Below are 144,179 nucleotides of genomic sequence, written 5' to 3'. Positions count from 1 at the left end.
TGGTTAACATTGTGTCAATTTATTTTATCATTATAAAAATGATAATGACTAATGATAGGTGACCCTGGCTGATTTTGACGTATGAGATACATAAATCTTTGATGCTGACAAGTTAGTGAACAAAACAGAGCAAACTCCACTAGCTGTTTAGCAAAAACAAGTGTCAGTAACTCTCAATACATGCTAAAGAATGCCCTTATCAATTTTATTAATTATTTCACAAATAGACAACAATAGTTTTAAAACTATAGCTAAAGAATGTTCCACCAAGTTACAATCACAATTGGGTAAGATCGTCTTTGAAAACAAAATGAAACCTTAAAGACCTACCACACCCAACCAAGAAAATATTCCTGGAATAAGATAAGAGCTGCTAGACTCCACCTATACAGTTTCCACACAAGCAGCTAGCTTGTCAACGGGATTGCAAAAATACAGACCTCTGAGGTAACAATTTAGTAGACAGATTCAGTCTGTCAAGTGTTGAAAATGTTCAGGAGACATACCTCAGGGCAAAGCCTCTTCTCAAGAATGGGCCATGCATACTCAAATTAGTCAAGCACCTGCACACAGTTGCCCATCTGCCATTTTAAACATCCTTTAACACTCATTTCTGCCCCCAACACACTACAATACAATGCCCATTGGTGTTTCCATTGCCGACAAGCCTGTGGAATGCTGGGATTGTTTGGGATACACATATTTAAACATGCAATATGCCAGTGGGGCCATAGTTAGTTGTTCTTCACGCATGTAATGCAGCTGTATAATTGAACTACTGCTTATTGCACATCCTAAAAGAACTTTAGAAAAAGAAAATACAACAATAGGTATTGAGAAAATCTAGCCAATCCGTCACGTGCATGCTCGGTCTCATCTGAATTTGCTGGTTCTTGTGTTGTCAGATTTTTTTGCTGACTCAAATATCTTAATACAGAGTAGTACAATAAACATTATTAATTGGCTCCGATATCGCGATTGCATATATAGTAGCAGGCTGGTATTTAGCGAATGGAATCTGAATATCAGTTTAGTCAATATCAACGATAAACCAAGTTTGCCTGCACTTTATGCACAGTATCTGTGTTTGTTTCCAATGATAACCTGTTTTTTTTGCACATTTAATTTCCTAGGGTAGTAGTGGCCCATTTATGAGTCTTTTGCGTAACATAACTGTCACTATTTGTTTTTTTTACATAACGCATAAATCAAAATGAACGCTCGCTAGTACTGCATTTTGTAACGATCGTTGCTGGCTACTATTACAGTTTAAAAACAATCGGCAGGTAACATTGAAGCAAGGTGTTTAACCGCCGCATTACAATTCGACCAATTTGCACGACATCAAACACAGTCCCCCTAAAATTAGCAAACACTGACTTAGTCACAACCCTAGCTCATGCCCTAGACCTGCTGCATCACGAACTAGAGATGCACAATTCCAAAAATCAAGGAGGAAGACCCGCCCTCTATATATTGTGATTGGCTACCCCAAGCCAAACTCATGCGGCTAATGGCTAGATTTGCCGTCGATCTGAATCCCCGCCCCATTTTTCCGCATCTGAAATTCCCAACTCCTGGCAACAGGCCTTCCCTCAACCAAGCAGTTCTGTAACAGAATTACACAGATGGAATAAAGGACAGTTCAACAGGCCCGTACCTATACAGATTATCTGTATTTACTAAGCATTCTTACCGTATAGTAGGACAGCAGACCGGCGTTATAATCTAAAACGAACCAACGATACTGCCAACCTTTCATGACGTTAGTCCATTTGCTGAGCGGCCCTTCCATGATGGACGCCATCTTTAAACTTCGGTCGAGGCAGTGGGGGCGGGGCGGGGTAGGAGACGTGCCTGGCCAACGTCACTGAGGGCATCTTGCAGAGGGCGTACCAAAGGGAGACATATAGGGAGATTGCGCAATGTGTGCGGTTAACGTAATAATTGGCATACTTTAACATGACATAATAAAACTCTTCATTATGCACATTTAAGAAAGCTGTAGTCAGTTCTAGAAAGCATTTTTTTGTATACATTTTTAACAAAATGACATGATTAGATGGAGAACAGGTTTTGTTGGTCATGTTGAAAAGTACTGAACTGTTAATGCTTGTTAACGCTGGCGCTGATTCAACAGCAAAAAAAAAAAAAAAAAAAGAAAAAAAACACACAGTACCAAAGCTGCAGTGTCCCAGTTACGCTTAAGTTTTTGTGTCTAACAGTATACAAGGCTTTGTTATTAAAAGAGTTCCCAGTGGCTATCCGGATAAAATAACTATCGCATTGAGCGCACATTTGGGCGGAAACTGGCTGGGGTGACACCTACTGGTCAGTCGCCCAAAGACTCCGAGCGGAGACCAGCTAGCATGGCCTCACATCTATGTAGGGCTCATAGTTCAAATATAACAGACATCAAATTATTTATTTATTTATTCATTCATTCATTCATTCATTTATTTCTTAGCAAACAGTTATCCAGGGCAACTTACAATTGTTACAAAATATCACAGTACAAAGTATCACATTATAAAATATCAGTCATTACAGATATGAGCAGTTGTAAAGTACAGTAAAATCAGTAGAAATTAAGATCAAATTCAAATAACAGCAAAATAAAGAATACAGTGAGTAATTACATTTAAGAGCGAGTTCGACTAAGAGCAGTTAAGCTATGGTACAAGTAACTTCCTTATACGAGTAAAGTCCATTAAGAACACATAGTAAGTATGATACATGCATGAGAACGATTTCAAATAACTAACACCCCCAAAGCTTCTCATCCATCACTGGATATTGCAGGTGTATTTAGTTTGAATACAGTCTTGTTTCAACTAATAATACCTACCCAGTAATGTCCGTTTAAAAGATAAATGGTCAAGCAAAGCCCTTGGTTTATTTAATCCAATTAAGGGGTACAACAAACGGCTACACAAGAGACCCAGGCATATAACGAAGTGATGGAAAAAGGACTGCCAACTACTACAAAATGATCTGTTGTATAAAGATGTGATTTCTACAACAACAACAACAAACAAGTTACACAAATTTGGTTAGTCCTATAGACGTTATATATCAGGTTAAGACACTATTAGGACTACCTACTCTCCATAGCTTACCATATAAAAAAAAAAGTTTGACTGTCTGTCTGTTCCTTTTTGCGGACCCCGCAGGAGCCAGTGCAACCAAACTTTGCCTCCTCTTTCATCCAGGGGAAGGTCGAGGGCTATGTCTGGATCCCAACTTTGTTTAATAAACCCATTGCTGCACAGTAGCCATGTATCTCAAATGAAAGAAACCCACAAAACCAAAAAATAAATAAAAAGAACAAACATTTAAAAAAAAAAAAAATGGCAAGAACCAATAAATAAATAAATAAAGTTTAAAAAAAAGGGAAAGGGGTCCGAGCGCATTGTGCGACACCCAAGATTGGTAACGTATAGGAAACCATTAGGCTACCGTTCCCCAGTTTGTCATGCTTGAAGTACTGAAGTACTGAAATACTGAATTTCCCCGGGCAACGCCTGGTACTTCAGCTAGTCAGTCATATAACACTACGTGGCCGCTCTTCAAGTTTTAAAATCAATATTTTTACCTCTTATAAAACACTAGCAATCGTGCAACTCAGCTGAAGTTTTTTTGGTTTGTTGCTTGTATACTATATTTCAACTTGTACGGGAAGACATTTTAAAGACAGCGCTATTGAAGAGATATCCATGCTGCTTCCTCCTGGTAGCCATTGATTTCGCGTGTTGTGGTTCAGCTGCTCTAGCTGCAACCAGACCACGTATCCTGCAGCAGAGGTAATGTGAAATATATGGCCTGTGGGCCCGTTTGTGGGTATGTGCTGTTTAACCTATTATTCAAATTAAATAACCTTTTTATTTTTGTTGTGATGATATTTTGCTGTCGATGACACTTCCATGCATAGCCTAGTTCCACACTTATCTTATTTATTCCACTAGTTAAACCACGTTACTCCGGATACATCTGAGGCACATCTACACAGCTCACAGTGTACAACCCAGTAGGAGAGCAAATTAACTACATACCTTCTTTAAAAGTACAGTAAACAATTAATAAAGGACCATTAGGCAACCCGGCAAATACACTGATTGTTCAGTCAGTATCACAACAAGGGACAATCCAAACAAACAATAATATGATAGGTTTCAGAAAATAACGTGATGGTAAACACTAAGGTAGTAAGTACACAACTTGGTTAAATGATTAGGTTTTCAGCCACTGTAGCCCAGTAGGTGGCGCAATTGAACGACATATGTTACTCAAAGGTACAGCAACTAATTAGTAAAGGATCATTGCAAATGTCACACCAAGCAGTACAATTTTTTTTAAAAAAGGACTTGCTTCTATATGGGCTGTAGCTTTTAAATTCAAAATGTATTTGAGCGCCACAAAAATCTCAAATGTACCACTTAATCTGTTTTGCATGCAGTCGTTAGTAATTAAACTTAAAAAAAAATATTGGCAGTAGATAAATACGTTCTTTGTTGTTTAAGAGTCACATTTAATGAGCAATCCGCAGGCAAATCGTAAAATATAAAGTGTTGGGAAACTACAAATAATTGATTTGAGTGCCTCATTATTAACAAGTTCATGGGCACTGTGTCAGACTGGATTTGACCATCAGCAAAAATATTACCTCCAAATTCTTATCTGGCCAACATCGGCGATGCAGACATGGCATTACCGAGTCAATTAAAAGCAGCTTTACTGTGAAAACATTTCAAAGTATACATGTACTTGGCTGCTGCTGCTCTTTTCAAGACCAGTTGGCTGCAGGTTTAAGTCCTGGCTGTGGGTAAACTACAGTAATGTTCAGCCTTCAAATAAATCTGACTCATATGGCGTTTTTAACCATTTGCGTGGGGTTAATGGGGTCCGTCAAATATAATACTGGGAAACGTTTTAAATGAATTTGGACATTACTGCGCAATAAAAAGCAACCCATTCACCCTCGTGAAATTTATGCAATACATAACACATTTCTGTGCAAGACCTAGAATAAATTTAAAGAACGGATTCATTTGTCAAGCGAATGGAATCCCTGCACGTTTTCAGCACTATACAAAAGCTGCACTTTGTGTAGAAATTCAGTTTTAGTCACCGGTCATGAATTATGTAGACATTAAAGGTTTGCTGACATAGGAGGATTTAACAGTAGAATACTAAAGAAAATCTGACATGGGAGATGTCCGGGAGAAAGGTCCAAAATACGGGATACTGCCGGTAAATACGGTAGACTCCCGGTAAATACGGGAGAGTTGACAGGTCTGCACAGGAGATACGCTTAATCATTGACGAACTATAACTATCCTCACAGAACAATTTAAGATCAGCACATTAAATCACAGTGGTAGGTAGAGCTCTACACCTTACTGACAGTGTAATTGGCAGGACTTTCTATTTTTCTAACCTTTTTATATGCAGTAGAGAAGAATACGGTGACATCAAATGACTACCGTATTATGCGGAGCCCAATGCTTTTTTTGCAGTACGCCTGGAGAGTAGATGACAGCTGGAGCACACGCGCACTGTAGACGAATGAAGTTCTGTGGTAAAACAAAATCTACAGCCTCAGACATCATTTTGGTTTGGTCTCCTAGTGAAAACAGTACTGCACAAAGTTAGTTTATGGATTCGTGGTTCTGCAAAATTGATTTTTGAAAGTTCTTATGGTTTTTTATTGAACGTTACTGTACGCTTTGACGAAAATGTCAATTGAAAAGGAGTCCCTCGTCTTAGTGTTGTTCATTTTTATGCTTAGAATGACTGAATAATACGAACAACATAACTACAACATAAAACCAAAAAAAGCAACCAGATTATTATTTTTTTTTTGTCGTAATCCCCTGTTACAAGCATGACGTCTGTGGTAACTCAAGCAATGATCGAATCGTACACTTTGATGATCATCGTGATGGCTGCCTTTTTTATTTATTTCTGTGCAATGTTTTGGATTTTCTGTAATCCCAAACTTAGCAGTGAAACCGAAGAGGACGGTATGGTGGCTACGTGTGGTAAACGGTGCAGAAACTTGAAATACAAAGACATACCGTTAGAACAAGTGTATGTTTTGCATGGTCAACAAATAACTGAAAATCATTTGAACCAGACACATGATTGGAGGGAAGCACATACCACAGACGCCTGTCTCTATAATAACTGGAGAAACTCTGACAAGATGCTTAATCATGTATATTATTAGCAGATACAGTGATAAATGATACAACTCTACTGTCACTTCAGCAGTTCTTAACAATCAACTTTATAGATTCAGAAGTGGATCATACAGTACCATTATATTGGAAGGACCTACAAAATGCATTGGAACATTTGCAGCTATTCAAATATTGGATTCTACACCACAGCCTCTATAGCAATTGAAGTCGTTCATTAGGTAATGTCTAATTACGTCTTATCAATCTACCTGCAGTCCAGCTGATAAAAATAAACATATCCATAAAACAAAATACTGCATTTCCAGTTGTAATCTATTTTATAAGGGTGTAGCTGCAGTGTAGGGTGCAAATGAAATGATTTCACTACTGTCTGCTATGTGAAATGTTTTGATGACAGGGTTAAAACTACATTACTCAATATTGTATACTTATCCAAGTGCAAATTAGTTGGAAAAACACTGGCTGTAGCTAACCCTTAATGAACAACATGCAATTCAGATGTCCTACTCATTTGATGTGATATATAGCCATACAGACACTGCAATGTATTCTGTTTTTATGATTTTAGAAAAACAGCCTATATTTATGTTGATTAATATGAAACATAAGATGTATTAGCGCATGTGATTTACGTGACTATGTTGATTGCTAAATTGGTGTGCACAGTCAAACACATGTATTACAAACATAATCATTGCTTTATCAGGACCACACCATAAAGTTTGTCAGGCAACCCAATTTTGTATAGCCCACATTCAATCTTACACAAGGTTCTTGTGCAAGCCAAAAGGTATTTTATTTGATTAGATAGTTTTATATCCCATTTTAAACACAGGGCTGTGTGTAACACATATTTTATAACAAGCTTTGTTTTATCTGAAAATGTATGTAATACATGCAGTATATCACAAAGAAAAGGCCCTCTTTTTAATAAAATACAGTACACTGGTAATAGGACAGTGAATGATAATGAAAGGGAATGGGATAGGTAATTGAAACACCAGTGCCAACCTCAGCCATAAATTCAGAGGACTGTTCAACAGCGTTCATCAATAAAGTAAATTTACACCTCCATTAATGATGTTTCAGAAAATGAATAATGAGAAAGCAATTTTCAATTCATTTTCTTTAGCAAACTTTTAAACTACACGGTCCGGTGCCTGCCTGCCCAGACTATCAGATTGATTTCAGCCTTATTTGTTGCCCTGGGGTCTTGTGACAGTTAGTGTCTTTTTTTCTATAGACTTGTTTTGTAAACTTTCAATTCACTTTGAATATGGGGAGCTTTGTTCAGTTCCACAGACCAGTGCTCAAACCATTGCTACTGGTTTATCCTTTGGTGCACCTTAGACTGGGCTCTGCTGCAGAATTGTTACCTCGTATATTCTTCTGCGATTCTAAAATGAAATCTCATAGCTTTCCTGCCCTTAAAAAAAACACTCAATTGATTTGCTGCCGTCTGCCTGCAGTATCCTACAGGCTTGTATTTCCCAGCTGATGTCTTCCACTGATTGCATAGTTATTTTATGATGTTGCCCTCAGATCTCAAGAGCACAGCATTGATCCTCATATTAGGCCTGTCACTGATCTGCTGCTCTCTCTATAAATGTTGGGTTTTATTAACCCCTAGAGTACACAAGGAATTGGCTCAGTGTCACAAGGAAACTGAAAATTTGGATGACCAGATCCAACCTGTTGATATATTTTAAACCCATATATGTCACGTATGTCTCTTGTACCTTAAAGCTTAAAGCTGCAGTGCAACAGTCATAAATGTTGTTTAATAATAGTTTGACAAATTTAATAAAAAAACATTTTAAAAAAAGTTATATGGTATTGCCTATAACATTTTTAGTGTTGCTTGATTGTATTTCTATTTTTTTTCCCCCTGAGCTACATCAAAACAGAGCACCTCCTGCTGATGCATTATTAGCAGAAGCCCTTTTAACTCACAGAGTTACAGAGGAACACGAGAGTCTTAGTGCACAGAAGGGTAAACTATGAAATGGTGGAATATTAAACAGACCCCAATGCACTACACCCTTAACAGATTCTTTGATCTGTGTGCCAAACTCCTGATTACACTATTGCTTTTCTACCCTTGTACTGCCTTAGTCTCTAATCAGCTGCTGCTATTACCAGATAATTTCAAATTAAATGACACCTTATGCATTAGCCTGTCAGGTTTTATTGTATTAAACAAAGGAATTTCAGCATTTTAGCATGACTCTTACTTTTTTTATAGTGATATAGTATATATAATATAGTATATAATAGTATATAATGAATAATAAAATATAATATACCTTTTTTGTCTTAGTTATTTTTGCTTTCTCTGGCTTTATTAACAATGTAGTGCTCTGCCTAGTGTAGCCAGACTATCTGCCTACTGAACCACTATGTAGTGAGAGGATCTCAACAAAGCAACAGCTGGCACCCAGACTAGTGAACCAACAAACTGTACCTTCTACGTAAATTAAATTGCTCAGAATCCTGTAGCGGACAACATGAAGCCAGTGGAATACCAGATACTTCTGAGTTGCTCCTTTTGTTGCCTTATAGCCTGGAATTAAAATGCATTAAAATATATATTTTTTCATTTATCTGCACATCCTACCCCTCAACTTCCAAGTGAAAAAATATGCTAGAAATTTGTAGAAAATTAATTAAAAATAAAAACTGAAATTGCTTGGTTGGATAAGTATCCACCCCCCCCCCCCCCCCCCTCCCCTTGTAATAGCAATCCTAAATTAGCTCAGGTGTAACCAATCACCTTCAAAATCACACACCAAGTTAAGTGGCCACCACCTGTGTTAAATTGTAGTGATTCACGTGATTTCAGGATAAATTCAGCAATTCATGTAGGTTCCCTCTGCTGGGTAGTGCATTTCAAAGCAAAGACTCAACCATGAGCACCAAGGTGCTTTCAAAAGAACTCCAGGACAAAGTTGTTGAAAGGCACAGATCAGGGGATGGGATGCCAAAACAAAACGTGAAAAAAAGTTCAAGGGGGTGTAGACTTTCTATAGGCACTGAATATATATACTTTCAGTAAGATGTCCTTGAATGTCATGTGTAACATTTAAAGCATCACAGATTAAACCAAAATGAACTACAGGTACAAACACCCATTTTTACATCTTCACAGCTACAGTAATAGACTACAGAAATACTATGTTGTTGTTCATTCACCTTGCAGTCACCTTGATCTCATTAAAACCAAATGAAGAGGTTTCATGAATCTTTAATTGAGCTTTTGGCAAGCGCAGTGTGACAGGGTTGGTTCACTCCTCCTTAACATTACAGCACAGCTTTCATTTGTTTATATTCATAAAAATGTCTCAGCACCCCTGCCTAAAGCTGAATCACTCTGCATCATGAAGGACACGCAAGGACAGAAGTCACGAAAGGCTGCAAACTTTTCTGGGAAAATAAAGTAAGTGAAAGCAACCAGACACCATGAAACCCTGGAACTCAAAGGTACACCCAGGAACTAATGACTTTAACGGCTACTGTGAATATGGAGGAGGGGCGAGTCGAGGTAATGGTAATACAAGAAGTTTAGAGCTGACAAACTTTGAGCTTACATCCTGTAAACATCCCCAGGACCAAAACGTGGCTTTCAGTTATGGTAACGCTGTTGGTGTTCCCTGTTCGTTGTGTGGCTGCAAAGTGAATTCAAGCCCAGCTGCAGGGTCTGGTGGTGCAGCGGCCAATTTTCAAGACTCAGAGCCCAAACTTGTCACTGATCCCATTGCCAGTCCTAAATTCCACTTGGATCCCAATCCTACTGAACACCCTGGCAATGGGGTCCTGGTTCGAGCACACTGGATTGGTTTGAATGCAGGGTCCAGGGAGTTGGCTGCATCATCTTTGCAACTCTGTGACAACCTGATACCAGATCCTGCCTTTGAGGCTTCAAGACTTACCTTCAGTGGACAGGTTTTGCCTTGTGAAGGTAGGAGGATAAATCAGTTTTTATTTTGTATTCATGTAGGAATTAAATAACTTTATATAATTTAATAATTAATATCATGTTACATGTTATACGCCTGTGTAATTTGTTTCCTTTCCTCACTTCACCACAATCAGCCTCTTTTTTCAGAAGCAGTTTGTGCTGGAATAATTAGTAAGCTTGGGAAATAATGGTCATAGCACAACCAACAATAGAGAATCATAACATATAATAGATTATTCAAAATTAAAAGTAAGAATTTAAATGCTAGGATAATAGAGATGGTATAAAAAATCCCCATAATACAGTATCCAAATATCTAATGGCTGTTTATTTACTGTCACTGTTGTACTGTATGCAATAGTAACACACAGCCAAGTATAGCGAAGAATAACAACAACAAGGCAATTCAATGGTAAAAATGGATTGATTGACTGTATGGGAACGATGGGAATACATAGTAAAGTACAACATATGCTAAATGATGTACCTTGATAAACTTTCCAAGGGAAGGGAACAGAATGTGTTTCTATTTGCCTTTTTTCAGTTGTGGAAACAGGTGACCTTTTGTTTGAATGATTATTATTGGTGTTGGTTTTATTTAGAAATGCCCCATTAGTTTTAATAATACATTGACACGTTATAACACTAATAGGGTTACATTATTGATTTTCTTTGTAGGTTTTCAACACAGTTACGAGAAAAATGAACTGCCAGGTGCTTTTGCAAAGGTAAGATGATGCCAGCTTTACTGGATTAAAGGAGTGGTTTAAAAAATAATAAAATATACAAGACAGTATGTCCTGCTTTGCTCAGTTAAACTTCTAAGTAAGTACATTTACTGTATATAAAACATGCATGAAAACTCTAGGCTAAAAAAACAAATGAAAATGATTCAGTGCATCCAATAGGAACTGCATCTTTTAATATTCAGGTTATAAGATGCTACTTCTACCCCACTGCAGGTCACAGTGGATTCAGAGCAATTGAAGCCGTCAACACCAGGATGTCCAGTGTGCCATCTGGTTACGACCAAACTTCCCCAGAACTCCTTGGCCTCCTTTGATAGTCCGACCCCTTGTTCTGAGATGCAGACGGTTTGTCAGCCTGCTCCTTCATTTAAACACACTTCACAGATAAAGCCTGCACTCTTTAAACCACAGATGAATCCCTTTGGGAAACTTGCAGCTTTAAGAGCAGAATATACACAGTCCCTGAATTCATTGTGCCTATCCTGGCAAGGCACAGCATGTTGCCGCCATTGCTATGCCATCGCAGTAATATTCTGGTTAACATTTATTGTGAGTACTGTTTTAGTTATTATTACAAGTATAGTTCTTAGATAGATCTATTTAGGTCAATACCTAAATAAATATGAATATTCAGTGTGCATTGTGTATGAGTGAAACATTTCTTTCTCGTGTTTATTCATGTACAATAGGCCCTTTTCATAAAACACAAGTGGCTGTTAACATTGGCTAAGGATTGATACAGGAGAATAGACGGCTATCCATTTTTAGACACTTTCAATGAAAGTTTTTTTTATTTCTAAATTTACACTATAGTGTGTTTAGTAGTGGTCATTGACAGCAAACCTTATTCATCAATACAAGCAAAGTATTTCAATAAAATGTGCCTGAATCTTTTATGAATGTTTTTTTTTTTTTTTTTTTTTTTTTTTTAAAATGCATGTTTGTCATAAATAAACATGCATTGCAAAAAAATTCTGGTATAAGAATCAAGACCATTGCCTTATGTAAATGTAAATATATGTTGCTTTTCATTTCTGTTACTGCTTTCTTGTGCAGCTTTTGGTAAAAATCAAATTAAAACAGTTCACTTAGGCTAAAAGAGGATCAGCAAAATTCCTGAACCATGAAATCAACCCATTACCAATGTGTTGCTGAAACACTTTTTAGAAGATTCCTTGGAAATTTACTGTGACCCACTCAAAGAGCCAGCCTTGCTTGAATGAGCTCACCTAACCATTTCAAAGAAGCAGTTTTCTCTAATGTAACAGATCATACACACAGTTGGTTAAATGTTAAATACCCATGTCCTTTTTTTTTCTGATCGCATTTCTGTTCACATCTCGTATGCAGCAGTGAAGCCGCTGCTTACAGTACATCACATTTTACATTAAGCAAAACAAACTAAACAGTTAGTAGAATTTTTATTTCTCTTGTATTTCAGATACTGTTTAATGATTGATAGAAACAGGAAGAACTTTAACCTATTCAAAGTACAATGTATTGTTATTTTTCAAATTATATTTATTCTGTAAATTGATTACAGAGGTCACCTGTGGAAAGTGGGATTGGGTTACAGTAATCATTTCATTGTTTTAAAACATTCTAAATTCTCATTTAAAACAAAAACACATCGGAGTCAAATATAGCACGAACAACTGTTGTTGATGGACTGTATTTATTTTATAAAATGCAGCCTCAGGATATTTTCACAGCTTTCTTATGCTGTGAAACTAAATTAACAATGACACTGAATAAAACTTTTTCCTCCCGATCACTGCCTCCACGATTCGTTTGCACAACACCTACGGTGTCTGTAAAACACTGACATATTCTAGCATTGTGTTTCTGCTTTGAAAAGAGTGTTGGTCTATGACTAAAGCAAAGCTGCCAGACGGTCAGACAGGTAGCAATGATACTAAACTCCCAACGAACCATATCTGCAGTTGAGGGTAGTTTAGTCAGGTTTTTGTTTACATGCACTAGTACCAGTTTTCCAGCATAAACTTCAGTGTAATTCATTATGAAAGCTCTCTAGGCATCCAGTGAAGAACAAACCTGTTACTAGAATTCACTGCTATTTTGGTAGTTTTTTTACACCAGCATCTCAAAGAACATTAAATAAATGATTAAAGGTCACACACTACCCCATTGACCCCCAAAACTTGGATTTGTAATATGTTACAGAATTTAAAAAGACATCTTTAAATTCCTTTGACAATGGTACAGAAATAAAGATCTTCCCATGTAGTAGAAACATGTCAACAGATGCAGACAGACTGCAGATGTTGTTTGTACTGGTAAGCAGCAGTATAAATGGTATGGTCCACAACAAGCCAGAGTGCATTTATCTTCCATCCTCTTGTGCTCTGTGTTTGTTTCGCACTCTGCCTTCCAGCTCTAGTAATTTTTCATAGAATGTTTCTGCCATGTCTTCATCCAGGTCCATCTAATAATAATAATAATAATAATAATAATAATTCCATCAGCAAACTATTTGAATGCAATTTACAATCGTAACATTTAATCAATTATTGAATCCTTCTAACAATATATTTTAAGCAGGTTTGACTACATGCTGAAGACTTGACCAGTTGAACATGCAGAACTTTGTTCATGAAACACATAGCCAGGGCAGTCTAGAGAAACCTGTCATAAGCTTTATAAACCTGCCCCAACAGTGTACTGGAAGCTTTGAAATGTGGTTAAACTTTTCCCTACCTTTTGTGGCTTAGTGTAACCGTTTCCCAGTCCTGAAGTATAGCTGTGGTATTTTGCTCGAGGATCTAGGGATTCTGGCTTCTGATTAAACAACCAAAACTGTGGCAAAACAAACCCAATCTATCAGACATTGCACAGACAACACAACGTACTCTTATTATTTAAATACATTGACATTTTTGGGGTAATTCATTAGAAAACTTGTCATTGCAGAAAATTCACACAGGTTAGCAGTGTTAACTGTTTCTGCAATACTAAATATTGCAACAACAGTCAGTTTGGAAAAATTACAATATTGTGAAAAGTGACTACATTTATTATTGCTATTTTGTCTTCCTTTCTTTGCTGAAAGTTAACACCTGTATCCAGTATTCTAAACTACAGCTCCCAACTGTGACAAGCATGCACATGATCTGATGCTACCACACAGATTTATTGGGCAGGGTTGAGCAATAGCACTTTTTTCCATTGGGTATGTGAGAAACAAAGAATGAACTTCTCCAGTAGTTAAATGGATACACTATCTAAATCTTTAATTTCTTACCTGTTTAATAACCTATTATGTGGGTTCTCTATCATTCTCTAATGGCGTTTCTGCTATTATTTACAGTGAAGTACCCCTTTACTGTCTACAGTTTGAGGATTCTATATTTTGGTAGGAGTTAAGTAAATAAGTGTGACGGTTTCTCCAGTTAAATGTCATACATACCAAAGCCTCCGCTCCATTGTAAGCAGTAAGAGTGAACGTGTTGGTGAATATTCTAATCTGAAGGAGACAGGAACAAAAAACACTTATTGACACTGATAGGCAAAGCTACAGATATTTCTTATAGATAAACTGTACAAAGGACTCTTGCTACACACATTTACTGATGGGAACAAAATACAAATCTTTAAGAACAGGTGTGAAAGTGGAACCGGTCAGTATAGATGTACATTTACTAAAAGATATGTTTATATATTTAAAAGTACTGGTGCAGTGTTAAACGTAACTGTGCTTACCAGCCACATAATTGGCATAATCAGTGTCCAGAAAAATGATGGAAGGATGCCATAAGTTAAATTTGTCATCACAAGTCCAGGACAAATTACAGATGAATACAGGCCCTGCAAGGAAAAAAAAAATTATTAACTATATTAGTTATTATTCAGTGATCGCAGAAAAAAATCAAGGAATTTGCTCTCTCCTGTGGAGTTTTCAATTTTGTGAAAATTTTAACATTTGCTCCCTACTATCACTGTACATGTCACTGGAGCGCATACATGATATTTGTATAGTGAGAAGTGTGGCAGGGTTTCAGTGTGAGATTTAGTTCAGCCATGGAGAGATTTCTAAGGCCATTGGTGAGCTCCGGAAACAAATCTAAATCAGCACCGGCAAAAGACAGGGCACAAATGCAACATGCAAGTCTAGTATTTCCAACACACCATCATAGCTTCTGTTAAAAACGGCAGAAGACTATGACAACGACCATGGATAGACAAACAGTGGCTACTGAAGCCTGTTGTTATTGTTAAAGTTTTTTTTTTTTTTCCTTCCCAAAACTTTAAACTGCTGCTGCTTTGAAGCTGTGTGACTGATCAGGTTCTGACTTGGCAGGTAACAAGCTGGATACACTGGCTGTCAGATGCTGAAAATTTTTTTGCTGCTGCATCCTTGCAATTGACGCCGTGACGCATTTTTCGATAAAACCCTTCGAAATCTTCTTCTTGGGAACCAGTGAAGCGATTGAGCTGACACTTCACATATATCATCAGCATCCAAACCTGCATCACGTTTGCGAAGCAGAAGTTTCTGCGATAAATTTTAATGTCAAAATGGCTGCCACAAATCTCATCGAAACGCGTCCTTAACAGCAAACTGCTGCTATTTGAACACCGTTTGACCAACAAACTCCAAACATGGTAGTTATTGTCCCAGTAACAATGGAATACAAATATGTCAAAATGGTTATGTTTTATAAAACAAGATGGCTGCCAGGTGTATGTTTTCGTCTGAAATTTAAAACTGCCTCAATTGACAAACAGTTTACTTGGCTAACTCGAAACATCACAAGCATCATCCTTGACATTGTAGCAATACAACTGACTTTTAAGAAACTTACGTTAAACAAGATGGCTGCCTGATGCATTTTTGAAAAAAAAAAAAACTTTCAAAATGTTCTTCTGTGGAACTGTTGAAGTTGCTGATTTTAAACTTGGCACATTGAGAACTAAACACGCTTAGACGGGTACTGATGCTGGAGCTTGGGAGCCATAAAACTACCCGGCAGTTCTAGTTATTATTATTATTATTATTATTATTATTATACAAAAGGATTTTATAGTTTAGTTGCGAGTTCAAACCGAATTGTTGTTCTGTTACTATGTGAAAGGTCAAAGAAAAACAATTAAGACCTTGCTTGTTCTCCCTATGTTGCAGGTCCTGAAAGATGCCATTCCAATTATATATGGAAATACACAAGTTTTTTGTACATGGTGTAGTAACATGAATGCACAAAAAGGGAAGGGGGCGGTGAACTATACTTTATTTTATATATTTTAACTATATTTTACAATTACTTGGGATGACTTAACATTTTTGTAAAAATCCTCTTATTTTTTTTTTTAATCGTTACTGTCCTGTTTGTTTTGTGGTATGTGATGGTAGCACTTTCGCACTGTGGCCTTGGTCAAAGAAACAAATACATGTGTGTGTGTGTGTGTGTTAGGGAATGTCCAACGCTAAAATAATAATATTTTTAAATTAGGAAAGTGGGATTAGACCTTGTTTTGAAAGGAACATTATACATACAGTATTGACAGTACAGATATCTGCATTGTTTTCCCAGATGTTCACTGCAAATGGAAGATTCATTAACCCACAAAACCACCAGCCTTCGGTCCATTTGAACCCATTCTCATTTCAAGGCTCTGGCTTTACCTGCTTGTTATAGTGCCTGTTCAATGCCACACTCAGCAGATCTGAAGCGTATTTAGAGGAGCTGTAGGGCTCCACTCCTTGAGTGTGCTGGTAGTCGTCCAGACTGAACGCAGAGCTTCTGGCATTGCTCGATGACGTCCATATCAGCTGGGATGTGTTCCCAGGCTGACACAGTAAAGGCTCCAACTCTCTGATCTAAAAGAAAAATAAATTACAATCTTGCTGCCCCTTTCAATTGTAATTTTGTGAAGGAAGCTTTTTTTTTTTTAATCAACTACCATCAGAACTGATATTCTTGTGTGTAAGCAAGTTCATCAGAAACATGTGTGTTGTTAAAAAAACAAAACATAATATAAGGCTTTTTAAATTATCTCTATCATTTCAGTAATTAGATTTTATGTACAGTTCCAGCCAGTGGGCAAATGTTTGAGCTGTAATTCCTCAGAATTAGATTTTTCAATAGAACACTACATTTGGCAAGATTAAACCTGTAAACATCCACACGAAAACAGTATTTTTTCTTTACCTCATCTTATCAGTACAATATTTATTAAAACGCACTGTATTTACAGTTCCCTGAGATAAAGGCACTTTGTTCAAAAGCATCCTGTCTGCATCAGAAGGCATTATAAAAAAAAAAAAAAACACACACAAGTTTTCATTTATGACATCTTAATACTGACTATGGCTAAATGAATAAGATTCTCAGAACATATAACTACTCTACAGAATCCATTAGTACAGGCATTATAGACAAGACGCTACTCTTTGTATGAAAAGTTGCATTTATTGCTCAGGGGCAATATTTACTTAGAAATGGAAGTGCTTACTCTTTCAGTTCAGTGAACCAGGCATACTTTTAAATACTGCAAGTACAGGGGTGGCTGGGTCCCATTTAACTGGTTAATACCACTGGAGCTCTGAGTTAGAAAGACTGGTGTTCTCAACGTAGCTCTAATGTAAAACAAAAGAAGTGCAGTCTCAAGTCCCATAGTCACATCATTCATAGAGCTGTACTCATCAAAATCTTGCATTGCATCAATACCCTATCTTCTAAGTCGTGCATTTGGTAACAGGGCAAAACGTTATCTTGTACTGTACAAGCTTTTAAATTAGCAACCTTCAATGGGCAACAACAAAAACAGATTATATTCCTTCATTCATGCATTTTTACTTTTTCTTGCTAGTCCTTGCACACAGCAGGCAATCAAAAAAATGCCATGAATGTGCATGCCCCATTTAAACTTCATTAGATTGAATGCCGTGCCTAATAAATACATAGTAAAACCACGGGAAAAGCATGCAAGTGGTCAATTTTTATAAGGGGAGTTATAGCACACAGAGCCAACACTAGCACAGGGCAACACAACAATAAAGATCAATTTCTATTGATGACCATCATAGATTGTAATTGTTGTATTTGTATCCTTATATCCATATACCCACATAAATCAACTGGCGAATGTAGTCAAACATATTCTCAATTTATTTTAACAGGCGCTCTGCTTAGACTTGCATCCAGTGTTGAATCAGGATACAAGCTCCCTGCTACATCAGCTTGGTGCCAAGCTGATCCAAGCTACCCAGAAAATCTATTGTTCAAAGTGTCTGGCTACAGCCCCCAGTTTATAACCTCAATAATCAAAACAATGTGGATTATGTTGAAAAATGATTTGCAGTAATGCACACAACACAGGAGACAGCAAGACAGCGCTGTTTTTCGTAAACAGGGTGTTGTTTAATCACATCCCTTAACAGCATTGCATGTTAAGGGATGTTAAACGAGGCAGTCTTCCCAGCGACAGCGAGTGGAAGCGACAGCGAGTGGGAGAAGTACAGGCGTGGAAAAGTACAGAGCAGTTTCGAAGCAGTTTGAAAGCAGGCTGTCGGCTGCAGAAGAAACTAAACTTCAAAAAAAAAAAACCTCAACATGGTCTTCAAGCCAGTAATCTGTGACACCTGCTTGATGTGGGAAATCCAAGAAAACCCAGCGGAGCTAAACCAAGTGTGCGTAAAGTGCCGCGCGATCCAGGATTTGCATAAACTAGTAAGTATGCTAGAAATGGAGCTGGAAGAAGTGAGACAGCAACAGGATCTTGAGGAACTGGCACACCCACAATTCATGGAAGTCTGCATCACCCCTAACAGACTGAAAGCCACCAGGGAGATAGAAGGTCAGAACAGCTGGGTTCAGGTAGGCAGAAGCAGGGAAAAAAAGAAACTTCGTCAAACACAACCACCAGAAATCAAAACAACCAACAGATTTGAGTCACTTCAGAATTTTGATGAGCAGAACCAACAACAAGAGAATGAAAGGAACAACATCCAGGACCCTATTGACAGTGGTGACCAGACAGCAAAAAGAAGGGAGGTCATGATTGTTGGGGACTCCATATTGAGAAACACAGCAAGTTCAATTCGCAGTTTGGACCCCCTTACTACAACAGTGTGCTGCCTTCCGGGAGCCTCGGTCAAGCACATCACTGAAAACGTGGACAGGCTCCTAGAACGAACAGGAGACGACCCGGTAGTAGTCGTCCACATCGGTACAAACAACATTGGAAGAGACAGACCAAAATCCCTGCAAAACAAATTCAGAGAGCTAGGAAGGAAATTAAAAGAGAAAACCAAAACTGTGGTATTTTCTGGTATACTACCGGCACCTTGCAAAGGACCATATGGACAGCTGGAAATAATTAATCAAAACGCATGGCTGAAGACGTGGTGCACACGGGAAGGCTTCACCTATCTTGATCATTGGACCACATTCTACAACGAGGACTATCTGTATAGACGGGATGGACTGCATTTAAATAACAAGGGAACTAGTCTACTCGGAGAAAAGATCCTCGAGCAGGTTCAGAAGCATTTAAACTAGAAAGGAAGGGGGGAGAAATCAACAAAAAAACAGAAGGGAGACCGCATCAAAACAAGGACAACAACTCAGGTAAGACAACCATTAAATGTATTTATCTAAATGCTAGAAGTATCAGAAACAAAATTCTAGAACTTGAAGCTACTGCACTAACAGGTAACTATGATGTGATAGGTGTTACAGAAACATGGTTATCTGAGAGTGATGGGGACGAATATAATATTTGTGGGTATACACTGTATAGGAAAGACAGGCAGGACAGAAGAGGAGGAGGGGTAGCGCTATACATAAGAAACAGTCTTGAAGCCCAGGTGTTAAACCTGGACAAAGAAAATAAAACCGAATCAATATGGGTCAGAATAACAGACAAAAATTCAAAAGGCATAATAATAGGAGCATGCTATAGACCGCCAGATTCAGACGGTGAGCACAATAATCTGTTATACAATGACATTAGAAATGCGTGTAGCAAAGGAGAAGCCATACTAATGGGGGATTTCAACTTCCCCCAAATAAAATGGGAAAACCCGGTGGGTAGCGCGAAGGATGAAATAGAAATGGTGGAAATGACAAATGACTGCTTCCTAACACAATTTGTGAAGGCACCCACTAGAGGGGAGGCATGCCTTGATTTAGTCTTTTCAAATAACGAAGATAGAATAACTAAAACAGAGGTCAGAGAACCACTGGCAAACTCAGACCACAACATGGTCTCATTTGAAGTGTTTTTTAAAACCCCAAAAGTAATGACTAAAGCTAAGGTTTACAATTTTAGAAAAGCAAACTATGAAGGTATGAAACAGAGACTAACAGAAGTAGATTGGAGTAAAATAGAGAAAACACCCACAGAAGAAGGATGGTTGTTCTTCAAAAATGTAGTACTAGAGGCGCAAAACAATTATATCCCTAAAGTAGACAAATCTAAATGTAAAACTAAATTGCCAAAATGGTTTAATAGATCAATTAAAAAAAATATTCAGCGAAAAAAGGCACTTTACAGAGCATTAAAAAAGGACCAAAAAGAAAGTACGCAGAAAGAGTACACAGAACTGCAAACGCAAGTCAAAAAGGAAGTTAGAAAGGCCAAGAGAGAAATAGAAATGAACATTGCTAAGGGAGCTAAAACCAATTCCAAAATGTTTTTCCAATATTACAACAGCAAGAGAACATTCAAAGAGGAGATTAAATGTTTAAGAGATACAAATGGCAAAATCGTAGAGGAAGAAAAAAAAATAGCAAATATGTTAAATGATTACTTTTCACAAGTTTTTACAAAGGAAGATACTGACAACATGCCCCACATGTCATCCAGTTCCTATCCAGTTTTAAATAACTTTAGCATAACTGAGGCAGAAGTGTTAAAGGGACTAGGAGCTCTTAAAATAAACAAATCCCCTGGGCCGGATGAGATCCTCCCAGTAGTACTCAAAGAAATGAAAGAAGTTATTTACAAACCGCTAACCAAGATCATGCAGCAGTCTCTTGACACAGGGGTGGTACCGACAGACTGGAAAATTGCAAACGTAATACCGATCCACAAAAAGGGAAACAAAACTGAACCAGGTAACTACAGACCAGTAAGCCTGACTTCTATTATATGCAAACTTATGGAAACTATAATAAGATCCAAAATGGAAAATTACCTATATGGTAACAGGGTCCTGGGAGACAGTCAACATGGTTTTAGGAAAGGGAGATCGTGCCTAACTAACTTGCTTGATTTTTTTGAGGATGCAACATCGATAATGGATAATTGCAAAGCATATGACATGGTTTATTTAGATTTCCAGAAAGCTTTTGACAAAGTCCCGCACAAAAGATTAATTCTCAAACTGAACGCAGTTGGGATTCAAGGAAACACATGTACATGGATTAGGGAGTGGTTAACATGTAGAAAACAGAAAGTACTGATTAGAGGAAAAACCTCAGAATGGAGTGTGGTAACCAGCGGTGTACCACAGGGATCAGTATTAGGTCCTCTGCTATTCCTAATCTACATTAATGATTTAGATTCTGGTATAGTAAGCAAACTTGTTAAATTTGCAGACGACACAAAAGTAGGAGGAGTGGCAAACACTGTTGCAGCAGCAAAGGTCATTCAAAATGATCTAGACAAGATTCAGAACTGGGCAGACACATGGCAAATGACATTTAATAGAGAAAAGTGTAAGGTACTGCACGCAGGAAATAAAAATGTACATTATAAATGGGAGATATTGAAATTGGAGAAGGAATCTATGAAAAAGACCTAGGAGTTTTTGTTGACTCAGAAATGTCTTCATCTAGACAATGTGGGGAAGCTATAAAAAAGGCTAACAAGATGCTCGGATACATTGTGAAAAGTGTTGAATTTAAATCAAGGGAAGTAATGTTAAAACTGTACAATGCACTAGTAAGACCTCATCTTGAATATTGTGTTCAGTTCTGGTCACCTCGCTATAAAAAAGATATTGCTGCTCTAGAAAGAGTGCAAAGAAGAGCGACCAGAATTATTCCGGGCTTAAAAGGCATGTCATATGCAGACAGGCTAAAAGAATTGAATCTGTTCAGTCTTGAACAAAGAAGACTACGTGGCGACCTAATTCAAGCATTCAAAATTCTAAAAGGTATTGACAGTGTCGACCCAAGGGACTTTTTCAGCCTGAAAAAAGAAACAAGGACCAGGGGTCACAAATGGAGTTTAGAAAAAGGGGCATTCAGAACAGAAAATAGGAGACACTTTTTTACACAGAGAATTGTGAGGGTCTGGAATCAACTCCCCAGTAATGTTGTTGAAGCTGACACCCTGGGATCCTTCAAGAAGCTGCTTGATGAGATTTTGGGATCAATAAGCTACTAACAACCAAACGAGCAAGATGGGCCGAATGGCCTCCTCTCGTTTGTAAACTTTCTTATGTTCTTATGTTCTTATGTTCTTGTGTGAGCAAGCTGTCAAGAGAACCAGAAGGACCAATCAAACTGTTATTGCAACAGGAAATGGAAGTAATTGGAATGGTGCAAGGAGAGTATCATTAAGGAATTGAGTGACAAACAGCGCCTTGCTGGAGTTGTTACTCAGCAACCCGAGTGCAACAATGAGCTTGGTGTTACTTTCAATGACAGGGAGTAGCTATAGGGGCTGTGCTGTAAGCTGATATGTATAAAGGAAGAAAAACGAAGCAATCACAATTAACCAAAGCTTACTGTGCTACCAGGTCCCTGCTGGAAATTCATTTAAAACTGCATCTGTATTAGAATTAGTAAGAATAACTGGAAGAAAATGAAATACACCTTTGTCAGATCGGCCTTAATTCGGCTTCCACAATTGTTTAACCTGGCTTACTTGCTACAATATCCACTAGATGCTGGTATTGGTCTCTTTTTAAATTTAAAATCTAGATTATTATTATTATTATTATTATATTATTATTATTATTATTATTTATTAATAACATTTTAAATTATGCATACCTGACTTCTATCTATCTCTTCAATTAACTTTTTATGCCTTTAAATGAATGCTCAGCCTCATACCATTATGAAATGTCCAAAGACATTGGTGACAAAAACCTCCTGCAATCCGTCTGCAGTGACCCGGTCTTGCTGCGTCAGAAGACCTTCCCCGGTGGCAAACATACTGATCACCTTCCTGCAACAAAAAACACCAACACGACTGTGCTAAAGATGCTTTAACCAGCACTTTTTTACTCTATTGAAGCAAATAATGTCATACAGTACCTTAAACAGAAAGACAGATTTAAAAACGACTCTACCTGGAGAACAGGCCATTCACAAAGGCTCTAAGGCTTATCTGAGGATTGGGCATGATCCCTGCGTTCAGGTATAGGTAGTCTACTTTCTTATACCTGCAAAACAAAGGATTATTATTCCTCTTATTATTCCCAAGTCATAATGTGAATATGTATCAATGATTGCATTTACAAATACTGCAGTAAGGGCTAATCCCGGTTTTACAATCTCTTTCTTACCTCTTATTAGCATTTGCTGCAGAACTCTACCACAGGTTTTCCCTTTTCTTGTGTGGAAGATCTTTAGTTCTGTATTAATATTGATTATTTTATGGTATGCAGATCAAAGTACAATAGTGGTTACAATTCCTTTAAATGCTAAAGACAGGCAGACAACGTGTATATCACCATCATCAAAAAGTGAATGACAACCCCTGGCAGAACTAACAGAAACTCCTGTTTGCCATATACCTCTGTTTGATCTCCTTACATGCCTCCCACACAGATTGCAGGCTGCCCACGTCGACTTTGAGCAGGGAGACATCAGCTCCAGGGTGGGCAGTGTGCAGGGCAGTGCGGGCTGCTTCCGCCCGCTGCATGTTTCTACATGCCAGACACAGGTGGATCTGGTCATTGTGTGTGAGGAGACGCTGACACAGAGCCAAGCCAATGCCACTGAAAGAGGGAATATAAGGTTCCTCAGAATAGTTTTATCCTGCATAATTATAAGAAATGTACAAATTCCATGTTACACCATGAGAATCTTTTTTCTTTTCCTAAAAGGATGGATGAAAACAATATTCCAGAAACACGTACACGGGTTTACAGTACCCTATCACTCCACGTACACTGGGCCAGTTTACACCCCAGTGCATTCTGGTCAGTGTAGTCCTGCTATGAAAAATCCTTTATATGGTTGGATTTAAATGAACCCATATCCTCAGCAGCAGAATTTTAATGGTACATTACATTAAAAGTGTCAAAAAATACTCATAAAAGCATTTTAGCATTTTTCACTTTTAATGATGTGAGTTGTTTTTCTTTCTCGGTTTGTAAAGCACACTTACGTTACTGAAATGCTATATCACAGCTCTGAATATAATTTTTATTTTTTTCTATGCCTGTAGTACAGTGGTACCTCCAACAACATGCTTCTTTGAAGAAACACTGATTTTGGATTAAATATGATTTACTATACAGAATCGAATTTTCTATATAGAAATGTTTTGATTATTTATTTATTTATTATTTATTTTAATTAAAATAAAAAGTTCTTAAACCGGAACACTCTCCAATGTATTTGACTGATTCGCCACGTAAATAGTAAAACAGAGTAAATTACCTATTCGCTCCAGTGACCAGGACGACCTTCTTACTCATACTGGACACTGCACGACTAAATGTCAAATGCTGCAAAATGCGATACAATATTAAATCCTCAAGTCTTTAAGAATGATTAACACTACCTCTGATCAGCAGTCGTCCTATCTGGATGGTGTGATGCTTGTCATAAAGACTTAAACCAATTAGGTACGATCTACAGTCAGGCCAGAGGGACAAAATACTCTACTAGCAGAGCGCGCCAAATTAAAAAATCTGGCTGGGGAGAGAATTGCACTGCAATTTGATCAAGCACGTAGATTCAAGCCTCTGGTTGTACTACTGACACGGTTTGACACTGACACAAGAAAATCTGGTGGTCCATTAGAGATTTTGGTGGCCCTACATGTTTCTACGTGAACCTAAAAATAACCACAATACATCTGGAAAATAACACAGCATATGAGCAAAATAATTGAAGCAAACTGATTTTATGTTGACAAAATAATACTGTATAACACATTTAAAATGAATTAGGTCTATATTGTTTGCATCAGCAGGAGGAAAGTCAAAAGAAATACTTTTACTGCTTGTTACTAAGATATGGCACTTACATGTAATGTTGTTCATAACAGCTTACATATTTTTTTTTTTTTAAATGACGGCTTTTATTCAAATACTAATGTTCATTGCAAAACCCCATGTTTTCTTTGTGTGTACTTTGTCAGGCAAAAAGACTGTTGATGATAATTATATTAATGCAATACAATACTACAACTACTAATAATAGCAATGTATTACAGTAAGGAGTTTGCAAGTGATGGAACAATGGCCTTACAATAGTGTACTCAAAGGTACGGATCTTCAATAAATAAGCATCTTCAAACTGTCTCTGAAATCAGGAGGTACTATTCTGTTCTAGTTGCATTGTCATAGACATATGTAACCCAGGCTAGAGGAACAAAAGTGTCTTTAAATAAATAGAGAAACCTACATTATCATTCATTGAGAATCTGTGTCATGCACATACCCAGAAAGATATCAATGTATGTGTAAACAAATACTACTTGAAGATCATCGTGACATATTATATTATAACAGTGTACAGCATCCACACATACCAAGTTTCAGTTTGGTCACATTTATTTATTTATTTATTTAATGCATTTTAACATTACAAAATGAATCACAGGAAAATGTATTCTTTTTAATGTACAGGTGTTCTTTAGTACCGAAGAAAAGCAATTCAACACATCAGAATACAGATACAGAACTGCTCAAAACCCTGGAAAACAACTTCACCTCACATTACATAAACACGAACTATACAACATTACATAGCTTACTTACTGTGACTGAACATGCTTTACATTTGTATTGAATTGATGCATAGATAATATAATAATATAATGTCTTGTACAAAAAAGAAAATGTATAATGCAAAAAATCTCAATGACAAATAAATTCTTCTAAATGTCATAAGATTTGGGGAAAAGGAATAAACCATATCTGTTATGTTAAGCCTTAAGCTATATTTAATTGTTTTAAAAGCTGTAAAATTAAACAAATGCAGCAAAGCAGCCAATAAAACATTTAGTCGGCATTGAAAATTATTAATGGGATGTAAAAGGCTTTCAGGTACAGTTGGTAGCGAAGCTAACTATTTATTTAATGTTGTTACCCAAAGCTAAATATTTAAATATTTTTAGAGCACACCAAAAATTACACAAACCTTGCATTTTCTCTCTCTTTTTGTGTAGTAATTCTTTTTCTTGCTAACTGCATGTCCCTACTCATTCAAAATGATAATTCCTAGAATTATGCATTACTAGTATCTGCAGCCATTATCTAACACAGATAACAACATCACAGTATCAGTATCTTTGTGAATAAAGACATGCATGACATGCTTATGTTTAACATATTCCCTTCAACATCAATAGGAATCATGTTTACACCTAACTGTGTAATTGTGAAGTATTGTTTCATAACTGGATCATCCGCTCTACTCCTACTTTGAAAAAGACAGATTAACAACAGTATGAGGAACTAGTTTAACCAACTCTCAAACTTTGTGAAACACCACAGCCTACAATGAAAGTACTATTACTTGAAGGTCCAGGTTTACCCATAATCCTTGTATCAGACCAAGTTTACTTGCATAAGCTCCATGATTGAGTGTGAATGAAGGACAGACAGCAGACGGTCAGAAAACATCATTTCAGTTTAAAGCGCCACCCTTCAAATGACTGCAGATAGTAATACCTATTCCAAACTTCATCACCTACATTCCCCATCAAACACACACATTCACTTTCACACTGCCCTGCTACTTACTGCATACATCATGTCTTTTATATGTATATAGATATGTAAAAAATCTTAAGAATACAAACATATTCCCTGCTTTCTCTGACCAGCATGTTTAACAAGTAATACTCTGCGGTGTTCTAGTGTAATAGCCAAGCAGATGACTATTTTAGGTGAGACATAAACAACTCTTTTATTCAAAATATTTAACCTTACAAAACAAACAAAAAAGACTTGATTAACAACAGGATATGTGTAATGTGCTCGGTACTGTTACATATTCCATTTATCCATAGCACTATTTTATACTAATCAAGTAGCCCAAACCTTTCTCTACTGTTCATTTAACTTATTAAAGTTTTACCAATATTCTCCAACTGTCTACTAATTTGAAGTGTTTAGTTTAAGACATTAATGATGGTCCATTGAAGTATTTTACACTCATAATCTTTGGTGTATTAACATAACATAAACATTGTTATTTAAAGACTGTATCGTTCAATTATTTGGACAGGAGCGTAAGAACACAATGCATCTATACATGTATAGCTCATTACATTGTTTCGCTTATTTATTATAAAGTGAGAACGCTTTAGTCAGAGAATGCAAGAGCTATTGAAACAGTATTATTGAAAAAATGGAAGCTGTGACCATAACACACTATAACAACCTTATATCATTGCACTTGCATTATGGAAAAACTTGTTCATTTCACAAAACTTCCTAAAGCATGCACAACTTGTATTTGAAACCCAGCATTTCTTTACATTGCATAAGTCTTTAAAATATATTTCCCATTGCAGTTAAGCACAATGTCTCGAGTCTGAGGTGAGAGGGTTGACCATGAACCACTTTATTACATCACCATGTTTGAGTACTACGTATATCTGTATGCTATGGGGGGTGGGGGGGTTGGGCTATTTAAAAATGAAGCTAAAACAATGTAAAGGACAACACAAGGAAGGAACATTAATTAGTGTCACTTAGAAACACTTTGTCGCAAGCTGGCAGATTTCTACTCTAGGTAACACTACTTACATTGGAATTGATCATGTTTTATATGAACCGGGTAACAGAGATACTAATGATTCGGTTAAGGAAAGAACCGCTCTAAGGGATAGGCTAATAAAGGGAAATATGACAATATTGCAGGTGCTATTTACAATACATGTTAAATTTGTACAATTGAAGGATTTAACTCAATGCTTCAGTCCTTTTTTTTTAATCAAACCCCCAAAAAGTGCATTTAGTTATAATGCCCCCAGATTGCCCTTTTTTTTTATTAGAGATGCTGCTTAGGTCAATATTTTAAAGTCAAGATTAAAAACTTGTTTTTATAGGTTAGCCTTTTTAACTTGATTACAAATATAATTGTTTTTAATCTATTTTATTGCTTATTTTTGCCATTTTGTGTTTTAGCTATCATTCCTATTCATTTCCTGTTTTCTTAATTGGTTTTATGTAGCTTTTTGTATTGTTATTAATTATTATAATTATTTTTTGTTATTTTATAATTCACTACTTGATGCTGCATACTTCTTTCTGTTTTAACTGACACGTAAAGCGCTTTGAGATACTGTGGTATGAAAAGCGCTATATAAATAAAATACATTGAAAATCAATATACCTTCAAAAGACATTTTACCACCTTTAAAATAAAAAGCTAATATGTAAAGCTACATGTTGAGTCTTCTTTCCTATCTGGAATTGGCAACATGAAAGAATGGAGATGAATTCTGTGTTACAGATAATGAGCGAATGTACAAATTATTTGTGGGTGTATGGAAGCTAATACAGAAGGCTTCAGTATAGGCAAAAATAAACTGCATTTTTGTCTAATCCATGAAATCGTAGGAGTTCAAAAACAGTAGAGGATCAAAAATGCACAACATTCGATTGAACAGGGAATTCCCCTAAGATTTCACATGCATTGTTTTCTTTGTACATAATAATTTAGAATAAACTTTTATTGGACTACTTTATGGCTCATGCAACTAGCCACAATTCAACATACTGTCCTACATGTTACTGGCATTAGGCAATACGAATAAAAATAGCACCAATCTAATAAATAGATTATACTGTGAATACAGAGCAGATGTGTTATAACCCCTGTTCCAAAAACACACACTACACTTTAGGTAATACAGCTGGCCCAACATTTCTAGGGTATTTCTAAAAAAGGAAACATATTAAGATAGCATAATAGTACTTTTGTATCTGTGGTGCATGTATTTAATAAAATCTGCATACATACATACATAAAATATATGGCCATAAACAGCTCTTCTATTCAGAAGTATCTAAATAATAAAATACAAAAATGAAGTTCTTTATACATCATTGTCACCAGCATTACTAGTGCTTGTTCCCTATTTTTTAAATGTAAGATTACCTATGTGAGCACTTATGTCTTTGTTTTTAATAAGAATGGCTAAATCAATAGTTTCTGTATCGTTTTAATTTTTTTTTCAAACTGAAACAACCTCCAATATAACGTGTATAAACACTGATAAAAAAGAAAGGCTTCCATAATTAAGGCAACAATTACTATTAAGACAGTTATATATTATAATTTGGAGATATTGTCCCCTTTGTAGCCCCTTAAATAGGTCTTCATAACAGTAAAAGATCCCCAGAATAGAAAGAAGTACCAATATTTCTGAATTTAGCACACTGAACTATAGTTCACACTGGCAATCGTTCTTACTGCTCCTTTGTCCTTCTCTTTTTCAGTTCATTTGCTGTGGAGGACCTCACAGACACTCCCTCTGAAACCGTTGCCTAGGTAGTGTGACAACACAATAAACAAATAAAGGCAGTGAGTTGATAATTCTCATGTATAAATAATGCTCATCAACCTTCATTGGCTTCCTTTGATTGCCTCTTTTCCCCACATTCCCATCTGCACATACTAAGTTTGTTTCTACACAAAGACACAAACAATAAGTCCAATTTGCAAGCATTGCCTTTGCAAGCACTGCGCGCCTAGGCGGTGCATTCTAGAAGACTGTGGTAGATGTCTTGAAATGATGGCCGATCTTTGGTGTCTCTCCTCCAGCAGCTTAGCATTAGTTTGTAGACAGGGTCCGGGCAAATGGCAGGCTGTGGCAAATAGATCTGGAAACAGACAATGAGTAACAATGATCTATGAGGGATTTGCTTTATTGACAGCTTCAAGATAACCTGCTGTTACAAACCCCCTACTGTTGTTGGAATCATTCAGTCTTTTAACTCAAGGACTGGATGCCTAAATTCACGATGATTGGAAGGTGTTATAACTAATGATATAATTCCATAAATACAGTATCAACCAATACTGTACTTCCAGCCATTATTTCAGTCACAAATGTGCAGTTTGAGGCACATGTTATTGCAAACATTAATTTTCATTTACAAAATACATACTGTACAGTATAGGGTACCGTGACTTACTTTCAGGTAGTCTGATATACTGCGTGTGTCTTTGTCTCTTACCTGCCGCCCCTGATCCCTGAAGAACTCGCCGGTGTTTTCAATGACCTGTTCGTCTGACAGCTGGGAGTAGGGCTGCTCCAGGCAGAACGTCAGAGTCTCCCAGAGAGTTACCCCAAATGCCCACACATCACTGGCGGTGGTAAACTTGCCCTTAGAAATAGAGAACAAGTTACTCTAAATTCATAGTTTAATTTCATATGACAGACAAGATGACTAGAGACAGAAGTGGAGAGGCCAGTCAAAATGGCAGAACACCCAATCATAACAGGCATTGTCCCTATATGAAAACCAGAAGTGTTTTTGTATCCATCCTCATATGAGGTCGCCATGCATGACAGGGTTAAAACAGGAATAACCTCTCCTTAATCATCGCAGTCAAGATGTTTCCAAACGATGCCATTCTCACCCAGAGGGCAGTCATGAAATGTATTCAATTTAAAGATGACTATTCACTGGTTTGGTTGAAGAGTGAGATACGATATGTTTTAGGCTCACCAACAGAATACTCTCCCAGGACATCCAGCGGATGGGCAGTACGGCTCTCCCTTGGATGCGGTAGTAGTCTCCGCTGTACAGGTTGCGGCTCATCCCAAAGTCAGCAATCTTGATGGTGAAGTTCTTGCCAACCAGGCAGTTACGAGTGGCCAGGTCACGGTGAACAAAGTTGAGGGAGGAAAGATACTTCATGCCCGATGCTATCTGTGTGACCATGTACTGAATATTAGCAAAACTGGAAGAAAAAAAAGCAAGCAAAGAAAATAGATTACCTTGGGATGAACTGCCGTTTTAATAATAGTTAACATGCTAGTAGAACAAGGCTTACCTGACAGTGGGGGTGTTGCTGGCCAGACAGACCTGTCCCTCTGGCTCGTGACGGGATAAGAACTGATTGAGATCCCCGTTCTCCATGTACTCCGTGATCATACAGAGAGGATCATCGCAGATACACACTGCCAGAAGGCGGATAATGTTGGGGTCTTTTAATCGAGACATGATCTTAATTTCTTTCAAGAAATCGTTTCTAGAAGAGAACCCATGTTAAAATATAGTTATAGTTATTAATTATTGTCATTATTGATTTATATTAATTAACCCTATATAAAAGCATTCCAAACCATGTATCCATATTAAACTCCACATATCCACGTATCTAAATGATTAAAATCACTTCAAGTATGCATGAATATTACAGACAGTATACTGACCTAGCATTCTTGTTGGCATCTGCTCGTAACATTTTTACAGCTACCAGAACAGGCTGATTTGCAGTGATGTCAAAAGAAAAATCCTTGTCAGTAAACTCTGACATTCCCTCAGCCTCACACAAGTGCACCTGTGTTAGAGAAACAGGACTTTCTTAGGCATGCTCTGTTTTCTTTTCAGGGTTTAGAAATGCAAAAGAAACTAAAATTCAAAAAGACAAAACTTTGGACTAGAAGTCTTTTTCTATGACTGCGCTCAGCAAAAGAACAATGGACATTTTTGTTTTTAGACACAGGAGGACTCTGTTTTGTAGCTTTGTAGAATAATGGGGTTCGCCAGACACACAGGTTCATAAACAGCAATACTGTATTTTTGAAGCTAACAAATCTTCCAATAGTTTTTCCATTTTGCAATGTATTGTTTTTAGGGTGTGGAATAATTACCAAGAGAATCTGCTAACCAGACTGCTTACACCACCAGTAATCCAATTACTGGACTTGATGCTGCCAGTGGCTAACAATATTCTTCCACTGGGAATACATTAGTGTTGTTTGACAGCTTTAAGAAGTGTATTTATTAACAGAGAGCAGTAGTTAACAGGGCACTAGCCTCTCCAAACTGCCCCTCCCCAAGCTTCTCTTTGAAGGTAAGCAGTTTCCTGGGGAACTCTTCGACTGCCACATCCTTCCCGGAGAGCAGATCCATAGTGACAGCTGGCACGGCGTAGGTGTTGCTACCAGTCACTCCCTGCAGGTTCACGATGTCGGCCTCAGCGTAGTGCGGCATACCCTCCTGTCCGCTGGCCGGGGCTTGCTTCACAACCCCGCTGCTGCCGGCCGCTGGGAGAAATAGAAATATATCTGTCAGCTTCACAATTCTCTGTGGACAAAGAACTGGCTGTAAAAAATGAATTTAACTTTCTGTTTTAGTGAAACATTTAAATTCCTTGTAAAAATAACAACACAAAAATGATATTTAGCAAAGTGTACAGCATCCCTATCCGTAACCCTGTATTCTAACCCTAACCAAAACCCTAATAGATAACACTGCTATCATCTGTATTCTAACCCTAATCCTAACCCAAACCTTAACCCTGATGCATGACACTGCTATCATCATTTGTTGTCTCTCTCTAACTGACCCAAACCCTAAACCCAACATTACCCAAATCACTGAACTTAATACTAACCTTAAAGCCGCTATCATATTGAAACATTTCCATTCAGACTTGCTCTTACAACATCCCCAGGAGTGCTGAAACAATTTGTATAGTGGGGGTGCTGAAAGAAACTGTAACCCCTGTATGTGACGGAAGCCACCCCCAGCACCCCTAGTTCCAGCAAACCTTGAACCCCCCTCCCCAGCACCCCTAGTTCCAGCAGCCTTGAACCCCCCTGCCTTTTCCCTCCTCTCACCAGCCTCCTCAGCCGCCTGATAAAACTCGGGCAGCTTTCTGATCAGCCTGGAAGGCTCCTGGTAGTCGGGCCCCAGTGGGAAGATCCTGTCGTAGGTGGAGTTGGACTCCTGTTCACTGGCCGACGACGAGCGATTGTTGTTGTTGTTATAGGTGAAGGTCTCACTCTGTAGCGACAGACTGGCTGTCAGTTCATCGTCCAGCATCCGCCGAGAAGCCTGAAAGGAGTATGCTGATTGTGGAAAGCATTCGGCAAAAAAAGTTCATCTGCCCATCACCGGACATTGCGGTCTACCGGTAAATAGTTTTTGTATTTAGGTTGTATACAGTGTCTTTCACCTCAAACATCAATACACAGTGATGTATAACTTCTTAATTTGTAATTCAATACACACAACAATCTTTGGCAGCTAGTGAGATACATAGTTACAATGATCTGAATATGACTATACTATGCTTATTAACGTAAAATATACTAAAGTAAACTTTCCTTAGAGAATGAATGCATCTTTATGTTTACATCCACTCAAGCTAAAGTGTTCCATATTCCTACTGTAAAATGTGATTAATTTACATCTAGCACTTGTATATTATGACTGCACACTTGGATACAATTTTCTAGAAAAGACACACTAATTCATTGCGAAGGGGGTCCAATCCCTCTTCCTTACCTTCTCCAGTATCTTCTGCCAGAACTGCCTCCACAGGATGATGACAATAATGGCAACCAGGATGAAGATGATGGCCACCAAACAGCCAATCAGAATGCGAGTGTTACTGTCATCCACTTTGTGGGTTGGATCATCACCTGGAGACATCATGATGGAAAAAAGTAAAAAGAAAATGTTTGGGAGCTTTTATTGCACGATTTCATAAATTAACAATATAATAATTGATATGTTTTTTAAAGCTATTTGCTCAAATACCTTTAAAAACAACAAAAAACAAAGTTTAAAGTCCTAAGATACCTTCTGTTTCTTCGAGTGCTTCTTTCTGTTTTGCTAGGAACAAATAATATTGAGCAGCCTGTTAGCCTATTCTGATGTAAACCACCATATCAGCTGACATGCCTGAGGTGCTGACTCTTTACCTGGCTGTGTGCTGGTTGGGGTTCCTGGGAGAATTTTTGGTGGGGCTCCAGTTGTGTTGTACATGGCTGTGTCTGAAAGATAAAATAAGATAATAAAATAAGGGATCTCTATGTAGGTTAGGGTGATTGCTCCATTAGCAATCTGTTTCAAGGCCCAGAGACCATATAGTTATATCACAACTAAGTGATCACTTACAGTATATCTATAGAACGCTTATATATTGTATATAGTATTGCTTATCTTTAGCACAATTCTATGAACATATGAAGTATACCAGGAACCTTTCTTGTCTGTCTGTCCGCCAGCCTGCATGACACAATTGCTTTTGTACTTAATGGTGGATGTAGGTTATTTACGATGATAATGATAGTTCTAATTTTATCATACAACATGATGGGATGTATGCTTCTGTCATTTTTGTTAAATTAGTTGAGTATTCGTGAAACCTTCGTTGAAGGTTTCTTAAGAGAGTTTGAAGTGTATTCTTGTGGTTCCAATCACTCACTAAACTCAGATAATGTACCAACAAAAAAACTCTCCCTTTAAAGCAGGGGTGTCCAATCACAATCCTGGAGGACCATTCCACTCCAGGTTTAACAGGTAAAATAATACAACTACTTCATGTTCTGGATAGAGGTTTAATTGGTTAAATTAAACAATTTAGAACAGGTTTAGAACAAAGACCAGGAATGGAAGGACTAACTTTGGCTAGTTATTCTTTAAAGCAGGAGTCTCCAATCCTGGTCCTAAAGTGCCAGTGTCCCTCCTGTTTTTTGTTTCAACTGCACCCTGAATTACTTAATTGGACCATTTAAGCTTCTAATAAGCACTTATTTGGTCCAATTAAGTAATTTAGGGTTTAGTTGTAACAAAAAAATGAGGGACACTGCCCCTCCAGGACCAGGATTTGAGACCCTTACTTTAAAGAAGTGGTACTCACTCGTGGCTCTTTCAGTCAACTCCAAGGTCCAACCAGGTCCTTGATTACTTAATTCTTCACCTTGGTTTAATGAAATATGGTGGCACTGCACTACTTAATTCAATAATCAAGGACAAGATGCACCAACCTGACTGGAAGGTGATTTCGCTGAACATCATCCAGGTGTCAGCAAAGTAGTACTGGCATTTGATGGCGCTGGCCATGCGGTTCAGAAGGGGCACGGTGACGAAGCGGGCACTGGGGTTAACATCGTCCAGCACCAGGACGGAGGAGATAGGGTTGGGTTCCCAGTCATTGGTCTCTGAGCGGAAATAACACTGCACCTCTCGAAAGATCTTCACCCCCTTCGAAAACATGTTGTTACAGTGAACCTGCACAAAAATAATTGAAAATAAGCACAGTGCATTTCACAGACTAAAAGCACTTCAAAGGAAAGTTGTGTTAATTAACATATGGAACACAACTTAGATTTTGCATAACAGATTATTTACATACAACTACAATATCCTGGAAGTCCAAAAGCTGACAGGTAAAACTTTCTAATAAACCAGCGTAACAGTATTGTGTATCAACTCCAACATCCTCCTGTACCTTCATTGTAGTGAAGTTCCGGATTCTGTCAAACTCAAACATAATCTCCACATAGTTGGTGGTGAAGCTCTCATTGGACCAGCCCACGTAGTCATAGCCAGGCCAGACATTGTACACATGGCTCTGTGTGAAGTCATCCAGACCCCAGACTCCATCGGTCAACTGCCCAAGACCCTCTGTCATACTGAAAGACAGGAAGCTCTTCTTAAACACATCTTTGGGTCTTGGCTCTCTGTTCTAATAAATCTTAACATAACCCGACCGAGACTAAAAACTAAACCTAATATTCGTATTACCATGTACAGATCACAATTCTACTTGATGTAGGTAACCCTGTGTAAAGTGTATGTTTATGTCAGAGAATATGCAACAAAGACAGAATCTGCATCAGCGCTGTAATATTTCACTACCACTAGGTAGCAGTAGTTTTCAGTTGGTTTTCTACAGTACATTTTACATTGCTGTAAGTGAAGCACAAATAAAAAATTGTTACAGTACAATTTCAGTTAAGTAGAAAAAGCAGCCATGTACCTGTAACCAACAGCGCCGTCATAAACAGAGTCGTTGAGGTAAACATTAGATCCTCTTGGCACAATGATCTGCTGGCCTGCTGGAGCATTATAGGAGACCAGACCATCTGTGGAAAAATCATGGTTTGTTAGATCTTCTTATTAACAGCACCATGATCAGCGTAACAATGTATGTAATATGTATGTAAATCTTAAAAGAGTGGTTGCGTGTGCTAAAAGACACTGCAGATGTGTGATTAAAGATGTGCTCATTTGGTAATTGTGGAGCATAAAAACAAAAGTTTGGGGAACCAATTTAGTTGCTTCTGTGTGTTCCCGAATAAAGTCAAGTTAAACAAGGGTCTATTTGGGGGTCTATTTAATATCTAAAGATAATGGGGTATATTTAATTGATCTAAACAGTGATGGATGTAAATACCACCACCAGTTAAATCATTAAAATAAGGGGACTTTGTGAAAACCTTCATCTTTATCCATGAGTGTGGGAAGTACAATGCCAGATTTGGTCATATTTTTACCATTTGAATAGACCTCAGCATTTCCATAGAACAATGGAAATCATACCACACCTCAGTTGGAAAAACACATCTGAATGTGAATAATTTAAGGCTAGACTGCTGAATAATGAGGAGATCTTTGTAATCATGAATCTATTCTGGATCTGGTAAATTATGTAAAATCCAACAGCACTTGTTGATATTTTGACCCTTTGATGAACTGATAAATAGAGTAACAGTGAATACATCCAAAAAATACAAACTGTTTCCTCTATAAAGTGAACCTACTGTATATAAAGTGCTAGATTCTAACAAGAACAATCTGATTCAAAGTCCCACAACCACTGCTGCTAGTACGTTTCTGCTTCTGTTTAAAATTCACTGTCTTCCCTTTTTATTGGTTTTGTAATAGATGAGCTCTGTTTTTTTTTTATATATATAGTTCATGTTCTGATAAAAGAATGTAAAGAAATCAACAATGGAAAACCTTGCTGGAGTTATACTACAGAGAGCCAACAACAATACAAGGAAACAACTACACATTAGACTTAGCACATTCTGAGATTCTGACTGTGTGCAATAAAGCTGGATTTATATAAGAAATGACAAAGCAGTACTGTCTTTTCTAATTAAACCTACCAGCCATCCAGACAGCTTTATTAATTAACACTTAAGTAGATTTTTTCCATGTCTTTAATATTATGGCACTTTATTTAATTGCCTGTGGTGAAATACATATTGTCCACAGATGGCTGTACAGTAAAGGAACAAAACAATGGTTTTGGAACTGGTGTGTGCCAAACGATCTTCAAAGATATTGCAGGGCTAGCTGCTGTTTAGGGATTGAAAATCCTTTTGCGTTCAATTGTGGATTGTCTAGTTTTTTTTTTTTCTGTTATCTATCTACAGTAGCAGACTTAGTGGAGTGGTGTACAGGTAAAGTCACATCCATCTGCTGTGGCTCAAGATTGGGATCTGATTCTCAGTCCCTAACTCTATGCTGTATTACAGACACCAACATACTGTAACGGTCCTTGCGTCTTTTAGTGACGCAAGACTCAGGGAGACCAAGTGGGGTCCAAAACGTGACCGGTTTAATTTTTATTGAACGACTGGTGGAACAACGAATCACTGTCTGGGCTGGGTTCAAGCCAAAATAATAAATCCTTTGTTCCATTTTTCTCCCAATCGTCCTTTCTCCTGCCCTCGCTCTCTGCTATCTTCTTTTGTCTCAGACAATCATGTTCTTTATCTCTTCCACTCCAGACACATTTCTGGGTTCTTCTTACTTCACAGCTAATGCGCTCACATTCAGCATCTCTCTCTGTCCCTCACAGCAACCACTCAAATCATGCAGAAACCAATTCCCCAGAAAGGCAAGGCTTTGTGTCCATTGAGGTTCCTGTGAGCTTAATGTTTTATTATCATCAATAAGGATTAGCAGACAATTAAGCAATTAAACATATAATATAAATGTGAAATGCTAAATGTGTTACATTAAATTGAGTGCTGAAATGATCAGGTCAGCTTTGACAGTGATTGGAACTCACCTAACCACTCACACCCATAGAGCTCCACCCTCATGCACACGTTCCTGGAGTGATCAGTCACAGGGACAAATCGGACGAACCTGGCGATAATGGGAGGCTCCAGGTCCTTCAGGACAATGTCATAGGCATTTTTGTTCCCTTCGATTAACTTTAAGACAATCAAAGAAACAGATTAACCTTCAATAATAGGCATGATATGAACATTAGAAATAAAAAAGTGGAATATACATAAGCAAAATATTGCAACCTCTAGATTAAACAATCTGGTTCACTTAGAACATCACAAAAATATGTATAAAAAATAAACAATATATAATAACAATAATATATTAAATAATAAAAAGCAGTGTTTCTCAGTACAGGACAATGTGAAATGAATTTGAACCAGGCTGACCAATGTGAGCTGTCCTTATAGCTGTCCTGATGCTCACGGCCACTTGGTCTAGTTTCTTGGGAGAGCTGCACAACACTTGCCTGCTTCCCAAGGCGGTTCTTCCGAGATATCCAGCGGCTCCCATCCCGACTGTATTTGATTTTGTACATCTGAGCAAACTCATTGCCGTGGCCCCCAGCATGGCGCCCCTGTGACCCCACCAGGGTTATAAAGTGCAGAGTGCGCAGGTCAATCTCAAGGAACTCTTTCAGGTTGTCTGGCTCCACGGGGATCTCGGGGCACCAAGCTCCATCCCCTTCTTCAAAATCAAGCCTGGATAAAAAAAATAAAAAGCACTCTTCTCTTTGAGTGGATTCAGTACAAAAAAAACAGTATAGCTTTATGACCTGGTGTTTTTTCCCTGTTCTATGGCACTTATCAATCAAACTTCAAGACACTCTGAAGTTAAACACATAATACATCATGTATGTAACCAGAAGATTTGTTTTTAAAAAAGCCTATAAAATGTGTGCTTTAAATAAAAAAATGTCCTGGCATTATTATTCACTCAATAAATTAGTATTTTTTTTTTTATCTCAGTACTATAGTCAATATGCAATTGTTCAAGGGCCAGTGTATAAACATCATTATCTTCAAAGAATGAAAATAATAATGTACCTTCCATATTTAGCTGCGGTAGATTCAGACCACTGACTGGATGCTGTGATATCTTCGTCTTGAATCTGCCCACCAGACATTCCAAGAGGATAGCGGCACACACCTACAATGTCATTTCATCATTAAAACCACTTTAAAAGCCTCTCTGAAAGGAAGTTTAGCAATCGAAATGGCTTCAGACAAGTTAAGAGCTTATTGTCGATTTTATAATGACAAGAGAACATTTCCTAATCCCAGACAATTTTACTTTCTGGTGTGAACAATATACCACAGCTCACAGTCACAACAATAACACATAGATGTCATGATAACCAATGTTTTAGTGCTGGTATACTGTGATTTATAATGTCATAGACAATTCTGACTGGTTGCTAGTGAGCACCTGACCATGCAAGAATTTTTACACTGCCACAAACTATGTATATTATTCTGTAATCAGAGTGGAATCAGGACTTGTGATAGCATGTGTATTTGTGTGTGTAAATGGACTGTGTTATTATTTGGGACTGCAACCCGTTAGTTAGAACAGTGCAGTACACATTGCTGTGTATTGCCTGTGGTTATTATTTGTGGTCACCAGACCAGGATTATAAATAAACATTTTTGCACTTTGGATTATCGTTGTCTGTCTTTCATTGATCAGTACATAACTCCTGCCAGCCCAAACAGTGTTTGTGTTGCTGGCTATGAAATACCAGGTAAAACAATAAATACAATGTGTGGTCCATGAGGCGTATATCCATTTAATACAATTAAAAGTAACTGCAGATATAGTGTTCACAAAAATGACTTAATGCATACCTATATATAGGTGTATACTGTATATGTATAGGTAGGTTTGCACAGTTATCATAAAGCCTGCCTGTGTTCTCCCAACACTGTATCAAGATATTCAACATACTGTATGTATTTCCCACTGATTGATGCTATATTTTACAACAGTAAACTAAACTAAGGTGAGCTTGTCTTTATAAGGAGCTGGCCACATGGAAGAAGCTTACATTTTTAGTCTATCCTTTAACCAATTAGAACCCACATTGAACACTAAAGCACTTTATTTTGCAATTGACCCATGCAGTTCACTCCCATTGATTTAATCAAAACATAAACATTTTAGGTCAAATTTCTTCTTCAATGTAAACCAAGACATAAAGCTTGGATATTAGCCACACAGAAGCTTAAACATCAATTAAACTGCTTTTCTACCGTGTATATATTTTCAATTCACTTTCAGGCTGTCTGCTCTTGAAAGCTGTTTAACAAATCAGTCATTTTATTAAAGAAGAGATCAACACATTATTCTGGCAAAACTTAAATCCTAGACAGTGCAAAACCATTTATGCCATGCAGTATGTGAATAAAAAAGACCTGTTTTTCATGGGCTTTTAGGACTATTTTCACCTCCTCTTGTTTTCAGTAGTAGATGGCTTGTGTGTTTTGTGAGCTTTTTTATATCTAATTAGGAGCAAATCTAGTTTTCATCTTGTTAAAGAAAATGTGTAGCTGACAGAAAAAATGGTTTACTTGACTTTCAGTTAACTCATTTAAATCCATGGTTTCTCTGCGCTCTCTGAACTAGTAATTATTGTCCCCGAGAAGCCAGACCAGGTCATTTGGATGGGTTCTGGCAGGGACTCATCAGGTCATAAATTGGAACAGATACATTATAGCATGCACAAGAGGGTCTCACTGTCCTTGTGACAATGATAATAACAAAAACTTATGTGTGAAAGAGCCAGCCTCCGTTTCCTGAGTTGACAGGGGGTTGCAAGCGGTGAACCGGGATACAAATAAAAAATGGGCATTACAAAATTGGGGAGAAAAACTGGCAGAAAAAAAATTGGCAAAGACTAAATTAAAAAAAAAATTAAATAGAGCTGAATAGCATATAAAAAAACATCTTTCCAGATGGACAACTGACGCTGATCACCCTTTGGTCAGCACAACCTTTTGTTATAGAGTGTGATCTGAGTGTGTTTCTGATCCAGGGTTACTATAGTCTGTCGTGGCATAAATAAGAAAGGGGGAGCCTCTATGTGGATTTTGGATAGGGTTACCATATGACTCCATGTACACTAAAACCATTTGGGACAGTTCAGGCTTTTCAACTCACATCATAACACATTCTGGTACATTTTACCTGCGACAGCAGGACTATACTTACCAGAATGCATTGGGGTGTTAGTTCCAAACTGTCCCTGTGTACATGGAATCATATGGTCATCCTAATTTTGGAAGACATGACCCTTAGAGATCATAGTTAATAATAATAAATAATAATAATAATAATAATAATAATAATAATAATAATAATAATAATATAATATAATAATAAAGAGGGAAAGCAAAGCCACTGTGACATCCTAGCATGGTACTGAATTGATTCCTTTTAAGGAGAACGAGTGCAGTGATAGCTACATTTAACATAATATACTGATAATATCAACTACTTCATCAAATGAAGTCTCTAAAAATATAAATTTTTCATAGTGGAAAAATACCAGGCTTGGTCCTGGTTTGTTACTGAATGAAGCCCTCAGCAGTCCCTCTGGACTGCTGGCCTTGGCAGTTGCACAGAAACCCACAACAGCTCGGAGCTGCAGAGTCGTTTTTCATGCTGATTTTTTCCATCCTGCAGGCTCAAAGGCTTGCTTGTTCCATGATGTTTGCTGTCTAACCGCGGACTCCAACCCACATACAGAAGACACCCATCATATATCATATAGAACTGTGCTCACATGTACCATGCAGTCGTGTTTCAAACCCCTTTTAAAATTGGAATCTCAAATTTCTCAAACTTAAGCCGTATTCCCACAAAAAATGCAGTATCTGTACTGCACTAATGCTGCATTTCATTTTTTTTTTTAATTCACCGTTTACACACAACGATATTGCCGGGAATTTGGCGGTTTACCACCATTTCCACAAAACTCGCGTTAACATCATTTGCTAGTGTTCAGTATCAATGATGCCTTTGGGACCTGTCGTGGTATGCGTGATATTTTTCACTATTCATTCTGAATATCACAATAGACTAATGAAAAGAATGGAAGGCATACAGATAGAATTTAGCCATCACTTGCTTTTTATTATGCAGAACACGCATGCCATTAACTGTTCTGCTATTGTGGATACACATAGCATCTCGCACAGCTTCATCAAGTTGTACATTTATCTCTTCTGTTGATAACCAGCGCGCATTTTAAATGTTTGTTGTCAAATTTCGTACATAGTCGTCCTTGTGATGCACTGAAGAGGACATTAGTACTTCTATTACAAACTACAGTACTATTTTAAGAAGGAAAACACTTTTTTTTTTGTAAAAATACTGACGACAACTGACAGCAAAAGTGCATCCTACCATCGTGGCCGTAAACACGGGTTTAAAGCTGTTTTGTATCGGTCACAGAGACCCGGAGATTGGAGTGAATGACTGCCCTTTCATTTAAGATTTAATACATATTACAAAACTATAAATAAGTGCTACACATTTATATATTTATTTATAATAATAATAATAACACTGGTAATGGTACTCACAACTTACTTAGGCCTACCAGATTAAATGTTTTTTTGTTTTTTTTAAAATAGCTAATATTCAGATTGTAGTGTACAATTAAACTGTTCAAAACTGTCGGCTGATAGTCTTTAAAAATACGTTTTTTTTTAAATTGCTGACGAACAAAAATACTGAACGTAGTGTGATTCGTAATTTTATTGAATGCACTACAGTTCCAGAATGAAAAAGACGGGAAGGACGTGATATACACTATACAGGGAATCGTGGTGATTGCAGTTCTGCGTTAGGTCTGACATTATAGAAAGAAAAAAAAAAACATGTATGATAAAAATAGCCATAAACAACAACAAAACCCGAAACCAAAGAAAACATCATCCCTCCTCTAGAGATGCTTTCAAAACAGACCAAATTTGACTGGAAATTGTAGATTTCTGCATAGCTTATAGCCGAAAGTCACTTCAAAAATAGTCCAATTATTTGTTTTAACTGAAAGCATGTCTATGCATAAAAATGAAAAGCTTTCGTAAGAAAAGATACCGCGTATAAATTTGATAAAAACTACAAGCCCCAGTACAGCTCATCCACACGTCACTATCAACAAATGCGTACGGAAGACCTGAAGGGACAAATCAACATTCATGCCAGACCAGCAACCGAATTAACCGCGTGATCCGTTTATTAAAATACTAACGCTAGCGCTGTATCCGAAACAGTATTGCAAACATTAGAACAGTTCCATCTTTTAGTTATACCACTAATCTAATTACATTATCAACCCGCGACTCCTTAAAATTTGGCAACACTGTTCAGTGGCAGAATGATGTGTGGCTACAATTTACCGACATTTCCCATTTACGCTTGAAGTGATACCGCATCATTGCCGCCACAGACATGGCAAATTGCTTCAGTGTAAACATGCCTTTACATTGCTAATTGTGCAATAGATACATAAAATAACTACCCTCCGGATTTTCTTAATATGTATTTCTATAGTATAAAAATGAACACTAGGAGTGTACTGGTAGTTTGTTACAGATTGCAAATGTATGCCAAACTCACTGTGTTAGGGAGGGAAAAATACCAATGCACACATGTAGGTCCCCCTTAGTGGCTCTATACTATATTCACTTCTTATGCAGAAAGGTGCCTCTTTATCCCCCCATATCTATGGCAATATAACAACACAATATAGTTACATCCTGTTTACAGTATGTGTATTCTTTTTTTTTCTGTTGTTTATCTAGTGTACTGTTTTGTAAATATGTAATCTTATGATTCATATGAGGCTATGTATTTTTGGGAAACACACAGACAGACTCACAGGCTAATTTGTACGTTCTTTCTTGCTTTGAAAATGTCTGGAATGTCTTAGCCACAGGCTCCAGCGATGTCTATTGAATGATAAACCATTGTGCAAGTTACAAACCCACAGCCTGGAAGACTGAATGAATGTACAATTACATCTGCGAGGGGGATCAATGTGATGAAGACTTTATATTTGAGTGTGTAAAATGTTGGATTCATTATTCGACTTAAAAGATAAAAGTTACAGCACGTTTCATAGAGCCCAATTAGTTTTAAACTTGGACTAGTTTACCTGAAGTAAACTAATCTTTCTGGTCCTTGTTCTTCATTCCTTCGCAGACTCTATTCTATTAGAAAACAAGGAATGCATTATAAATGGCGGAAGCACTTTCTTCCTCTAACTGACTGTAGCCAGGAGAGGAAAGTTTACGATCTGTTTACATTTTGTTTGTTTGCTTCAAAATACTCCAGACAAGATCAAGAGACTTTTGAGGGTTGTGTATAGTCTGCCAAAAAAAAAGACTGAAATTAAAATGTAATGTGAATCTGGATCCCCCACTGTACAATTATCCTCTTTTGAAATGCTATCAAGTACCACTGCATAGCTGTAGGAGAAATATCTGCATTTCTCAGCTTACTGCTGGCCATGGCATTCTGCATTTTTAACATGTTTTCAATCTTTTGGTACAGTATTAAACTTAGTCCATCTAGTATATTTTATGATTAAGACTGTATTTTTTTCATGGTTATCATGATGTTTGTGAAATCTGATGTATAGTAACTATAGAGAAAAATGATCAACTTTTAATGTGACAATGCAATTTTTATCTGCATTTTCTTCTAATTTGTGACGGGGATGTGCAGTGAAAAAAAAATACAGGCCAGTTTATGATGAATCATATAGTTATTTCTGTCACAGCTAGTCAATAAACATATTATATTGGAGCAAATGTAATGGTATGTTCTCCTTAGTAAATTAAATGTGATTTTCAGCTGCTTTCTACTTCAGTAACCAGTAACCTCGCGTTCTGCTTTGCTGCTTAAATACAATGGCGGTGTTGTCATGACACACAAATATTTTAAGCAGTCTTGTCTGTGGCTTTATGTAAGACCGCGAGACATCACATTATTGCTCGGAATTTCACAGATAAGCTTTCCGTATATTTTTAAAGAGTGAATAGCTTCAAATGTCACTTCATTCTTTTTTAACACATCTTTTTATATATTTTGTAGGAAGTTTACAATTACTCTTTGTGGTTCTCAGAGCTGTTGCTCAAATATTGAATTTGAATCATCTCTCCGTCTAAGAATCCACCTGGCATTGTCTGAATCCTTATAATCTTACCTCTTGACTCGGTATTGGTTCCAAATAAATCAGATGAAGATATTAATATGGAGCCAACAGTGTTGAAATGTAACTGCATTTTGAGTTGGCCACCATGATTTCACAAACACCCTTAATGTCAGGTGGAATATGATACTGAGAAAATGATTCAAAATCAACATTAAAGCAAAATAACTCAGATCTAATCAGTATTATTGTACAGTATATTTAAATTTTTATTGGAAAAAGGCCATATGAGTTATAATTAGTTGTTTATAACGGCTTCCAACTGCAAATTTCAATCTCAAGAAAGCACAGAATACACATTTTAAACACTACACGTCATACACATACACATGGCTTCTTCAGATAGTGGAAGAACACATTTGTTAATAGCCGAGGGGAAATCTCTGATCTAAGTCCCATCGGCAATGCATTCCAATCTGAAACTGCAGAAAAAGCAAAAGATTTCCTTCCAGGAGCACTTTTTACCATTTGTATTTGAAAATATTGTACTGTATGTTTGCTTGTAAAACCGCACAATCCACCTATTGGCATAGCTCAAAAATAGTTTTTGTCTTTAAATTAAAATGGTATTTGTTTGTTTAATGTGGACACCTCCTTCACAGTCAGACACCTACTGACAGCACTGGAAAATAAATCTCTCATAGATAAAAATGAAAAAAATCTCACCTGGATTGACTTGAGTTCTTGCAGCTCCTAATAGATACAGCAGCATCAACAGAATGAAGTGCATCTTGGGAAGGTATTTCATCTCAGAAAGAGAAAAAAGTTCCATTCCTAAAATATAAAAGTCAAATAAGTAAATAAATACATAAATATGTATTTACCTGACATGTTACATTCTTCTTATAGATGATTTATTATCCTAACATTCCAAAAGAAGCACATAACTTATATATACCAGTATTTTTGCAAATTAGGTTAGTATAATCCAAAGATATTCCAGTCTTACTGCTATTGCAGCAGTCACCAATCAGGTAAAGCCTGCTACATTTTTTGTTTTGTTTTTAAGTAACTGAACAACACAGTTTGAGGTGCTTTTAAATGATTAAAAAAGACTGAGCATCAACAGGAGTGGCTCAACATTTCGCTTTGCTGCCAGTCAGACATTACCTCAGCCTATGTGACCGTGAGCAACCGCTTAGCTACAAACAGTCACTGCAGTATGCCATAGTAAAAGTAAAGTGGATTGCAGTGATAGTAAAGCATGGTAAGAGGCGAGCATGGTAAGAGGTGAGCATGGTAAGTTCATAGATTCAATAAACAATACAGACTTATAGTACTAAGGTAGGGTGGCCTACAGCTTTTTCAAAAGTTATAACAAGGAGTAATTTATTCTCACTACCTTGTATTCTTGGTACCTTGGTATTCAACTTTTAGCATAACCCCATTAGCGTTTGAGCTCATGTAATAATAGAGCAAGGGATCAAGTCCCAGCGGGACAGCTGTGTTTGACATTATTTGCACAAGGTACAATACAATGAAAAAGGGTTTAATGTTCTGCTAGTTTCTGCCCAGATAGTGATTAGTCCAGCTTGTACTAGGCTGCCTCTTATGAGCTCAGCAGGCTGAAAAACAAAAGCAGACAGAAGATATTAAGTGAACCGGGTCAGCTCTGGTAACTGACGCGCAGAAAGTATACTGGAAATAGATAAAGTCATGCAGTTACCCACTTTTATAACATAATTGGACTAAACAACCCAAAAACTCATACAGCTTGCCTGAAGCAACACAGTGGTTCAATGGCTCAGCTGGAATTCAAATCCTCTGTCTTTTAATCCTCTGCTTGAACTGTAAGCACCAAACTACATTGTTGGAGATTTCCAACAATATGGTTAAATCATTTTTGATTTCCAATGTTATACAATTATTGCCTAGCTAATTGGGGAAGTCTGGTGTTAACACATGTTATTCTTAATAAAAGAATATATTTGCTAGTTCAGTCCCCAGTAAAAGCATTGCTGTTTAGAGTGTCGGGTTAAAGGTTTTGTAATTATTACAGCTATGCGTCAATGTTTGTACTGAGTGGCAATGGTAGAATTACAACAGAGTCCATAAGATTTCAGAAACACCAACATCATGCTGTATACGATATGGAAAGTTTTTGTTTGATCTGCAGAAGAAAATGTAATCCATGCTCTTGTGAATTGCTTTCAACTTCTGGTGGTGAGATCTCTGTAATTATTTAGTATTATGAACCCTTTTTTGCCAATCAAATTTTGAGTTCTCAGCTTTACATATTATTATAATGCTTACACACCTCACGAAGAAATTGGAATCTCACCTGCCTTTTAGGCAGCAATGTTCTGACAGAGATGTATTGTTGGCTGCAAAGAACTGATGCCTGCATTCTTTTGCTCCTTTCGTTCTTTGGTCCTGCCATTTTAAGAACTAACCTTTGTTATTTAGACAGTGAGATCATAGCATATGAAAAAAAAAAATAAAGTTTACATTTCTCTTTTTTATCCCCAGCCAAGTACAACTTACTCGACCTCGCTGATATAAACATGTGCTGGCACGGTTTATATCACTCCTGGACTTTTTAATGATACACTAATGAAGAATTAGGAAAGCAACATGACAACAAGCTGATTTCACTTCCAGTGAGGTGAGTCCCGAATCTCTGTAACTGGTGATGAAAACCAGACTGGCTCTTTTGCTGCTCGGTTGAAGATTGAGTTGCTGATTCTTGCCCAGACACCACACTGTGCCATGACTCGGAGCCTCATAGATGTAATAAACACGGCATCTTTTAAAATCAGACTAGACCAATATTAACATGAATCAATCCTTCGGATGAGATGTAAAACCGAGGTCTTACTGTAAGTGACTCTGCAGCAGTAGTTGTTGATGCATAGTTCACCCCCTAGTCTCTGTAAAATCATTCTGGATAAAAGCGTCTGTTAAATGACTAATTAATAATAAATGGTTAACCGTAAGAAAAAGCTATCATCTTTATAATTTTTATTGTACATCAACAGAGTATGTTAATAAACAAGTGTAAACTGCGTTGCAAATCATGCGTTATAAAGATGTTTTAAGCTGGGGCAGAACCTTGTATTTGGCGAAACCAGGCGCCAGTGAAGTTAATAAAAGTATAAATATACAGCTACGATAATGAAGACTGGCTAAAGCAGCTTTTTAAAATATGCATTTCACTGAAAGTTAAAACTGCTATAAGCATTTATTAGTAACCTTAAAAAGATGGTTTCTCTTTAATATAGAGATTCATTATATACGGTTATTTATATGAAACGTGGAATCATATACAGTATATTATAACATTCTTATAAAATTGTATTGCAAATTATTTTTTTCAAAAGTTCTTTAGTTTTATTTTCAATAAAAAAAATTTGTATGTGGGGTTTAAATTACAGTGTGACAGGGTGCTCAAGTCACATGTGTGGGTAGCCGCTGATTATGCATGACAGAGAGACAATGGAGGTGGAATTGAAACGCCAGCACAGGCGCACAGGATTTATTCACAAAAACATAAAGTAAATAAAGGTGGTCATGTGACATTACCAGCCATGAGAATGCATAGAGGACACATACAGCAAGCTGTACAAAAGCAAAATAAAACACAGTACTAAAACTACAAATAAAAGGTGACACACAGGGCGAGCGCTAGCCTTATAAACGAGGCTTCCCGCTCCAGGAACCTGCTACACAACGTAACCCTCGCTATACATTACATGGGATCACTATTCCCTAAACTAAACTACTTAGGAGCCGGTATTCATATAACGACTCCTGCTGCTTCATATGGCCTTGGCTGGGCATTGCCTTCACAAGCACCACTTGCAGTTTCTGGATTGCGTGGCTGTTGTTCCTGCAGAGCGGACACTCTCCTCCTCCCAAATATGCACCGCTCCCCTCAGTAGTATGGCGTTGCAATCGCCTAAAGCCATCTCCACCAGATGTCTGACAGACACTTGGTCAAGACCCGCCCACCTGCTGATTGAGGACCAGCTCAGCCAATCACTTGCTGCCCTTCCCCTCAACCAAGCCTAGCAGGCAGCAAGTCTCAATCGAGCGTCTGTCTGTAAACAATAATTTAACTACATAAATCAACTCCAAAAAGACACAATAAACCCATTTGCACATACAAATTACACCAACACTAATTCCCTATTATGGAGGACAATCACCCTTAACTATCGGCTTAACTAAAGAGGAAATGGAGTGGTTTTTAAAAAGGTATTGAGCTTTGCTTTCACATAAACATCACTGTGCAAGCTGTACTTTTTCCTGTTCCATGGTTTATTTAATTACTACTTCTTGGCTTTCACGCAGCTGAGAATGAAGTGATTTCCAATCACTCTACTGTTTCGGAATGAGAGACGAGTATGCTCTCCCACAGCAGGCACTCTGTTCTTTATCTGAGGAAAGGCAAACTCAGCACAATACTATCCAGCCTCTACTATCTCGCTGGTGGAAGTCCATGTTTATTTAACATATATATATATATACCACTCATTTTTATCCAGCTGCAAAATAGAAAACAACTGCCGTGACCTCACTCGAACAAGACAGCTAGTGAGGGAGAGAGTGAGAGTCTGAGAGAGAAAGGGACAGAGGGACACAATAGTAGATTTGTGAATAAAACAAAGCAACATACAACTTCAAATAATAGTTAATTACAGGATCGTTCATTGAGTGCTGTGTTTATCTCATGAGGTTGCTAACTCTGTGCTTGCCACCTCAACTCTCTCTATGCCAGCCTTCTCTCCGTTTGAGCATCTCACTATCAAGCTCCCCTTTTCCATGTCCCTCAACCTTGCTGTTGTCGATCGTCCACCAAAGAATAACTCAGCTTTTATTGCTGAGTTCTCGCAATTCCTTTTCCTAATCTGCACTTCAACTGACAAAATTCTACAACTCTCTCAATCTGTCAGCATCTCCAGTCACACCCGTGGACACACCCTGGATCTACTCATCACCAGGGGTCTTGATATCTCTAATCTCTCAGTCTCAGAGGTCTCTCTCTTTGACCATTTCTTAATCACTGCCAATATTAATCTTCTTGCACCATCAGCTACTACTGATACTGTTATTTCCTTCAGTCCCAAAAAGCTGCTGAATTCTATAATACTCTCTGAATGTATCTCTTCTTTCCCTCTGATTGGTACTCTTCTGTCTTCGGTTGATGAGGCAGTGTCCCTCTACAATGCCACCCTTACTCAGATCATCGACACAGTTGCCCTGCTTACAACCAGAACAGTGAAGAAACATTGTAACTGTCCATGGTATACCCTCGAACTTCGACTGCCTGCCGCAAGTCTGAGTGCAAATGGATGTCGTCTAGACTAACAGTTCACAAAGAGATTTGGACCAATCACCTCAGTAGCAACAGGCATGCATTGTTCCTCACTATCTTGTAAAATAAATAACACATACACACACACACACACACATATATATATATATATATATATATATATATATATATATTATATATATATATATATAGATATAATATATATAAAGCGATGATTAAAAAAATTTTTTTAATTAATCTGATTAATCTCATGATTAAAAAAATTAATCTTAGTTAATCTCAGTTTTAATCGCATATTAAATTGATACAATTAGTATATCCATCTAATTTAAATTTGTTTTCTTACTGATGCTATTATTATTATTACCCTTAACTGTAAATAATCATTTAAAATATATTTATTTATTTAACCAGGAAATATACCCAATGAGACCATCACCTAAATTTGCTGGGGGCAATCATTTTAAAATTACAAATACAACGATGACAGAGATCGAATGATTCTTGATGTTAGATCTCCTTCCTGACCTGCGAGGATGCGGTGTAAAGGGAACAGAGTACCCTGGACTGGATGGCCCAACAGTTCATTCCCAGGGTTAGGCGGAAGTTGGCCATCTAGAAATGTATGGAGCTACGGTACCCTAAATCATCGACCCGGAAGGGAAACGATGTGGCAGCCGTGGATCGGAGGAGCGGTTGCACTCATTAACCAAGGGATCATGGTTGACGGTATTTAAGGGGATGTAGTGATGAGATATGTTCCCTTGTGAATGGCTAAATTACTTATCCAAAACGAGAACCTTGTGCTGTAAAATCGTAAGTGTTTTGTTTTTTTATTGCAGTGTCTAAAAATACTGTTAGTTATTATTTTGATGGCTGATATGACATCCAGGAGCTGTCGCTTAAGGCCAGCACGAACCTGGACAGCACTTCACTTTGTTTGCATTAAAGAACTGTATTTTCACCACAAGCACTAGACTGTGGATGGATGTTTGTTATTGTGTTTGTGTTACGTGTGGGTGAATTAAAACGGGACTGTTATTGTTTTGGGGCCAACCCGCGGATTACAGATAAGCAATACATGTCACTGTATTGCTTCTCATTGACATTGTTATTGTTTACTGTTGTTCGCCATCAGGTATTTGGGTTATAAAAATAAATAGTCATTGCACCTGGATATCATTGTCTGTCTGTTGATTGATCACTGATGCATGACCTTCACCTGCACACAGTTAACCATTTTGCCACAACAACCAACACAATAAAACCTGCGGTTCAAGCTTGAGCTGCAGCATACATATCAGAAAACACAATAAATAGGATGTCATGTGATTGTGGACTGAAATAAATTAGTTTTTTTTTTAATAACATTATAAATATGTTGCCATAGTAAGCACTTCTAGGAAATGAACTGTTATTGTTAAGTGAACTTGAAAAAAAAAAAACTTTATCAACATATCCAACACTGCAAACTAACAAGAAAAATTGGTAGGCTTTACATACTACATGCAAAAAAAAAAAAAAAAAAATCTTATATTATCATACTTTGCTTGATTCATGGGCTTGCAGCGATCCTGAATTTTTAAAAGAAGTGGTGGGTGTAATTTGTTGTTTTATTGTTATTGTCTGTAGCAGAAGAGCTGCTAGTGTATTCTGAAAAGTGAAGGCGTGCTCAGCTCACAGCAGACTAGATGTACTCTTGTGTGATACTGGAATTCAGTTCGACAGTAGACAAGTAAGCATCTTTCCTTCCAGTGAGACGTCAGAACATTTAAAAAAAAATGTGATTAATGCAAGTTAAAAAAAACGCTTAACATGAGCTTGAACACTTTGAACTAGCACACAGAACCAAAACTATGGCAACCACTAAGTGCCAAATTACTAGAACACATATTCTAAGTAGGTGTTTACTAATTAACACAACTATCACAATACACTACAGAAGCTCAGAAAGGTAAAGCTGGCATCCTCACACTGGCTGATATGACATGTATGATTTCTAATTTATGGTAAATATAGTGAATGCAAAAATTCATTAGCAGTCAAGCATTTAAACCAATTGCCAAAACACTGAGGCCCTGATTTATAAAAGGATTGTGCATGTTTTTATAAAACAGGGGCTGAGTGTTCTGAATTCTTGGATGGGATTTATAAAACACATGCAATGGAATAAACACGCAATTAAGACGTGATTTGCGGGGGCAATGTCTCTGTGCGGTTTAGCCCTTGATGCATATGTAATTCTGTATATGCATATGTAATTCTGAGCCATTTCTGAACAAAACCACTAAAATTGGGAGGGGATTTTGCAAATGAGGTCTATTAAATATTCTGTCTAATTTATTAAAGCTGCCGGTAATTGCGAAGAACTCTGAAAAGCAGGCGTTAAGTTGCTGCAGACAGACAGTAGGCTATATACAAGCCAAGGTGATGTGGGGGAGTTGTCTGCAGCAAGAAGGAGACATTGTTTTCAAGGATTTCAAGGAAACATTTAATAACATATTGAAAAGAGCTAATTTTTTAACCCTTCTAATCAAATTACGGTTTATAATACCGGTACCGTATTGTTTTGCAAACTCCAATTTTCAATACCTGTTTCATAGCTTACATGACAAAACAGAAAGTCTGCAGATAGAGAATATAGAATCCATGTAAAAAAAGGTTCTTAGAAGCACCTAAGCGGCAAAGCAAGGGTCTAACGAGAGCCTTTACTTCTTAAGAGTGTAGACATTATTAAAAGAATGGTGGAGGAGATTAAGAAAAAATGGAACGATATTCCGAGGCACACAAAAGAAAAAGTCTCATATACAATGAGGGCTCATTCTCCACCTTTATTTTAGTAATGCCTACAGAATTGATTTTTTGTAATATGGTATTCTGGTATTTAACAGTACTGGTTCAGGAAGTATTGTTAGATTCGAGTTGGAAAGAATCAACAAGAGCAAATACAGTTTTTCGACAATATATACCATACAGAGATGCTTTATAACCAATATAAGGAAATAAATACAGACAAACATAAGAAATAGGAGAGTTGTAACTGCATAAGACTTTAAGAAGACAGAAGTCATAGTTAAACTGAAGACTGTTCGTATGCAGCTGTATTGTTGCTGAACATATTGCTGTACAACAATGGAAGGATTATCCACCTATTTGACTGCCATGGATGTAAGTAAATAAAATATATTGTTTCTGAAGTTTGAAAAGTCTATATGCCTGGAATTATTCTATACGAAATAAGGAGTTGAACTAATATGCAAAGCACAGTAACTGGATGATGCATTGTAATGTATAAGCAACCTGCTACAAACTCTGTGGTTCATGTGTTTATTAAGAAGCCACCACACATTCCATATTTTATTAATTTGTCCTGGTGATGTATTTTCTAGCTTGTAACACATCTTCATGTTTTACAAGTACTGCTTGCACCAAAATCTCCAAATTCGCTTCCGAGCATCCTCATTACCATGGCTAGTACCAGGCTGAGGTCTTTGTGTGCCATTCATTTTCTATTGGAATGTGTAGTATACACACGAGAGGGTTGACCCAAACCCGTTATTTATTGTGAGAGGTGTGTAATTCTCCACCGCTAATTGCAGTGAGGGGTATTTAAATTGGTTGATTGTGGAATCGCTGCTTTACCTAATTAGTCTTATAAAATAGGTTGTTATTTTGATGATGAGTGCGGCCGTACTGAACACGCACATTACATGGCTTTTTGCGGTCAGTTTTTCCCCCTTTATAAATCTGGGCCCGAGTCCTCGATTATAAACTTCCGAACTTCAAGGAAATGTAGTTTACTTAAGAACTCCAGTGAGTTTAGGACCAGTCATGCTCTCCAGCAATGCAAATAAAAATAACAATTATGGACTAGTTAATAGGAGGAAATGACCAAGACCCAAACATCCTCTATTCAGATTTAAAACACATGGGTTTAGGAACATATCAAACTAATACTAGCCTGATTGAATCAACCCAAGCACCAAATATATTTTAATAGTTAGCCAGCATATAACTATTAATGCTAGCTTTTTTTGAAATTCCGTCAATAACAATGTAAACTAACATAATTTCTTACTAAATCATTTAATTGGAATTTAATTAATATAAAGTAAACATCAACTAATGATGCCAACCCTGTGTTTGTTTGGGTTTTAATAGGAACACATATGAAAGGTGTCATTATTGGTAATTAATGTTTTCTTTACAATAATTTAATTGTAATTATAAAGTGTAAATAATCTATTATTAATGACTTAGAATACATTTTCAAGAATTACCCCACTAGTGAAAATAGGTACGCACGTTACACCAATCTAACTATCCAGCAAGGTGCTTTTAAAATGTAATGTATTAATTTGAGTTATTGCTAAGCTATACACGTGATAACTACATACACTTTGGATTGGTTTTAGGATCATGCCTGGGAACATCTGCATGCGTGGATACGGGAGGAAGTTATTTTTCGATGACATTGCTTTTGCTATAGCAACATCACTGCTCTCCTTGTGCTGAATCTCCTGCTGGTTCCACTTCTTGGAATAAAGGTTAAAAAGCTTCTCGTAAATTGCTATCCTACAGCCTCAGTTTTTAGATGCCTGAAGTGCAGAGCTCAGTATGTTTATATTTGAACAGATTAAAATCATCTTTTTAAAAGGTACTGCATAGTCGGCCCTCTGTTTTATTTTCAGTGAGCAATTCGAAAAGCCAGAAGATACCAGCTGTTAGATATCTAGTGCAACTTGGAATTTAGTAGCATGTGGCATCTGCCATGAATGTGGCATGTAACAACACAGTAACAAAATTGTGATTTAAAAAAAGAATCTCTTACAAAGCACTTTCACTAATATGGTACTGCGCTTTTGCCAGCTTGACTTGGCATGTTGAATCCGTTCTGGGCATTAAAAGAAGATTATTACAGTATGTCGGTAACAGCAGACTTGCATACATACTTTAAAAATAAAGGTAGCAAATAGGGATTATGGGCTTGAATAGACTTCATCCATAACTTCAAAAACACTCAATCATATATTATAAGGAAACTGAAGAGAAGTAGTCGGAAGGCTTGATTATCATGTAATGATTACTGGGGCAGCTGGCTACTGAAAAATCAAACGCGTGAGTTTTCGTTAACCAAATAAGCTATGCATATTTACACAGCCGGCATGGGCTTTTTACTAGGTTACTGAGATATGTGCTGATTCTTATTGTTGAGAAAATATGTATTATCTATGGCCTAGTTAATCATCTCAAAATCATCTTTTATACTTCATTTTTATGCAAATTATCACTTACAAAAAATATGTGTTGAGGCACTTTATTAATAATTAGGAGGCCTAGTCATCTAGCAACCCATTTAACTATAGATTCTATCACAGGTGGTATGACTTCAGTGGTTTTCCTGCCACTGTTCAGTATAATATAAAACGGCAGTACAAACATAATTCAAACAGTCTGATGCCACTGGAAGCATTTAAAAGAATACTAGACCTCAATACAAGCTGTCAGGATGCTTCAGTCACTGCACGATAAACCCCAGAGCTGAAGGTTCCACCGCTCTAGCAGTTTCTGAAACACAAGGAAGTCAGGCTCACACGTGGACAACAACTTTTTTTTTCCAGAAAAATCTAAACCAATGTGTTTAATAAAATTTAAATGCTTCACAGTTCTTTGGATGGGTCATTTACTGGATTACGTACAAACGTTACTGCCAGAGAACTGAAAATTGTAATTAGAAGCACATTTCAGTTCAGACAATTCATGGGAAAAAAAGTACCCATTACTGTGTGCAGGCTCTGCTCTGAGCCGGAGTGTCAACAAGGATAGCAGCACCATACCCTAGCAGCAGTGTCACACGTATACACCAACAGGGCACACAGTGCTAATGCTAATGCTGAAATGCCTATGGCGAGCAAAGATGTCAAAAAGCTCCAGCTTATAATATTCAATATTGGGGTTGTCTGAAAATATGGTCATTCAAAATGCAAACCAAAGTACAGAGGTCCTGTATGATTGTGGTACAGCCTTGTGTCATTCAAACTGCAGTCATTTAATACAGTCAGAATATAGCAGCGCATCCGCTGCCACAGTGGAGAGGGAGACCATGCTATTTATTACATGTTGCACTGTCCCTTGTGTAACTCGCAGTACTGAGAAAATAAGTTTTGTTTGTGCAAATAGTAATTTACAGCGGACTGCAGTCTAAAGTTACGTCGCTGTTGATGGAGCGCTTTGGAGTGTCAGAAAAAACAAAAGTTCAATGCTGTTTTCTTTTGTAATATGATATTGATATTCCAAATTGTCATGTATTTGTTGAGTTTGCCATGGAATAAGCCTATTTACCAGATGTTGGTCTCCCATACCTAAAGACGCTTGGGATGGAAAGAACATATGATATTTAATATAGGCTTATTTCCAAATGCAAAAATGTATAATTATTGTTACTCCATTTACTGCAACAGACTTCTGCAGTGTCCCATACTTTGACCTTTCATTCTGTTTACTCTCGTATACACACAATATGTAGCAATTACTCACATACCTTTAAGATGTGGAAAACTGTCCTCAAAGTTATTTCCAAAGCAAACAGAACTGTATTAACTCAGCTCATAGCGATACAGAGAGTCCTGTAAGTATCAATGCATTCCAGAGGCCTGCTCTTTACAAACAGCAGACAGGAGGCAGCTCCAGAGAGCCACATGCTCCTTTTCTATTTTTATACAGAACATTAACATAATGTATGTATTCAACTTTCATATGTGCCCAATAAAACCACTGGAGTCATGTAGGCAGTGCATGCCTCAGACCTGAAAGCCTTCATTATGTACTTGACTGGCAGCAAAACTGGGCTGGCTGATGGTCCTGTACTTGAAAAGTGATGTGTCACTGAAATAGAGCCTCACAAACCAGTGAAAGAGCCCTTTCAAAACTGAAACTCTGGGAGGTAATCTATAGTACAATGTGAATTTACTTCATATCAATGTGAGCAGTAAGGCTCTGGCTCAGCTGCAATGACAGTGAGGTAAATATTACAGAGTAACTAGGACTTCAATTGAGGATTAAGGTATATCAATTCTTCAGTTTAAGTGAATCCCAATATTATTTTATTTTCATATCCTGTCTACTAGCTGCAGTCTATGACAGCATGGACACGGTGTTACAGTAATTCAACTTTTATATGTTATTCCAAAAAGTTTAAACTTAAAAAGACTTTTTAAAGATTGAAATATGTTTTATGATATCTCACCGTTATATTAAATTAAAACCTAGATTTTTTTTTTCTTAACATCTGGACTCCAGTTGTGATATTACTAATGCGCTTAGATCATAAGCCATTATATTGAAGTGCAATTACCACCTCTTCAACACGCACACATTTTAAACTGTTGATATTTTAAGACTGTTGACAATGCAGAAATATTTAAATGCATTTAATACCATGCATTCTGGATCTACTAGGGGTCTGTGGGCATTTATAAAAAAAATAATCACCTAACTACGATAAAAGAAGTCATACATTGTTCATCTGTTTCCAGACAAAGAAACTGAGCATTACAGCAGATGGAGCAAGGTATATTAAACTTAGAAATATAATCTTGCTTCATATGCCTCAGATGCAAATTGCATTGTAGAAACCTACCTGTTTAGATTTTGCATGTTCACATCTTAACTCTTCTTCCTACTTTTATTTACCTAGCAACAGAAAATAAGCACTGTATGTGAGATTTGGAAAAGGCAAAGATCTCCACACCCACTCCTTCCGATACATCTTTGCTTTCTTACCATCCTGGGAAAGATGACTGTGAGAAAATGCAGGTGGCAGTAATAAGAACTCACACTGCAGAACCCCATGCTGAGCTACCTAATCCATGAGTTATTTGAAATGGAAACCAGAACAGAACACACTCAAAAGTAGTACTAATATATTAGTCAGAGACATGGGCACCTAATTTTGTTTATAAGTACGGGTGTGTGAACAGGATGACTCAGTCACGTCAGGCCAGGAAATTAATGGAGATCACACAACAGACTTGGGTAATGAAAAGCACTGTGGCTCATTTAAATTCAAAATAAAATATTTAAACAAAACCAAAATACTTTACAAAACCAAAAGGCACGTGGGCCAAAACAAACAAACAAACAATAACAAGTATCGTGCTGGTGCTTCCAGCACGAGTAGCAATTGTTATTTAATTTTACCCATTCTCAACTCACAAACACCCCTTGTGCAGCCAAACTGCAGGTCTTTTATATTATGGCCAAGGGGTTAACTAGCTATTAATTATCTTATTACCCCTCGGCCATAGCCTAATATAGTTTCATAATTTGGGTGACTGTCAGCCAGTTAAAAAATCAGTAGCTGACAGTCACGCTGTGGCAAACACGACATATCGATACTGTACATTTAAAAGAGAACTAATTGCGTATAAAAGTTGAACAATTAGCTTGTTGAGGAGGCTCGCTGGAGGTCACTTCGGGTGCTTATGTTTGGTTAATTAATATTTTGTTCTGTACATGTTTTGTTTCTTTATTTTGTAAAACTTGTTTTTTTATTTTGTTTTCTGTAATTTGGTTTCATTATTATGGGTAAATGGACTTAAAGCTGGAGCCATCTAAATATATATATTTTACCTTATAAGCAACTAGTTTGGTTATTCAATTAATTAATAGTCCCCTTTTACTCTGGTTGACTATACAGGACTTGAATAGGATGATGGGTTTTCTGGTCCTGGTAATGTGGTTAAGTTAAATAATTTGATAGGACATTTATTACTATCTGGCACCCTAGAGCTTGACGCCGTTACAACGCATTTTCACAAGGTATTTTAAAACAACAACAAATAATGGTGGACGGCACCCTGCTCGTCCTGCCAAATAACACAAAATGAAACAAATACAAAATAATACAAAACATGCATAGGGATGGGGAGTACCCTGTTACACCTCCCCCCCTTAAAAACACATAGGACACCTCCCCCCTTAAAAACCCAGCAGTCCCGGTCATAGTCTTGGGACAGGAAAGGAGGCTTCAATGGGCACATAAGCAGCGCTCCGTGCCATGGACTGGCTGACAGTGGAGCCATTAACGGCTCCAAGGCTGGCTTCTCCAGCCCCAGAAAATCCCCTGAGGTCAACAAATGACCTTCAGGGTAGGCATCTTCAGGCAATAGCGCACGGGCAACCCCAGGGGATGGCAAACTGGCCTCCCCAGGTGATGGCAAGCAGTCCTCCCCAGGCATTGCAGGCTCGGCAGCTCTAGGCATTGTGGGCTTGGCAACCCCAGGCGATGGAGGTGGGAATGGCTGGCAGAAGCGGCAGGTAGTCCTCCCTTGATAGTGGTGGTGGGTGCAGCGGTATTCTCCCCTTCGCAGTGGAGGTGAGAGCAGCAGATAGTCTCCCTCTATCACTGGGGACTGATGCGGTTCTCCTTCGGTCGCTGGGGTAGGCATGGCTTCTCCCTCTTGTGCTGGAGACAGCAGGGCTTCTCCCTCTCATGCTGGTGAGAGCGAGGCTTCTCCCTATCGCACTGGAGACAGCGAGGCTTCTTCCTCTTGCACTGGAAACAGCTGGGCTTCTCCTTCTCGCTCTGTAGACCACGAGGCTTCTCCCTCTTGCACTGGAGACAGCGCAGCTCCTCCCTCTCTCGCTGGAGACAGCGGGCCTTCTCCTTATCGCACTGGAGAGAGCGGGGTTTCTCCCTCTCACGCTGGAGACAGCGAGGCTTCTCCCTCTCGGACTGGAGACAGCGGGGCTCCTCCCTCTCAGACCAGAGACAGAGGGGCTTCTCCCTCCCTCTCATGCTGGAGACAGAGGGGCTAAATAAGCTAATAGGGACTAATATATAGTTTGACCCCCCCCCCCCCCCCCCCCCGTATTCAGGTCTGCCTTTTTTTGTATTTTATTCCTCAATTTGAAATGTTCAGATAATTTAAAGACAAAGTTGGAGATGAAGAGTTGCTGCTGCTTCCTGGTTTCTAATCATGAGCAGAAATTACCTAAAACAATAGTGAGATCTGATGATGCTTTCAGCTGGTGCTGTAACTGAACTTGATTGTGTCTTTAACTAAAGCCAAAGAGCCACTAAGGGGTGGGTTAAATAAATACATACAACAATGCTTTATGAGGGACAGTAACAGATGCTTGGGTCTTTAGCTTAAAATGAAGATGCAGCCTTTACAGAAAGGGTAGTACTCTTCAATTATACGTGTTCATGAATATAGTGTGACAAACATTTTTCTGTACGAAAGATGCCTTTGTTGAGTGTGATACAATAAGTAACATCTAATTATAGAGGACTCTGTAATGCAAGATCCTAGATTAGAATGCACTCCTATCTTCTTGTGCTGACACAGGGAAAGCCCAGGTGCCCTGCATTGCAGAACCACACTAATGATAAAAGAAGAGTCAGTAGTTTAGAGCGTAGGACTTCAAAGCAATGCCCTTTTAACACACTCCAGAATAACATTTATTTTTCTATTAAAATATTTTCACAAGATATTAACTAAGTTCAAATGCACGCTATTATTTTACAATTGGATATCAACCCCAAATGTTCTGTATCTGCCTATTCTTAGAGAAACAGGCACTAGACCATACTGAGCTTCTGTAATCGGACAAGATTAAGCTCCATGTCACCATGGCTGCAGAACACAGCATTTAAATGAAGACTTCATTTCTTCTGAAAAAAAAAAAAAAAAAAAAAAAAACAGTGACAAGAAAAATATAAATAATAAATAAGTGAACAATTTAAAAAAGCCCTCACTTGATTAAATGCTTTCAGAAATACTATCCTAGGTTTACTAACTAAATCATTGCAGTGATTTATACTGAAAAACTAGTGCTGTCAAGCGATTAAAACAATTAATCTTGGTTTAAATGCATATTAAATTGATACAATTACTACATCAATCTAATTTAAAGTAGTTTTATTACTGATGCTGTTATTATTATTATCATCCTTAACTGTAAATAAAATAGTTTAAATTATTTAACTAGGAAATTTACCCATTGAGACCGCGACAAATTTACTAGGGGCAATCATTTAGATTACAAATACAACCAGCACAATAAAGCGTGCGGTTCAAGCTTCATCAGCAGCATACAGAGATCAGAAAACAGATATCTATTTTTTAATGTGATTGAGGACTGAAATAAATTAAAGTGAAATCAGCCAACAATGTGCACATGTACTTTAACTTGGCATTCACATAGGCGCAGATGTGGGTAGGCTTGTGTGCTAACCGGGTACGCCACTCTTAAATTTTTTAAAAAGCCTTATCACACTGTCACAGAAACGGCCGGAGTGGGCGGTGCCAGACCAGAAAATCAATCAATCAAGCTAATCAATCATTCAATTTGGAGTCTCGGTACAACTGCACGTGAATTAATAAAGTGCAATTCCCCGTGCTCACATATTATTACTTTTTACATGCACGTGAAGTGCTGTGCAATCCTCGTGCCTAAATACAATTATACATTTTAAACACTCGTGTAACAGACCCGTTTATATCCCGTGTACAAATGACTATACACCAGCATTTAACAAACCACACGCAACATAACAGATAATATACACAGGGGCGGGCACTTTGTCACACATACTTAGCTTGATTCTTGGGCTTGCAGCGATCCTGAATTTCTATTGAAACTGGTTGGTTTAATTTGTTGTTGTATTGTTGTTGTCTGTAGCAGAAGAGCTGCTAGTGTATTCTGAGAAGTGAAGGCTTGCACGCAGTAGATACATACTCGTGTGTGATTGTGCGTGATACTGGAATAAAAATAAAGTTCACTGTTCCAAACTGGATTACAGGGCTCTGTCTGTTTAATTAATAATTACCCCACTGCATCACTCCTGCACCTGTTCCCACTCTTTGTCACAGCCTCCCATTCATTTTTCGTGCTTTGCTCCATTACACAGTTCAGCGACTAACTTTCTATTTAAACAATAACCACGCTCAGGCACCCAATCCAATGTTGCCATGGCCGGTGTTACGCAGATTTCTGTATTACCCACGGAGTTGGATTATTCCATGCCTGTGCAGATGCAGTTTTTCAAAGCTGGACATGGATGCGTGATATTCCTGTGCCTGAGTCCCGCTGTGTTCTCAAGCTGCAGTTTGCAACGAATACTGAAAACAAGACCAAACTAATTCTGTTGCAAAATAAAACAGCACAATCAACACCACATATTTTCTACAGTATGCTCAGTTTGCGATGCTCAATACACAAAACCCTTAATTAAAAGTAACATTATAAAACAGTATTTTTTTAAAAAACACATTTAAATTGTATTACATTTAAATACTGATAAGAAACATCAAGTGTTCACATATAGCCATCTTGATCTATGCAGCCGTCATATCATGAGGGATACAGAATTCTATGGTAATAGAGAAATCTGCGTAACACCGGGATTAAAGTACGGTGTGCCGAAAGGCTCAAGACACAGCAATGCGATTAACGCGGGTTAAAAAAATTAAATCGCCAAAAAAAATGAACGTGTTAATCGCAGACATTAACTGCGATTAATTGACAGCCCTGTGAAAAACAAATAAAAACGACCATACATTTCCCATTACTGTATTTTATATCTCATTAGGGATGGGCATCGGAATACAGGCACATTAAATTAACTACAATCAACCACGCTCTGGGAAACTTCTAAAATACATAAACATCATGCAATCAACATAAAGTCATTTTCACCACCATATCATTTTGATGTATGCACAAGTAATAAAATAATGTAACAAAAGTGTAAGTACAATGTAGTAAAAGTGTACTTAATGTGCTTGTATTTTAAACTGGATCCCTTGTATACAGACCTTCAGCGTTGAAAGTGTTAACAGAACAGAATTCGTGTTTTTTTTTATTTTTATCGTCAAAGCATTTGCATTCATATAGAATTCATACAGTGGTGTCTTCAGGAAAAATATTGACTTGAGGTACTTTTTTAGGGTTTCGCTGAAAAGGTCGCCTTTTCTTAGAAAGGCATTCGTTCAATTATTATTATTTTTTTAATGGATTTATAGAAGAACCCAAGAGAGTTTCAAACAAAACTCTGGACGTGTTTCTGCTCTGTACTGTATAGAAGGAATATTAAGTGTCTGTCTTTATGATTTCTGTTAAACTATTTAGACCCGAGGGTTATACCAGGACATCTCCCTTTTTAAATCTGCTCTTTTGCTAATATTACTGGAATGCACATATCCTTCAGAGACCGTCCTTAATTAAATCTAAGATTATGGTTGTGCCAGAAGTACCAAACAACAACAACGAGGATACCTGCTTACAATTTTTCTGCAGTCTGTATAAAATGCCAAAATACCTCAGTTATCTTTATTACATTTGCATTGTTATTTATTCGTTTTTAAAAGACGTAATAAGAACAGAGCCGCCATAATTAAGCTATAACCTCAGGGTTAGTAATAATTCTGTTTGTATTTTACATTTAATCCAGGATAGGGGCTCAGGCTACAAATTTACAAACAGTATGGCATTACCCTCACAATTACCGTTTGTGCATTTTGTATTATTATTTTGGAACAAATAAGGAGCTGGACACTGTCTCGTTATTTATTTATTTATTTATTTATACATTTATTTTATTAATAAGTAATGTAATTTTTCAAATAAGGCTGCCAAACTTTGACACTGCAATAAAATGTGCTGAGAAGGACAGTTACTAAGGAGACCAGGGCTTTATACACTATCTCCATTGAACTTTTATATGATTTTTAAATGTTACACTACAGTTAGACATATTCTTACAGAAAAGTTACAACACAATTAGAATACCATTATAATATCAGTGTACTATGAAGCAAGGTAATTAGCTCACAAAAGGCATTCCAGGATACTTACAGTGTTATACAAGTGTAGCTGATAGAATAGACAATTCAGTGGTTAGTCGGTGTGTATTAGTTCATGCCACTGTGATTCCATTAATCCTAACCCTAACACCATTGTTTCTGGTCTTATATCAGGCTTTCTTTTTTTTTTTTTATTTAAAACTTACTTTTTCCAAAAAAGTAAAAGAAAGAAATTGACATAAAGCTGACAGATATGCAGAAATTATTTATTTGTGTCACTATGCAAACAAAACTTGAACAGTCATAATTAACACTGACATACTCGAGTGAAACAATTACACAGGGTACCCTAATTCTACAACAAGCTGTCTTTTCCTTTTCTACAAGGCCTTAAACAAACCTTTAAAATCGCCCCCCTCGTAAAACTCAACTAAAGTACAGTCCCTGTAGTGCATTCCTGTGCAATTGTAACAGTAAGCCCTCAGGTTTAGTATGGATGATAAGCTATAAAACAAAGGGGTGCTCCAATTAGAACAAAACAACCATGCAGAACGTGTTTAATAAGGCTTAGGCTTGGCAATGCTTCTCATATTAATATGCCCTTTTGCCATGGGAACATGTGGTTTCCATTGTGGGGTTTACTGCCTGAGGGGACAACATATCATCTTAGATGGTTTGCTTTTATGGGAGAGTATAAAAACTCAATACAATAATGTTTCTATTTAAATTAAACCCAAGCTATGCCACATAAGGCTGCCAATAACAGTTTCTAGAACAGTTAAGGTTAACACCCGTAAAGTGTTCATAAGGAGAGCACTATTGCACTAAATAACAATAAAGAATGTCTGGGTAAGTTTTATAGGAACCATATATTTTTTAAAATGTATTTTGCACACATTCTTAGTAAACATAGTAAAAACAAACAGAAGCATTGCATTTCCTATTATTCTAAAATAGTATGGTATACTGTTCTTGCTTACCATTTCCCTGCAAATTGCTGTGTCTAATGTGTTCCACTCCTTTCAGGAGCATTGGCAACTTGACATTCTCAATGAGTGATGTATTCCTTTCCCTTGCTGAGGCCCTGCACCTGAAAACAGTGTGTCTTGTGTATTCACTTCACATTGTTGGTATTACCATGTGTGCACCATTAGAGCAAACCCTGACTTGTGCTGCCATTGCTGGTACCCTAGTGGCAGCCACACATAACTGCAACAGAGATTGTATTTGTTTTGCCTGTTTGGCAGTTTTGATTACAATTCCCCTGTCTCTCTCACTTCTCAGCGGATTCCCACTCTCTTTTACGCTGGCTTTCAGGGGTAACAGTCTAGCAGTAAGTTTAACCCAAAATGACAGCTTTCTTATGTAGCCTTTGGATACCTTGGACAATTCAACAATACAGTTCAATGCTAAAACATAGCATAACTGTAACTGAAGAGCTAAACAGACATTAGTTCATTTATTTGACAAACTTATTTTAATTTCATTTTTCATGCGCATGCAATCAGACAATAGTGAATTCAGATTCTGATTAAAAACATCCTCTGAAACAAAACTCTGTAGTTTTAATTTGATTTGAAATTCATTCCAGTCATAAACAGCCACAACCTGAAATTAATTACACCCAAAACTAATTACTTATTAAGTAATTGTTAAATATTTTTTACCAGGTTATTTTTACTTCATCTGTATATTTAGGCAATATTATTAGAACTTCATGTTTTCAGGGTCTCCACTCTGAAGTGTTTATTGGATTTAGAAATGGTAAAGCACTGGTAAACTGGATTTAAAAAATAATAGTAATAATAATAAAAACAAGAATAAATTATATAAAGTGGTCCTCGTTCCCGTTAAAAGAATACATTCAAATATGGTATTCACAGCTTGCGTCAAAAAATTCAGAACAGTTTTATAAATATCAACCTGGTCTTTTATAATTTAAAATAGGTCCTTTCAGTCAATGAGAATCTATACAGGAAGGGAACCTGATCATAACAGAGGTGTTGTCTCGGAAACACTCTAGATAGGTTTCCATTAAATATCATTTTCAAATAGTATATTAACAGCTCCAGACGTCAAGCCTAGTGGTGGAGAAGGGTTTTGCACAACTTGCATGCATGCTTCTTTGATGGGCAATTTTCCTTGATGGGAGGAAAAACCTTTTAATCATCAGTGATGTCGTACAATTATATGTTTGCCACCTGGGGGTTAACTTTATATCCAGTGTATCATTAAAATTATTCACAGTTTTAAATGGTACTAATCTTCTAGTCAGGCTGCAGTTACGCACTTGCACCTGCATCAAATGTCTTAGTTGGACAGGTGTTCCCTAGAGTTTGCGGTGCTCAGTGAGTACCTAATTAATGACAGCACCTACAAGGCTTTCTGCCCAGGTAGTAAAATGAGCAACGGGTTGAAATGTGGAAAACTCCAGTTTGCCAAAGTATCACTTAAAATGCCATTATTTAGAAAAAGTCTAATTCTAGTAGTCCACTAGCTTGTGGTTATGAGAGTATTATTTAAGGTATTAAAACTGACACTTTGTTATGACAAGGCTGTTGTTGTGCAACTGGTTAAGCATTGACGGTGCATGACTCATGTCATTTGACATATTGTATGCCCTCCTCTCTTTCTGAAAGTCTAAGGTCATCAGAAACATAAACCTCTAATGCCTGAGAAACAGAAAACAGTGGTCTTTACAACTTCACCAAAGGAAGTGCAGTTTGTCAAATACTGGTCTAAGTGCAGGCATTTAAAAAAAAAAAAAAAAATCACTATCCAAGTTTCAAAATATTATTATTATTTAAGACAGGCGACAAACTTTCGAGGAATAACTACCATGCTGGAGCAATTAGCATTGCAGCAAACAAGTTTCTAACCCTGGGGGTATTCGATTGGTCCTGACACATTCATCTTCATTTTGTTCTGCCTTACATCTTGTTGAACCATCTGTTTTTCAAATGGAAAGTAGGTTTGTGCTTATTGAAGACAAGTCTATTTGGAATTACATTTCATGTCATAAACAGCTGCCAACCTAAAACCACTGTGCGAAGAGAGCTGGTATTTCCGCTGCCACCCAACACACACATTCGTTTCTGTCTAAAGGCACTGATTGGCATCTGAATGGTACAAAACACAAATTAATCTGTACAGTGAATTGACTATTATGATGCACATAAGAAAATGAATTATCCAGTGTCACCTGTAGAGGTGCAGTCATTTCTGTAAAGCAATTCTAAATATGCTGGTTCCTGCTTCTTGTGTTCTGTTTGGTTACTGTTCACAAGGTATTTTTTTTTTTTAAATATACAATATTTTTCTGCTAACTATTGGTTGTGTAACCTTACATTTTAAGTTTACCTTTTATTTTTATCTTGCAATATTGCATAGCTGAGCTACTACAGTGTGCTTTGTAGCCAGCTGTATGTATTCTGTTGCAAAATGCCCCTGGATACAGATCTAACTACCACCCAAAATCAACAGAATAACAGTTAATGGGTCATATTTTCAAACTCTTTCTTTTACTCCTATTTTTTGAAAAAAGAAAAAAATCATGTTAATGTTACAAAATGAGAAAGAAAACAACAGTATGGAAAATAACTTGAAATATATTCCTTAGTTGTTTGGTTCTAGTTTTATAGATATTAACAGGTGTTTTTACCTCTTTCAAAAAATAGGACTTGATTAAAGACTGGAGTAAACACTTTAAAAATATGGCCCAGTATATTCATGAGTAAACATTACTAATTTCTATTAATAACTGAAAACGTATCTTCTTAGTAGTCAACAGTCACATTGCGATTGAAGTGTCTACTGTATATTGGAGTACTTTTGTTTTTAAACATTCTAGTGACAAAGTGAATAAATTCAGAAAATAATACAGTAAATTATGACTTGATTAACAGACAGCATACCTTGCAGGAATAAGCCACAGTGGCATTCTTTTCTTTAGAGCATTTTCATGGATTGCATCAAGGATCTGTTCACAGGTAATCCTCAAAATAGGTGGTTGATACAATCCAGAACGATTCCCTGAAGCCCTAAACAAATCCAGCTGTGGCTCAGACTGATTGGGTATAGGTTGATTAAATCAATCTGTAAATTTAGCACAACAAATGTCTAACATTACTCAAAGTGCCCTTATATGTAAGCCATGCAATTTATCAGTTTTATATATCAAGGTGAAGTCATTTGAAGATATTTGAAGATATTATTATATGTTATATGTTTAGACTGTTTAAAATAATGTGCAAGCAAATGTCTTTGCAGGTAGTGGTGCTGTCTGTCCAGTGCTGGGTTTTGTGTAGAAGTGGAATCTTGAATTGTGAGGTTTTATACCATGGATGCCACCACAATGTAAGTATTTCAATTGCAATGGTTTACGAAGAGCCTGGATCTGTCCTGACTCTTTACCAATCCTCTAGCTGTGTTTGGGTCATACAGAGGAAAATATCATATATTCCGTTTTATCTGAAATACTTGACACAGTCTGTCTTAAGTGGATGTAATTAGAAACAGATTTCTTTCCAGTGTGATTTCCGAAAAACATTTGCGTTGCTAGGATAAATTACACTATCCAGTCGGTTACTTAGAACAGTTTCAAATGATTCCTTACACATGAAATACCTGTACTCCATTAAAACTATAATATCTAAGAATGCTGCCTAAGATTTAATGAACTGACCACTGGCACTTACAGTATGCACAAGACACAATCAAATCTGGACTAAGAGCCTGCTATTATCAGTCAGAAAACCCTAGAAAAGATATTCCGGTACAGGGCAGGCAATTTTGAAACTGACTCAAATATGAAGTTCCCTTGCACTCTATACCTCTTTAAATCTGATAACAATGGCTATTCAGGAAGCATTTGCATACATTTAAATGTATAACTATTATTTTCCATTATTATTATTATTATTATTATTATTATTATTATTATTATTATTATTATTATTATTATTATTATTATTATTATTATATATTATTATTATTATTAATAATAATAATAATAATAATAATAATAATAATAATAATAATAATAATAATAATAATAATAATAATCTACTCATGCACATTATGAGCCTGTAATGCCTTTGAGGAATTTTGCTCACGTGATAAACCACAAGAGGGAAACCTGAAATTGGGTTAAAAAACAATACTATTATTACCAGTGCTATTAATTCCCCTTTTATCATTTTGTTTGCATTCATTATCTAATAGATTTTAATTTAGCACACATTGTTACCCTCACTCTATGCATCAGTGGGGTACTGTACAAACACTTTCTGTTTTCTAACTCAATTATAATCCACTTTATAAAACCACACTGCCATCAGAGTTGGACATCCAACTTGAAGGGATTATATTGAGATTGCAGTACTGTATTAACATAACTCAAAAGGCACATGTTAACATTCACCGGTAAATGATGTCACTGTTAGAGACACCATTATAATTACACCTACACTAACAGTGCTGTACCTGGGCTATGAATAGAAAGGCTTTTCGGTGAGCTGTTCAGTGATGCTCCCACTACAGTAGCTTTATTATGACATTTTTACGTTAAATAAACATTTAAATGTTATTGTATCTTGAAGTTGCCTTATGTCTCAAGTAACAAAATGGTTAATTACTGGAACTAGAACTTCTACAGTTAAACATTATTTTAAACATGATTTTCTTACACTTTGCATAACTTGAAAGCCAGAATGCTTTAATAAGATTGCATGTGCAGCCAGTTAAGCAGTAAGTTATCATCCTTATTTTGCAAAGCACCCCTGATTCATGTCAATGGATCTTTTTCATATAGTGCTGATGGTCAATCTTTCTCTGGAGAAAGATTTGCCTGTCAAATCTGAACTGGAAATAATAAGCCACTGTGGCAGTGTGCTCCACCCTGTGTGTGTTTTGTGTTTTATTTTGTATGTGGTGTGTTTTATGTTGTCAGTTATATGTGGATATAGGGGTGCACGGGATATAAATGGGACTGTGTAGCACGTGTGATTTAAAATATATAGTTAGTATTTAGGCACAGGAGTTGCACAATCACTTCACGTGCAGATAAAATGTGTATTAACAAAGCGGGGAGTGCACAAATTAGTTCACGTGCTGGGATTCAAGTGAATAATTAATTAGTAAATGAATCCAAGCACAGCTGTAGTTGCACGAGTCACTCACTCTGGGTTGGGTGTTCGGTGAGGAGAAAACAAGAGTTGGGAGGTAGAGTTACTATTTAATCACAAGTATAACAATTGCTATTTCATGCTGGAAGCACCAGCATGGTACTTGTTTGTCTGTCAGTTTTGGCCAAAGTGCTGTTTTGTTTTGTGTACAGTGTTTTTCTTTTGTTTAAATCTTTTATTTGTTTGTTTATTAAAACACTGAGCGCCGCAGTGTCTCAGTTTCGACCGCAGTTGCTGTGTGTTGTGGATTCATTTCCTGGCCTGACGTCACCCCTACAGCCAGCCTGTCCAGAGCCATACATCACCCACACATCCAAAGATGTTTTACATGAAAATAATATCATCTTAAAGTATTTTTAGAAGACTGGTAATCTTCATAAAAACATACCATCTACCAAGGTATGACAAGTTGAATAAAGTCGAAAAAAGTGTTGCCTTTTGGTTGACTAACCTTTAAATACCCTTTAGGGAACAAAAAAAGGAAACTCAAAACGAATGTCTTCTTAATTTAAAACACATCAATGAAAACTAGTGATGACATGGCCATTGTTGTTTTTAATACTCGAGCCTGTTTCCTGGAACTCATGGGATTACTACAGGAAACATTCAGTGTCAAATAAAACAGTTGAAACCAGACAATGCAGAAGCATGCTGGAAAACTCAAAGAACATTTACCTCGATAATATGAAACTAAACATGACAAAAAAGCCTAAAAAAAGCAAAAAAACAAAACAAAAATTGTATCGGAATTCCATGTATCATGATGGTCAAAGTATAGCAAATTGCATGCACCCTTGTTGTATTACCATTCAAAATTACATGGAAAGACATGACTTCGACCTGTAACGTCATAGGGCCTTCATTTCAAGAAAGTACCTGATGAAACTACTTTTTTATAGTTTGTACTACTTGGTTTTGTTTTCTAAATATGTCACCACATATCTTAGCAGTGCCAGCATTAGGATGTAACTCCAGCTGAATGAATGAATGCTTTTTCTGTTCAATATTCCGGGCTCTGGTGCCATACATTTGTTTTGAAACCAAACTACACAATGTTAGTCTAACAGACGGTGCTATGTGATGCACTAACGCTATGGATTTTAACCTCTGCTGGTGAGACAATGTTAAAAGCTCCTGCAAAAGCTACTGTTAGACACAGTCAATGTACTTGTTCTCCCAAATAAAAATAGGGCCAACTTTATAATTGTTACTTGCTAAAACCTGAGGAAGGTTTTGTATGTATGGTTGCAGAATCATTTAGAGTACATATAAACATAATAAAAATTACAGTATGGAAGGGGCAAAATGTCGTTTGCTGTAAAATGTGATTGTTGTAACCCAACTTCTGTAACATTCATTCACGTTTAATGCTACCTCAGGATTACTCTCCCAGTACTTCTTCGAAAGTAGTTTAGGGTCATACAAAATGTATTCTGGTTACAGAATCCTTTTTATGAAGCCAACTTTTGATTTCTTTTGTTTTTAATCTATTTGTACGGGACAGACTTAGCTAAAATTGTTTTGAAATAAAGGTTTATTTTGAGATTTGCATAGCTTATTTCCCTGCTGTCATTCAAGCAATAATTCTTAGCCTGTTTATGCTGAGCATAAATATACAGTATAACAGAACTTGCAATAAGAACAATAATTAATACACTAGTTATTACAGCACAGGGTTACTGTGTTCTTCTATTGTTCACTGCAGATTCTCAGAGGTTAGTGATAGGTTATGAAACATCTGCCCTACGTCAATAAAAACCTGCAAAGTTTTTATCCAATTTAAAAAATGCAGGTTAAAATTATTAGATTTTTATTAGATAATTATTAGGTATTAGAGGTAGTCACATTAGGGGGAGACATTATGCAAAGGAGAGTAAACCATAAGCCATTCAGATAGACATGATAGGACAGTAAGGGTTTAGTGGAGAAGAAGGCTGCTGGAGTGTGTTGTACCTTGGATTAAGAGACTTTTCAAGACATTGGTATAAGATGACTTAGAAAAAAAGGGGATAAAGGAAAATTGTGCCGTCACTTATCGAGGGTTTGGAATTGAATTTTAAAACCTTAGGGACTCATGTTCACCCTCTACTTGCACACTATACAAAATATTGTAGGAACTTCTTATATCTGGAAGCAATTAAAAAAAAAATTATATATATATAATTGTTTTGCTATTTAGTTGTAATTACTAAAAAGGTAGTTAAGTTGTTAAAAAAAACAAAAAAAAAACACACACAATAACTATGAAAAAGTCCTAATATTTAGGATTTTATTGGTTGCCCTGTTACTGTTAAAATCTTAAGAATGACCACTCCAATGTTCACTGTCACAAAAACAAACACACATTTCCCCATCTCATTATATTTACACAAAACATAAAATGACATAATTTTACAGAGTTGAAATCTGCCGATGGTGATAAAGCCAGTCACCAAAATAGTCCTAATGCAACAACCTGCATAACTCAAGGATAATGAAACCCAGAGCCTTTAAATCATTGTTTGGTCTTCTATTCAGGCTCATGAATCATTTTGAATGTTGTCAAAGCCTATGCCCGTGGTTATAGTATAAAAAGACAGAAACACAAAGCGTTTGAAAAGCAAATGAATTCTCCTTCTCGGTAATCATCTGCTCTTGCCTGCCATGCAAACAGCAGTTAAAATTACAGTTATAAGTTCCAGCAACTACACAGAATCCCAAGAGTGAACCACTGTTAAAGATTGCACAATGTTGTACAAAACAAACAAAAGAAGTTTGTTCTTGCATTCAAAATTTCAAAGATGAAACATTTGAAGAAACTTGGCACCAAGACTAAAGAAGGCGGCATAACACACTAAATGACTTTTTTTAAAAAATATAAAATAAGAAAAAGAAAACCTACTTTTAAAGTATGCTGTCTTATACCATTGGTCCCCAGTAGCTTGTAATCCAGTTAGGTGCTGTCAATATTGATGAATTTCTCAAGAAAAACCTGTCTTCTTGTACAGCAAAGCTGCTGAGGCTAAACTGAGCTGATGTAAGATGTCCCTCAAAAATAAAAAAAAAAATCTTCACATTCTGAGGATTCTTGGGATGCAGCCAGCAGTCCCAGAATTCCACATGTTGCACATAAGGTTTCAATTAGAACGAGCCAATGTGACCAATCACTGCAGTTTTCTGCTTGTAGACCAGGTTATACTGGCCCGAGGGACACAGAACAGGCTATAATTCACAGCAGTAGATTTATGTGAAAATATTGAACTGTTAACTCTATCTGTTGCACATAGTCAATACCAAAATGTAAGCTATAAAACAAGACTTGAAATTTATTTGTTTACAAAATGTTTCTAGAGATATTATGGATTATATTACCTCTTCCACAAAACTAAAAAAAAATCTTTGAATGTGGTTATTTCACTGGACCTGCAGCCAGTTTTTTTCACATTGGTGTTTAAACAGGATCTAACATGACTTGGGATGTGGTAAATAGAAGGAATGGCCCCTTCACTAAGGACCTCCAGGTTATTTAGCCATTCATTTCTGCTGATCAGATACAAAGAGGGGCTGTACTCCAGCCTAGGTGTATGTTCTAGCTTCATCCTAAAACATATTAATTTGCTTTGCTTTCCAGTACCCATCTTCCAACACATAAATAAAAAATATGCCAGCAAAGGGCATCGATCTGCATCTGTGCTTCCCCACGACTGTCAAAAGTACATTGTTAGTAATTTTATAACAGACTTCTTTGAGTAATCATAAAACAGGTCAGTCTGTTTAGAGTGTATATTTTATGCATATACATTACAAATGCAATATACAGGTTGATATACGTGCCTCCAGACTGTGGCTGATATATTATTGAAGTCTCAGCAACAAGCTGAGCTCTCCACTTAGATCAATCAATAAACCCTTAGTTTACGGTCCTATGATGATAACTTTGAATCCCTCTGTCAAAAAATATTGTAGTACTTCTCTTCTAATTATTATGGTTTAAATTAATTGATTTGAAGTTAAGAATCGTACATATTTTTTCAGACAAATAGTTTATGAAGTTCATATTATGTGACATGTAAAGCCTTGATTGGCCAAATGGCCTTGTCTCGTTCTCAAACTTTTCTCATGTTCTTATGTTTACAACATCTCAGTCGATATATTTGAAGACAAAAATATAAGTAGTTTAACATGTAATATATTATTCTGGAACAACTGTATTTCCTTTCTTCCACTGTTTTTCATTTATTTCAATGCTTCTGATGTGATGTTTTGATGTAGACCCTCCCATAGGCTTGCATTCTTTTGTTCTAAATAAAAAGGTACATATTTCTTGAAGCTACTATAAAACTTCAAGTAAATCACATTGACTTTATTACATTACCTTAGGAGGGAGTCACAAAGCAATACACATATGACAAACATTTGATAGCTTCTATATTTTGTCTTCTTGGCAGTTAATTACAGTGCTAGCTTTCCAGCACAGTTGGATCCAACATCTAATTGAGTGTTTATTCAATATGCTTATTTACATTGTAGAAGTAGTTGATTACAGTGGCACAAATGGATTCTTGTGGAGATACTTAGTTGAAATGGTATCTTATTTCCTGCAGTAAGGAATGCAGTAAATCTATGCCACAAGAACAAATGAGAAAAAATATCTGTTCCCCTGAGAGCTCTGGAAACATTTTAATTGAGCTGAGATTGGTGCTTGGTTACAAGATAACTATTTAGAAACTATGCAGGAAAGATTTATTTTAATTAAGACAATCTGTTTCAAAATCCAGTTTAATGAACAAGGGGCTTATACACCACAAAGCACAGACGTTTATGGGCACTTATGCTCATGTGATTGTCCTGCAATGTATCTTGTTGTGTTATTGCAGTTTCTTGTAAGGCAAACATTTTAAAATTGGTCCATCCAAAATTTGACTTAATAATTAATACCAGTATCAAAGTCAAACATCCCATCACATAAACAAACAAAACGATGAACGATGCAAACATTAAAAAATTGTATCCCTGAAACTCAATGCCTATATATTGATGAACTTCAGTATCTTATTAGGGGTGTGGTGACATGACTGGTGGTGGATAAAAGAGAAATTTGAAAGAGTGGAGGGCATTGAATTTCCTTCCAGTTTTTTCACCGACAAAATTGATATTTTGTTATAGTCTACTTTAACCGCAGAATATGTGAACACATAATGAAGGTTGACACTTTATAATAAGATGGTAAAGAGTACAGAGAGTAAAGGTGTTTCTGAAGACTAAATTTGTAAGTACATTTCCACTTCACAATAGAGTATATTGCTACAGTAAATGTATACTGATGCACAATAAAAATGCAAGACTAAGTTTTACATCAATTCTCATTGGGCACATACATGTTATTTACATTTTAAATAGTGAGCAGATAGGTTTTTTGATTGTTTGAGTGGTACTGTTCCTTGGGATAACAAAACACTGAGCTCTAGTCATGTGATTTCATAAAAATGGCATATGCTCAGTGTTTGGTATTTGAGTTAAAATTGCCAAAATGAGTTGATTAAGAATCTCTATAAATAGCCATTTGAAAAGATAAGATTTTAATTAACACAACAGTGGAAGGCAGAGGGCCACCACACTGGCCCAGGACCGTCATATCCGACTGATCCATCTAGGTAATCGTTTTCACAGCAAGAGAAATTCCAAGAAAAAATAACCTGCACATGAGCAGAATGACTGGAGCTCGCTGTCTGCATGAAAATGATTTGCACATGCTGAGAACTGAGAGACGAAATCGCCATCTTCTGTGGGCCAGAGAACAACTGAGGTTGTGGCAGAGAGAGTGGTGGAGTGTTTGGATTTTCTCCCTTGAATACGTTTTTAATGTAGTTCTATTGTACATGATCATATTACAAAACAAAAATAAAGTTACAAAAAATAGCGCAGCAAATAAGCAAGACTGGAGACAGAAATTAACGTTGAATAGCCAACAGCGTCGAACTCAGGGACAAAATAAGACAAGTAAACAGAAACACATTTATTTATTTAAAATTCTAAATTAATTTGATGGAAGTTTTTGTTTTTTGTCTCAATAATTCTGTGATTTGCATTAACAGGTTCATTATAAACAACACACTGGCTGAACTGGCCTTTTAAATTTTTTTTTTTTATTGTTTTAAAACTGCCTTTTTCCAGTAAAGGCGCTCTGCGTGAGTGGAGGATGCACCCTATAGCCTGGGCGTTGAAGTACGAGTCTGGGCTATTCCACAGCCGAGTTCCTGGGAGGCGGTGTTCAATTGGATGAGCCTCACCGGGGGAGGGTCTAGGTCGGCCAGGGTGTCCTCGGCTCACCAGCGACCCTTGTAGTCTGCCCGGGCGCCTGCAGGCTTGCCCGTTAGCTGCGTTGTCCTCCGACGCTGTAGCTCCTGGGTGGCTGGATGGTGAATCCGCAGTGTCTAAAGAAGTGGTCGGCTGACAGCACAAGCTTCGGAGGACAGCGTGTGTTCATTTTCACCCTCCTGAGTCAGCGGAGGGGTGGTAGTGGTGAGCTGAGTCTAAAAATTAATTGGGCATTTCAAATTGGGAGAATATAACAAGAACTGGCAATGACTAAATTAAAAAAAAACAACCTGCCTTTTAAAACTACTGTAAACTACACACCAACTAATACCAAAGCATGAAAAAAAACAAGAATGATTAAAAATGTACAAACCTTCATAGAGTCAGTGTTTATTAAAGTAATTCCAGGAAGACTTGTTTTTGTACAACATTACTGAAACAGATGAATATTCATCACATACATACAGACAAACACATATTTTTTAAAGTAAAAACAGTAACAGAAAAAAAAAAACACACACACACAAAAGGTAGCAAAGTGTAGAGTGCAGCAGGTACCTTAAAAGCCCTTAAAGACATTTAAACACTAGAACTGCCATGTGGTTCACTGTGACCCATGCATTACAATGCATGTCTTTTTTTTTTTTAATACAACGTAAGACACTCTATTATTTTTGTAAATGCAGCAAACAAGACAAGCACCCTCCTCCTAGCAAACATGTTTTTTTATTTTTTATTTCAAGCCTTTATTTGTAGACTATGAGACAGAGATTGCTATGATTGTGGATTTGTCATGATACCAACTCAGTGAAGGCCTAGTTGCATATTTTTAAATGTACCTGGGAGACAACAATCCTTTGTTTTGTTCCACAAATGCAACTGGGTATATATCAGAAGGAAATATTTAATCTTGAAAAAGTACTCATTTTGATTGGAATGCAGAAAGCTGCACTTGGATGCATATAGCAAACTGAAATGTCAGGTAGGATAACAACTTATGTGCCTAATATGAAACTTATTTTATATATTCTTTTTATTTTTTAGAAAAAAGAAAAAAACAACATTTTGGTTTTACAGGTTTACACAAATATGTTCAATGGAACTGCGTCTGTGTTTACAACACAGCTCCTGGATGCAGGCACAGTCAGCTGGCAGATGCGTACGCTCCTCCATAGAGTACAATGCAGCCGTCATACCGGAAGTAGGGTTATATTTTATTTTTATGTAGTATTAGAAACAATGATTTCGGTTTTATAATTTTGTACGTACATATGACCGTTTACACCATCTCTTTTGAAATGTGTATTTCATTATATTTTTTCACTATTTGTAGTCGTGCTGTATATGCACTCATTATAAAAATAAAGCATTTTATGTTTAATTTTCCATTTAAATACGGTGTTTCTGCGATGCAAATGTTATATATGATGTTTGTGAATACAACTTTTCAGTTCTATCTGATAGTATGTCTTTCATTTTCATAATGAAGCAGCTTAAAAATGTGTGGGTCAAAATGACCCACATGGCTGAAAATGCAGCAGTTCTAGTGTTAAACAATTACAATTAATCCAAATAAAAGTACCTAGAAAAGAATTTCTAATATACCATATACACATGACAAATTAAAACTCCCATGAGCATCTACTCAACTTACATTACACCAATAAAAAAAAAAGTTTTAAGAAAGCACAAACTTCTGCTTTGATTGGAAAGTCTTCTTCCTTCATTAATTTATTGCACAGTATCGTCTCAGTTTTTGACACAGAAGGCATAGAGATGAATGAGCCTTGTGCTCTTTTGGTCCTCTGTTCCCATTCTACATTTTCATAGACCATTCTTCACCAGTTGATGGATGCCCGTCTCATCAATGACCAAAGGTGGGCAGAAGGCCTGGCCTGACACCATTTTTTCCAGTCCCTGAAACAATTTTAAAGTGAACAGTTATAGCATGTCTTTTCTTGCCAACATGTATGCACTTTAAAATAAAACTAAAAAGATGCCAAACTATGAAAGCATCTCAACTGTCCAGTGAAGCTTAGCAGATGCTTTATCAGCTAAGGCATCTGTTAGTCAAGTAACAGAAATAATTCCTACATCTCCTTTCCCCCTGCACATTTGTAAATTACACAGACAGTGACATCATCAATATTGATGGACATTCTACTGATGGTGTCACTGTCTGTGGAATTACAAATGAAAGCAGAAAGGACTCAAGCTGATTTTCAAACTCGGTACTTTGGAACCTTTTGGGATGAACATTCTATGGTATTTTAGTTGACGAAGGACTTGTGTCTGAAGCATCCTAAATACTTTTGTATTTATGTGGTACACAAACACACACATTTTTCTATTAAACTTACCTCTCCTGCATAGGAAACCAGTGGCGAGATTTCACATTTGATTGGCAGATCTGTCACATCTTTTAGACTAAAACAAGAATAAGAAAAAAAAACATTGAAATGTATTGTTGTGTATTTTTGTAAGAAAGAAGCATGTGCCTTTAAGATTGGAATGACATTTGATGAAACGTCAGGGAAGAGAAATGTTTTACTGACAAAAGAATTGAAAGGTCAATATAATTTAACTAAATGCAGCACATTAGCAGCGATCTCAGAGTCAAATTTTAGAAGTCCTCTTGGGTTGTCGTAAACTGATTTATTTATTTATTTATTTTTACCACTTTCCAGATAACCTGCCAATAATAACTATATAGAGTCTGAAGTTAGTACCCAAGTGTGTTTATTACAGTATGCACTGCTAGGGTAAGCCACCCTTGAACACTATATATATATATATATATATATATATATATATATATATATATATATATATATATACATACATACATACACACACACACATATATACACACACACACAGTGCCTTGCAAAAGTATTCAAACCCCTGACCAATTCTCTCATATTACTGTATTACAAATGGTACATTGAAATTTTGTTCTGTTCGGTATTTTATTTTAAAACACTTAAAATCAAAATCAATTATTGTAAGGTGACATTGGTTTTATGTTGGGAAATATTTTTAAAAAAAATAATAAACTGATATATCTTGCTTGCATAAGTATTCAACCCCCACACATTAATATGTAAGTAGAGCTCCAGGTTGTTCAGGTTGGTTGGACGACACTTGTGGACCGCAATTTCCAAATAGTGCCACAGATTCTCAATGGGATTGAGATCAGGACTTTGACTGGGCCACTATAGGACATTCACCTTTTTGTTCTTGAGCCACTCCAAATGTTGCTTTTGCCTTGTGCTTGGGATAATTGTCCTGCTGAAAGGTGAATTTCCTCCCAAGTGAATTTCCTCTAACTTTTGTAGAATGCTCTTTGGTCTTCATTTTACTTCAGATTCACAGCCTTACCAATGATCCTTCAACAGTGGGGTTTTTATCCAGAAAATGTGACAGCAACTTTAATGGTTCACAGGTGGAGGCCAATGGTAAGGTAATTGTGTCCTCGTTTGGGCAATTTCTTTCATCGGTGCAAACTGGGAGCTTACACAGCACAGGGGTTGAATACTTATGCAAGCAAGATATTTCAGTTTTTTATTTTTCTTAAAAATATTTCCCAACATAAAACCAATGTCACCTTACAATAATTGATTTTGAGTTTCAGTGTTTAAAAATAAAATATCAAACACAACGAAATTTCAATGTACCATTTGTAATTTGGTAATAGGAGAGAATTGGTCAGGGGTCTGAATACTTTTGCAAGGCACTGTGTGTGTGTATATATATATATATATATATATCTATATTATATATATATGATAATATATATAATATATATATATATATATATATATATATAAAGGCATTCTGAACTGAGACAGCTTGTTGTGACTTGAATGTGAGTTTAGTTTTATTTTTATTTTGTGGATCTTTAAGTAGGAGATCAACTAGATTTTATAATTCATGAGCGAGTATGAATATTATTAATAGTTTACTTTTATAATAAAAAAAACGCATGCCCCTTGTGTGGTATATTTACTTTGGCAACAGCGTACTGTTCGGCATATATTTTTATGGCAATTTTTTTTCAAAATTAATTTTTTCAGAGAAAGTTGATTAAAGACAGTGACAATAAACATGTAATCTAAAGAAATCACAGATTGCAAAACATGCCCCGGCCAACTTCTTCCCAGCATGCACCACATTCTTCTGTTAGTCGGTGTGAAAGCAAATAGCAGCCTTTAGACTGTGCTTTTAAATTCACTGACTGCACCTATGTGCTTTACATTGACTGTGAAGAAAGCAAAGCCCCACCACCATGCACTGCATATAACCCAGAAAATATTTACTTCTGATTGAAGTCAGGTGTGACTGTCCCTGAAGGTCCATTTCTAGAACTGACATACAGGAATAAATGACAGTTAATGAAAAACAAACACAAAAGTAACATACTGAATGTGTGTGCGTGTGCTCTAAAACCTCAGCAGTGGTGATATAAAATAAATGACACACTGAAATATGAAAAAAAAAGCGTAGAAGTAAGAACAAGTGAAAAGACGGAAAACCAAAAGAGATCAATACAAAATAATGGAAAAAGTACACTGAAAACAATTAGGTTTTTGTGACCTGGAAACCTATATCTATTTTCACAGTTCTTTTTGCACATCATCACATAGTGCAAAAAGTAATAAAGGAACCCAGTTTTATCAGTGTTTCAAATGAAAAGATGTGTGTTTGTTTACCTTGGGATAGCTGGGATCTTGGTACCATTTTCATCTATAAAGTGCCCTCCTGCTGTGAGCACCCAGCGGTGGTGTAGAGACATCAGTGCATGACGAGCTGTGGTGGGATTGTCCTTCCCGTCCTGACTGTCTGCATTCTTCAGGGGCGAGAACTCGTCTTCCCTCAACACTTCATACACCACAAAGGTCCTGGCATGGACAGAAATGACAGAAACTGCAGGCAGCCGTATGTATAAGCAAATGCTTCTACTGTTCAGGACCAAAGATGCCAGGCTTCATAAACTGTAGGCATACATTGTAAAAGCTGTCTTTAACACTAGAAGCCCCATGGCGGTCATTTTGGCGGTTTTTGGTTTTAAAATGTAATTTTGTCCAGCCGTGTAACACATATGGGGCTGCGCATTTATGTACCTTTCTGTCTGTATGTATTAAATATTCTCATAAAGCATGAAATGCGGGAGTGCAGAAGTAAAGGAGATATATTACATTACACCTAAAAGGGCCCTGGGAGCAGCCACATTGACGGCCACACAGAAAACAATTGTATTTTGATAATACAGAATGGTATTCTACACTATTATTGTTATTTACCAGTCCGCAATGTGTTTAGCTGTAATCAGATTAGTCTCTACTCTCTCCCTGAGTAAATGACTGACAGTCTATTGTTTTCAATCAGTCTTTTGAAGGCTGGCTCCCTTGCCAGCTGCACTGCTTTGGTCAGTCGATTAGCATCGGGACTGGTGAAAATAAATACGAGAGACCGTGGAGTTTTACTACGCAACAAAATATGGAGTTGATGTTTTGAATCAGATATCACAGAAGTATTCAGTGAAAGCTGGCTCCTGACGGTGGTCTGTTCAGGTGTTTTACAATGTATTGGACCTAGCAGCCATCAACTAATGGGTACTTTATAAAGAATGCACGGAGAAGAAATTACCAAGGAGAGAATATATTTTACAGTTAGCACAGGAACTACACAAGAAGCATTTGGAACAGAGGGCGACTGCCAAGCGTGTACCCACAGCTGAACTGGCAACCCACTTGAGAGCCGCAAGAGACACCAATGACTGGTTGGCAAGTGCAATAAAAATAAAACTTCGGACAGATGTGCTCTATGTAGAAAGGCAGTGTGGAGAAGCACATTATCTGCGTTGACAGCCTTAGACTCAAGGTAAAGGAATTCCCTTTTGTCGAAAAAAATGAAAGATTAACTTTTTGTGCTGTGTGCTTCTCTAAAATGTTTTTTTTCTAAGTTTATTTATCTACGTTGTTCAGTTGCTTTTGCTCATCTGATAATAAACCGATTGCTGTTGAAAAGTAAAAAATGTATTGCTATTGTTTCAGTTTTAGAAGTATGTACAGCATGTTGTAAACCGATGTCTGTTCAGATGTTTTCTTATTTATATTTTCTTGTTTTGATTTGTAAAATTAATTTTCATTATATACACAGTGCCTTGCAAAAGTATTCAGACCCCTGACCAATTCTCTCATATTACCGAATTACAAATGGTACACTGAAATTTCGTTCTGTTTGATATTTTATTTTTTAAACACTAAAAAACTGAAATATCTTGCTTGCATACGTATTCAACCCCTCTGCTGTGGAAGCTCCCAGTTTGCACCGATGAAAGAAATTGCCCTAACGAAGACACAATAACCTTACCATTGGCCTCCACCTGTGAACCATTAAAGCTGCTGTTGCATTTTCTGGATAAAAACCCCACTGTTGAAGGATCATTAGTAAGGCTGTGAATCTGAAGGAAAATGAAGACCAAAGAGCATTCTACAGAAGTTAGAGATAAAGTAATACAAATGGATAGATTAGGGAAAGGATACAAAATAATATCCAAGTGTTTGGATAGCCCAGTGAGCACAACTGGCTCAATAATCAGGAAGTGGAAGCTGCATCACACCACCCAGGCACTGCCAAGAAAATGCCATCCCTCAAAACTCAGCACTCAAACAAGAAGGAGACTTGTGAGAGAAGCCACAGAGTGCCCAACAATCACTTTGAAGGAGCTACAGAGTTCAGTGGCTGGGAGTGGAGTAATGGTGCACCAGTCAACCATATCAAGAGCTTTGCATAACACTGACCTGTATGGGAGGGTGGCAAGAAAGAAGCAGTTACTCAAAAAGTACCATCTGAAAGCACATTTGGAGTTTGCCAGAAAGCATGAGAGTGACCCAGCTGCGATGTGGGAAAAGGCTTTGTGGTCAGATGAGACCAAGATAGAGCTTTTTGGCCAAAACTCAAAGTGCTATGTGTGGCGCAAACCTAACACTGCCCATGCCTCAAGACACACCATCCATACAGTGAAGTATGGTGGTGGCAGCATCATGCTGTAGAGATGCATCTCATCAGCAGGGACTGGGCATCTTGTTACAATTGAAGGAAGAATGGATGGAGCAAAATACAGCAAAAGAATCTGCTTCAGTTCGCTAAATAACTGAAGCTTGGGAGGAAATTCACCTTTCAGCAGGACAATGATCCCAAGCACAAGGCCAAAGCAACACTGGAGTGGCTCAAGAACAAAAAGGTGAATGTCCTACAGTGGCCCAGTCAAAGTCCTGATCTCAATACCACTGAGAATCTGTGGCACTATTTGAACATTGCGGTCCACAAGGGTCGTCCAACCAACCTGAACAACCTGGAGCAAATCTGCCAAGAAGAATGGTCCAAAATCATTCCGACACTGTGTGCAAAGCTGGTACATACTTACCCCAAAAGACTTAAAGCTGTTACTGCAGCGAAAAGTGGCTCTACCAGATATTAATGTGTAGGGGTTGAATACTTATGCAAGCAAGATATTTCAGTTTTTTATTTTTCTTAAAAATATTTCCCAACATAAAACCAATGTCACCTTACAATAATTGATTTTGATTTTAAGTGTTTTAAAATAAAATATCGAACAGAACAAAATTTCAATGTACCATTTGTAGTTCAGTAATATGAGAGAATTGGTCAGGGGTCTGAATACTTTTGCAAGACACTGTGTGTGTGTGTATATATATATATATATATATATATATATATATATATATATATATTACGCGAAGCCAACAAGTCTACAAACACTGACATACTAAAAAAAAAAAAAAAAAAAAAAAAAAAACTAATTACATCAGACACTTTCTCCTTTCGTTATACTATTTACAGTGTTTTTAATAAAGCCGTCAGAAAGAGTATATCTCCGGTCCTTCTAGTGTTAAAATAATATAATATGTATGCAAAGGGAAAACAAAACTCATACTTCTCAGTTTTCCCAGCATGAAGTTATTAACTCCAGTGTAAAACTGGAGCCATTTGACAACTCTCTCCTAGTGCCATTGGAAAGTCTCACATCTGAGCTGAAAGAAGATAGCTTCAGCAGGAATTAGAAACATAATCTCTACCAAAGGAACAAAGTAAAGGAGCAGCAGTTTAGAATTCTGCACATAGATTTAAAAACAAAAAAAATGATCCAGCAATATCATTGACAGCAGGGACCTTTACATTGCTGATTTATGAAAGAGGCAAATAAGAGGTCTGGATATTCCCAAATCACATAACAAAGAACCACTTCAAAGGCAACATTCATCTCATGTTGAAAAACCAATTAGGCACTTCTCACATCACAGGATTTTGCTTTAATTGTCAAACATTCTGGCTTTTAAAACTAAATAATTTGTCTAGACTAGATTCTTCAGCTTTATCCAAAACTAATGTTTGTATGTTTAATATTGTATACTGTCTCAAATGCTGCGTGACAGAACTGAAGGATAAATCTACATTTGCTTTTACAATGTTTAAGGGGGGGAAGAACCCCTTAAACCCCCCCTTTTCTTTAAGTGGGAAGAACAAGCTGCCAGCACCACATATGTTAAACCAGGATGGAAAGTTACTGAACTCACTTGGCAAACTGAAAGATGTCAAAGACAAATTTTTCCATTTTAATCCCATTTGGTTTGTCTGGTTTGATTAGCTGTCCTTTCGAGTCCACATGCTGAATTTTCTTCTGTGCCACATGGTGCTGTAACCGAGGCTCGTGAATTCTGAAAGAGAAGCAGTAAATTAAATGTGTACATCTTCTCTATTCTACACAAACATGTTACAGCACCATTACACACTGCAAATAGCTCTGCATATTAAAAGACATTGCACATGTGACTTTACCCTTTCATAAACTGCCGAAAGAGACAGAGGACCTTATTTTGAAGAAAATGTAAGGCAATGTTTAGATAAAGTGCAGCTCATGAGTTATCCAAAATTAAATAAGTAGCCTGACTTACTGGACAATGTCTTTAAGGAATGACAGTGTAAAGAAGTGGTTGGCAATGTTTCCAGCACTGAACATCAGCCGGCCGTCCAAGCTGCGTTTTTCTGCAGTTGCCAGGGTGATTTCACTGTACTCCACAACTTGATACTTTCCCTCCACCTTGCAAACAACTCCTACAGGCTCAGTGGGGTTTGTCTTCTCCACTACCTAAAGAACAGAACAGTCAATGCGGTGGTCACATAAAAAAGGCTACTCGAAGACCCTATCATCCAAAAAGTTAGCAATAGAAATATGAAACACTGGCTTCTCTGCTCTTCTCCTTAGGATAATCAGTTACCATAATTATTGTTAGCTAGAAAATAAGGCTCTCTTTTCATGTAGTGCATTAAAGAAACATTAAGAGTAGTTTGTTCACTGTGGCAACATGATTCAGAGAATCTGCCTTACTCCACAAGAACTACTGATTTCACAGTAAAAGCCAAACAGAAGAATGAGCTAGCCGGAAATTAGAAACATCAATGCATTTCTACAATGGAAGGTAATCCACTTAGCGCCAGTATTCTTGAACTCCTGAAAAACAAACAAGCAAACAGATTTCATCATAATATAATTAGCCTAGTTAATCCCAAACACCTCACACATCCTGGAAAGGAAAATGACAAATTGACCAGGGTGTGTTTTTCCTTTTCCACTGACAACTTGAAAAACATGACTTAAACCGCCCAATAAAATTGGATTAAGCACTCAAGGAGTGGACAGCTACAGTATAATGACATGAGGACTAATGCTAACTTTAAGATTGCAATATGAAATTTCTAAAAACAAACAAACAAAAAAAGCTAAACAGCATTACTATCTACAGTATACTGCCAGTTACAATCAGAAATACATGATGCCATGTTTACATACATACGTATGAACTTTATAATTTACTATGATAAATACTTTATTTGACTGAATGTACTCAAGTCCAGTCTTGTTATTTTTGTAAGTGGAAGAATTTAGAAGCTTTTAGCACCACCACGTGTCCAATTTGAAGAATGCATATCATGGCTGTGTTTTGCTACACATTCAGGGACTCGCATCCTGTTTAAACAGCTTTTTCTCATCGCTGTGGGCTCTTACCTTGGCTCCACAGTCTCCCCCTTTCTTCACACAGAATCCAATGAAGGTGGGATCAGCCACCTTCACTAAGATGTTATCCACACAGTAGACGTGAATATATTTGATCCCTCTGCCTTCCATGTTGTCAACTATCTTCTGTGTGCCCAGCGCTCTGTAAAGACCCCCATTACCATCTAAAAAAACAAAATACATACTTTGAATTTTGTATACAACAAATCAAGATTATTTTCACTAAATCAAAAATCAAGAAACATTTTTTTATGTAAAAGTAGGTGAAAGCTGTGACCATTTTTTATCACTATTGTTATACTGCCATCTGTGCTATTAAATGGTAGTACAGGTGCTAAATATCCTTATAATTTATAATGGACTCTGCAAATATTGTATTAGCCTTTATTTAAAAGGATCAAAGTTCATCTGTACAACAAGACTAAATTATGGGAAAATCCCAGGCTGAAATTCAAGGAAAATAGCAGGACTGTGATCAAAAGTAAGCTGAACACATAAAACAAAAGCAGAGTCAGTGAATGATAGTATTTTCTGGCATATAGCATTTACTTTTTCCCCAGTTACCAATTGGTGATAACCTCTCATGGCTACACAACAAACAGCTGTTTGTTTGAAGAGTTCAAAGTACAGGACCTGCCCACAAGTACTCCCATTTCAACACACTGCTACTTTTCTTGTACTTAAACACCAATCCGCTTGCTTGCTAATGTACCACTAAAATATAAATGTACTTTTTGCCACATTCTAAAGAACGCCTGGTGGTCCAGTGCCTAAAGAAAGTGGCTTGTTACCAGGAGGTTTCAGGTTCTCCCAGCCACTTACTCTTTATGCGTTACCTTGAGCAAGTCACTTAACCTCCTTGTGCTCCGTCCTTCGGATGAGATGTAAAATCGAGATCCTATTGTAAGCGACTCTATAGCAGCAGTTGTGTTGCATAGTTTACTCCCAAGTCTCTGTATTACCTGGCGCCATGGAAAGTTTGCCTTTTTCCTCCAGAATCAGTTTCCCATTGAAGTCCATGGCTGGCAACATGCCTTGTTGGAAGAAGACCACATTTTCTTTCTTCAGGCCAAAGTAATTATGCTGGGCAAAAAATCCTTTGGTTGATTCCATAGTCCGACCACTGACCATAATATACCTAAGGATTGAAATTGGCAGTATTGTTTTAATGCAAAATATACTAAGTATGAATACAGTCACTTCCATTGTAACAGCATGCTAGACTGCTTCAGGCTTTTCAATTAGACTGCTTGGATTACCTTGACATTTGTAAGAATAGAATGTCTTGGGTCTGAAACCCACATTATGAAAATCATATAATTTCTCAGGCTAATAAATAAGAACATTGATTTTAAAGTAAAAAGGAATGTGAATGTGATTTTAAGTTCCTCCAATAGGAAAGAACACAATGATTCAGATTTTGAACAATTTAAACTTCTAAATGTTATATATATATATACACACACACACACAGTGGCTCTCAAAAGTATTCACCCCTGTAACAGGGGAGAGACCTGTACTGGCTCTTTGGTGCATGCATGATCCTGCAGGGGGAGCTCGGGAGCCATGAAGGGCCCACCTGTCAATCATGGCAGTGACACGGGGAGGCTGGGAGAGGGCTCGCTCTTTCTCTTTCTCTCCGAGTGGTTGAAAGGCAGGTCTTGACCTATAATAATGATGCTCTGCTACTCCTCAGGTCGACCCTTCTGGGAGAACGACAGTGGGAGCTCTTGTCAAAAATAACGGAGAGACCGCAACAGAACGCCAGCGTCTGGAGCTATCAGACCAGACCAGCAAAACAAGCAGAAGAATATAGCCTGGAATCGGGGAGGACAAACCTTTCTTTTATTATGGTCCCAAGGGGGAACATGTGTAATTAGCGGGGAAACGTTGGGCATCCTCACACAGTGTTAGGTAGAGGAGTAGTGAGCAGGCACAGGCTGGAGACCCGAACCGTATGTGGGTAGCGACGGTGGAGGAACGCTGCTGTGGCAGCAACCTTTTCTTTGTAGTTTTATTATTGCGTTTTATTTTCTCTTTTTGCTTTCACATTTTATTTGGACTATTATTTTGACGCACCCGCGTGTGTGTGCCCTCTTAATTCGCCACCCTTTTACCATAGTTAGTATTCGGGTGAGATAGCAGTGAAGTGCCACCTTGTGGTGAAATTAATAAAGTACACCTGTGTGGGGTGTTCAAACGTGAACCTTTGTGTTTGTGTTCAGTGAATTCCACCACCTCTCACAACCCCCCTTGGACTTCTCCACTTTTTATTGTATTTCAACATGGAATCAAAATGGATTTAATTAGGAGTTTTTGATCAACACAAAAAAAGTCCATAATGTCAAAGTGAAAAATAAAATCTACAAATTATTCTAAAATACGAATACAAAACAGAAAATAATTGATTGCATAAGTATTCACCCCCTTGAGTCAATTTGGTAGCTGAACCTTTGGCAGCAGTTACAGCCAGTCTATTTGGATCAGTCTCTACCAGCTTTGCACATTTGGACACTGCAATTTTTGCCCATTTTTATTTGCAAAATTGCTCAAGCTCCATCAAGTTGGATGGGGACCTTAGGTGAACAGCAATTTTCAACTCTTTCCACATACTCTCAATTAGATTGAGGTCCGGGCTTTGACTGGGCCACTCCAGGACATTGACCTTTTTGTTTTTAAGCCACTCCAGTGTGGCTTTCGCTGTATGTTTGGGGTAATTGTCCTGCTGGAAGATTAATCTTCTCCCAAGTCCCTGGTTTCTTGCAGACTGCAGCAGGTTTTCCTCCAGGCTTTCCACCAGGCTTTCCACTTTGCTGCATCCATTTTGCCCTCTATCGTCACAAGCTTTCCAGGCCTTGATGCAGACAAGCATCCCCATAGCATGATGCTGCTACCACCATGCTTCACGGTAGGGATAGTGTTCTCAGGATGATGTGCAGTGTTAAGGCCCACACACACCAGATGCGACACGATTTTTACTGGGGGCGACACGACAAATTTGCTGAGAAAACACCGTGCACACCAGAAGCAATCACAGAAACGACACGACAGCTGGAAATTTGCCAGATCTTTCAGAAAGTATGATTACTAACAAAAATAATACAAAATGGCTTATTATTATAGGTCAGGGAAATTAGGTACTGCAAGTAGGATCTTTACCTTAATTTTCAGTGAACGTGTGTGACGGGGTGCCCACCCCTTGTGTGCATTTTATTATTTATCTAGGTATTAATTTATTATTATTATTATTATTATTATTATTATTAGTAGTAGTAGTATATAAATATATTGTGTTTATGTGCAGATGGGTGAAAGCCCTCTGACATAATTATTATTTAAGATGACGGTGAAAAGCAGTGGGTTTGTGTTTTGTAATAATAATAATAATAAATAAAATACACACAAAGTGAAACTGCTTGATTTCAAACCACATGACATGAAGCTGTTCTCTGATTGGTCAGTTGTGTATTTGTCGCTTGCAACGAGTCTGGTGTGTAAGGGCCATTAGGCTTGTGCCAAACATAGCGCTTAGCGTTGAGGACAAAAAAACCTCTATTTTGGTCTCATCAGATCATAGAATCTTCTTCCACTTGGTCTCAGTCTCCTACATGCCTTTCAGTTTTTTCAACAATGGCTTTCTTTTTTCCACTCTCCCATAAAGGCCAGTTTTGTGAAGCACCTGGGCTATTGTTGTCATATGCACAGTGTCTCCCAGCTCAGGCATGGCAGACTGTAACTCCTTTAGAGTTGCCATAGGCCTCTTGGTGGCCTCCCTGTCTAGTGCCCTTCTCGCCCAGATACTCAGTTTTTGAGGACAGCCTGCTCTAGACAGATTCACAGTTGCTCTATATTCTCTCCATTTATTAATAATGGACTTTACTGTGCTTTGGGGGATATTCAATGCCTTGGAAATATTCTTATATCCTACCCAACTGGTGCTTTTGAAGAACCCTATTCCGGATTTGCTTTGAATGTTCCTTCGTCTTCATGATGTAGTTTTTGCTAGGAAATGTACTAACCAACTGTGGGACCTCCCAGAGACAGGTGTATTTAACCGAAATCATGTGAAACACCTTAATTGCACACAGGTGGACTCCATTCAACTAATTATGTGACTTCTAAAGACAATTTAGGTGTGTCATAGCAAAGGGGGTGAACACTTGTGCAATCAATTATTTTCTGTTTTATATTTGTAAATAATTTAGAACAATTTGTAGATTTTATTTTTCACTTTGACATTATGGACTTTTTTGTGTTGATCAGTGTTAAAAACTCCTAATTAAATCCATTTTTGATTCCATGTTGTAACACAATAAAATGTAGTAAATTCCATGGGGGGTGAATACTTTTGAGTGCCAATGTATAGAAAGTCTACACACCCTTGAACTTTTTTCACATTTTGTTGCGTCAGTGCCTCAGAGTTTCATGCATTTAAATTTGTTTTTTTCCCCCACTTATCTACACACCATACTCCACACTGTTAAAGGGAAACAAGTTTTTATAGAGCAAAAAAATAATATAAAAAAAAAATACAAAACTGAAAGATCATAATTGGATAAGTCTCCATCCCTCTGAGTTAATACTTGCTGGAAGCACCTTTGGCAGCAATTACAGCTGTGAGTCTGTTGGGATAGGTCTCTACCAACTTTACACACCTAGATTTGGCAATATTTGACCATTCTTCTTTACAAAACTGTTCAAGCTATGTCAAGTTCCTTGGGGAGTGTTGATGGACAGTAACCTTCAAGTCATGCCACACATTTTCGATTGGATTTAGGTCAGGGCTCTGACAGGGTCACTCAAGGACATTTACTTTTTTGTTCCTTAGCCACTCCAGTGTAGCTTTGGCTGTGTGCTTTGGGTCGTTGTCACACTGAAAGGTGAACTTCCGTCCCAGTTTCAGCTTTTTTGCAGAGGGCAGCAGGTTTTCCTCAAGGACTTCTCTGTACTTTGCTCCATTCTTTTCCCTTCTATCCTGACAAGTGCCCCAGTCCCTGCCAATGAGAAACATCCCTATAACATGATGCTGCCACCACCATGCTTCACAGCAGGGATGGTGTTCTTTGGGTAATGCGCTGTGTTGGGTTTGCGCCAAACATAACACTTTGCATTTAGGCCAAATAGTTCCATTTTAGTTTCGTCAGACCACAAAACTTTTTGCCACATGGCTACAGAATCTCCCGAGTGTTTTCTTGCATACTTCAAAAAGGGATTCAAGGTGGGCTTTCTTGAGTAATGGCTTCCTTCTTGCAACCCTACCATACAGGCCAGATTTGTGGAGTACATGGAATATTGTTGTCACATGCATAATTTGACCAATCTTGGCCATAAAAGCCTGTAGCTCTTGCAAAGTTGCCATTGGCCTCTTGGTAGCCTCTCTGATCAGTCTCCTTCTTGCTCGGTCATCCAGTTTGGTGAGATGGCCTGATCTAGGCAGGGTCTTGGTGGTGCCATACATCTTTCACCTTTTAATAATCGTCTTGACCGTGCTCCAAGGGATATTCGATATATTTTTTTATACCCATCCCCTGATCTGTGCCTTTCAACAACTTTGCCCCAGAGTTCTTCTGAAAGCATCTTGGTGTTCATGGTTAAGTCTTTGCTTTGAAATGCACTACAGAGGGAACCTAAAGGAACTGCTGAATTTATCCTGAAATCATGTAGGATGTATTGATACATGGAAAAAAAAAAAAAAAAAAAAAAAAAAACTATTTTAATGCATTTTAATTCCAGGCTAAAGGGCAACAAAATGTGAACATTTTGAAAGGGGGTGTAGACTTTCTACAGGCACTGTATATATAGTTCCTGATCTTATATGTGTCAATAATAGTTTGATATCATTACCAAATAATGATTTATTTGCATAAGGCAGACATGTCACATAACCATATTTTACAGCTATGGCCAAAGGTTTTGCATCACCCTACAGAATTAACTAATTTTGCTTTATAAAGTCGAATGAAATGGGCTGAATAATGTTCCGTACCGCTTTGTAGTTTTACACATACATAAAAAACCAAAAAAAAAAATTCAAAATCTAACATTAAAATACTATCATTTTGTAGTTTCTTTAATTACATGGCGCTAAATAAAAGATCAAAATTATATATATATATATATATATATATATATATATATATATATATATATATATATATATATACACACACACACACACACACACACACACACACACACACACAAAAAGTTTTACAATAGTTGGCAGCTAGTGAAGTTAAGGTAGGGTATTAGTTACAAGGAGTGGAACTAGGCACTGGAAAATATATTCTTTAATTTCCTTGATTAGTTAACAAATTAGCAAGTAGGATGACACAGCACATATTACATGCACTGCTGATATTTTAGTACAGTACCTCAATGTGTGTCAGGGTTAGTCAATTATATTTGGGTTTTTTTCTGTGAGAATACCAGGAGAATCACCCTGCTTTACAGCCGATTTCCTGTACTCTGTGTTTTGACTGGCTCAGATCTCGCCCATCTCTTACCATGGAATTGTGCTTTTCACATTATGCCTTTCTTCAGCTAACCGCTCCAGTTTTAAAATGCGCTCAGCCTGGATCTGAAAGAGGGTTTTGTGCGATGGCAAACCAACATCATAGATTCCTTTGGGATAAGAGACTCCGAGCCTTGTGCCTTGACCACCAGCAAGAAGAAGAACAGCGACTTTGTTCTGGGAAATGTGAAGGAGCCCTGGACAAGAAACGAGAAAAAAAAAAAAATTAATATTCACATGTACGAAAAACCTATTAATATTCACATGTACAAAAAACCTATTAATATTCATGTGTACAAAAAAATATTATTATTCACATATACAAAAAATGATACAAGGGGGAAGGTGGGGGTAATGGAAGTTATACCAGGAAGTCATTCCAAAAAAAACAAAGTATAAATCTTCTTTGCTTTTGTATTTTTTCACTTAAAATCACTGCTCTGTTTTGCTTTTAAAGGTAGTCTGGGAAATGTGGGTTTAAACTACATTTAAAGAAGTTATGGTTACCATTAGTCATGGCCATAGGTAGCAACACTATTTCTTCTGCCCCAAGCCTAAAACCCAAGGAGCATCAAACCATGAACCAGTCTAGTGGATTAGTGGGTTACAAGAAATATAACACACAGGTCACAACAATCTAAGGAGTTGCAAAAATCACTGACATACAAGGAGAGTAAGTTTATAGAGCCTAAGGGACAGTGTTCCTGGAAGAACTGGTTTGGCTAGCCATGCCTTCAGTGAGCAATGACACTCCCAAACCAGCTGCTGGAACTGGGAGTGTTGGATTCAGAAGAAGCCCTGCCTTGTAAAAATATGCTATTCTACCATACACCCTAATTAGTGGAGGTTTGCCACTCAGCAAAAAAATGTGGAAATAGCAGTACCTCTTGTGCCTTATACGTTCCTCGTTTGCTGTTTATTCCAAATTTTACAAAAAAGAAATTACAGGATTTCTTTTTTTTTTTTTAACTGGATGTGGGTTTTGATTGGCTGTACACATTGTTGTGTATAGTCAGTCATTATTTAAAAGCAGCAGTAACGCTTTGTTTTGATCATTGAACTGCTGTTTATAATCACTGCCTCACCTCTGCACTACCAACCACAGATTCACAGCCCTATAGCTAGGAGATCCACAGTTTGACTTGCACTGCAAAAAAAAAAAAAAAGCGGATAGCTGACAGCACACATTTCCGAATGCTCGTATTCGTCTCTCCCGAGTTAGTAAGGGGGTTGCAGTGGTGAGCTGGGTTGAATAATTGGGGTTAAAATAATTGCCGATAAAAACTAAAAAAACTAAATCAAGGAATGACTTGAGTAAAATTGCAGCCAGTCATTTCATCCTCATGCATTTCATGCAGTGTTGCTGGGTATAAAATTTTAAATCATGTAGTAACTTAATACATACAAACACCAAGTTGCTATTTAGATTTGGTGTCCATTCAAATGATAATTCACAATGTTGTTACACATTCAAAATGGGCGAGTTATTGAGTAACTGCATTGGCAATACCTCCACAAACCAAAAAAAAAAAAAACAACCATTTGAGTAAAGCATAAACAGTACCAGATGATGCAACCTACTGACATTTTCCATTCCCCTTGAGCCGCTATGGGACTGCATATTGCACTCATGTTATGATTCAACTGAGTGTGAACTCCACAGGCCTTTTGGCTTTGGAAGCCTGGGAGATAAATGAAATCTGTTAAGGCTTGTATTAATTACACCCCCAAAATATAGTATTTTACCTAGAAATTAGGTTCTATTAAAGTTGTACAGTGCAACAGAAAAGAAATACACTATACTGGAGAATGTAGACCTACATAAGCTGTGAGATTTGTGTGCAAGTACACAGTAAAAGCCATGGAAAAGCAGAAAGATTGTCCCAAAATAATGTGGCTGCATCGGTCAATGTGTCCTTCAAGGTGCTGGTAGACAGTAGAAATGTACAGTAGCTTGCTCTCAAACAGGTACAAAGCCAAAACTTTCAATGTTATCTTACCAACCTTCTTCCTGCCACTCTTTCAACATGTCTCGGTCACGTGTGACGCTGCCCAAAGCCTCCCTGGGCACTGGCTCCATCTTTTCATCGATCTTCTCCTCCTTGATGTGGCCAGACACCTTCATAGCGTTCTGGAAGAAACTGTTCAGCTCCTGGAAATCCATACTTTGCAGCTGGAGGTACAACTCAGTCTGTTCCACCTCACTCAGCTCACCCCAGAACTGCAAGAGGTGGACCTGCCCAGCTTCAGCCAGCTTCTCACGGATCATTCTCATATCCATTATAAGACAGCCTTATTATACACAACCTAAATATTTAACAAAAAAACAAAAAACAAAAATCTGGTTTAAAATAGTGCATGCAGCAGAAGGGAACATCGCACATTTATTTGCACATGCTGAACTTGTTCATTATGGCTCAGTATGTAACGCCTGTCTCACGAAAGCATGCACCTGTACTGGATGTCATTAATACACACATAATACTGAAGGGAGGCAACAGGCAACTAGCTATGTGTACCCCCGAATATGCTGCCAAGCAGTCCACTGTTCGCCCCGACCCACTACATTTAAAATAATAAATAGTTCCCTTTTTTCACGTAAAATGATCACTATTGTAAATACTCATTTGTACCACATTGCTACTTAGCGTCAACATATATATTTTTCAATGAAAGAAGACTTCTAAAAGTAATACAAACCTTATTATAGGTGAAAAGAGTGGTTAAAAACTCGTTTAGATATAAACAATATAAACTAAATGACCTGTTTCTCATTGTGTGGACAATAGATACGTGGACCTCCCCCGCCCCGTGCCAACAGACATTTCTGTGTTAGGTATATGCATGATTCATAAGTGGACTGTTTGTTTGTTTGTTTGTTTGTCAGCTACACAGTAATGCCTAAATTTTAACAATATGAAGAATTAAAAAACAACTAATTATAGTTTTAAACGCGAATCATTAAATTAGCCTACTTGTACAGCAGCAGTTTACAGCATGATAACCGAGTACTCTACCGGTTGTGATCTTTCACTGGCCTGAGCCAGTAATGAATGCAGTCCGTATGCCGATTGAAATTTACCAGACCCATTCAACACACTGATCTTAAGCGTCGGAACTAAATGTGTGCTCGTACTAAACCATTACCTAATTTAAAACGTAAGACATAAATACATACCTTGAAGCGACACGAACTTGCTTCCCCGCACCACTGTATCTAACACAGTCTAAGTACCATCCTTCTTCTCGTATCCCTTCGGTTCTGCCCCCACGATACCCCTCCTACATCCGTCACTTGACGTGGCAATTTCGCTAGGAACGCCCATCGCTCGCTAAGCACTTCCTATCACAGGAGGAAAGTCACCACATTAAAAACAATATTTTCTATGTTTCGAGTAATCAGTAACAGTGTGGCCACAACCAGACCCTTTTCAAATGACACGTAGACACATCCAAATGTTGGCAATACCAACGGATATTCGCTGAAGCGAAACAACCGGAGGTGTATTTATTTATTTTATTTTTTTATCAGGATGATATTATTATTATTATTATTATTATTTATTATTATTATTATTATTATTATTATTATTTTTGATAAAGCATTTGACATGTTATTAACAACACGTTATTTTTCAAAATAACTGAATTTGTTAATTCTGGACAGTTTCAGATTTACAGCGATTTCATTAAAATGTTTTGACGTCAGTCTTGCAATTTCATTAATATACTTTTACTAACCCATAACCAGCTAGCGCCGGAGCCAGCGAGACACTAATCTCGCAGTACTCGCCTGTGACTATTAATTCCAGAACTGATAATAAAATATTTAAAGATTGATTGAATCAATGACACCATGCAAGTATCCAGCTTTAAATTATTTTAAAAGTTAATTAATATCTGTTTGGTTTACACTGATGTGCAGGTATATTGTTGAGGATTTCTTTTTATTTGATCTTTGTTATCCATGCACTGTTTTAGACAATAAATAAATACAAATACAATAAAAATACTTTGTATTGACAAAACCTTCTTTAAATAACTCATAAAGCTTTGTGAAACAGGTATGACATTCCATTGCTGTTCATACCATATTATTTGTTTCTTACCACAATCTTGTATTTGTATACTTATATCTATTTTGTCAATTTGTATGTAACTTATAGACTTTTTCCTCAAAGCTAATCAACTTACCATGTCATTTCTCAGACTGGGTCAAACGCTACTAAATCCGCTAGATACATTCTCTGTTAATTGTATTGCATCTTAATAGCTGTGCTTAATAAGGTCTGCATTTCATTATTGTGGTGGTGTATTTCAAATTTGTTTGTTACTGCTGCTGTTGCCATAGGACCTCACAGTTTATGACATGCTAGCTCTCAGCTGATCAAGAAACAAAACTCTCAGTGCAATCATGTTTGAATGGAAAGGCAATTTTGTAATCCATAAATGACACTACTTAATGAAAGTACAGTATGAGATTTATCAGCACTATGGCTGAAAAGTTGGTCCATTTCACTTCATGTGCTGTAGTGCAGACAAATAGTCTTGCAGCCAACAGACCATGAGACTTACTGCAAATATACCCCAACACATGCCTTGGCTATCTCAGCAATGGTAGGACTCAGGTGCATAGCCAGTAGCTCAAGAACCCCAGATAGAAGTGAGAAGAGGAAGCAACACTGTATCATTAGTAGCTACCTGTTGACCTGCCCAGATATGGCTGCTAATGGCTGCTAATGGCTGCTGTAATTATTTGTTCTAACAGTTATATACTTTTGAAACCAATTTTGTATTATGTACATAATTCACATCTATGCATACTTTTCTTGTATTATCTTTTGTGTGCAAACAAAAACAGCCACGCAATTCAAATTCCACCCTTGAATCTGAGGCGTGTTGGCTAACATAGTCCAATCTACATTATTCTCATGCGCTTTACCATGTGGTTTTACCTTCATTCTTCATTGAACTCAGTGTAAGTATACTGTGCATTAACTCCTTAAATCCTTAACTCCCTAAAGTCTTTAACAAATATTTTCATAAGTATAGCTTGTTGTATAATTGTTTGAATCCAATGCTGGTAGTCATCTATCCATGGGAAAATACAATAAACGGTCCTCACCGTGCAACAGGACACAGCTCAAGCCTGTCAGATCAACTGTAGTGTCTGTTTTTGGAACACCCTGATTTACACGAAAATTGGTTAGATAACTGAGACCATGTATTGTCCTGTGAATAAGACAGGGGGGGTGTCTACTCTCTGACGAGACATTCACTTGATCTCCAGTCAAAGTGAGCATGCATGTACTGAAGCAGTCGTTTCATGTCCTTTCCACTTATTTTTTGATGATGTCATGTGTTTCATGAGGGGGTGCTTGTGGGGAAGGTGGCACGAAATACAGAATTAGACATTGTATTTGAAAGAATACTTCTTACAGTCCGCAAAACCTTAAAAGTAAGGCTTGTTAAAGCAGAAGTGGAGAACAGCAGCTGTACTTTGGAAATGTTGATAGTCTGCACACCCAGAGGTGTTTGTCATGTTCAAACCATTGTAGTATAAATGATATATTTTACACCAGAATACATTAATGAGTCAAGGTTTTTTTGTAATTGGGGTTGGTTCTTTTTTAAACACTAATGGGCCATTATTCACAAAGATACACGAAGATGCTCCTAAATTAACTTATTGATAGTTATTGATATGGAGCATTGTAAAGTCAACAATTTGCCTTATTAGAAAAAAAGTGTGTATAAACTTAGTATAGTAAACCAATGCATATCATGTTCTTAATGTTTTATCCTTGCCAATTGTATATTAATGCTACTTACAAAACACATACCAGTACTTTGAAAAGGTCCCCCGTTTTGTGTTACAGAATAAAAAGTCTGTGCTAAGATTCACAGGTGCATTTCTATGAGATATTTGTCAGATTTTAAAACTAAATTTAGTACTACACATATACAGTATTTTATATCAATGATCTAAAAACTGATTGGCTACAGACTGGTCCGTAATCCCTGATGACTTGAGAACTCATCACCAGAAGCTGGTTAATGATTGCTTAATTATGACTGAGTTTTATTTCATTCGACAGGTTTAATAGAGGTTCAGTTCTAGAACATGGAGACGTGCAATGTGCCACAGCCCCTCAGATATTGTCTTTATCACAAACGCTTCAAGATGTATTAAACCTGATAAGATAACACATGATCAGCATGTATTAGAGTGCTACATGACTCTTCCTACTTAGATGCAATTAAATAGTTATATTGTCATATTGATAAGGGCCATTTATACAAGATACAAGAATTGAAGAAATCTGTGAGGTTGGAAAAGTATTTTCATGTTCGGTTTCACAGTATACCTACAGTAACTCTGGATTAAACTGTCGGCCCAAATGTTGATTAGAGCGCATGTTTCTCCATCCCTGCTGCAATCTGGCTCATAGTGTGTGTCAATCAACAAAATATGGCAAAATAACAGAATAAACAGAAATGTTCCTTGCGGAATTACAACCTTCATGCAGGCGTGACTATTTGTTATTTCGTCAGCTAATGAATGGCCGTCATGCATCCTGAGGTGGGTCAATGCAACGGGTCAGCCAGGGTGTGACCCAGACACGTGGTTTCTCACTGTGCGAGACTGTAACCCGGGTAGCCAGAACCTGGGTAGGAGAGCTAGTTTGGAAGGGGCTTAAGGCAGTTACGCACATTTATTGCAATATATGCCCGGGCCTGCAGATTGCAGTAAAAACATAATAAAAATAATACTGATTGGAATACTTGAAAAACCAAAAAAAACCTGAAAAAAATATTTCCAAAAGCGCCGGTAAACATAAACGGATCATAGACCCTTTAAAGGACAATAAACCTGTAAGAATGCATGCAAGGTATGCAAATACATTTGTACAGATAAAAGTGACATCGCAAATAGAGAAAATCAATATTCAGTCATAAGAAACCTGTCAAGCAAAACTAGCAACTTTCTTTATGGTATATTTTGTCAAAATCAAAATAATATATGTAGGCGAGACATGTACAGAATTTTGTACAAGATATATAGTAAACATAAAACACACATAACTAAATCACTATTTTTAATATGTAATTAAACACTGGGATTTAAAGCAATATAATTTGACGTGGCTACTGTGGCACATGCCCCTGCTTAAATATCATCATAGAACAATATTTTTCAGAAGCGATTTAAATAATTTGAGGTTTAAGTAAACACCCCAGATTTCTAAAATGTGAAGAATATTTATTAAAAACAATGCCCTGTGTAAACAAAACAGGTATGTATTTATCATAGTGACTGATAAGGGATTTTCCTTAACAGAAATTTGTCAAGACTACCACTCAAGATTACATTAGAGCAATTGTCAATTGAATGCTGGTCTTTCTTCAAGATTATGTTATAATGCAATTGAGCTAGTCAAAGTAAGTAGCTTCAATTACATTTTTTTTTTATATTGCCTTTTGATGATTTGCAATCATCCTGTGTGCTTCTTATGGCTATTACTTTGTTAAGGTGCTTTGGTTTCAGTTCAGGAGATCTAGTTGTTCTATTCTAGTTGCCTACCACAGACACAGCCCAGCTCAATGAACACTTTTGTCACAAATTATGTTGTACACACTTTGGAGAGCCTCCATGTACTTTAAACACCCACTAGCATATCTAGTATTACAGCAGTAATAACAGGAAACTTGATTTCAAATGCAGACAAACATTTCGTACATACGGTATCCTAGAAAGACTTATCATCAAAACTTCTAATTGTATTACTGTTCTACACGCACAGATAGTAAGTTAGCTTTGGCATTCTGAAGATGCTGTGTAGATGAAGCTGCTGTCTCCTTTGAGAGGCTTTTTAAAACTGACGTTTATATGCCATTTTAATGCTTACAATGTTGTTAGATGCTTTCTAATCAATAATTCTGTTGTTTCTTTATATTTGATTAAGGCCCCATGTCACTTAACCTCCTTGTGCTCTCTCTCGGGTGAGGCGTTATCTTGGTAAAGGCATCTGCTAAATAAACAGATAATCAAAAAGTCTAGTTAGCTCTTCAGTTAGCTATTGCTTGCAATACCCCTATGGGTGACATGCCAGTATGACTGGTACAGAATTGAAGGTTGTGTCGAGTACATTCAATCAATAACTTCTGGTGGTTCTAGGTAGTTGGGAAGTAGGTACAAAAAGCCAGTTCGCTATTAGCTGCAGTGCCCTTATAGGCTGCACAGCAATGAATAGCAAGCTGGAAAAATGTATACCAAGCTGGAAAAATGAATAGAAATCTGGAAAAACGAATAGCAAGCTGGTCAGTAACCTGCTTGTAACTAGGAGGTCCCTTGTTCAAATCCCAGCTCAATCATTGACTCACTGTGTGACCTGACAAAGTAAAAATAAAATTAAAAAAAACCTGAATAGCAAGATGGAAAAATGAACAGCAAGCTGGTTGGGAAGTAGGTCAAAAAAGCAAAAAAATAAATAATGTAATAGCGAACTGTTAACTGAAGGCTGGAATAACGAGCTGGATTATAGTGAGCTAGAATATTAAACTGCATCCTAACTTCACTAACCTGTTTCCTACACACAGTAACATTGTAAAGCTACTTGTTAATAATATAACTGAACTGAGGTTACTGAACCTTTTATAAAAGTATAATTAAGACCCTCTTCAAAATGCATGACTACTACCAAGTGGAGGCTGAAATGTGGTCCCATGCATACAAACATTTTCCATGATTAAACAATAAATGAATCAGGTTTAAAAAAAATGGCTCATGCAAAGTTGTTTTACAGATTCTGGGTTTTAGATCCACTGTGCTGTACCAGGGCGGCCTGTAAAGCAACAAGTAACATGACGTTACAATAGACTTGGGAATCTGACCCCATCTAGTTTTAACTGCCCTATATTCCAAACCAGGCTAGCCTGTCTCAGCAGCAGCTGTAAAATAAAAATAAAAACATCACAATGGTACAGGTTACAGGGTTCAGTCCCAGCTGTTTCTGATAGGAGAAAGTCTGCTGTATATAATAATATTCAATTGCTGTATACAATGTATTGTTAGTAGACTTGTTGTGCCTTTACTTGTTTGCTGATTGATGTTGAAAGTACAATCTCAGTAATTATCAATATTCTTACTATTGACCAAGTATTGTCTGACAGCTCTTTAAACCAACTGATGGATAGAGGGTCCCAAAATCATGCACGTGACTTCATTTATAGTTATAAAATGCACTTGGATTTGATTTTGTATTTCAGGTGGTGTCCAATTACACTGTCTGCAGTGTGAAAAGAACTTATTGGTTTATTTCATAAATTCTGTTGTGATGTCATAAAATTTAGGACATGTTTGTTTTTATTTTTTTGTAAAAACAAAAGTAAGATTTCCAATACTGCTGTTTGTGTTGTAAATCTGAACATTTACTTGGAGGACACAGAAGTGGTAAAACCCTTTTGATCAGACAAAAAACAAACTACGTAAAATAAACCTAAAAATAAAGCCTTGCCAATCGACTGAAGATTGGACAAAGGTTTCAAATACTATTGAAATGCTGAGATCGCACGTATGTCTATCAAGATTTAACATTTCTTTTGGTTACAGATGTAGTGCACTGGAACTGAACTGCAAGCCAGGAAAAATATTCCTATACAGAAAAGCCAAGCTATGGTACTTTCAGAATCGTGTAAAACAACAGAAGGTTTGTATTCCAGGAAGCATTGCTTCAGAAATATGATGTGATCAAATATGTGAAGGGCACAAACAAGAAAAACAGAAGTGGCCTGAATCCTTCTGTTTTCTATTGATATTCAGGTGGATCTAGAACATTTGGGACGGTGACACAGTTAAAGTTAGACTTATCAAACATTTATCAAAATGTTAATGGTTGTCTGATTTTCATTTGCCCCATACAAACTAAACAGCATGTATTTATTCATTCAGTTATACACAGACATTCTTTTATGATTCTTTGATTAAAATCCAGGTTGGAATTCTGTTCTCAATGTACAATTCACAAACCGGTGACAAATGAACCTCAATAATATGACATGTATGCCAATCAATATCTCTCAGTGTTTTTTACACTTGAAAAATAACTTCATTAGTCTCCAAACACTTTTTAATAAGAATTAAATTGACTGGAAACAGAATGATGGAGTTTGATGCTGAATGCTTGATGATTAGAACTGTACATTTTCTCTTGTTTCCCTATCAATCATGAGACAATTGATGCACAGGTCAATGGAGCGAGGCAGTTTAACAGCTCAGAAAAGTTCACAACAGTGATTGTACTGTACTTTTTATTTTGCATAAAACTTATGTAGTGCAGATGAAGGGAACAGATCTAGATATCTAAAAACTCTGGTAGCCATAGTTTTCCATTCAAGAAATATGCATGTATCCTTGGCAGTTTGGAATAACTATTGCTTCAGGCAAATTGACTGCTAAAGAATTTGAGGAATTGTAGATGCAAAGTATTGTCATAAAACATGCCTTTAATAAATGTCTTATAAAGTTTCATATGTTTTTACATTGAACCATAATAGAACCACTAGAGGGCAGCAAAAGCAAACTGTTGTCATTCATATAGATATACATATTGACATTTATATTGGGGACTGGAGGTCCAATTCTATAAGTGGAAGACGTTATATGCAAATAAGCAACTATAGCCACAGTACACCTTTATTACATACTTAATTTATTCTATTTACCACCACTTAACTCAAATACCCATAGATGGGCTAATTCAATTCAAAAAAACTTTTAGCGGTAAGTGAAAAATATAAATGCACACATTGTACACAAATAATGCATAGCATTGCTTTTATTGTCACATCATCACTAAGGCATAAATATCCAAAACATTCTACATCCACTTGCACAAATTGAAATTTTCCTAAAGAGCTTGTTCCTAGCTAAAACTTAACTGAAGTGGGCACTTTGACGATATTTGATTGTACAAGTTTGAAAGAAGTAAAAGAAAAGGCAAGCTGTGCTCCACTATGCCATCCTTTTACTGGAAAACAGTAAACCGCTTGTGCTGTGACACAGAAGCTAGTAGCAGTAGTGTCCACTGAGCAGAGCTGATTGGCCAACTTAGAGTTCAAGTTTGAAGAGGTCACAATTTCCAGAAATGCCAACAATGGAAGCCTTGTCATTGGCCTCACCACTTGTTTTTTTGTTGTGTGAATAGATTGAGATACAAGTGGTAAGGAGGACAATAGTCTTTCAGAGCTGCTGGGCTGTGCATCATTATTGTCTGAAACATCTTCGTTATTAAAGAAATGTAAAGACAATTTAGTTTTGTTATATCCTTGACATTGCAAAACAAGTTCTTATCCATTTTTGGTTCGCTGCAAGTCAAATATGCCAATCTATGCACATTTCTTGTATTGTTCTTGCTCCTTGTTGATTGTTTCGTTGTATAGTTTGCAGTGCTGCACCCGAGGGCTTGTAACCTTTGGCAGCTGAACTCTCCTCTGATGCAGACCCCATTAAATCATCCCACATGTCTGATTTTTCTTAAATTGCTCTGACTATTACTCTGAGTGAGCAGGATGACTACTACCACCTGATTTGCGCTTCCAACCCACTCATTTTTATTTGTGTCCCAAGACCAGTGGAGCTTCAGACTGTGCTAGATGGCTGATATAGCAGCTGGCTGGGGGTAGAAAGTAGTTTACAGAGATGGGGAAAGACAATACACACATATTACCTTACTATTTTGCCCTTGTAGCAGCTAATACTACCTGTTTACCAAAGTTCTTCTTTTTCAATGTAAATGTTTGCAGTGTAAAACAAGAGATTTTAAATGTTATCATCTAATGGTAAAACCTTTGCAATTTATCTTATTAAAAACAAGGTGTATATTTTACTGAATATAATAGTGTTATTTTATATGAAATGTATAAATCTATTATATATTTAAAAATATATATCTGGCAAAAAATGAAAAAATTAACAGTTTGGATGAAGTTAGTCCTTATTATCTTCACAAGACATTATTCAGTTACACAGTACCATATTAGAATACATCAGGTGGGCATGTATTTATTATAATTAATAAAACACAAATGGTAGTGATTATAAAGGCAATACTACAATAATTGCCCAATGACGCTATCATTACAATGTCCTTTCCAAACTATTACTCTGTAAGTACTATGCTTGTACTGTATGCTCTGAAGTGCCTTTTCCACACCTGCTTTTTCTCAAAAACCTGTTATAGTGAACCCTCAAAGGAAACATCAGTGTGCCACTTTATTTAAAAAACTTGTTCTAATGGACTGTGACAAGGTAGCTGAGTGGATACAGGTGCAGCGGTGATGCAGTGGAGGAATGAAACACACAAAGACTGTAATCCTGTTTGGAAAGGGTGGTTTTTTAAATTTTATTCTGGTGACCAAAAACAATAATGGCAAATAATAAACAGGTTTGCAGACCCAAACAATAATAACCTAAACACGTAGTCACCCTCGGTGACCGCTCCGGAATCTTGTGAGCCGTCTACTGTGGTATAACAAACAAGACGATTACAGACAAACAAACAAAACACTCACAAAACTGTTTTCTCGAATCACAGGGTCTCTCACAGTCCTTCTTAGTTTTTAAAAACAAACCAAATACAAGGAACAGATTATGATTCTCCACCCCCTTTTATGCTGTCACACATGACCCCTTGGTAAACGGGTACAACTGCCTCTCCAATCTATGGCTGCCACGTCATTTCCCTTCTGGGTCAATACATTCTTGCAACAGTCTCGCCTTCTTCCAGACTGGCCGACTTCCCGACTCTTTGGACCAGTCTGTCCAAAGAACTCTGTTCTCGTTGCTTAGCACCCTCACAGGTCGGGAGATTTACACCCAAGAATCATTGTATTTCTGTCACATGGCCCTTCTCACTAACCCTGTAGATGTTGCTCCTGTCCTGGAAACCTAATTATTGTCCAAACCTGCGCACACAGTACATTATTAACACAAACTACACATACTCGAGACCACAGAATGTTCAATGCATACCTTATTAATCAGTGGTCTGCATCTTTATTCTCTGATGTGAGAAAAAAAAAGCTTGTGTATTTTACCTCAACATCCTTCACTTGATGTGCTCAAATATATGTCTGAACTCCAACCATCCCAAATATCCAAACTTTAAGCCCTTTCTTCAAAATTCAACAAGGTGCTTGCCCCAAAGTTATTCTAATAAGTTTCATTTGGGGTCTAGATTTTTTCGGTTGTTTGTGAAAAGATTAAATGCAACAATCTTTTTTCTCCATTTTGTCCATATAAAGCTTTCAGCAGCTAAATTGAATTAAATAAACCTCTCGTTTCTAATAGAATGTTTTAAGACATGGATTTTGCTTAAACAATCTGAACGACGGAGAAAGGCCAAGGGGACACCGTACCTACATTTAAAGAAAATATGCCAAAGAGAAAAAGGGAACACGGCTCGATAGGCGGAGAGTAAACGTGAGGAAATCTTTTGGAAACAACTTGAATCAAACTATTAAAATGCAACAAATTAAAAAAAAAAAAAAAAAAAAAACGCTTTGTAGGAATGTGGAAAAACATTACCATCCTACTCAGTTTGTATTTGTTTTATATATTGTTGGTAGCTTTAGGTACGCTACTTTGTTGCAACTGATACAAGTTCCTTGCTGTTACATGGTTACTGAAACTGACCTGACACTGCTCTGTATTACAGTCCTCCTGTTGCCAGTAAGTCACCTTTGGAGTACAAATGTCTGACAAACTAACATATCTTCCTGCTGCAATGCCACTAAAATAGTGGATGTTACATTCCTCCATAGAACACCCCACACCAGTATCTTGTATTAGGACGATCTCTACAATGCATACTCCTTGAATGGGTTTTTACCAGTATTTATGACCTGCATCTCGGCTAACGGCTCCTTCACCCTCAAGGGGCAATGGTCCAGGTTTTTTTTTTTTTTTTTTTTTTTTTTTTTTTTAATTTAATTTTTAAGCATTTTAATATTTAATGTATATTGCTGAAATGATAGCTTCAGAATGTAAATTTGTCAGTGAGTTTAAAATGCATATCCCCAAACAGATCAGAGCTCCAGAGACTTAATTTAACCTCAGTACTTTATCTGACAATCAACTTTTAAATAAGCGACATTGCATCTATATGTTTTACAGAGATTTTAGACATTTTTTGTAGTATGATTTAATGTTAAAAGTAGACCAATTTAAGTAGAATTCATTATACCAGTCCATTAAAGTCAGTTTCACATTAAGATGTCAATGAATTCTACATTTCCTTTGTTTTTATATTTTAGTTTATAATCAAATATTAAAAAAGCCTGTTTAAAAAATAATTTGTATAAAAATGTCCATTAAAATTACATCACTAGGTTAAATCTAAAAATGATACCTTTATCATCAATTTTTTATATTAAAATATTATATACAGATTTTTGGAATCATACCGGCTTTTCTCATATATATATATATATATATATATATATATATATATATATATATATATATATATATATATATATATATTGGTGTTCTATGTTCTACATATACCAACTAAAGAAATACAAGATGTAAAAGTTGATTTTCATCATAGGAATTCTATCATATATATATATATATAATTGGGATTTTCAAGTCTATATACCGTTATATATATATATAAATAATAGGATAATATCTCTTAGGATACTACATTTAGTTATTAAAAATAAATATTAGCCTATGCTTTTGAATAATTTATTGTGAATCTATAATTTCATTCAGCAGCTGCATTGATAGACTCAAATGCTAATGTATTTTTTTTATTGAGAATAAAGTTCATTATAAAGCACCTTTAAACAATAAAGACTTTAAAGACACCACAGGTAAATAAAAAGAAACACACATATACACCTTCCACCCTCAAAATAAAAGCCAAGGCTGCATGACTCAGCACAGTGGATTGGAAAAGTTTATTGTTTCATAAGATTCAAATGTGTCTACTCAAAGGTTAACAGCAAGGTAGTGAATCAATCAATTGATACGTCCCTGTTTACAAGCTAGTCATCCTGAACACTACGGAAAATAACTAAATCAGATTTACATATGCATCATTTCATTTGGTTTATAAAGTGCGGCATGAGCTGGAACACTCTTTTAGTCTATTGTGGAATGTGACCGAAATGCACAGTAATTCAAAACATCTCCAGCCGATTTGTAACTGAAACCCGAGGATCACAAGCTGCACTGACAGAAGAAAGCCAGTATTGTTCTCGACACTGATTCTTATTGGAAACTTGGGGCCGACTCAACTTGTTGTCTCAGCCAATGCTTTCTTAATGGAAAATTATTCTTCTCTCCAAAGCAAAAAGCCATTTACCAGAACCTGCTCACGAAACAAGCTTAATTTACAAAGTATTATCGAAAGGCTGTTTAAATCCCATTTAATCAGGTAGAGCACAGAAAAGCTCATCACCACCTGATGCCGGTCAGTTCAGTAGCTTTCTCCTACCAGACCTTTTTTGTTTTTTGTTTCCTAAAGTAACTGTACCTACTTCAGGGTTTTAAATGGAATAGAGTTCTACAGGCAGGGGCTCTGGATGTTTATCTAAATTCAACACTTCCCCTTTTTAATCTATGTGTTTGGAATTAAAATGTAATAAAGTACAATATGAATACACCTGTTCGTGTGCTATATTCTAGAGCCGCGATAAGCATCCAGCAGCACTGGAATGGGATAAGTAATACCAGATTTGAGAAACACAATGAGGAAGCAGGTCTGTTCTGGGCTTGTTTACATTGTCTGAAGCCTTTTTATTTTATTATTCAGTATTCATAATTTACAAAATAAATGTGTGCACACAACCGTGCATTTGTATAATACATATGAATGTGGTAAGGCTTGCAAGTTGCAATGTGAAACAATACTGTGCAATAAAGAACAAATACTAATGCATTCTATGTGTCCATATTTCATACTAACACCACCAGATGCTGTCTACAGCTGCCAAACAGGAATTGATGTGATGTCAGCTGCCATGGTGCTGGCTATAACCCAACAAGATTATACATTCTTCTCTTATTGTGTTTAATTATTTTATCACCCTTTTCTCCCCAATTCAAAATGTAGATAAATTGGTTCTCTCGGAGGTGACTGCTAGAAGTTGGATCCCCAACCAAGTAAACTTGGCGCAGCCAGGACATAAACCCTTGCTTGCCTGACAGCATGACTCAACCTGCACAGCCACGGCTTTACCAGATGAGCCCCCCAGGGATCCAAAGTCCAATTAACTCTATTCATTTGGGCATCATACGCTGAATCATTGTTTTAGAATACAGGGTTCTCCCCAGGAATTCTGTACAGCCAGGCGGCAGAACATTATAGCGGGGAGCACTTAACGGATAAATAAACTTGCCTTACCTTAAATATATAATACAACAAAGAATGTGTTGTATTGCATTGACTATATCTGGTTGTTCTTTATGTTCTAAATTTTCTTTTTCATGACTGTTTTTTATTATGGTAAATTACCGTGCTTATTTATTTGACTGGGGAAAGATAACGCAGGTTTACTGGAGTTCACAAAAAAAAAAAGGTAACCTTTTCACTTCCTTTTTAGCTTAATTATTTTGCTTATTGCTTTATTTAAATTGTTTTCTTTATGTTAAGTTTTCAGGGCATTTTGTTAATGCATGTCAATTTTTCAGTTCACAGTTCACCATCATAACTGTTGAAACCGGAGTGTAATAATCCAGCACTTCTGTACTTACGCATTTGCATGACAGCAGACAAGTGTTCTGCTGATATCCCATCACGCTTTTCTTCTTAAAGGTGTACAGCCTCATGAGCGTACATGAACCCCCAATATCTCTCACAAGCACCTGGGTACCTATTTTTACAATCTCACAACAAAAGGAATACGCTTTTCTTTTTCCTTTTGGTGCATATGTATCATATGTATAGCATCTGCAAGACGGGCGGATCAGGTTTTTTCAGTTGGGATGCCTTGGGAGAACCCTGGAATATCTATGTTATGACTGTTTGTTATCGCCATTGCTGTGCACATTTGCAAACAGACACCATTACCAATCAAGTCAATTACTGTTGTTTTTTGTAAAAAGATAAACTACACTACACAGCATCGAAACATACTGACTGTTAAAAAAAATATAATATTTCAAATACTAAACACCACAGTTATGGATGTTATACTTCATTTCAAAGGAATTAAATATTTAGACTTTTCTGTCTCTAATTAGCAACCTGTAAACGTATGAAATAATTGCTCAATTTATATATTTAAGACATGTTTAAAATTTGTCTTCCTTTAAGGCATTTTTGTTAAGCTTTTATTCCAGTATATTTTGGTCTGTTAGGAATAATGGAATCCTGTTTCAAACATTTCAAAGTGGTTTAGCACTTTGCACTTGAGCAAAAGCTTAGTAAGACTGGACATTCATGTCACACAAATTAAGGGCTGAACAAGAAAAAAGATAACTTACACAAATGTAAAAGTTAAATTCCATTCACCTGTAATAGTGTCATTCATTTCACAGTAAGAATGGTTGCTGTGGAGATGGTGCACATTATTCATTTAGTTAGTCCAGTAAAATGTACATTTTCCTGTTGTTGTTTCTTATGCTACATGCTATGTTGCGTATTTGTCTTAAACAAAATCCACATTTCACTTGCTTGCAAAACATGGCTCTACCATTAACAGTGACCCTTAAAAAAAATGTCTTGTAATGTTTGGTTTCCAGTATTACATTCTTGCATAAAACTATTTTTTTTTTTTAAACTCAGATTAAAAAAAAAAAAAAAAAAAAAAAATATAATATATATATTATATATTATAATATATATATATATATATATATAAACATATATTATTATGATATAGGGTAGATATACTATATCTATTTTTTACACGAGAACAATCACGTTATTTTATATAAAATTTTGTCAATATAAAGATTTTTGATAACGTCTAAGAATAAGATTTTTGTCATAAACGATTTTTTGTGCTCTGAAAAATATTAATTTAAAACAGTGTTGTTAATATATTTCTAAAAACGTATTTCTAAAAACTACCTTTTCGATTCTATATATATAAACAATGTTGCCAGTATGCACGCTCCCTTCTTCATATAAAATATGCAGTATCCATTTTTGGGGTTAATACACACATTACTGCTGCAAGATCAGTGTAATTGACAAACTGATTGAACTAGACATCCTGATACACATAGTGCAAAATCAATATAGTGCACAGAGGAGACATATAATTAGTGCTCTGTATGGAGTACAGTACATTTTACATATCCTAAATGATAGTGGTGTGTGGCATTTAAAACATTTTAGTTAAGCAAATATTAAAAGGATACAATAAACTGGTCTTCACTTCTTTCATTACACATTTGCTAGTGGAGACTTCCTACTATATTACACCTTCAGAAGACCCGGATGTAATAGGTTTCACATGGAAAAGGTCTAGTGGAAGCATAGCCGAAATGTATTCTAGTCACATCAACGAGAACTTTATAAAGGAATAAAACAGTAGTTAAAAATAGTGGTTAAAACACTAACAGCAGCAGACTGATTTGAGGAGACAAGAGCAATCATGGAATGAAAGGGGCACCAGACATCAGGACTTGCTACAGTCAGTCTACTGATTGCCACTAAACATGCAGAAGATGACTTTTTGGTTGGTGACGTTGAAATGCAGTTGTTTGAAGGACACTGCATACCACATGGCATCACTGACGCTTGCATTGTTTGATGTTTGGACTGATTATTCCAGTCTGCATCCAACTATACCACACAGAAAACCTTACTCTGAGACTACAATGAGACACTGCTCACTTTGGTTAACAGAAAAAATTATTTGGTCCATCAGTTTCTTTTCTGGTGTTGTACTGGCATGATTTCCAACTTGTAAGACCCAGAATCATGACGAGCCTTCTCACAAAGCTGAATAGCGAATGTTCAATGAATTAAACTTCGATTTTCTATCATTTACCAATTGAATGACATTTAAGAACTTGCACATCAGAGTGCATTCTCTAAATGGTATATTAGACTTCCTCAGTAATAACTAAATTCCACTACCTTAATATTTTTTTCGCAAATGAATAATGGAAACTGCCATCTAGCACCCTTGTCAACTTATGTTGCCATAACATTTGCAGTATTCAAAATACAAACTTAACTTTTCAAAACAGTTCTAAAGCATATTGGTTCATAAATCACCTTAACTAATCCCTTTTTTAAAATTAATTGTTAGGGAGCAATACTGTGGTAATTATGCCCATACTATAATTTTTGTAAAACATAACAGCAGTGATATTTACTTGTAAAAGCTGGCATTATTAGGGTGTTAGACACAACTTTGTGAGAAGGCTAGATTACGTGATCAGAACTACTCCAAAACACCACAATATTCATTAAAGTCAATTGATAATTGAATATTGTACCAGTGAGTGGTTTACTCAAATGACAGCAAGTCTGGATGATGCTCCTCATTGTCAACACTGGAGCACCTTTGCCTGGGAAGACCAGAGTCTTCTGAGCCATTCAGAAGATCTTCTTTACTGATGCTGAACTGCTGGTCTGGTTTACCACAACATGGTGTGGAGGCGATCCTTTCCTCAGGGCATCCAGGCTTCTGCTTAAGGTCCAGTGTGTCTTTATGGATAAGGTCAGGAACTGAGTGGAGAAGCTGGGACTTGTCCTCCAGGTTTTCCTCTGCTTGGCCAGAGATAAAGACCTTGGAATTTTCCTCTTTCTTTTCCTCAAAGTTAGGTTTGCTTGTCAATGATGTCGTCATCGTCTTCTTCTCCTCCTCCCCCTCCTCCTCTGGCTTGTCATTCTTAATTAGTGGGGTCTTGTCAGGGGATGCAGTGTAGGTGTCAGATACCTCAGGGGTATTGACCACTGGGTCAGAGGAGATCATCATGTCTTGAGTGGTCCTCAATGCACGGGGCATGCGTTTCTTGCCTGGTGGTGGTGGGTCCAGCCTGGGAAATGTCTCAAGTAGTTTTTGGCTGTAAGAATGACAAGAATATTCTTACTGCAATTTGGTGACTTGCTTCTCATCAAATGCCTCAGTTTCAGAGTTTCACTTGTGATATTACTTACACTGAAGCTTCTTGTCCTAAACAATACTGGACCATTAATAAGTGTCATAAAGCATAAAGAGCAAAAGAAAAACATCTCCAAATACTAATGGCAGGGCAATAATTTGTCTGGGTGGGACCTGTTTCTCCATGTGAAAAATTCACACAAGGCGGCAAGTGAAGGCAATTTAATCTGATAGAGAAAACTGAGAAGATATCAGATGGCTTCCGACTCAGACAAGGTGTGATGGGATATAACTTCCTATAACATGACATTATGTAATAAACATTAAGCTATCAACATTACTACATGATCCTCTAACCAGAAAGAGGTCACACTGTAATTGTGTATTATTCATAATATTACCAACCAGAGCATTTGAAAGGACTGACAAAACTGTACTGAAAATGGCTTTTATGTAAAATATCTACTGTACCTGTTGCCACTGGTCCCTTGTCTGGTATTCTCTGTGCAGGACAGCATGGCTCCTGCGTTCTTGTTCACTTCGGTGACTCCGATATCTCCCAGGCTGGTCTGGTCCTTTCTTCTCAGAAGGTCATTGACCTTTGCTCCCATGGCTTTCCCCAAGTTAAGAGCGTTTTTCAAGTGTTGATTGCTAGCGGACTTGGGGCCGCTCGCTGTGGATTCATTAGCACTGACTGATGTCGAAGAGGTAGCTGCCATCCGCTTACTTAATGCAGAGACGTGCTGAAGCTTTGGCATGTGGGCTGTATTGGAGTTCTCAAACATGCTTTGGTCAACTTAAAAAAAAAAAAAAAAAAAACCAAGTAAATTTGCTTTGGGAGAAGTAGTAGTTATGTCAATTAAAGCTAGTCATTTTTTAAATCCATTATATTATTTTTATAAAATGAATTTATGTAACAAAACAAGTAAAGAATTAAAAGATGCTGAGCACAATAAAAGTGGTATCAGTAACAGTTATATATATATATATATAAAAAAAAAAGTCAGACATGCTTTAAAAAACAAAATCTAAATTAATGAGGGTAGATATTCTTTTTCCAAAATGAACAGACCACTACTGAAGCAGGGGAGGAGGAGGCTGCAAGAATAAAAAGAAAACTTTGACTATCAACAATTCCATAATTTCCACAATTAACTGTAGTACAAAATTATAATTAAAAACAAAGAGCATGCAAAAATAACACAGTACGACACAGCATATCACAACAAAAGGTGATGGCCAATAAACACAACTTTTCAGAAGAATGCTTACCTCACAAATAATATAGTTACTCGGTAAGCATTTTTATGAGAGAAAAAAGCAAATATTTTTGGAATAGAAGACAAATTAATAACGTATTGTAGTGTGTCTCAGTGTGGAAATAATTACTTAGGTTACGTGAATAGAGTACCACACTAAATCGGGTTAAATGACATTGCATACACTTTACGACCACAACTTACACTGACAGCAGTTCAATGACATGTTAATAAAGAAGGTGAGAGATCAGCGTGCAAATTTGAATGTTAGACACTGGTGATTAAGAGCTTGTAGGTCCAGGGTGAAGTAATAGACTATAATAGCATTACTATCCTCAACGAAGGGTACCTGCTTGGTCTTTGAGGTCCTCTCCTTTGGCTGAGGACACTGTAGTCAATTTTCTAGCAAGTAATGACATCAGTGTGTTAGACACAAGCAACTTTCCTTTTCGTGGCACTGCACTAGGTGAAAACTGTGAACTGCAATGTTTTACAACATTGTAAACAATAACTCATTCTTGATAAGCAAAACACAAGCCCCATTAGTTAGATAATGAGAGACATTAGTTAGTGAAATCCCTTCAATGGCCTCTTTGCAATCTGTAAAGCCATGAAGAAACTGTTACTGAAGAAACATGGGGGACAGGGGGTCCATGACAGTGTAATTTGTCACCCAAGTGTCTGACCACAGCAAAAACACGGCATAGAAAAGACAATGGACCTGTACAAATCAATCTAATTATTCAAAACATTTATTTCCCCTAATTACTTTTTTTTTTTTTTTTTTTTTAGGACACGAACACCTTTCTTGCTATCAGTGTAATTCACAACAGTCATGGTTTTCTATTCATCCTTATTTACATGCTTCCATTCCTGATTTATAAGGGAAATAAACGAAGCAGCCATCCGGTTTGTTATTAGTCCACCTTGCACACTACATCATCTTCACTGTACAACACTGCAGCCCTCAAACAAGACACGCCGATTAATGTGAAATCAGCTGCAGGAACACCAACACATTATGCCCCCAATTACATTTTCTGACTCACCGCCCTCATTCTTGGTATGGCATATTCAAGACATATAAATAAGCAGCTAATGGGCTTATCTGACAGAAGCAATAGCTTTCTTATGATAGGTGTGTGCCCTCTTGTTGCAAGTATTACATAAAAATTAAAAAATAAATGATGCGGCAGAAAGTGACATTTCAAAATATGGAGCTCGTGACTTTCATGAGCCTTCATGAGAAGGCTCGAGCCTGACAACGAACAGAATTAGAAAGTGGAGATTGGTCCTTAAAGTGCGTGAGAACGCAGCGACGCTCCTGTAGGATAGCGCATGAGCCTAGCATTAGGACGGTGCACATACTGTTAGATCGGTAAAGACAATGCTGGGTGGCAACGACGAATGCACCCGAGGAGAAAATAGTATAAAATAAGTTTAGTGACTTGGGTACATATGACTACTGAAACAGAAGAACGACTGAAGATCTCCAACGGAGAAGCTAGCGACTTGTATTGGTATCCACTGATAAAAAACAAAAACAAACAAAAAAAAAACACCTAAAAATAAGATGACTTGTTTGTTGAGATTCTGGACCTGTCTGCATTTGGACTGAAGTGATCTTTTATTGATCTGGCTGTCAAGTGGGTTCAACTAACAGCACTGAGATGAGATCTGTCTAAAAAGCAAAGCAAAGCTTCACATCTAGTTGCTACATGGTTGCACAGCACCCAGTGTTAGTTTTACTATATACTGAGCATGAAAAGAAACATATCACTATTATAACACATTTATTTCCAAAAAAAAAAAAAAAAAGGTATATAAATGATGGACATTGACAAAATGTTTTTGGTTTCTTTTTAGTCACTCAGTTAATTAATCAATTTGAGCACAGATGGGTGAGACACCTTTACAGTACCTCCCTCCTCCTTATACCTATTTCCATTGTCTCAGACATCACGACTCCTGAAAATGTAAAAATTGACTGTGTCGGAGCATGTTTGAGATGGATGAGGACGGGAGAGTATGATGACTAAAAGGCTACCCAGCTGTACAGCCCACGGGTGCAATTACAGAGTGGTAATGACAGTGATTTAGGTGAGTTTATTTCCTCCTCCGTGGCTAGACATAAGAAAGACTTGAAATGATCTATGCAATTAAAAAAGAACTTCTGAAGCGGTCAGGACTATTTATAATGCAATGCTATTTAAGGTTAGTTTATTGCATACCAATTGTTTTCACTGCCAGCCTTTGAGACATACCGCTTCGATAGAAGGAGTATAATTAACCAAGCAATACAATGCTGAGATGCAGCTGAATACTTAATTACAAGGAGCAAGTTGGAATGGTGATGTGCTGTAAAATCAGTCGTTGGCACTGGCAAACTGAAACATGCAGACCAATGGAAGAAACTATTCTGGTGTAATCTGTGTGAGCTGCTGGCATTGAATGCCTGAAACCCCTTTCCTCCCCATTGCTGGCATGTTGCTGCTTTGCAATTTCCCTTACAATATCTTTTAACTTAAAACAATCACAGAGTTACTCAAAAAACACAGTTACAGGCATGGTTTATGATGCGTACATTTGAACAAGAGACTGGTGTGTGACACAGGAATTGCATCCACTTAGAATAAAAGAAAAGGTCTGAAAAGTTTACAGAAATCAGAAAAGAAAGTTTATTCAGCAAAAGCAAGGTTAGTGACAATACAGAGTAAGTGCACTTACACTCCCTGACAGAAAGTAATGAACAGAGTTAGTGACAGAAGAAATGTTGACTTATTTTTAGAAGAATAGATGCTTCTTTTCCAGCAGCAGGACATATTATACAGGTTTCCTGTGTGGAGTGCATCAACAGAAACTATTCATGTTCCAGAGCCCATAAGCTTTAATTAGTACACAGAAATATAACAATACACAATATACAACTACTGTATCATGTTCCTTTTTCTTTAAATGAATTTTTTTTTCAAACACCACCTTTTCATAGACACCAAGCTTCCCTTAAGTGGTGTAACAACCCACATTTAACCTGAAGTTTCTGCTGTCATGCTATGCCTGCAAGTATCCTACAGATCACCAATGACTGAACTTGAATTAACCAAAAGAGTAAGATATTAGCCATTACCATAAATAAATATGAAATAGCACTACAGAAAGTAAAGCAAGATAACCCAAGCTGTGCCCTGCACCATGGGCACAATACAATAGTATGCATTGTAAAACACAATGAAAATCTACTTGGAGAAGAATTCAAGCCAAGCCAGAAAAAGAAAGGAAAAAAAAAGTTACGATCCATTTTGGGGGCTTTTTCTTTATGAACTTTGAATATAAACAGTTTAACAGATGGCACAGCAGCAACAACAAGCTGATATAGCTTAATAATGCACCACAGAACTGCACCATAAGAGAACGAGCTCTCGAAAAAGACTGAGTGCAAGGAAATGAGAGTTTTATGATTCAGAGTGGACAAAACCAAATTTGAGCTCCTCTCAGTTGCAGGCAAAGCTGCTGTCTGTTACGGTGACAGATAAATCAGTGACTGGATATGAACACCTGTAACTCCTTTACCCCAGTCCCAGGTCATTCTTCGTATACAGTATTACAATATAACTCTACAACTTTTTCAATACAAGTTTACACCAGCATGCAAATGTATACTGATAAAATAACATGGAGATCCTTCCCCAGCTGCTAAATTATTTATAAAGAGCAAAGTAAAAAGGTCCTCCCAGCCTCACTCATGAGGTGAGATGCAAGGTTAAACATAAATAAAATATAAGGGACAGACTGAATACATTTTTACCAACCATGACTGTTAGCCATACTAAGATTCAGTCTACAAATCAACAGAAGTCCATCACGCATGTATCTCAGAACTGAACAATGCTGTTTAATATCATAGTAATCATAATTTCAGATGCATTAAGTGCTCTGTGAAAGTTAGAAACTAACTTTGCCCTGCTCTGTTTCAAAACTCCTTCATTTGTGTTCTCACTGGCAAGGAAAGAGACTAAAGCACAAATCAGCAACAGGCAAATAGCAGAACAACATCCTCTCTTACACTTCGCCACACAGTAAAAACTGGATCAAGAGCTACCTCCTAGGTCATATATTTTCTATGGATCAGCAAGCAGCTATTTATGTAGTACGGTTACAAACTCTGCAGTGGGGGTGTCACTAGACTGTCAGTGGCAGGCAGCAGACCCCATAAGAGCTTCCATTCTTAGCTCTGTGAGGTACTGTACAGCAATCCTGACCTGCACATCACAGCTCTTCCTAACAGTCCGTGCCTTGAGACGAGTAGATTTGTTGCATCTAGAGAGGAGTTTAAGCAATAAGGGAAGAACTCAAAATCTTTTCATGCAATAGGTCAGCAGTGTTCATTTCCCCCTCCCTCCCTCTCCACCACATAACTGCAGGCTCCTTAATCTTTTATTCAACACATATCCTCCCAGTGGACTAGATATAATGTGTTGGCTGTGTCTTGTATTGCATTAAATGTCTCCTTTATGTCTGTATACAGGCAAGTTGGGTTCAGTGTGTGCATTCAATATGCTGCCAGGTCTACTACTTTGTTTAACAAAGCAGGAAATGCTCCAGTCTCCACAATCTGGGTAGGCCAAAGGAACAGAGATGGATGAAGACTTCAGGGGAGAATAAAGAGACCTTTAGAAGAAGCAGCCTGTTCCACACAACAACCAGTGTACTGCGAGAGCACATGAAACAGCAAAGGTGTAGGACAGTATCTGAATAGAGCATTATTTTATCTTTATTTGCATACTGCTGCTGATGTCCTTTGACAACAGACGCAGATCAAGGTTTGGAAAGACCAAATCTATCTCAAGACTTTAAAACTCAAAACCGTGCTTCCATTGTAATGTTCCCATTCTATAAAAAAAAAAAAAAAAAAAAGTGATTAACACACAGCTCCACAGTATATTGATTGACAGTTAATGTCAATGAGCACTGGTCAGGTGTCGGTAAGGACAAATCATTAGAAAACCTTACAAGTCAACAGCAGTCTCCAGAACAAGTTCTTGACAAAGCTTTGATCAGATCAATTGCTTTATATCTCTTTGTATTATATCAAACAAATCTTCACAAGGTTAGCTCCTGTGTTGTTCTTTAAAAGACATAAGATGGCCAATAGCAGTTTTTCTCCAAAGAGACTTGAACCCAGTCTGTATCATTTATAAAATCTTAAAAATTGGATTCAGTTGTGTGCAAAATTTAAAAAGGCACACAACTTAAATGTGTACAGATATTTGATTTTAACATCCCTTCATTCCCACTGATGTCAAAACTGTCTATGAGAACAAGACATCAACAACCAGACTTACAATATTGTTTGATGTCCTGGGCACTTCCTATTCATAAATTAATAAGGGATATGCCCCATGAGATTTTAATGTATTTCAATAGGAAATAGACTAACAACTGGGCAAAAAGTGTGCCGATATGTGGTGGTTTTGTAACGTCCCACAAGGAGCTATGAGACCACCAAACTCATTTCACTGAGCTAGATTCAAACCCTGACCTTCATATACGAAGTGCATGCAAGTGTGTTGCATCTATTAAAGCAATAGTATAAGCAACAGAAAATGCTGACACAATACATATGAAGAAGAATACATTGGGTGCCTAGAAGATTAGGAGACCCTGCATTCTGCTGAGCAGTCCAAGACAAAGTTTGGTTTTCACTTGCATGGAACCATGTCATATAATCTCAGAAATAAAGTGTTGGCCTGCGTATTAAACCTCAACCATACATACTGAATATTATCGTGAAACACTGGCAGCAATGCAAGAACAGGATTTGATTTTAGATTTGAATTATGATTCAACACAAAATGCCTGAAGAGACCACATTGGTTTTAAAGTCTTGTAGAGACAGAAGGTCGCTTGCTTTTGCCCAAGCCCCAAGATAAAATGCTGAGTTCTAATCAGCTGTTTCCAGTTGAAACCCCCAGTATATCCATTCTGTTCTCCTCATTATATGCACTATAAAACAGCAAAACACATTACAATAAGGAGAAATACTGGAGGAGGTTAACAAAGCATGACATAACTTGGGTTATCAACAACAATATAAAAAGAAGAAAAAAGAAACACAACCAAACATAACAGAATGACACTCCCCCTTCTACATAATGCACGGTTGCATTTTCAAGACTTATTCTTTAGCACTTGGTTGACACTGTTAACATCAATCCAAGTGGAGTTCTATGTTACTAGGTTGCAAAAAGTACAGCCAGTCATGTTTTATTTGTCTCTGCTTGAGCAGTGACAACTTACTCAGAGGAATGTATTTGCTACAGATAATGAAAGTTCAGAACACGGATACAAGCACTGGCACCATAGAGGAACACAATTCTGACTGAGATTGTGGGGAAGAAAAGGCAGCATTGAATTTTTAGTCTCCCTACTGAGTAGGCTATAGCAGTGTTTACAACTTGTTACATTAGTACACTAATTGACAGACACATTTCAATAACATAAGCAATTGTAAAACTTCCACAGAATCACTTACATATTGAACGATAAGTACAAGAAAACATACATTAGAAGAGGTGTCTTCAAAGGAAAAGCTGTCTGTGGATGGTGGGGTGAATTATAAATCCACGCACTTAACAATTTGGCACTAAAAATAGAAATCTATGGGATTGCACCATGACAATACAGTAAAAAAGTACAGTTGGTATTTTTCACATTGTTAATATTTCTAGCTTTTAATTCACATTGTTTTGTTAAGGATTTGGTCACTGGGACAGGGCTGCTGCCATGTGGAAATCAAAAGCACATTTTGAATGAGAGTTCCTTTCTTTAAAGGATTTGGGAATATCAGTGAAATTTTCTACCTACACTCCCATAATTACGAAAGCTGAATGTCTGATAGCATGTACCGGGCTGCTTTAGCTTATACGCTCTTTTTTTTTTTTTTTTTTTTTTAAACAAGCAAAATAAGCATATACTTTGCCAGTACTTGGATTGAACTGTTTAACAGCAAATAATGGTCAGTCTCCGAGGACTACACTGTAGAAGTCACAATGGGAAGCTGATTTGTAGGTTGTCTATGGTTGCTAAGTACTGCAGAGGTATATATATATATAGATACAGATATCTATATATATATAGATATATATATATATATATAGTACTAGTCAAAAGTTTGAGTACACTTGCTGGAAACTCGTTTTTTTTTCATAATTGACAATTTTTTACGTACAGTAGTATATGTTTCTGTAAATACTTGGAAATGAAAACACATGTTACAATATACAAAACAAAACATAAGGAGTATCAAAGCAATGTTCAAGAAAATCTTGGATGCCTCAAAATAGCCACCCTTTGCCTTAATAACAGCTTCACAAACACGAGGTTAACAAGTGTTCGACATGTGTTCCCAGCTCTTCTGCAGCAATTCCCAGAGATGTAGGTCACTTGTGGGTAGCTTTGCTTTGACTCTTCTGTCCAGTTCGTCCCATACAAGTTCTATGGGATTGAGGTCTGGAGACTGGGCAGGCCAGATCATTAGATTGAGTTGTCCTTCACTTTCCTTCTTCGCCAGACAGTTCTTGCACAATTTTGAGGTGTGTTTTGGGTCATTATCTTGCTGAACAATGAAGGACTGCCCAACTAGCCGTAATGGAATGGCATGCCTCTGAAGTATGCTATGATAGCCATGCTGGTTGAGCTTGCCATGGACTTGGTAAAGATCACCAACTCTGTCCCCAGCAAAGCAACCCCAGACCATGACACTGCCTCCTCCATGCTTGACAGTGGGAACCACACATGCAGAACTCATGCGCTCACCCTCTTTGCGTCTTACAAATACTCTGTGGTTGGACCCAAATATTTCAAATTTTGACTCATCGGTCCATAAGACAGACTTCCACTCCTCAAATGTCCAGTTTCTGTGTTTTTTGGCCCAGGCAAGTCTCTTCCTCTAATTCTGCACTCTTAACAATGGTTTCTTTGCAGCAATTCTTCCAGTTAGGCCAGCTTCACGAAATCTCCTCTGAACAGTTGATGTTGAAACTGTACTGTAGCATTTAGCTGAGCTTGTATTTCAGGGGCAGATAATCGCCGGTTTCACAGACTTGTGACTCGAACGAACTTGTTCTCTGATTCTGAGCTCACCCTTGGCTTGCCTGACCTTGTTCAGTCCTCATGAGTGCCAGTTTCTTCAAATCGTTTGATGGTCTTGGCCACAGCAGTTACAGACACTTGCAAAGTTCTTGCAATTTGTCTTAAAGATTGACCTTCATTTCTTAATTCTTTTTTCTTTGCTTAACTGAGCATATTTGGTACACTACCTATATTTATAGTAATCATGGACACTCACCTGTTAACAATAATTGGTGACAAAAAGTTAATTAGGTAACATGCTAGTTAACTCAGAGAATATCTAACAAAGACACTTTTATACTTAGGCCAGTGTTCTAACACAGTGTTATACATATTTTAGACTTTTAACTGACTTGGGCTTTAGACTGAAATCCCCTTGTTTTGGGTGACCATTTCATTGAAATTAACAAGATTTACATTTTCATTTAAAAATTAATTTTTGAATGCAATTCACTTATGATTATCAGATTATATAAGCACCATATCATATAATGAAACATTAAGTGTTTATAGAAAAGTTTACAGTTAAAAGCATAGATAATCATGAAAAACCTGGTTTCAAGCAGGTGTACTCAAACTTTTGACTGGTACTGTATATATATATATATATATATATATATATATATATATATATATATATATATATATATATATATATATATATATTATATAAATCTATATATTAATACACGTCATGGGACCCGGGAGACCTTACACCCACACCCAGTCTAAAATATCTGAAATCAATGGCCACAACAAGAGCCTTTTAGTCTTGCAGCATCACCTCTATTCTAAGCCCTGCTCAGACAATTCTAGGAGACCCTCTCATTGTTACATAAACAATTTGAAGAGTTTAATTTATACTAATTCATGATCAGGAGCTATTGTTTATACTATTAATTTTAAATAACAATCCACCTGCCGAATTGCTTTACTCCAGTATTAAATGTCCTGACATTATTGCAATAAGTAGAGTACTGTGAAGAGCCCATTTAACAGTAAGAGTGATAACTAATTATATTACTGTTATAATTCACCTCAGCAGCAGGTGACTTCCTTGAAAATAATTATTCTACTTCACTATCCACAGTGTATCCCGCAGAGTAGTCCACGTTGCAATATTAGTTATACTTTAGATTAATGCGTAGAGACTCATTAACCTTCCAACATTCACATCGTAAATTCAACTGAAATCATTCCCTTACTTACTGAAACATCCTGTTACAGCCTTCTTGTCTACTGTGGTGTTTTTATACCCCTAACACACAGTGTTAAAATAGCAATCACTCTCAGGCTAAGTAGATTCTGAGCTAGAAAGGGACTCCTCATAAATACATAAAGTATAGTGGTATTGACATACAACTCATTAGATCTAGCTTGCTTTGACATTTATTCCATACCCATTTCTATTTATTTCCAGGTTTAAATAGACAGTCTGTCCCTTTGTGGCTTAATTTGAATGATCCAGTGCTGCCACTTGTGCTCAGCTAAACTGGATGTTACTAATGTGTGAGATGTGCAGGTCAACACCCTGCACAAGTTTAAATCAGCCAATGAGATTTAAAGCAACAAAAAAATAAAACTTGCATTTTAACAGATTTTAACACATGAAAATTATTTCCCAGGTACTGAGATTTCTCAGTATTGGCTGCTATGACTATACTAAATAAATAAATAAATAAATAAACTTCAGCTTCTCGTTGTCAATATGGTCAAGGCATTTTCACCTGTGTATCCGATGCATGGTATGTTACATGTAAGCATCTGAACAGATCTTATAGCACAACACCTATGGCACTGTTATACAAACAACACTCTCTGATTTACCCCAAGATCATCAAGAGTCAAAGACTCTTATCATGGAGGTTTTGTCTACCAACGAACACCACTGAAATTGAGACAAATGGCATGTTCTTAAAAATCCCAGCGCTAGTAAACGAAACCTCAAAGTGACCCCTTGAACAAACAACTATAAATGTGGATTTTACACCGTGCTACTGGAGTCACCATCTGTTCCTATGATTTAGTGCTTGAAACATGCATGCACGACCACCAAAATATTTTCCACCCTAACATCTACACATCTGGCTTACACTGTGCAAGCGTAATGGCGTAGTCTTCCGGAAACAGGCGCTCCTAGTGTTATGCCTGGAATGTGCAGACTGAAGCAACAGCAGTAACATAGTGCAGGTGGTGACTGGGGTGACATTTCACACTTTAAAACACATTGTTTGAGTAGCCAGCTGGACTATTGCTAAAGCTGACCAAAAGGGAACATTTACACCAGGGATCTAGATCTAGACAGCAATCTCATCATCCAGGCAGTCTGGCGGGCACTCTTTGTACAGCACATTGAAGAGCCGCAGCGAGCTGTCGTCATGACCCCAGCTGTCCAGCTCATCACTTTCGTCTGTGTTTGACGAGTACTCCGAGGCGATCCCCGACTCACGGAACTTGAGGAACTCCAGGCTGCCCAGGAACTCGTCCCGGGACGACACAGGAGGTTGCTGCTCAGGGCCTTTTCCTTGCTGTGGTGGGCCGGGGAGGAAGCGGAAGCACTCTAGTTTTACCAGGCAATTGTCCCTACCTAAGGGGCTGCCCAGCGGCATTGAGAGCTGTGTCCCATCACTGAGCTGTGGCAGGGTGACGTCCTCTGACTTCGGGGTGGTTGGGTCGCACAGCACGGGCGGCACGTTTGCACGGAACGTGATCTCTAGTAAGCTGTCCTGAGAGCCCACTGGGATGAAAGAATTGAAATACAAAGTTAATCAACAAAATTACTTGCAAAAACACTTATTAATTAAGGCCTTCACTATAACGTTACTTTTTTACCTAGATTTTGTAACATTAAAAACTGTTATTCTCTCTCTCTCTCTATACTACAGATATGATCTATCTATCTATATTATATATATAACTATATATATATATATATGATATAGATATATATATATATATATAGATATATAGATATATATATATCTATCCATATCTATTCTATATCTATATATATATAAGAGGTTGGCACGGGTAGAAAATCTGGAACCAGATACCAGTCATGAAAAATACCCGGGTACCTGGATCTTTTTCAGGTAATGATTAAATAAATAAATAAATAAATAAATACAAAATTTAAAAAAAGAACACATATTAATGTTTTAAGTGCATGATACATATTTAAATAGTTTGGGCCAGTTTAGGCTTTCCAACTCACAATCCAATGCATTCTGGTAAGGGTAGTCCTGCTTCTCTCAAAGGAAAGAATGGTACCTGAGACAGGTATAAACATACCAGAAAGCATTTGGTTGCGAGTTGAAAAGCATGAACTGTCCAGGTGAGCACAGAACCATATGATCACCTTTATTCCCTTCAGATCTGTAGACTTATGTAATCTTATTCAGAACTGGAAACATCAAAATAACAATAACAACAATAACAATACAATAAAATACCTTCATTGCTCATTTCTTTTAAAGACGTCGACATATCTGAATTTTTTTCATCGCGGTATTTTCTTTTGAAACCTCTCCAAACACATGAAAATAAGTTATTTTCCTCATCTTGGTTTGACAGAAATTGGAGGGGTAGGATTTGTAGTTTTTAATGTGTGATTAACAGTGTGCAGTGGACACGAAAAAACTACATTCGCGGAGAACGTTTATGTTTTTTTTTTTTTTTATAGTCAACCTTTAGGAGTTTCTAGTGGCACACGTGCACCTAAATTAAAATGTACATTTGCACAAGCACATTTTTAGTCTCACATGCGACCAAATTTGTCGCACTGCAGAGCCCTGTTATGTTGTTTTCTTTCCAATTTAGTTCCTGAGAAGAACAGTCACCGCAGTTATTATTATTGAGGTGTACTTGCCGCTCGCTGGGTATTATTGTTTTCTGTAAAACATTGATATCCTGTTAATTAAGAAAAGGCTTAATGCAAAATCTTGTTTTAACATTGTCTTTATTACAGCAGCCAGAGACACGCGCTTACAACTGTATTGTCATATTTTCTATTAATAAATCGAAACCCACATAGTAAAAAGAGACCCGGGTAGAATATATAATTACATTGCAGTACAGTTATGGATATCACATCCGTTGGGGAATCCACTCACTTGAGTCATGTCCAGAGAATTTCAGCTCCAGCTCCTGCACCTGCTTCACCAGCAGCGAGATGTGCTGCAACATATCCTTGTTTTGCAGCAGGAGCTGGTGGACCCTGGCCTGGGCCTCGATTCTGGCAGCCACCTCTGCAGACAGCTGGTCTTTCAACAGATGAACCTTCACAGAGAGGGAGGGAAGTTAACATCTTCCGCACTCCAGTGAAGATGGATACAATTTAAAATAAATAAAAACAGCATTTTCCCTCCAATAGTAAATATGGTGATTTTGTTTCCTAAAACCCTTATTTATTGACTAATTGTCACTCCATTGGCACCTTAACAATTGAGATTTCAATTAGTTCTCATTAGCACCAAGCCATTTGCTGAACTACAGTACATGTCTCGGTTAAAAGACTTCACTGCAGGCAAGAAGCTGTGATCACTGAAAGAAAACGTTTCCCTTTTCTTGGCAACAGCAGCCCTGCTTGATCAATACAGATTAACCCATGAGGTAGCTGCATTAAGGGAAATGTGGCAGGATTTTACTTAGAGATTGAATGAAATCCTAAAACAGACACTTAAGAAGGAGACAAACTGAATTCAAACTAAGTCAGCTTGGTCTGAAATAAAACCATTTTTTGTGTTTTTTATTTATTTACTTATTTTTTAACCTTCAATTATCAAATGCTCAGTAAGACTTGTGTTAATGCCAGACTATCCTTTTAAAGCACCTAGAAACAGATTTTGCCCAATCCATGCTGAATGAATTTGTTATTCCATTCAAAGTCTTCCTGTTTTCCAGATATAAAAAAGGTAGACTCAAGATCCATATTTCGCTGACACAACTGAAGTTGTTTTAATGGAAAAGTACAAAGGAAGAGAAGTAACCTTTCAGTGAAAAATGTAGGTACCTGTTTGTCTATCAGGACTTGTAGGTGCATACAGTTATACAGTGTTGTTATACAGTTATACAGCTGTGCCGGGATTGCTAATCATTCAATCTGGCCCTGGCACAGTCTGCATGTGACGTGATTGTGACTTCCCCGTGCCCACATACCAACATACATTTTAAATCACCCATGCTACATAACCCACACTATACCAAGTAACCCAAAATACACATAGGGGCGGGGGTTACCATGTCACAAAGTCCACTGCACAATAAAGATGATCAACAACAATGACATTTAACTGAGCAAAAAAATAAAAACCGTAGGCAACAACACTAGTTAATAACACAGCTGTGTACCACAGTGAACACAACCTAAGCCTTTACAGAGTCTACAAATTCCAGGGAACAGAAATGAAACAATAGAAGTACTCTCAATTTCTCTCATTCTTTTTTAATGCTTCTTTAAGGGTACCAAGTTCAGGACCCGGAGTCCATTACTTCTCCACTTAAAAAGTTTAATGAATGAATGACTTTCAGCTTCTTCCTTCTTCTTTGCTAACAAATCTGGGAAATTCAACATTTAATAGTTACGACTGAGTAGTTCTGCCCTCACAAGACAATCTTTCCTTAATGTAGATAATGCAGTTATCCAATTCATATTCCAACACAACACTGACCCAGTTTTATTATAAAGTTGGTGATTAAGGAAGATTTTAATATAAGATGTCATAAACTCTTAGAATGTAGACTTTGAAAATAGACTTCACAGGCATGTGTTTTGAACCAGTGGGCATTATTACAGTCTGCTGCTCACTACTGACAAGTAAGACTACACATACAGTAATGACACACTTAAGCAATATCATGTGACCAGGCAGTCTCCTGTGATCAGTGGGGCCATCACTTACTTCCGCTGGAACAAGCCGGCACAGACTTAACTGTGCCTTACATAATCATTTTAGGCAAATAAATTAACTCTCACTGAATGAACGTGGGTTTGTCTCAAGAATGTAGTAAAACACATAGCACTGGCTGACGCAGGAAGAATTTAAATCACGGCACCAAGGTCATATAATGTTTCACGTTCATTGTTCTAGCCATCAATGTGATGCTACATCGTGCGTGGACATTTTTGAAAAACCCACACCTTCAGGGTACCTAAAATCCCCAACAATTTTAAACACTAAACAAACTGCAGTTTCATTTACAGCTGGAATTTTTAAAATATATTTTCTATTTGAAAACATTAGCATTTTACTGGAATTGGTCCTCAGCTACCATTTAAGAGTGTACCCTGAATAAATGGAATTACTCATTAAAAAGGTATGCAAAGTTATTCTCAGCAGGGACCTATTGAAACAACCATTCTTTCTCTACATAAATGCGTTCCCTGAATTAAATAACAGTATTAAATTAGCCATTTCAAAAAACAACCCTTTAAGCATCTTGAATTTACATAACGGATTTAAATAGGTCCAGCAAGCTCCACTCATTAATCAAGGACTGAAATCTAAGCAGGTGTGATGACACAGAAGCAGTGTGTTTGACTCAATTGTGAGGACACCTATATCTCACCTCTACAGATTTACTCTGCTGTCCTAAAACAGTTTGTATTTACAAACTTACACTTTAACTTTCACTAATGCGCTGTTTAATGGTCAAAATCACCTTAGTCTGAAGCAGCCAAGGGTACGTTCAGTTTAACTATCTAAAACCAACAGGTGCCAATACTGATGGGGCCAAAAGTGGAATGATTTGGTAAACAGCAATATTTCTTTTTCTACCCTGCATTTGCATTGAGTCCCAGGGCAAAACGTGCTTGATAAGTTATGCAAATACAGCAACTTCTTAAGCCTTTCAAACTACCACCAGCTGAGGCAAAAACAAAACAATAAAACAACTAAACAAAAACAATTATTTATATAATCCATACAACGTAACAATCTACTTTGATTACCAAGACATTCCTGCCTCTGGAGATCATGAGTATGGACTACTAACTCATTACAACTGTACTTAGGGATAGAAGAATTATACACTTGGAACTGATTGAACTAAATGGTAAAGTCAATACTCTTATTGGGATTCTACCATGTATTACAATTATTACTGGCTTCATGCTTACCTGAGCCACAGATACTTGTGTCTGCTGTTGCTGCTGCTGCAGTTGTTGCTGGAGGAGCTGAATTTGGTGGTGTACCGAGAGGGGAGTTCCTGCAGGAAGTTGGCTTGACGATGGGGGCAGCAGCATCTTGGGAGTCGCCAGCATTATGTTCTCTTCTGAGATCTGAAAATGTAGAACAAGGTAAATTATTTCCCATTAACATTCAGCACTGCTTGTCAGATACACCTGCAGAGGAATTTTTGTTAATTAGCAGTGAGACTGGACTGAGCAGCTGTGCGTGGCCCAGGGACTGCAATCTTTTTTTAGCAATAATGAAAGTATCAAGAAGATTACTTACTTTGGCCTTGGGAAGGACAATTAACTTGGAACCCCAGGATTTATACATTTGTGGGCTACAGTGAATTAACTACATTGTGTGAGGAAGTTTAACAATTTTCCATCTTCATGAGTAAAGAGAAGTCTACATAAATGCTTATATGTTTATTTGCGTACAATATATACAAGAAGAAAACATGCCAATTCCTTTCTACTTAACATTTAAATAGCAAATGTCCACTTATTATTTAAACTGCAAAAGCAGAATCTTCAGAACGACAGCGCCCACATCTTGCCCAAAGACACACTTTGCTGGACACTTGAAGGGTACTCAAAGGTCTGCAATGTTAGGTTGCACAGCCAGTGGGGGGTATGTTTGAAGGGCAGCTCAGAAAGACACTGCATGTGCTATCCCTGCTCTGGGGATGAGTATCATCACGATTAAAAAACGTCTTTAGTCTACAGACTGGGATATTTATTTTCACTAGTTTAGCTCTTAAGGTTGTGGCCTGAGACTGCTAGGCAGATTGATATCTAAAGTTCAGAGATCAAAAAATAAACTGCAAGAAAAATTCATGGGTCGCTTGACAGTGACAAATTAGTAATAGTCTTCCTTGGTGTGAGTGAAAAATATGGTAATATACAGAGCCCTGAACTGAACATCCAATACATCTTGTGAAAGTAAATATACTGGATTTATTTATTTATTTACCAGTGGTTAAGTGCGACGTGTAATAATAGACCTGTGCTGTTTTTATTCATCTCTGTATATTCATGTGTGTGTGTACAGGCATCAGGACCATCTCTTCCAGGCCACTGAAGTTCAATATATAACACAAATAAGAATACTAATAATAGTAATGTCTTTAATCTTAATCTTCTGTAATAGGACATTTTTTACATTTTAATTAAGTATATATGCAAGAAACATGTACTCCAAAGAGGGGAAAATATCAGATCAAGAACAAATATCAAAGGATACCACCCAATATGCATTCACATTTCCTTCTGAAAATGCTTAAGAACTTTAAACTTAAATAATTTAAAATCTAGTAATATTTACTTACAGGCTAGTATTCCGTTTACTGCTTCAGTCAAAATGTAGGCTACTGACTAACTATTTATTAATTTAAGCTGTACTGCCTAACATTAATAATCTAATGGGAATAGTTACCAAATTTTGCCATTTCTCATTGCATAAGTAAAATATTTGCAGGCTTTTAACTGGTCGGTTTTTATGGATATAGATTTTGACACAAATAACTATGTATTCGAATGCTGTATCATCCAGTTGGGGGCGCTCTGGAGTATGGCAATTCGTGGACAGTGGGACTCACCAGATTAAAAAACAAAACAATAATGACAGCAACTGAATAATAGTTAAAACCTCAGATTTACAAAGGATTAATTAACTTTCCTATATGATTTAGTTTCAGAAATGCAGAATTGATGTAATCCTTCACGGCATGCATAACTAGTCACTAACATTTGTTACAGCCTATTTAGTTAATAGATGTGTGGGTCATTGTTTTCGTCTTTGAAATTGCTGGTTTCACAGGATTTTTAAAATAGTTGCTTTCCAGGAACTATAAAAATCGCAGGATTCCGCAGCATGAACAGGTGATCTGCCACAACAGAAGCATCATCTGGGGGCATTCTAATCTGTTTGGGATTGGTTTGTTTGAACAACATAATGAAGGCCACACCATAGTCATCTAAATTGACAGCTACAAAGATGAAAAACCAAGAGGTTAAGCAGGAAAGCAGCCTCTACACACCATTGTGAGCCATTCCGGGTTTTAATGGGAGCTTTCCTCCTGTACTTAATGAAGCGCATTACTAAAATCGCAATAAAATGCAGAATGGCTTAAACTGCTATACAAGTTAAGGTATATTCCTTCTGGCTTACTCCACAACAACAAGACTGTCACAAAAAGAGTGTATGTTACTGTACATAGTTAAAATTAACTTCTTATGCAGTTCAGTGTCTCCCAGTAGTCATGGGCATAAACCAGTTTTTTTTTAAGTCATGGGCATATACCAGTTTTCCCACCAAGACCGACTATCCACTGCCTACTCTATCCAGAAGAGGTTCATCGGGCTGCTCTCCAGGTGGCCTTCAGCCAGCCTCATAGCACTCATCTCAAACCTGTTTCTTAACAGTAGCTAACCTCGGGCAAATTCTGATATAGTATACTGATATGAAAATTCCAACAGAATCCATATCTATACTTTGCTGGTAAATTTAGCTAAACAAAACATATGAATTGAACCTCAAAATGTAGCTGTTGACAGAAAAAAAATGATGCAGATGGAATTTAAAAATAAATAAAAAATAGTGGTGTCAAGGATTTTTAAACCACAGAAAAATAACAATGATCCTATACAGTCCATGTTCTTGTAATGAACCAAACTTTCACTTAAGACTGGAGCTTCACACAAATTCATTTTAAACAGAGGACACCTGTGCGTTATTAAAGAGCTGTCGATTCATGTGCTATTCTCCCAACTTGTTTTTTCACTGAATAACACTTTCAGTGTCATTTAAGAAAAAACAAAGAATCTTTTCACACATTGCTTCAGTTGTCCATAATACTATTCTTACATAATTCCTTGAAGATACATTTAAATTTTTATATATGGGGATAATTACTTTTATGTTACAGCTTTAAGGCTACTTTAACAACAAGATGACTAAACAGACACTATTTTTATGTTGATAAAGTATGTGGAGGACAAAGAATATGTGTATTCATCTCACAATCTCTGTGGTTTTCAAGGACTTAAATATACTATAAGTACACATAAGTATGCAGAGGGTAGATATTGAGCACTGAATTATAACGCGGCCTGTTAAGAGCCTAAATCACACAGCTTATAATTTAATTTCCTCCTGGAATATTTATCAAAGTTAATTTCTTCCTGGAATACTCGTCACACAAGGACTGGACTGCAGGGTATCTACTCAGTCGATCAAAATGCTAAACTCTGCCAGAACCGCACACAGCTGTGTTCAAGCGGGGAAGGGATGCTAATCCTATTCCAAGAACTGCCAAGTAAGCGGTTCACCATCTTGCAATGTGGGGACTAGTGGGCTGTTTGACAGCTCTGCAGAACAAGCCCAGGTGTGCAAGATCTAAAAGCCAAAAAGCACTTTGTACTACAACACAACTTGTACTATATTAAAATGTGTTATTCCCTTGGTTTTACACTGAATTGTACTACGTACAACAGATGTCTTTGTTAAAATGTGGTGGCATCATTTTCTCATGTACCACATGTATGACCATGTTTTAACACTGAATTCACATAGCCCACCCCAATTCATGCATAAATCATAGAGAAACCCCTTCTGTGATAATTTTGTGCATGCTGCGTATTTAACTACAGTTGTGTGGAATCCCTGAACTGTGATATGAAAACATCCTTTTTGCTTATGCCAGGGACAAGACCGTAACAAATGAGAATGTCAGTAGCAGCATAGGGGTTTATGAGTTGTAATAACTGAAGGTGTGACAGGACGTTTCATCTCCCATTTCTCAGTAGCAAAACCATTACAAGTTCTGCTGCGCTATGTAGGAATTCCACACCTTTCAGATTAACAAGTTCTTTTGTATCTACTGCAGCACTGCTAATCAAATGTGCTCCTGATTTTTATATATATATATATATATATATATATATATATATATATATATATATATATATATTTTTTTTTACTGGTGAGTTATTACAGCACAATGAGTTGTTATAGCAACAGGAGGTTATCAATCCATTCCAACAGTCTTCACATGTAATATTCAGAAAGCAAATCCACTGATCTGCAGCTTAATGGTGTTTTAATTTCCCTGTGCCTGGTGGGCACTTAGTCTTTCACCTGTTATGAGTTTGGGGAAAATTAACATAGTTTAATATTATGTCTGAGGAACTGTATGAATATAAATATGAAAATGAATATTAAGTAGAGAGTGTTTAAGACTTAATGACTCACTACTGCATAAAATAATTAACTGTCATCTCTAACGGAAATACAAAAAAGTATTTTATTTTTTACTGAAGAGCCACAGTGGTTTTTATTCCAACCAAAGCAGCTTCCCAGGACACCAAGTTCCTGGCCTAGAAATATTCAAATACTTTTGTATACGACATGACCTTTATTTAGCAGCAAGTTCCTTTTTGGGATTGCTCTCGTTTGTACAGTGCCTTGCGGTGTAAAAGAATGAAAGCCAATCTAAAGCTCGCAATGCACCACCTTGTAATAACTGTATTAAAGCTATCCGATCTACCTGTGGAGTACAGCGATCAGATACGCAAGTTAAAAGTTTTAAAATCATTTCTTTAATGAACAGCAAATAACCTACATGAAGGGGGCTGTCTGTTCCCATTTCACAACATGCTTTGTATGTAGATGAAAGTTCCTAGTTATACTCTAGAGCAGAGGTGTCAAACTCGGGTCTGGGGGGCGGCAGTGTCCTAGCAACTACTTAACTGGTCTAATTATTTGATTAATTGGACAAATGTTCTCTTCTCTCCAGGCCTAAATAAGTTTCATAGCTAGTGTACCTTAAATCAAGTGTATTTTTTAAATCATCAACTGTAAAAGACCTCAAATATATAAAATATGTCAAATAAAAAAATATTGAACAAATACTTTGATCATTTCTGTTAATTGAGAGCTTTAGATGGAATGAAAACCAAAAGACTCTACAGCCCTTGAGGACTCGAGTTTGACACCCTTGCTCTAGAGGGTTGAAAAGACAAGTGGTGAATGCTCATTTAGAACATAAGAAAGTTTACAAACAAGAGGAGGCAATCCAGCCATTCTTGCTTGTTTGGTTGTTAGTAGCTTATTTATCCCAGAATCTCATCAAGCAGCTTCTTGAAGGATCCCAGGGTGTCAGCTTCAACAACATTACTGGGGAGTGCCTCCTATTTTCTGTTTTGAATGCCCCTTTGTCTAATCTCCATTTGTGACCCCTTGTCCTTGTTTCTTTTTTCAGGTCGAAAAAGTCCCCTGGGTAGACATTGTCAATACCTTTTAGAATTTTGAATGCTTGAATCAGGTCGCCACGTAGTCAACCGACCATTTCAACCTAACCTCTCAGACGCTCAATTTCTGCTGGCTATTTCAATAATTTCATATTCAAAAGGCATCAAAACTGAGGAGTCACAGTATATAACCATGCAAAAAGAATAACACTAATCATTTTTTAATCTGACTGTTGCTCTGGAGTGTAAGGAACCAAAGGAATGGAGAAAGTCACCTGTCAGCAATGATCAAGGCAGTCTTAAATTGATATTAATGATATCAAATGGTGTCTGGATTATACTTCTGCCTTTAACTTTTCAGAAAACCAAACTACCGTAATAAATTACTTGCCTTCTAAAATAACTTACTTTTCTGTCTCCGCCAACCTTTTTTTTTTTTTTTTTCACCCAGACACAAAAGGTTTGTGTACAAACGTCTCTGCAAGCGGAAATACGAGTCCATCCTCCATGGGGCTTGTTCCTTCTTACTAAGCATTTCAGCTGGCATTGTTTGTAGAGAGTCGATCTATGCTTGTTTATATATTTAGTACCCTTTTAACTTCCTTGGCAGCATTAATGTGGGCAATTTATCACAAATACAGAGGCATTCAACACAGTGACAATTTATAGTAGACAATGGCTAGACTGATCACATGCTTGGTCCATCTGTCTACTGCTACTTGTATTACTGAGGCTAAAATATATATATTTTTTCTATTACACACGTTGCCAAGTTCACATTACAACAGACTCTTAAAGTAGCTCTACTGGGCCCAATTTATTTTGGTTATAAAGTAGAAATACACTACTATAACCTTGAGTTTTGGTTACTCCAAATATGGAATTCAAGCACTTAAAGGTCAATTTTGATTTGGTACCGCATATTTACAGCATAGTAAGCATCGAAAAGTCAAAGTAAATAATTACACATTTTTTAAAAATTGTATTTACAGAGCAGTGCATTAATAAACCCCAGCAATTTTACCAAAAAAGCACTAACATTTAACCTTCACTGAAGCATGGACAGCTGGAAAATAAGCTTGTTTCAATTAGCCATAAAATTTACTGGCTAACCCCTTTCTGTTATTGCTATATTCCAGTGACACAATGTTCAATATAACTCCCCTTATTTTTTTTTATGAAGTTTATTCAATATTTAATTGAAATTGTTGTCAGGACCCTGTAGAGCAAAGGCATGGCTTTCAATTTTGTCTCAAGTCATTTGTTGTACACACTGGCAAGTCACTTCAGTTTTGTGTTTGGCTGCAAGCTAATACTGTTCCACAGTAAATTCTAAGCAATAGTATGACATCATATTTACTGTTATTTCAGAAGGGACAGATTTTTCTGGCAAGCTAAAGAATATCCTTAAGTTGGTTATAACGCAGTGCTGGTCCGAGCTTACCCTCACCCATACTCACATTATCCTCGCAGGAACACAGAGGATTTTAGAACGCAGGAAACACTTGGTAGTGTTCACAGGTACAAATACTTATTTTGGCACTGTACATAAAATGACTGACATTTACAAGACAAGTTCATGAACAATCTCCCTCCCCAGGAAGACACAGCATTAAATAAGCCCAAGCCCCACCTACTCTTAACAGGATCAGCTAGTCAACAAATAGTTGCACCTGGAATGCTTTTATACAAAATAAACTCAATTATTCACCATTCATTCCATTTACAATAAACATTAATATATTTTCCGTTAAAAACATGTTTCTTCTCCTTTGCACTTTTTTGTTTAACCTGCATGAATATCGTCTTTGTGAAATACTCTTGCTCAACAGCATGCACGATACACAATAAGCCATGGCTATCACCAGTGGAATAACAATCACAATCATAAACGCAGCAACATGCATTTAAAATATTACAGCGAGGGTCTCACCCTCACACTGGTATTTCAGCAATCAGACCAGTTGTCCTCAAGCATTTGAACTCCACTAAAAAGAAAGAAGACAACAAAAAAGCTAGCACTGCAGAGAACTCATAAATGAGTTCCCCAACAAAGCGGTCCTATTAAACAAAATTGTTCCACAAGCCACATTATTGTCAGTTTTGGAATAAGACGATGAAATAATACAAGTCAATAAGTGATTCCCTAATGATTACGTATATTATTAAGTTGGTATAAAAATATTATTATTGATAACCTGTTTTGTTTAGAAATGCAATCTCCAGGGTACTTCTTGGCAACTTTGGATGATGGAATTTCAATGTTCAATTTGTTCCCATTTTCTTTGCGTAAACACTTGAATTCAGACTTCCATGCATGTTTAATAAAGCAAAATGATGTAAAACATTTTTCATGGGTGAGCAACATTCACAAAATGTTAAGAAGCTACTGTAGTAGAACAGAAGGACAACTTGCCAAAATCATGCTTTTCCATGGTGTGATGAACTGTGTTTAAAAGCGCTCTCAAAAAGTAACCTGTAAATCAATTATAGGCGCTACATTAAACCATTTCAGAAAGTACAGTCTAGTCTAGGTCAGAAACACAGCTCCATCTGGAATTCAAAATGTGGCTTGTTATTTCTAAAATCCATTACTTTTGAGAAAAGCTTTTTCTATGGTAATTACCTGGGTCACTGGGGTCCTCAGATGTATTAAAGCAATGACCTTTCGTAAGTTTCAATTAAATCTTCACCTGATGTCAGGGTGGCTAATAATACCACATAACTAATACCTGTGGGGTACAGATAACAATACTGAAATGCAGTTAATCTCTAAATCTCAGCCATACTTCACATATGAAGAACTTCAGAACAACAAAATGAAGACTGAGCTATCCCTTAAAACAATATGAACAATAATGCATCTAGCTTCTATGGAAAGGAGAGCAGTCACATCAGAAGTCTGAACTTCTACAGTAATCTTGCAGCGTGTTCACATGGTACAGTATTGACTTCCCATGCCTCTAACACAGACAGACAGCAATAGATAGCTGCTGTAGGTAGGGGAAGATTCGGTAGCAGAGTAGTTTGTTTTTAATTTTCCAATAAATTTTGTTATTCTGAGATACCTTATCAATTCTTTGCAATTTATTAAACCACTCAGCTGGGGTATCTTGGTTTGGATCTCCTGTCATCAAGTGCATAGAGTGATTTTTTGTTTTTTTAAGGTCAAGTTGAGGGCTGACAGCAAGAGAGAGCTGGTTTTAAGGCATGCTGTCACAAAATGGAATAATACTTTGGGCCTTCTGCACAACTGAATAAAAAACATTCCCAAGAAACTGCCAATGCCACGCAGGCATAACAATGAATGCAAGGATGACTGACATCATAACACATTTCTTGGAAATGGATTTAGAAAAGTAAAAGGTGATGCTCTCTGTAATGCACTCGGTGCCAGTTCAAATCAAAGGACGCGGCACTGATGATAGAATCCATTACTGTTTAAGTAACCTGGCACAATCGTTTGAAAAAGGCAAGAGAAGAAGGAAATCACAGTGTTTTAAATGTTAGATCTTCAGCAGGTCATACTTGTGGAAAAGAATAAAGGGCAGTTCTGTAATGATTCTGGCCAACGTCTTTAATGTTTGTGATGCCATATTCTGCGCGTCGCTGAAATATCTTGATAATAAATACATTTCTTTAGTGCGGTTGATATTTACACACGAAAGAAGCTTAAACAAATCTAAGATGGTGGAAGTACCTGCATATTAATGGATGTGTAATTTAATTCATGTGTCTTTCTTATCGCGTCTTTAAGCATGTATACTCATGGCATAGTATCCAACTCCCCAGCTTAATGAGAAACATGTGTTACTTAGACATGGAATTTGTTTCATGTCTAAGTTATAATACCTTTAGCTTATAAAAGTAGGTAGCCTCAAAAGGGTCTTTGGGGGAGTTTTAGAAAAAAAAAAACAGGTTATAGATAAACTGGCAAAGAATATAACACTCTTCTAACATAATCAACTTTTTTTTATCTCTGGGTTTTGTCCCAACAGTCAGTTCCTGGTGTTAGACCTCATTACCTGCATTCCCTGTGGGAATTTCTAATTAAACTAACAGGAAGACAGCCGCCAAGTTCAAGTGTCAGAATCCTATATTGGATAGCTGACCTGCCAACTCTCATTTTACTGATATATGAAGTATGAACAGGAGCAATAATAATGAAGGCTTATAAATATTGCAGTGCATTAAAATGGCAAATACTATACCTATTTTCCTTTGACTGCTTCTCCTTTTAAAATATCAATAGCTGCTTTACTTTCAAGGAGAAACTCACTGTCATTATGATCTCATTCTCTCAGTGTGTGGGTCTCTGATGCTCAAAAGCAGAGCGTGACTGCTGCCAAAAATCCCGGAGCATGGTGTCCTTATTTAAGGGCACGCACACACGCACGCACACACACACACACAAGAACAGTATTGTTATTAAGATTTTACACTGTGTTCCATCTTGGCCGATTCACTTCTAAAAATAAGATTTAGGACTGCTGTCATAAAAGCACCATCTTGTCTGTCCATGAAAAACTTCATCTAATTCTTTAATGTAATTGGAAACAGTCTGTTTTGATCCAATGCTTCAAGGAGATTCTATTAAATAAGAAGTGTGGGAGAAAAGTGAATCTCAGTGTTCTGCTTGGATTAGGAAAGGTATTATTTAATCATGGGCATTTAAGTAGACAAGACACTTTCTTACTGAACAAGATGGCATTACACTGAAAACAAACTTCTACTTTTCAAGAAGGATTGCAAGAGTAAATGTCCAATAGGTGATCATTAAAATGCACATTTCATGGAAGCTAAAATAATGGATTCAAATCAAACATTAAAACAGGTAAAAACTCCTCCAAATTCTTCACATTACCACCTGTGTCCTCTGCTAATCTTGGTTTGATATCTGTTAAAAGCAGATGAACCCCCATTACCTTCTTCTCGTTACAGGTATCTTGTTCAGTCTTGGCAGTGTCCAGGTCAGTCACCCCGCGATTGAACTCATCGACGGTGCTGTCAGGTAAGGGCACTTCCTCTGCGTCAATGTCGGTCTCTTCTGCGACGGATTTCTCAGCTCCTGTCAGCTGGCGAGCTGAAGGACATATTATGTTACAATAGAAAAAGCAAATGTTACAGGAGAGTAACAGCAACAAGATGCCCTAAGGGGAGGGTGATTTTCTTAAATTAATAGAGTCCTGTCTGTACCTATAGCATAGCCTTTCCAAAGGTTTCTATCTAAATGAATAAAGACATGACTGGGCCTGTCGGTACCTGGAACCCCTGAGTCAACGCTGTTCTTTTCACTGTCCCCATCTTCCTGCCCATCGGCGTTCTGCTGCGTGTGCTGCAGACTGAGTTTGTGACAGACCTCAAACGCCTGCCCCACCGTTCTCACAATCCTCATGGCTTGACTCTAGGGAGAGAAAGGGAAATACATAAGCATTAAGAAGTGCTGGACCTCTACCCTCAACTAGTACCTAATTAGCAGAGATAATATGATCTATTTTAAACCACAAGCGCTGGAGGACCATGGATGTTTATGAACTGTGTAAGCATTCTTCTGTAGAACAGGAACTTCATGCATGGGCTGCCAAGTGACTTGTAAAATAATATAAGCAAAATTATTTATGTTCTCCTTGATTGATTTTACCACCTTTTGGATTTTAGAATTGGCAGATTACAGCTGAAATACACTGCAGTTAAAGGGAGTCTCTTCTCTAACCTCTAAGCATCAACCGATCTCTTGGCCCTCACTATGGTTAGCCTTTCCTTAGTTAAATATCACATTTCTAAATTGCTAACATTTGTTCTCAAAAAAACCCTTAAAGTCTCACCTTCCTGTCGCTTTACTGTGTCATTAATTTGCACTCATGGCTATGCTTCTCATGGCTAAGTCAACAAAATGCTTCTCATGTCATTACTAACCAATTTGACACGATTCATTAATTCATATAAAAGAGCATAATCACAAACAGTTGCTAATTAATTTCAGCTGCATGATTGCTATCTGATTCTTTAGAGCGGAGAAGGGAAGCCCTGCAGCAAACACAGAAGGTTTGTGAGAACCGGGATTGTGACACTGAACTGAAGAACAACATTGTTGAAATCACTGCACTGTAATTATAGTAGTCGTCATCCACACTGGTACAAACAACATTGGAAGACACAGATCAAGATCCCTGCAAAACAAATTTAGAGAGCTCAGAAGGAAATTAAAAGACAAGACCAAAACTATGGTATTTTCTGGGATATTGCCGGCACCTTGCAAAGGATCATACGGACAGCTGGAAATAAATAATCTAAATGCATGACTGAAATCGTGGTGTACACAGCAAGGATTCACCTTCCATGAACATTGGACCACATTCTACAACAAGGACTATCTATACAGGCGGGACAGACTGCACTTAAATAAAAAGGGAACCAATCTACTCAGAAAAAGAATACTCAAGGAGGTTCAGAAGCATTTAAACTAGAAAGGAAGGGGCGAAATCAACAAAAAAAAACAGAAGGGAGACTGCATCAAAACAAGGGTTATCAACAAAAACAACACAGGTAAGACGGCCATTAAATGTATCTATCTAAATGCTAGAAGTATCAGAAATAAAATGTTAGAACTTCAAGCTACTGCACTAACAAGTAACTACGATGTGATAGATGTTACAAAACTTGGTTAAACAAGAGTGATGGAGACAAATATAATATTAGTGGGTATACAGTGTATGGGAAAGACAAAAGAGGCAGAGGGGTAGCGCTATACATCAAAACCCAGGTGCTAAATCTGGAAAACAATGCAGAATCAACATGGGTCAGAATAATGGACAGAAACTCAAAGGGCATAATAATAGGGGTAAGCTATAGTCTGCCAAATTCAGACACTGAGCAAAATAATCTCTTATAAAATGATATTAGAATTGTGTGTATCAAAGGAGAAGCCATACTAATGGGGGATTTCAACTTCCTCCATATACATTGGGAAAACCCGGTGGGGAGCATGACAGGTGAAATTAAAATGGTAGAAATGATAAATGACTGCTTCCTAACACAATTTGTTAATGCACTGACTAGAGGGGGGGCACACCTCGATTTAGTCTTTTTAAATAACAAAGACAGAATAACTAAAACAGAGGTTAGAGAACCACTGGCAAACTAAGATCACAACATGGTTTATTTAGATTTCCAGAAAGCTTTCGAGAAAGTCCCACGTAGATTAATTCTCAAAACTGAATGCAGTAGGGATTCAAGGAAATGTATACATGTGGATTAGGGAGTGGTTAACATGTAGAAAACAGAAAGTACTGATTAGAGGAGAAGCACCAAAATAGAGTGAGATAAAAATGAGTGGAGTACCACAGGGATCAGTATTAGGCCCTTTGCTCTTCCTAATCTACACTACTGACTTAGATTCTGGTATAGTAGGCAAACGTGTTAAATTTGCAAATGACACAAACATAGGAAAAGTGGCATACATCGTTGCAGGAGCAAAGGTCATTCAAAATGATCTAGACAACATTCAGAACTGGGCAGACACTTCGCAAATTACAGAGAAAAGTGTAAGCTATTGCACAAAGGCAGTAAAATATGTACATTATAAATACCATATGGGAGTTACTGATATTGAAGAAGGAACCTATGAAAAAGACCTAGGAGTTTATGTTGGCTCAGAAATGTCTTCATCTAATGGGGGGACCTCGCTACAAAAACGATATTACTGCTCTAGAAAGAGTGCAAAGAAGAGTCAACAGAATTATCCCATGTTTAAAAGGCATGTCATATGCAGACAGGCTAAAAAAATGTTATCTATTCAGTCTTGAACAAAGAAGACTGCGGCGAACTGATTCAAGAATTCAAATTTCTAAAAAGTATTGACAGTGTTGACCCAAGGGACTTTTTCAACCTGAAAAAAGGACCAGGGGTCATAAATGGAGATTAAATAAAGAGGCATTCAGAACAGAAAACAGGAGGCAGTTTTTTACATAGAGAATTGTGGGAGTCTGGAACCAACTTGCCAGTAATGTTGTTGAAGCTGACACCCTGGGATCCTTCTTGATGAGATTCCAAGATCAATAAGCTACTAACGACCAAGCGAGCAAGTTGGGCCAAATGGCCTCCTCTCATTTGTAAACTTTCTTATGTTCTTGCTTATATTCTAACTGATTGGTCAATGTGCAATCCATAGTCTCTAGCAATTGATACAGGAAGATGATGACTGAAGATCGATGTGACTCCAGAAAGGCGCCAATCAATATGGATAATAACCCAACCACTAAATGCAGGTAAGTGAGCTATAGTGTGGTCACTTTATTTACAACAAAGTGTTTCCCTATAATCAAATATTTTTTCTGTCTTACAAAACTGTATAATGCAGACCAAAAACACTCTACTCACAAACAAAGCCTTACAACAACAGTGTGCATACAGTGCCTATAGAAAGTCTACACCCCCTTTTTCACATTTTGTTGTGTCAGTGCCTCAGAGTATCATGTATTTAAATGATGATTTTTTTTCCACTTATCTACACACCATATTCCACACTGTTAAGGGAAAAAAGTTTTTACTGAGAAAAAATTATATATTAAAAATACAAAACTGAAAGATCATAAAGTCTCCACCCCCTGAGTTAATACTTGGTGGAAGCATCTTTGGCAGCAATTACAGCTGGAGTCTGTTGGGATAGGTCTCTACCAACTTTGCACACCTAGATTTGGCAATATTTGACCATTCTTCTTTACAAAACTGTTCTAGCTCTGTCAAGTTACTTGGGGAGCATTGATGGACAGCAATCTTCAAGTCATGCTATTTTTGACT

General features: G+C 37.1%; 5 protein-coding genes across 16 annotated transcripts in view; all 5 read right to left on the bottom strand.

The window, feature by feature from the left end:
- The window catches only part of LOC121327403 (oxysterol-binding protein-related protein 9-like), a 70,817-nt gene extending 69,003 nt beyond the window's left edge, over positions 1-1,814 (bottom strand). For all 4 annotated transcript variants that reach the window (XM_041271446.1, XM_041271447.1, XM_041271448.1 and 1 more), the window contains exon 1: positions 1,697-1,814. In XM_041271446.1, the coding sequence (XP_041127380.1) occupies positions 1,697-1,807 (111 nt within the window). In that variant the 5' untranslated portion in view covers positions 1,808-1,814. The remainder of the gene's footprint in view (positions 1-1,696) is intronic.
- A 10,498-nt stretch (positions 1,815-12,312) lies between these two features.
- Positions 12,313-24,646, bottom strand: LOC121327382 (3-keto-steroid reductase/17-beta-hydroxysteroid dehydrogenase 7-like). Of its 2 annotated transcripts, XM_041271398.1 has the most exons (9): positions 24,497-24,645; positions 23,626-23,829; positions 23,179-23,271; positions 22,940-23,054; positions 16,552-16,746; positions 14,631-14,735; positions 14,338-14,394; positions 13,629-13,727; positions 12,313-13,356 (listed from the first exon to the last, which is right to left on the bottom strand). In XM_041271398.1, the coding sequence occupies exons 1-9, from the start codon at positions 24,532-24,534 to the stop codon at positions 13,255-13,257; spliced, it is 1,008 nt and encodes a 335-aa protein (XP_041127332.1). In that variant the 5' UTR covers positions 24,535-24,645; the 3' UTR covers positions 12,313-13,254. The 2 variants fall into 2 exon arrangements, 1 of the variants encoding a protein (XP_041127332.1); XR_005951551.1 differs by lacking the exons at positions 12,313-13,356; positions 13,629-13,727; positions 14,338-14,394; positions 14,631-14,735 and adding an exon at positions 17,382-17,505 and having other exon boundaries at positions 16,659-16,746; positions 24,497-24,646.
- A 3,682-nt stretch (positions 24,647-28,328) lies between these two features.
- On the bottom strand, positions 28,329-73,593 carry LOC121326997 (discoidin domain-containing receptor 2-like). Of its 3 annotated transcripts, XM_041270716.1 has the most exons (19): positions 73,460-73,593; positions 56,073-56,150; positions 45,971-46,078; positions 39,129-39,231; positions 38,552-38,783; positions 38,078-38,225; positions 36,032-36,137; positions 35,501-35,684; positions 35,037-35,280; positions 33,969-34,040; positions 33,847-33,879; positions 33,550-33,686; positions 32,880-33,096; positions 32,074-32,303; positions 31,467-31,594; positions 31,085-31,282; positions 30,757-30,991; positions 30,262-30,411; positions 28,329-29,904 (listed from the first exon to the last, which is right to left on the bottom strand). In XM_041270716.1, the coding sequence occupies exons 3-19, from the start codon at positions 46,074-46,076 to the stop codon at positions 29,773-29,775; spliced, it is 2,655 nt and encodes an 884-aa protein (XP_041126650.1). In that variant the 5' UTR covers positions 46,077-46,078; positions 56,073-56,150; positions 73,460-73,593; the 3' UTR covers positions 28,329-29,772. The 3 variants fall into 3 exon arrangements, with proteins under 3 accessions (XP_041126650.1, XP_041126649.1, XP_041126651.1); XM_041270715.1 differs by lacking the exon at positions 56,073-56,150; XM_041270717.1 differs by lacking the exons at positions 33,847-33,879; positions 56,073-56,150.
- A 3,482-nt stretch (positions 73,594-77,075) lies between these two features.
- On the bottom strand, positions 77,076-96,760 carry LOC121327239 (UDP-N-acetylhexosamine pyrophosphorylase-like). 3 transcript variants are annotated; one of them, XR_005951534.1, is made up of 12 exons: positions 96,670-96,760; positions 95,496-95,798; positions 93,484-93,688; positions 87,940-88,115; positions 86,969-87,141; positions 85,857-86,050; positions 85,479-85,619; positions 81,588-81,776; positions 81,195-81,242; positions 79,236-79,302; positions 78,570-78,792; positions 77,076-77,090 (listed from the first exon to the last, which is right to left on the bottom strand). XR_005951534.1 is itself a non-coding variant. In XM_041271153.1 (11 exons), exons 2-11 carry the CDS (start codon positions 95,770-95,772, stop codon positions 78,700-78,702), a joined length of 1,563 nt encoding a protein of 520 aa, XP_041127087.1. In that variant the 5' UTR covers positions 95,773-95,798; positions 96,670-96,760; the 3' UTR covers positions 78,290-78,699. The 3 variants fall into 3 exon arrangements, 2 of the variants coding, with proteins under 2 accessions (XP_041127087.1, XP_041127089.1); XM_041271153.1 differs by lacking the exon at positions 77,076-77,090 and having other exon boundaries at positions 78,290-78,792; XM_041271155.1 differs by lacking the exons at positions 77,076-77,090; positions 81,195-81,242 and having other exon boundaries at positions 78,290-78,792.
- A 14,756-nt stretch (positions 96,761-111,516) lies between these two features.
- The window catches only part of LOC121327033 (carboxyl-terminal PDZ ligand of neuronal nitric oxide synthase protein-like), a 114,373-nt gene continuing 81,710 nt past the window's right edge, over positions 111,517-144,179 (bottom strand). For 2 of the 4 annotated variants that reach the window (XM_041270803.1, XM_041270805.1), the window contains exons 6-12: positions 140,643-140,784; positions 140,306-140,463; positions 130,077-130,238; positions 127,072-127,237; positions 125,547-125,696; positions 114,042-114,366; positions 111,517-113,532 (exon numbers count right to left, since the gene is read on the bottom strand). In XM_041270803.1, the coding sequence (XP_041126737.1) occupies positions 112,974-113,532; positions 114,042-114,366; positions 125,547-125,696; positions 127,072-127,237; positions 130,077-130,238; positions 140,306-140,463; positions 140,643-140,784 (1,662 nt within the window). In that variant the 3' untranslated portion in view covers positions 111,517-112,973. Of the gene's footprint in view, positions 113,533-114,041; positions 114,367-123,681; positions 125,697-127,071; positions 127,238-130,076; positions 130,239-140,305; positions 140,464-140,642; positions 140,785-144,179 lie in introns of those variants that run through there. The other 2 variants (XM_041270806.1, XM_041270807.1) reach the window with 1 other exon arrangement.

This window comes from Polyodon spathula, chromosome 14 (genome assembly GCF_017654505.1).
Source record: "Polyodon spathula isolate WHYD16114869_AA chromosome 14, ASM1765450v1, whole genome shotgun sequence".
NCBI lineage: Eukaryota > Metazoa > Chordata > Actinopteri > Acipenseriformes > Polyodontidae > Polyodon > Polyodon spathula.
This window is presented reverse-complemented; position numbering and strand designations above follow the sequence as displayed.

Coding starts and splice junctions, on each gene's coding strand:
- LOC121327382 (XM_041271398.1), bottom strand. CDS start 24,534: ATGAGTAAGAAGGTCGTCCTGGTCACTGGAGCGAATAG. Junction 23,272..23,625: donor TGTAAGGAGATCAAACAGAG/GTATATGGCAAA, acceptor TTTGTTTTGCAG/GTATAAGAAAGTAGACTACC. Junction 23,055..23,178: donor GTGAATGGCCTGTTCTCCAG/GTAGAGTCGTTT, acceptor TTTTTGTTGCAG/GAAGGTGATCAGTATGTTTG.
- LOC121326997 (XM_041270716.1), bottom strand. CDS start 46,076: ATGGAACTTTTTTCTCTTTCTGAGATGAAATACCTTCCCAAGATGCAC. Junction 38,784..39,128: donor ACCGCAGCTAAATATGGAAG/GTACATTATTAT, acceptor TTTTTTATCCAG/GCTTGATTTTGAAGAAGGGG. Junction 29,905..30,261: donor TCAGGGATCAGGGGCGGCAG/GTAAGAGACAAA, acceptor GTCTGTTTCCAG/ATCTATTTGCCACAGCCTGC.
- LOC121327239 (XM_041271153.1), bottom strand. CDS start 95,772: ATGGATATGAGAATGATCCGTGAGAAGCTGGCTGAAGCTGGGCAGGTC. Junction 86,051..86,968: donor GGGGAGACTGTGGAGCCAAG/GTAAGAGCCCAC, acceptor TCTGTTCTTTAG/GTAGTGGAGAAGACAAACCC. Junction 81,777..85,478: donor GACATCTTTCAGTTTGCCAA/GTGAGTTCAGTA, acceptor TGTCCATGCCAG/GACCTTTGTGGTGTATGAAG.